This window comes from Xenopus tropicalis, chromosome 3, assembly GCF_000004195.4.
Source record: "Xenopus tropicalis strain Nigerian chromosome 3, UCB_Xtro_10.0, whole genome shotgun sequence".
Taxonomy (NCBI): domain Eukaryota; kingdom Metazoa; phylum Chordata; class Amphibia; order Anura; family Pipidae; genus Xenopus; species Xenopus tropicalis.
The window spans coordinates 149,398,957-149,543,135 of record NC_030679.2 but is presented as its reverse complement, the minus strand read 5'-3'; the positions used below and the strand labels follow the sequence as shown (position 1 = coordinate 149,543,135).

The following is a 144,179-nucleotide window of genomic DNA, read 5'->3' as shown; positions in this document are numbered from 1 at the left end:
TTCTACTGTTAAACTGCAAGAACCTTCTGGCGCCCATTTGTTATTCTGCACTGCACACAGCTACAGTGGGTTGTAGTTGCACTACACCATAGCTCCGTTTGGTTACTTCCACATAGCGAAGGCCCATCCTGAAGGATTGAGTCACGTGTACCCCATGCTCAAGGCCTATCTAGCCGTGCTGTTGGCTTGTTACAGCCAAGAAAGGGTTACAAACATGTACAGTTAAATTAAGTCAGATTGTACTTCTGTATCCCACTAGTGCACTGGCTACTGAGGGCTTGGGGAGGTGGGGTGTTGCAGTATTGTCATTTCTAATAATTTGTCACCGGTCTGGTTCTAACATTGCTAGCAGTGATGGGCAAAATAATTCAGCAGGTATGGATTTCTGGGCAACTAAATCCCAATGTTGAATACTTTTGGGTTAATGGAAGTGCAACATGCCTTGAAATAAATTGTTCCTTCTGTTTGTAATAATATTTTCTCCTTATTCTCCTGGGACCTTCCGGTAAGTCTCTGATTTATACAGTATAAGACCCAGGGGATAGTTACAGAATGGCTGTTATGTTCCTTTCCAAAGGTATAAAAACCCCATCTCTGTAATGCCAAATGGCTTCCCTTATCCATGCAGTATAGAGTTATGGCTGCTCTTTGCTCAATGGCCCTGCTCACCCTACAGGATTCTTTCCTTTCCCATTTGCAGTTTACAACAAGCCTCAAAGGTCTCTTTCCATTTAAAAGACACATTTCTTTTAGTTAACTCCACTCTGTTTACGTGTAGATGCTATAAGATACTATGGAATCATTGAGAAGTTTTTCACAGTGAATTTTGTTTTGCTGTCTATTGACGAAAACTTTCAGGCTAAGGGTTTCTTCTTGGATTCCCCCATTACTGATGTACGCTATGCTACGTTGCTATGCTTCCTCAAATGTTCCGGTGCAAAACTTCTCATTGTTTGTTTTTTTCAATGCTTATTTAATGTATTGTTTTATTTTAAGAACCTTGAGCATATTTATATTTTAGTTTATTCATCGGTTGGTGAAGGAATGTACTGTGGCCAAATTACAATGGGTACGATATCTGAGGGGTCAGTTACCCAGACCTAAGGCTGAAGTACAAGAGCATTAGGGGTCATAAAGGCAAAGCTTTTGGTGCTTACTACCACTGAAGTATACTTAAGTATAGGGCCCCAGTGTGGCCTGTACCCACCAGTACACCCTAAATTGCATATCTGAAAGACAACCCAGGCAAGTTGGGGGAATGATAAGGGATTGGAGGAGGGTTGTCTAGGTACCTTCCCCTTTATGAATCCAGTGCTACAAAAATATTTTGTCATTTCATTTCGTCAGCCATCCCATTGAAAACCTCAAAGAGAAATGCTTCCTCAAATAATATAAAACATAATAGACCTACAGGGATATGTAATAAACAGTCATACAAACCTGACCTACAGCAAGTAGCATTAACTTGTCACCTCTATCTAATGAAACATCTTATGATTTGCTATTGGTTCCTGCACCGAGGCAAACATTGTGCTTTTACTACATATGAGGGATTAATTTCCTATATTGTATCAGGATGCTGAGTTTTACTCTACAGTTTTCAAACATTCTACAGGGGTGAGCAGGTCCAGAAGTGTATATTCCAAAACACATTAGGAGAATGTTGGGAGATTTCATCCTATAACTATTTCTAACAGAATAACTTCAAATTTCTTCTGATCTTTTGTTTCCAGGCAATGCATAAGGTGAATCAGACATCAGGTATATCTTTCCTTCTCTTGGGATTTCAGAACTCTCAGATAATCAATGAGTTTCTCTTTGTTCTGTTTCTCTGGGTCTATATTGTGACATTATTTGGAAATCTTCTTATAATTATATTGGTAATAACAGTCTCAGCCCTGAGATCTCCCATGTACGCCCTTCTCTCCCAGCTGTCTCTGGCTGATGTTTTGCTCAGTACCAGTATTACTCCAAATTTCTTGTGGTTATTACTGAATGGAGGGGGCACAATATCTGCTACTGGTTGTATCACTCAGTTTTACTTTTATGGTTTATCAGCAGGTATAGAATGTTTTACCCTCACAATCATGTCCTATGACCGATATCTGGCCATCTGCTCCCCACTTCATTATGCCTCCATTATGGGTTTCAGGCTTTGCCTCTATATGAGTCTTTGTTCTTGGGGCTTAGGTTTTATAGTAAGCTCGGTTTTAAATCTTCTCATATATCGTTTGCAGTTCTGCGGCCCATTTGTTATAGATCATTATTTTTGTGACCTTGCCCCACTTCTTGAACTTTCCTGCTCAGACTATAAAGCTGTGGAACTAACAGATATGATTCTGGGCATACCTGTTGTGCTGTTCCCTTTTTGCTTGATAATTTACACTTATGTTGCCATTGGCCTTGCCATTCTCAGGATCTCCTCTACTGAAGGAAGACACAAAGCCTTCTCCACTTGCAGCTCCCATTTAATAGTTGTGTGCATGTACTATGGGACTCTTATAGCAGTTTATATGGCACCATCGAAAGGACAAAGATTTAACATGAATAAGATACTGTCACTTTTATATACAGTGGGGACACCATTTTTAAATCCAATCATATATAGTCTGAGAAACAAAGAGATAAAAGTTAATCTAGTTAAATGTATGTTGAATCGAGTCATTTTATGACTATGGAAATGTGAGTATGGAGAGTAAAGAAGACATATAAGGTAAGGGGAAATCCCCCTAATCCTGTAGGCAATAATTCTTAATATATGGTGCTGGTTTCACTCTGGACTAAAATGATCAATATCTGTTTCCATCAATAGGAAGGGAATGAAGTGGGAATTAGATAAGTGTACAGGGGGTTAAAGTTTTGCAAACCTCTATTTTGCATCATCCCCTGGGAAGTTTGTGGTCAGCTAAGAGCAGGCCCTGATTTAAAGTTGGGTGGGAGAGATGTTTCCCTATACTGGGTTAAAGTATTGCCTGGCAGTTCAGTTACTGGCCAGGGGGTGTCAAGATGTCCTAGTCTGGGAAAGGGGAAGCCATCACATGTTTTCTGTCTCTTCTTTGCTCCTCACTTGCTAAAAGAAGTGGTGTGCTGATAGGCCTGGGTAGAGATAGGTCTAGTAGGAGTAGTAAGTGTTAGGAAGATTTATAATAGCTTGCTCTAGAAGTGAGAGTGAGGAATAGGGTATATAGTGAGCAGCCTGATGCTCCTACAAGGAAAGTAGAAGGGTTAGAGTCCTGGGTGTACCACCCTCAGGTTAGGGACTCAAGTGTACAGGCTTAAGGATAGAGGTTCATCCTACAGAAGTTCTACTTGGAAGTCCATGTACTCAGGGTTGGACACTTACAAGTGAGACTAATCTGCAGGCTGTCATTGGTACCTGAACTCATCTATTCCTGAGTAACTGTATCATGTGTGATCATCCTCCATGAGATTCTGCAAATAAAGAGTTATTATTTGTTTTAAGAACCACAGAATGGTGAACCCTTTCCCCAACAGTAAAGCTGCGACCTACTTGAGAGGAAAGAATTACCTGTTGCACATGTTTTACCGGGAGTTGCAACTGGCCGAGGCAAGCACAGTAACACAGTACATTATACTCATAGTAACATATGAAAACATGAGTTTTCATTTATCAAAACAAATTGGAAAAATAGAGTGGATCCAAAGAAACAAAGAACAAATGGCTCATATGAAAATGAAAGTTAGAAAAGTCTAGAACATTGGTTCTCAACCTTCCTAATGCCGCGACCCTTTAATACAGTTCCTCATGTTGTGGTGACCCCCAACCATAAAATTATTCCTAAGACCATAGGAAATATGTGTTTTCCACAGCCATAGTGTGTCTCCTCCTCACTGCCATGTCCTATGACCGGTATATGGCCATCTGCAATCCCCTTCGCATAATGGATTTCAGGCTTTGTCTCTCCATGAGTTTTTGGTCTTGGGGTTTATCATTTCTGGTGGCTTTAGTTTTAGATTTTCTTATAAGTCATTTGCAGTTCTGTAGCCCATTTATATTAGACCATTATTTTTGTGATTTTTCTTTCTTGCTCAGACATCAAAGTTGTGCAACTAACAGATCTTATTTTTGGCATAGCTTTTGCTGTTTTTCCTATATGCTTTATCATTTTTACCTACATATCCATTGGCCTTGCCATTCTCAGGATCTCCTCTACTGAAGGAAGACACAAAGCCTTCTCCACTTGCAGCTCCCATTTAATAGTTGTGTGCACGTACTATGGGACGCTGATAATAGTTTATATGGTACCATCCAAGGGCCATAACTTCAATATCAATAAAATGCTGTCCCTTCTATACACAGTTGGAACACCATTTTTCAATCCCATTGTATACAGCCTGAGAAACAATGAGATGTTTCTCATCTACCAGCCAGTGATGGTAGAACATGGATCCCACTGGACTCCTCTTACCAGGCCCTCACTAACAGAAGGAGGAAGGGAAAGCATGTGGTGCAACTACACCTCTCTGATATTACCAGTGAAGTAGGTAGGATGCCAGAGGTTCTTGAATAACAAACAAAAGGTTTATTGACTCAACAGGGTTGTACTCATGCCTGCTGAGTTGGTAAATGTTGTAGTGGGCAAAGACATCCTTAAGGCAACCATGACTGTTTAGTTATAATGCAAGCACAACATTCTCCCCTACAGGGAAAACAACAGGTGGTCCAGACGCAAGGTTCGCTAGGGAGTATGCCAAGTAATGGTTGACTGAATGGAAACATACTAATGGGATTCCAGGCCTACAATCTCAAGCTCAGTCCATACATTTCCCTGAATGTGTGGGTTATTTAAGATGATGAGACCGAACCACCATTCACCAACACCATCAAAAAGCAAATGTAGATCTTGTTGACTCTTTTGGGGATTTGATTGGAACATTCCCCCGGGACAATGTTTTTCTTTTTCTTCATAAATGCACTCCTCCCATTGTTGCTCGACTTCATTGTAGACTTACTCTTGAGTGTAAGGCATGGAAAATGCCTAGAGTTCACAAACCTTGAAATCACTGATTTGCCTGTCCACGGGAGGCCTAAGAGGAGTTGTCATCCATTATAATGGTCTTTCTGAGCAAAGACGAGACACCATGCTAAAGGCTCATTTTGGGGTGTATTTTGCTGTTAAGGGGTCAGTCTCATATGCCTCCCATCAGGGAACAGTTTCAGCCTTTTAAAGATTACTATATTTCTTTGCAGGAATGGGTTTGTGAGAGTGTTTGGAATAGGTGTGTTCTTGGCCCCTATCTCTAGCAATAGCCCCATTATCAGCAAGGCTAAGGGCTGATTTTCTTTCCTCACTGTGAACTCCACGGGGGCTTTCTGGTCTACATATAACAGGAAATGGTACCAGTGGTGCTGGAAAAAATGCATGCAACTGCAGATGTCCCTAATTGTAGCAATAGTTTCTATGGGGCTGAACATAACTGAAACCTTAACCCAGAGTCTAGCAGGGTCTAGCCACTGCTTTAAAAGGCCAGAACAACAGTCATGTGGGGCACTTTAATGTGTAGTCAAGCTCCCTGTTTCCCACAGTGGGGACTATGATGGTACTTTGCCTTTCTCTCTAAAAAAAAAAAGTACCTGTCCAGTCATACTTCTGGCAGGGATCAATAGTTGGGGGCATCCCAGCTGTCCCATCCTGCATCAATCACTCCATCTGGGTATTGGTTAAAAATTGTTGAAGAATGCAGCAGATGTTTCCCATATGTGCAACAAGAATCAGATGCAATACATAGATAATAGGCTGGAGCAAGCACCCAGACATCTGTCTCCTTCAATGTGTTTTCTCAAAATGGAAGTGCTAATGAGTATCCACTGTCTTACTGGGCAAACTTGTGCCAAAAAATACACTCTTGCTAAAATGTGAAGGAGTGGATTTAACCTGACTGCCAGACAGCTGAGCAGGCCAATGGGGAATACCCCAAAGTAACCCAAAAACTATCCCTATCACCACAGAAGAACTTTACAAATTTGCCTTTCTCTTAGTTCCATACAAAATGTAGATAGCAACCCCTAAAATAGTGCCCCAACTCCTATGTTACAGGCTCCCTCAATGGTGCAACTTCTCTCACATCTTCACCACCTCCAAGATTTCATTTTCTGGCACACAGATGCTATCCTTCTCTCATTACCAATTATTTTTCAAATGCCAAACAGACAGACTAATACTATATAGATAGTTCCAACTCTGGTATACGTTTCAGGCTCATTTCTTCTCTTTGACACAAAACCCAATCTCTGTCAATGTTTAGCTTATCCTACTTAACCTGATATCACTAAGTTAGTCTCTTAACTACTACCACGTTGTTCTTATTACAGTATCAAACCTTTTGAGGCAGCTAAGGCCTGTTAACTTGCTGACATTCCTCAAATGACCCAAGAGGACTGGGAGGAAGCTACTGTAAATTTCTTTAACTATCTGATCTCAACCACGTATCAACACAGTACAAAATTGTGGACCAATTGTACCATTACTCCAATTACAGTATGCTTCATGCAATGGGCAGGTAACCTGACCACCCTAAAGGTGGCCATTCACGGGCCGATTGTAGCTGACGATATCGATCCCTTGGACCGATTCGGCAGCTTATCAGCCCGTGTAGGGGCAGGAACGAGGGGCATGCCCGACCGATATCTGGCCTGAAATTGGGCAGATATCGATCAGGCAGGTTAAAAGATATAGTCGGATCGGGACCGTATCGGCTGGTTGATGTGGTCCCCGAACCGACTGCGCCCATTGCTCCTGTTATAATTCAATCGTTTGGCCCCAGGGCCAAACTACTGAATTAGCCCACCCATAGGTGGGGATATCTGGAGAAGATCTACTCGCTTGGTGACCTTGCCAAGCTAGCGGATCTTAACGTGTATGGCCACCTTAACACCCCACCAGTCATCTTCTTGATACGGTCTTGCCCTGCCATAACCAGGTACTGGTTCAAACTCCTTAACATTCTGGTGGACAACTTAGATTATCCGTTAGGGTGGGTTTGGGGGTTTGGCCGAACCCAGAAAGGTGGATTCGGTGCATCCCTACTTAGGACACAGCCTTTTTCATGAGCAAACTAAATGGTTTGCTACTTATAACAGGCCCAGTGAGATACAACTTCCTACAACTCCCAGTAAATCATGGGGGCAGATTTATCAAAATATGAGATTAGAATTAATCAGAGTAAAATTCTCCCACTTTCTATTCATTCCTATGGGAGTTTTAGAAGGGTTTTTATCAATAGGTGAAAGTTAGAACTCACCATTTAATAAATACACTTCTAAAACTCCCATAGAAATGAACAGCAAGTGGGTGAATTTTTCTGTGATTAATTCTAATCTCACATTTTGATAAATCTGCCCCCATGGTTTACTGGGAGTTGTAGGGAGTTGTATCTCACTGGGCCTGTTATAAGTAGCAAATCATTTAGGTGCAGATTTATGAACTCCATAATTTCTCATTTTGTTTTTAACTTTAAAATTTGACTAAACTTATTTCCTTGAACATCTGACATTTACTAAAAATATCCGATATGAAAAGTCCGTGCGAAAACTTGTCACTCAGAAAACCAGCGTCAGAAAAAACCCCCAAAAAAACCCAGCATCAGAAATCCGAAACTTCTCAAGTTTTGAGACAAAAGAAGGATCTTTAAGGAAAGGGAAGGGAGCTTTGCCATTGACATCTTCGTGATCTTGGCACGTTTTAGCCGGTGAATTGTTGGATTTGGATTTTTAGCTGTTTTGATACATAGTAGAATCTAGCGCTAAAAATCTGAATCGAGAAAAAAAATCTGATGGTAAGTAAATGGGCCCCTTCAGGACGGTATGTGGCACGCCACTTTACAACATTCGGTAACGTTACCTCCATGACAGCCTGAGCAGAGGCAGGTTGGTTATTAAAGCCAACAGTATTATTATTTATTATTATTTATATAGCACCATCTTTACAGAATAGAGGGGTACAAAAGACATAATAGTTAACATGTACATATAAACAATTCACAAAAATGGTTTGCAGTTACATTTGGATGAGGATCGGAGACACTAGGGGGAGGGCCCTGCTCGCAAGAGCTTACAGTCTAAAAGGGGGGGCTGAGACATAAGATCAGGGTAACTAGCATGGCATTAGAGTTAATGTTGGTGAGTAAAGTGACAGTAAGTGCGAAGTGAGAGGTGAAACCCAGTGGTTAGTGAGTGTTTGGGAGAAGGTTAGGGGTGCTCAGTGGGTAATCACATTTCTGAGGGTTTAGGTTATAGGCTTGAGTGAAAAGGTGAGTTTTAAGAGACCATTTAAAGCCTTGGAGACTCTGGCAGTGCCTAATGGGAAGGGGAAGAGCGTTCCAGAGGATGGGTGTGAGAGTGAGAAGTCCTGGATGCGAGAGTGAGAGGAGGTGATAAGTGAGGAGGAGAGAAGGAGGTCATGTGTAGAGTGAAGGTTACCCCTGGGGGTACTTGGAGATTAGGGTGGTTAAATAGAAGGGTGCGGCACCAGTGAGTGCTTTGTAGGTGAGTACAAGAACCTTAAACTGAATCCTGTACGGGACAGGCGCCAGTGCAAGGATTGGCAGAGAGGGGTGGCACTTGTGGAGCGGGAGGAGTGGTGTATGAGTCTGGCAGCACTGTTCATGATGGAATGGAATGGGGTCAGTTTAGATAAGGGAAGCCCACAGAGCAGTGAGTTGCAGTAGGATTAGGTGACAGTTAAAGTACAAGGCCTGCACAGTAGCCCTCCTGTTGGGATCTCCCTGACCTTTAGCTTATCCACTGGTGATTCCTTGGGTACAAGGCTTTCTGCTTCCCTTCTCCAGCTCCTACAGGCTCATGTTTTTCAGCCTTAGACAAAAATGCAGGAGCACTGAGGGTCACAAAATCACACTCCTTTGAGCTCAGTTGCAGGTCGATTGGGCAGTTACATCAATAAAGTCAGAGGTCTACAAAAAAAAAAAAAAAAAGTCACGTGCCACCCACGTTTTGCAAATTTTTTTCCGTTTTGGAAATGTTTCTGTAGTTTTGTGGATTTTTCTGCATAGCGAAATGGGACAAATTCACTGATCACTAAAGGTGGCCATACACGTAGCAATTTTCGCACAAAAGATCATTACCACCCTCCACTGACGTTCAGGGCTGAATCGTCAGAGGTAGAAACAATAGAAATTCTACCTCCTTCTGCCGATTCAGCCCTGAACGTAGATTTTGCTCGGGCGCCTTAAATGGCGCCCAATCAAAATCTTTTAACCTGGCCGATCGATAAGGTGATATCCGCAGCCTTTCGCGATATTGGTCGCCTCATCGAGCCGCCATACACGCACCGAATATCGTACGAAACAAGGTTCTTCCCTTATCAATGATTACCCAGCAAGTCCAGTTGCTTTAGATTTACTCATACTAGATATACCATGACCTGGATGGATGAAAATCTTCATAGTCATAGTGCCCCTTATCATTACAAATATTAAACAAGCTCAATTCTCCAAGGGCCCCTTACTTTATGTTATATAAGCCCCAAGTGACAGTAAGAGAAATGCCATTAGGTTCATTTCTAAAGGTATAAAAACCCTCCTCTCTGTACAGTTCCGTTATCCAAGCAGAGTATCATTACTTCTACTTCTGGTCATTAAGTGAATTTACAAACATTTCACAACTTCTGATTTTCTTAAATCTGCCCTTCACTTTTATAAAACTTTTATGTAGGTGAGTTTTTATCTATTAATCTCTAATCCACATTTTGATAAATTGTTTTCCCGCATGTATAACATTTACTACAAAAAAATGCATTTGGAAAAATTCAACTTTTTGAAGTTATTGCACTAAAAAACCAGCGTAAAAAATCCGAAACCCCTAAAGTTTTGTGGCAAAAGAAAGATCTTCCAGGAAAGGGAAGGGACCTCTGCCATTGGCTTCTGCATGAATTCAGCAAGTTTAACCTGGCAAATTGTTGGATTTTGCTTTTTAGCTGTTTAGATGAATAGTCTCCTATCTGGCAGTTACCTCATTTTATTCCATGATATAAAAAGTTAAGATCAGAGTAAGACATTCTTCAGCTTTATTATCATTTATCCTTTATTTTATTCTCGTGTTTCTAGGTTAAGCTCAGGATGAATCAAACAACAGTTCCATCATTTCTGCTTTTGGGGTTCCAGAATAATCAGATTGTGAAGTCATTGCTCTTTGTGGTCATTCTCTGGATTTATACTTTGACCTTAGCTGGGAATTTTCTCCTTATTATATTAGTGGTAAAGGTTCCAGCCCTGAGATCTCCCATGTACGTCCTTCTCTCCCAGCTGTCTCTCTCTGATATCTTGCTCACTACCAATATTACTCCAAATTTGCTCAGTTTGTTATTAAGTGGAGGAGGCACAATACTTCTTACTGACTGCCTCACACAGTTCTTTTTCTATTGTGTTTCCACAGCCATAGAGTGTCTCCTCCTCACCGCCATGTCCTATGACCGCTATCTGGCCATCTGCCATCCACTTCACTATGGTGCCATTATGGATTTCAAGCTTCGTGTGTACATGAGCCTTTGGTCTTGGAGTTTATCATTTATGGTGGCTTTAGTTTTAGATCTTCTTATAAGTCATTTGCAGTTTTGTGGCCCATTAATAATAGACCATTATTTTTGTGATTTTTCTCCTCTTCTTGAGCTTTCTTGTTCAGACATCAAAGTTGTGCAACTAACAGATGTTACTTTTGGCATAGTTTTTGCTGTTTTTCCTATTTTCTTCATCATTTTTACCTACATTTCCATTGGTCTTGCCGTTCTCAGGATCTCCTCTACCAATGGAAGACACAAAGCCTTCTCCACTTGCAGCTCCCATTTAATTGTTGTGTGCACGTACTATGGGTCTCTGATCACAGTTTATATGGTACCATCCAAGGGACATACATTTAATGTAAATAAGGTGCTTTCTCTTTTATACACAGTTGGAACCCCATTTTTTAACCCAATTGTATACAGTCTAAGAAACAATGAGATTAAAGTCGCTCTACAGAAATGTATGTCAAATTTCCTTGTGATACTTTTTAGGTCTGTTCAGTCACACATACAATCTTTGGGGCCAAATTTTAATATTGATGAAACTTAAATATCGTGAATATTATCGATATATATTGCTGAATTGTCTTTTTAGTGAAATTTCATCATTCACATCAGTTCCTTTCCCCGTGGAGCTTACAATCCAAGGTCCTGTAACCTGTCTTGGCCCAAAATGTACTTTAACAGCCAGATATGGAAGAACCTGTATCCCACTGACTCCTCTTCCCAGATGGGCCCTCACTAAGACGAAGGAAAGGGGTGTAGTGCAACTACACCTCACTGGTGCTGTCAATGAAGTATGTAGGATACCAGAGGTTCTTGAATAACAGAACATAAGATCTATTGACACAACAGGGTTGTACTCATGATTCTTCGAGGTAGAATTGCACAGGCAGATACAGTGAAGAAAGAGACTAGCAATGTGACATCACCGTGGAGATGCTTGAAAAGCTTAATACATACCTTTAGGTTACTAGATATTGGTCTGGGTCACCTCCACTAGAATTGTCCAGGGAGTGATGCACCTGGACTTCTTTCTGCAATGTGGTCCCTTAACTGTAGGCCATTTAAACCTAAGGGAGAGCTACCTCCAGCTATCAATGCTTCGATGGAGCACAAAGATGCTATTTCTAGCTATGCCCAACTATCTTACCTTCCTGAAACATACTCTGACAAAGCTAATTCTATCTTTGACTAAACTTCAATCACAGGGTCCCTGTTCCCCCACTTTTCTCAACAAAGCATGTCCCTCTAGGGCAAGACTCTTATAACACCCAAACCTTTATCTGTGTTCTTGGGTTCTTTTTTATCATTTATTGTACGTGTTTAGAACCCCGAAAAGCTTAAAAAAATATTCACTTGGCATATAGCACATGTAGTTCTATTTTTTTAGTCTGTCCACATTGCTTCTCTGAATAAGTAGATCCATTGAGTAGTTAATAGAAACCAAAGTACCAGATTTATTTTTAGAATGAAATCATTTTTTTCACAGGGATTTTATTTTTGAATTATTGAATTATTTGGCAAAGGTCTTTTGGGGAAATTTCCCATTTTGGTTTGGTAGACCAACCCTACCGAGCTCAATATGATAAACCTTTTAGGAAAGCATGAAAACTGATCTTTACATTTCAACTAACAATATAATAAAATAAATATGTATAAATGTAAAATAAAATATATATAAGATTTATATTCATCCAGGTCAAGATATTCAATATCTGGTAGAATTAAGTCTAAAACAACTGGACCTTTGGATGGGTGGTGAAACTTTTTCAAGAAGACTCAGTCCAGTCCAGTTGCTTAAGACTTAATTCTACTAGATACTGTATATCATCTATACATGTTTAAACTAAGATTGTAATGTTTTAATATTGTAAAGAATCCATTTGTATCATGTATTTCTTCATACCAACTTTCAAAAACAAGTTCTTCAAAAATGTCTTTATCTTCTGCCTTAGACTGAGCTAAAACAGCAAGAACATGAGTTATTCAAATTAATATTTTCCTAAATTAAGTTTACTCGGAGATGTACTGGATTTTTACCTTCGAGATAAAAATTCCAAAGATGATAAAAAAGAATTACAATGTGGACTGTTTTCTGTAGATCCTATGGATGGTCTTAAGGTATGACTTTTCTGGAGGTAAAACCAGCATTGAGTAATTTTCCCCTCTAGAGCAGGGGTCCCCAACCTTTCTTACTTGTGACCAACTATCAATTGTAAAAAGACTTGGAGAGCAACACAAGCACCATAAAAGTTCATGGAGGAGCCAAATAAGGGCTGTGATGGGCTATTAGGGGCCTTTATGCACCCTATCAGCTTACAGGGGGCTTTATTTAGTAGGAAATCTTGTTTTTATTCAACCAAAACTTGCCCCCAAGTCAGAAATTCAAAAATAACTCCCTGGTTTGGGGGCACTGAGAGCAACATCCAAGGGATTGTGGAGCAACATGTTGCCGCTGAGCAACTGGTTGGGGATCACTTCTCTAGAGCATGTCATTATGACATAAACCCTATATGACCATTTAATCCTTTCCGAATGCTAATTAGCATATGCTAATTTATGTTAATTCGGATTTGGATTTGGTTCGGCCAGGACCGTGGATTCGGCCGAAACCGAATCCTTAAAAAAAAACAAAAAGCCTGGATTTGGCCCGAATCCCGAACTGAATCTGGGAATCTGGATTTTCTTCTAAAATCAAAGATGAGGCAGTTTTTGACTGGAGGACTTAAAAATGTATAATAAATGTATAATAAAATGTATAAATTAACCCGCCAACCTATCATAAAACAAGTAGTTCTGTACAAGAAAAAAAGACTCTTTATCTACTCCAGGAAAAAAGGGGCAATTGTAATAATCTCAGGAAGGGCAGATAAATGAGAGCATTAAGTCAACTTCATTCTTGACAATGACTTTTGGCGGATGGAGATTTTCTGGCTCTCGGTGGCAGGAAGTCATCTGCCAAACATCCAGTATAGTGACTGGCAAGTCTGAGAACATGGCTCTCATCACTGTGTCAAGCTGAATAGAGAGCCAGTCACTTCCATGGTCAAATCGATACCCGGTGTTGGCTGATTTTATAAGGATCTTGATTTTAGGGTTATGCTCCAATAACCTTTTAACTGCATCTCTGATTCCACGAAGTCGTCGTACATATATTTCTATGGGGAAGGTGAGGAAATGAGCCCAGCAATTGAAAACTATAACCATATCTTTTCGTCCTCCCAAATTGTCCAGTTCCGACGCAATGGAGTGAAGTTCCCTTATCCAAGTCTTCTCCATGCGCAATGGCTTCTGATGAGCTCTCCACTGGACCAAGTAATTATGCTCTGTGTCTACTGCTAGCAGAGGACCTGGATTGTGTTCCAAATGGAGGTCTATCTGCTTGAGTGCTTAAGGAATGAATTAAGAAGAAACATTTATTTGTAAAATAGCAGAAGCCTTTCAACGTTTATATGTTCCACCACTGCCCATTCAGGATTAATTTCAAGTCTAATAAAGAAAGGATTTCTCCAGCAAGGGCCTCACACCTCATTTCTCAACCGATGTGTGGGTTACAAACATAATTCAACTTCATTCATTTATTTAATAAAATCTTCACCTTGCTGTAATTGAACTATCTAAAATGTCTGTCTTTGGTAAAGAGATCTATGAAAGGATTACATCTGTTAAAGTAGACCTGCAGGAAACAATATTAGAGTTATCTAAATGATCAGATATTGTTTACTTCATATCTACCATGGTTAAATTGACTGGATCACTACTGAGATGTGGCTCTGTTCTAATCCTTCTTGGTTGATGACTCTGAATATGAACCAATTACATAATATAGTTCCTAAAGGTCCTCATTCTGAGGCCTCATATCCTGACTGATGGTAATTAAGTGTGATGTCAGGAATGCCCTGGGCTAGAACCTGGGACCTAAGGCATTCCGGCCAGTGCTTTTCCCGGTTGAGCCATAGGAGGCACTTCGGCTGTAGCCTGCCAGAGTATCAGGCCCAGTAGCCCAATTTAGGGGCTATTAAAGCCTGTTTATTGCTACAGTCTGTTGGTGGATCATTGGCCCATTCTGCCTTGTCCTAGCCTTGTGTTCCTGATTTCTTGTTCCTGAGTTCCTGTCCTGCCCTGTTCTTGACCCTCTGGTTCTGACTTCCTGGTTTGACCATGGCCTTGTTTGTCTGGCTCTTGCCCCTGACTCTGCCTAGTTTTCATATTGTTTTTGATCGCTGCCTGCCCAGACCTTTGCCTGTTTTGGGACCTGTTTTTTCTGTCAGCTCCTTTACATTTTGCTCTGTGATTTAGTTTTTGGTTATTAAACTCTTTGTTCTAAGCCAGGGGTGGCCAATGCATCGATCGCTGTCCACCAGTCGATCCCCTGAGGATTCCTGGTGGACCGTGATCAAGCCAGGGATGCGGAAGTGCTCCGTGAATGCACGCCGTACTTCCGCATTCCGCATCGGTCCAGTCGATCGCAACCAGACCAAGTCTGGCCACCCCTGTTTTAAGCAGTCTGTGCCCAACCTGCCATGTTAGCAAGTAGTTATCAGCACATCGGCTCCTTATCAACAGTATAACCAGCCATCCTGACATGTGGTGACAATTTACCATATTCTGCAATCCACCATCAGTATAATTTATAGCAATTTTATTGTATCCTCTCTACCAGGGATTCCCAACCTTTTTTGCTTTTGAGCCACACTCAGATGTAAAAAGCATTTGAGAGCCACACAAGCATAAAAAAAAGTTCTTTGGGGATGCCAAATTATGGCTGTTATTGGCTATTTGGTAGACCCATGCAGACTGCTGGTCTTCAGGAGGTTCTGCTTGGAGTAAAACTGTGTCTCTGGGCTTCCAAACTTGCCTCCCAGCCAGAGATTTAAAAATGAGCCCCTACTTTGAGGCCACTGGGAGCAACATCAAAGGTGGTGGTGAGCAACATGTTGCCCCCGAGCCACTGGTTGAGGATCACTGCTTTATCCTATTCAACTCAAACTAAATGTTATCAGTAGGAACACATTTGTTATCTATAAGAAAGAACCCTCTCCAAGCAGTACAGAAGCCAAAAAAGCAAAGCATTGGGAGTAAAAAAGATTTAGCATTTGCACATCTTTTTCTCCTTTACACAATGCAAGTCTTTAGTAAACTTGAACGTTTGTCAGTCATTTTGGTAAATAATAGCAGTATTAAGGTTACTTACAGGGTACAAAGTCAACTATATGCTCCCACCATTGGCGCAGGGTGGAATCTCCAAACATGTAGACACTTTTTCCAGCCAGACAACTGGCTACACTGGAACCATCAGGGAAATGCTGGTTGGAACAGACAAGAGACTCCCACAAATCCCGATAATAAAACCCTGAAGGATCTGGAATTGGTAACCCTGATGTGCACTTTGTCCTTCTCCCTGTAAAACAGAATGGGTCATTTATGTAGTGAGTAGTGATGGGCGAAAAGTTTCGCCAGGCATGGATTCGCGGCGAATTTCCGCGTTTCGCCATTGGCAGATTGTTTCGCGAAACGGATGAAAAATTTCGCCGCGGAAAAATTTGCCGCACGTCCAAAAATTGTCGCCGGCGTCAAAAAAGAATAGTCGCGGGCGACAAAATAATAGCCGCGGGCGACGAAACAATAGCGCACGACGAAACAAGAGCCGCGGGCGACGAAACAAGAGCCGCGGGCGACGAAACAAGAGCCGCGGGCGACGAAACAAGAGCCGCGCGACGAAACAAGAGGCGCGCGCGACGAAACAAGAGCCGCGCGCGACGAAACAATAGCCGCGCGACAAAATAATAGCGGCGGGCGACAAAACAATAGCCGCGGGCGACGAAACAAGAGCCACTCGCGACGAAACAAGAGCTGCGCGACGAAACAATAGCCACGGGCGACGAAACAAGAGCCGGGGGCGACGAAACAAGAGCCGCGGGCGACGAAACAATAGCCGCGCGACAAAACAATAGCCGCGGGCGACAATTTTTTTTGTCGCACGACATTTTCGCCGTTTCGCGAATTTTTCGCCGTTTCGCGGATCTTTTCAAGGATTCGCAAATTTTTCGGCGAAGCGAAACGGAACAGATTCGCTCATCACTAGTAGTGAGCACATTTTTCCCCCTTTGAAGCAAAGAGGCTTCTGAAGGGTTTTTCACCTTTCTTTGGATCAACTAGCAGTTGGGCAGGGTGTATATATAGTCATTATGGTTGAACTTAATGGGTCTTTTTTCAACCTAAATTACTATGTAGTGCCATAAGAAAAAGAAACTTCAGTGACATGCTGTGTAGTAGAGTTTCAAAATAGAATGCAGTTTGACCATAATGGCTGTAAATGAATTACAGGGACTACTTGTCCCACCCCAAGTCCTCTTTGAGGTCCAACATCTAGTTAGGCTCCACCTTACTCATTACAAGTATAAATATGAAAACATTTCTGTATCAGCCAAAGTTTTAAACATATCTAAGACCCTAACTGACCCTAAGCTTGACTTCTAGGAATATCTAGGAGAGCAAATAGACATTTAACCCCAAAAAACTCATGATTTGACATTGCATATGTCAAATTTACTAGGTAAATTTACTGGGGGGTGCCAAACATTAGGCACCTCCCAGTAATAGTAATCTCTTACTTAATTCCCCGGGCTTGTGCTCCTGTTAATAGTAAACTGCACCAGCCCAGGGGTAGCTGACAGCAAGCAATCCTCTTCCTTTCTTCTTCTTTCTTTGAGTTCCCGGGGCCTGCACTATTGCAGTCACTGGGGGGTGCCTACCATTTTGGCACCCCCCCCCCCCAGTGTTTGTTCTTTTCCTTCTCATTTAAGCTTTAAAATAGATTTCACTCAGAGAAATACCCAGGCCAAAGCACTTACCATCCCTGCTGATATTTGTCGGCAGTACATTCAGTGGTTTCAGATTATTTGGAATTTCCTGGTCAGTAAAAGACCTGTAAAGAGAAAACATAACATATTACATTCCAGCAATTACATATTTAGCAACTCTAAATACTTCAAAATTATAGTTTTATCAACACTGGACACCTTCCCCTTGAAAGTAACCCATCAGTAATTAGCTTTTATGTAGGTAGAGAAATGAAAGCAACACTTTGATTGATTGCCTTGATCATCCAAGTGGCTTCTTCAGTTTTTTTTTTTTAATTCAAGAAGCCACTAGTGGTGAAACATTTTCAAAAAACTCAGAAAAGTCCAGTTGCTTTTTAGACTTAGGGGCAGACTTACTAATCCATGAATTCGAATCCCAAATGGGAAAAAATTCGGATTGGAAACGAAAATTTCTGAAGATCGCAAATATCCCGAAAATGCTTCCGAAAAAATTGTATTAGGCACGATAATATCGTATTGGAGATCCGAAAGTCACAAAATTTTCATAACGAACCATTGTAAACAGCGGTAAAACCTTTCCGATTTTTTCGTGAAAGTGTACGAAAAAGTTGTGCGGACGCTCGAAAAATTCGCTGAAAATACGCTCGGAGCGTATGTGCTTTTGTAAATGTGCCCCTTAGACTTGATGCACCGAATCCAGAATTTGTTTCAGGATTGGGCCAAGATTCGGCCTTTTTCAGCAGGATTTGGATTTGGCCAAATCCAAGCTCCTGGCCGACCCAAAGTCAAATTCTTGAAATCACCTGACTATTTGTCACATAAACACAGCATTTGCCCACTGCACTCATTAACCCTTCCATGTCCTGATTTTTAGGATTTGGATTCTGTTCAGTATTTTTATAAAGTATTCAGGGTTCTGAAAATAGTGGATTCGGTGCATCCCTACTTAATTCTACCAGATACTGTAAATTAACTACAGTTAAGCACATGGGGCTCAGGGGAATACCCCAAAGATCTAGCACTGAGGAAACTAATGAAACTCTAGGTCAAACTACAAGAGAAAGGTGTGCTCGATGGTCAGTAGAAATACAGGAGGAAGTAGAATAGAAGAAAGATTCAACATTGACATAATCAGTCCCGTAAAACATGGAATTCTAGAACTAACAGCCAAGTGATCCAGCTAAAGATTCTGCAATGTCCATTCTCCCATTAATTAAAAACCCCCAACTTTTCCCACACATTGCATTGTACATTATATTTATATCAATACAGCAGGGCCTACTTATATTGCACTTAATGCGAATCCCGCATCAGTTGTTGTTTCCATAGAGGAAGTATGTGAATAGTTGGAATCAGTACATTGAGAGGAATTGCTTCTCCGTATTATTGAGGATATCACGGTTGCCTCCAGAAGAGTGTTCCCGATATGAGTTACAAGGGAGGTTCTTCGGCCGGAGGCACACCCACTTCTCACCGCTGCCTGCGTCGTAATATTCACAAACATCTCGTCCAGGGAGGTCAAAGTTACACTCCACCACTTCTCTGGTTCCATTTAATTGAAAGTGCCCATGGAAGTATACCTGCCCAAAACATAAAATATTAGGAGCTACACTCTATGTAATAATTAACAATTACCCCCCCCCACCACTTAACCTGTTTACAAAACAATTGAACAATTGCTTCCTTTTTTAATATTTTCTATATTTTTATATGAATGTGACCTAAATCTTCATCTGATTTTCAAACAAGTCCTAAAAGTAGATGAAGAAGACCCAGTGAAACAAAGGAACCAAAAATTTTATTTAATCATGTATTTACTGAAAAAAAAATGATTCAATGATATATCTGCATGGGGCAAAAGTAAGTGAATTTTAGCCCATTCCTCCATACAGAATAACTTCTTGGATGTCGGTGGGTTTCCTCACATGAAGCGCTCGCATTAGGTCTTTCCACAACATTTCAATTGGATTAAGGTCCAGACTGTGACTTGGCCACTCCAGAACATTCACTTTATTCTTAAACCATTCTTTGGTAGAACGACTTGTGGGTTTAAGATGCTTGTCTCGCTGCATGACCCACTGTCTCTTAGGATTCAGTTCACGTACAGATTACTTTAAGTTTTCCTTTAGAATTCTCTGGTGTAGATCAAAATTTATTGTTCCATCAATCCAGGCCAAGATGCAGAAAAACAGGCCCAAACCAGAACACTCCCACCACCATGATTCACAGTTCTATTTTTGGCTTCATCTGTCCACAAAACATTCTTCCAGTATCCTTCTGGTTTCATGATCTTTAGCAAACTGTATATGATCAGCAATATTTTTGGAAGAGAGCAGTGGCTTTCTTCCAGCTACCCTGCAATACACATCAACATTGGCCAATGTGAGACAGGCCTTCAGTGGCTTAGAAGTTCTCCTGGGTTTGTTTGTAACCTCTCTGCAGTTGGAGTTATCTTTGATGGCTGACCACTTCTGGGTAGGATAACAATGGTCTTGAATTTCCTCCATTTGTACACAATCTGTCTGACTGTTAGTTGGCGGAGTCCAAACTCTTTAGAGATAGTCTTGTAACCTTTTCCAGCTTTATGGGCATCAACAACTATTTTTCTGAGGTCCTCAGACACCTACTTTGTTTGAGCCATGATACATATCCGCAAATGTGTTGTATGTGTGATCAGGCTTTGCTGGATCGCCCCTCCCAATCTTTAAATAAAACAGGGTCTCATTGCCATCCCATTGGCTGAAAACTGATTTTACCTTCAAATTATAAGAGAAACCTAAGGATTCACTTACTGTTGCCAGACACACATTTTGTTTTTTTAATAAATACATGACCAAATATAATAATTTGTATTTCTTTTTTTTAACAATGTTTAGGAGTTGTTTGAAAATCAGATAATGTATTAGGTCACATTCCTTCTACAGTACTTCCGTATGCTGTGTTTACTTGGATGGGTTGAACTTGATGGACTCTTTTCAACCCTATGTAACTATGTTTCAGATTGCCAGTAAAGGTATAAACTGATTTTACATACACACACTCCCTACAGTGTTCATTTAAGTAGAAGACCTGTGTGTTGACAGAGAAGGAAACGCCTGGTGTGCCCTGGGCCTCTCTGTCAATGCCAAAATAAAGGCAGACAAGAAATAATGAATCTCCAGTTCCCCATGTTTTAACATAAAGTTAAAACATAACATTAAGTTCAACTGTTTATCTAGATAAAACCTGCCTAACTGCTAGTAAATCCAGAGGAAGACAAAAGAACCTCTCCAATATACCTTAGAGGGGGAAAATTCCTTTATGACTTCAAGATGGTATCTTGGCACACCAACCCCCAGGGGAATATCTGGATTCCAGTCTAGGTGTGCCCTTCTGCCTATAACAGAAACTTTTGGCTTTGGGCCATGCTCTCAGCTACTTACAGGCATTTTGTCTCACCATGTCTAGGTACCAATGTTAAATATTGCCTCTAGAGCACCGGTTCTCAACCTGGGAGTCGCAACCCCTTTGGGGGGTCGAACAAACCTTTCACAGGGGTCACCCAAGACCATCAGAAAACACATATTTCTGATGGTCTTAGGAATAATTTTATGGTTGGGGGTCACCACAACCTGAGGAACTGTATTAAAGGGTCGCAGCATTAGGAAGGTTGAGAACCACTGCTGTAGATAGTGCTAGAGTGCCAAGACTTGCCAGCAAAACACAGGTAAGGACAGAACTAGACATAGTCATAGACTAGACAGACAAGCTGAATCAGTACCAGATAAAACCATAGGATTGTGAGGCAAACTCAAAGTCAGGAACAACCTGGAGTCAAAACCAGGAAAAAAACATGGGGGACAAGACCAGGGAAGCCAGAAGCAACACAAATCAGAGCACCTAGGAACAAGCAAGCCAATCCTATAACAAGCAGTGAATGAGTGCAGAGGTGATATAGGCAGGCTGATGGTCAGCGCTGAGCACCTCAGGCCAGATTACCAACAGGTGAAACAAGCCCTGCCTGATTGAACATAGAAGAAGACCATTAGCAGTGAACCAGTTCTTCACCTGTCTGGTTATATAGGGCAGTGATCGAAGAGACTACATCAGTGATCCCCAACCAGTGGCTCGGGGGCAACATGTTGCTCACCAACCCCGTTGGATGTTGCTCTCAGTGCCCCCAAACCAGGTAGTTATTTTTGAGTTCCTGGCTTGGGGGCAAGTTTTGGTTGAATAAAAACAAGATTTACCACCAAATAAAGCCCCCTGTAAACTGATAAGTGGGCATCCCTAATAGCCACACACAGCCCTTTTTTGGCTCCTCCATGAACTTTTATGCTGCTTGTGTTGCTTTCCAAGTCTTTTTACATTTGACTGTGGCTCACGACTAAGAAAGTTTTACATAATAACCTGTAGGTCGATGGTTCAATTCCAGGCAGGATAGTTACATAGTTACATAGGCTTGAAAAAAGACTAGAGTCCATCAAGTTCAACCCATCCAAGTGAACCCAGCACACACAACCCACACCTACCAATCTATACACTCACATACATAAACTAAAAGGATGCTACACATTTGGACCAGTCCCTGGATCAACTTGGTACTAAGAGCTATTTTCAGTAACCCTGTCTTTCCTCACTTACTAAAAAGCCATCTAACCCCCCTAAGAAGCCATTCAACCAGGGGTGTTCTGGACCCTACTGCCACCCTGAGACGGCTTGCGGGATGCCACCCCTCCACAATTTTGGCTCTTTAAGTTACTAGGGGCAGGTTTTTTTGCCACCCTTGGTAACACCCTTGGGCGCTGCTACCTGGGCTGAGTATCTCAACTCCTCATGGCAGCAAGATGCATGCAGCACATACAAATCACTAATACTCCAGGCTGTCCGGCACCAGTCCGATCTGTGTAGAGCTTTAAGAAACATTATACTGAGATCTTCAGCAAGAGCACCTACTTGATAAACCCGTGTCCCCCATGCAACCACCATCACTAAAAAAGCAAACAGGTACTGCAAAACAGACATGTACATACTCAACATTGAGTGTGGAGGGGGCAGACAAAAATTAAGAAGACTTAAGGTGGCCATACACGATAAGATCCGCTCGCTTGGTGAGGTCGCCATGCAAGCGGATCTTCTTCCGATATTCCCACCTACGGGTGGGCGATATAGGGGGAATTTAGGCTAATTCGGTCATTTGGCCCGTCAAAAGTGCATTGCATTGATGAAAACATAATTCTGCCTCTTTATAGGTCCCTGGTAAGGCCTCACCCTGAGTATGGGGGGCAGTTTTGGGCTCCAGTCCTTAAGTAGGATATTAATGAGCTGGAGAGAGTGCAGAGACTGCAACTAAACTGGTAAAGGGGATGGAAGGGTTAAACTATGAGGTGAGACTGTCAGGGTTGGGGTTGTTTTCTCTGGAAAAGAGGCGCTTGCGAGGGGACATGATTACTCTGTACAAGTACATTAGAGGGGATTATAGGCAGATGGGGGGGTTCATTTTTCCCATAAAAACAATCAACGCACCAGAGCCCTCCCCTTTAGATTAGAGGAACGGAGCTTCCATTTGAAGCAGCATAGGGGGTTCCTCACGGTAAGGGCACTGAGGTTGGGAAATGCCCTACTGGGGGTGTTGGGTAGGGGTTCCTCACGGTGAGGGCACTGAGGTTGGGGAATGCCCTGCTGGGGGATGTTGGGTAGGGGGTTCAACATAGTGAGGTTGGGGAATGCCCTGCTGGGGGATGTTGGGTAGGGGGTTCCTCACGGTGAGGGCAGTGAGGTTGGGGAATGCCCTGCCGGGGGATGTTAGGTAGGGGGTTCCTCACGGTGAGGGCAGTGAGGTTGGGGAATGTCCTGCCGGGGGATGTTGGGTAGGGGGTTCCACATAGTGAGGGCAGTGAGGTTGGGGAATGCCCTGCCGGGGGATGTTGGGTAGGGGGTTCCACATAGTGAGGGCAGTGAGGTTGGGGAATGCCCTGCCAGGGGATGTTGGGTAGGGGGTTCCTCACGGTGAGGGTAGTGAGGGGGTTGGGGAATGCCCTGCTGGGGGATGTTGGGTAGGGGGTTCCTCACGGTGAGGGCAGTGAGGGGGTTGGGGAATGCCCTGCGGGGGATGTTGGGTAGGGGGTTCCTCATGGTGAGGGCAGTGAGGGGGTTGGGGAATGCCCTGCCGGGGGATGTTGGGTAGGGGGTTCCTCACGGTGAGGGCAGTGAGGCTGTGGAATGCCCTTCCTAGAGATGGGGTAATGGCAGACTCTGTTAATGCCTATAAGAGGGGCCTGGATGAGTTCTTAACCAAGCAGAATATCCAAGGCTATTGTGATACTAATATCTACAGTTAGTATTAGTGGTTGTATATATAGTTTATGTATGTGAGTGTATAGATAGGTAAGTATAGGGCGTGTGTGCTGGGTTTACTTGGCACTTGATGGCCTTTTTTCAACCCTATGTTACAAGTTTCTATAAACCAATTCAAATAAGGGTTTCTATGGCTTTGTTTACCTACGTCATTCAGAGATGTTTGCACTTTCCTCCTCCTCTAAATAAAAAAGTAATTTGGACACAGAGCAAGTTTCTTCCCTGCCCTGGGGTGAGTACCATCTGCTGCTAAACAGGTTCTTGAACTTGTCCTTTTCATAAATATTGTCCTTTGCCCTACACTATTTCTAAGGGAACTGCAGTGCATTGTTCCAAAGGATTGTTCTTAACATAAAGTTCTAGTAGGTGCTCTTGCTGAAGAACTTTAAGCTCTAAACAGATCGGACTGGTGCCAGACAGCCTGGAGTATAAGTGATTTGTATGTATGTATGTATGTATGTATGTATGTATGTATATCTTTATTTATAAAGTGCTACTTATGTACGCAGCGCTGTACAGTAGAATACATTAATACAAACAGGGGGTTAATAAGATAATAGATAAATACAAAGTACAAAAATAAATACAAATAAATACAAGGTACAGTTGCAATAAGAGTCAGAAACACAAGATGAAGGAGGTCCCTGCCCCGTAGAGCTTACAATCTATATGGGAGGGGTAACTAACAGACACAAATGGGCAAATGTAAGTGCTGTAGGTCACAGTGGGTGACATTACAGTATATGTGCCAGTTCCCAGATCAGGTGCTGGGTGAGTGCTCCAAAAGGGAGTCTTTAAGTTTAGTTTTAAAAAGACTGGGGGAGGATTCTCTCCGGAGGAAATCAGGGAGGGCATTCCCATTGGGAGGGGCAGCAGGGCAGAAAGGGTTAAGGCGGGAAACAGCAGTAGTAGTGGGGGGCGCAACCAAACGATTGCTCTGCGAGGAACGAAGGAGTCGGCCAGGAACATACGGAGACGCAAGGGAAGAGATGTAGTGAGGAGCAGAGGAACGAAGGAGTCGGCCAGGAACATACGGAGACACAAGGGAAGAGATGTAGTGAGGAGCAGAGGAATGGGGGGCTTTGAAGGTTAGGAGAAGGAGTTTGTAAGATATTCTTTGTTTAACAGGGAGCCACGATAAGGCCTTTAGCAGGGGAAGGGCCTGAACTCTCCTGGATGAGAGGAGGAGAATTCTGGCAGCAGTGTTTAATATAGACTGTAGGGGGGAAAGATGGGAGTTAGGGAGGCCGGTTAGTAGCAGGTTACAGTAGTCCAGTCGGGATAGGATGAGCGCGTGCATGAGCAGCTTAGCTGTTACAGTAGAGAGAAAGGGACGGATTTTGGCAATATTGCGTAAGAAAAAGTGACAGGTTTTGACAGTGGTGTTAGTATGGTCAGAGAAGGAGAGACTGGAGTCAAAGATCCCCCCCAAACAACGCATGGAATTGACAGGGTTGATGAGGGTGCCTTCAATAGAGAGGGGGGAGTAGGACCAGGCTTAGGCGGAAAGATCATTAGTTCAGTTTTTGTTAGGTTCAGTTTGAGGTGGCGTTGGTTCCTCCAATTGGAGATAGCCAGGAGGCAGTTAGAGGTTTGAGTCTCAGTTTCAACTGTTAACGAATGTTGTGCTGCATGCATCTTGCTGCCATGAGGTGAGTTGAGATACTCAGCCCAGGTAGCAGCGCCGCTGAAGTTATAAGGGGTGGCAAAAAAACCTGCCCCTAGTAACTTAAAGAGCCAAAATTGTGGAGGGGTGGCATCCCACAAGCCATCTCAGGATGGCAGTAGGGTCCAGAACACGCCTGGTTGAATTTCTTTTGAGAGGAACCACTCACTTAGCGACCTCACCAAGCGAGCAGATCTTAACGTGTATGGCCACCTTAAGTCTTCTTAATTTTTGTCTGCCCCCTCCACCCTCAATGTTGAGTATGTACATGTCTGTTTTGCAGTACCTGTTTGCTTTTTCAGTGATGATAGTTGCATGGGGGACACGTGTTTATCATTGTTCACCCTAAAAAAAACCCCACCTACCATCAGCAGAAAAAGTTTGCTGCCTGAGAAATAAACGGGTAAACTATTTGGGGTCATTTAGGGTCCTTCAGAAGGAGGTCCACAACTTTTTTTTGTAAGATTGCATCAGTCCATACTATGTATGGGAAATGTTCTCAGTAGCGCATTGTTCCAAAGGATTGTTCTTAACAAAATGCGAGGTATTTCAAAAGTTCTAGTAGGTGCTCTTGCTAAAGATCTCAGTATAATGTTTCTTTAAGCTCTACACAGATTGGACTGGTGCCGGAAAGCCTGGAGTATAAGTGATTTGTATGTGCTGCATGCATTTTGCTGCCATGAGGTGAGTTGAGATACCCAACCCAGGCAGCAGTGCCCCTGAAGTTTTTAGAAAGTAAAGAAAGACAGGGTTAATGAAAATAGCTCTTAGTACCAAGTTGATCCAGGGACTGGTCCAAATGTGTAGCATCCTGCCTGGAATTGAACCATCGACCTACAGGTTATTATGTAGCCCAGGGGTCCCCAACCTTTCTTGCTTGTGAGCCACAGTCAAATGTAAAAAGACTTGGGGAGCAACACAAGCACCATAAAAGTTCATGGAGGAGCCAAATAAGGGCTGTGATTGGCTATTAGGGGCCTCTATGCACACTATCAGCTTACAGGGGGCTTTATTTGGTAGGAAATCATGTTTTTAGTTAACCAAAACATGCCAGCAAGCATGCATCTAAGCATTGGCAATAAAGACCAACTGATTTGCCAAAAAACCTGGCAAAAAAGCAGCAATAATGCCTGTGAACACGGGTGTGAAACACTGGCGCAAAAGGCGGACACAACTCATGCGAGCACTGGCACAAATCCGGCCACAACTCATGCAAGCACTGGTACAAATCCGGCCACAACTCATGCAAGCACTGGTACAAAGTCCGGCCACAGTTCATGCAAGCACTGGCACAAATCTGGCCACAACACATGCGAGCACTGGCACAAAATCCGGCCACAACTCATGCAATCACTGGTACAAAGTCCGGCCACAACTCATGCAAGCACTGGCACAAAGTCCGGCCACAACTCATGCGAGCACTGGTACAAAGTCCGGCCACAACTCATGCGAGCACTGGTACAAAATCCGGCCACAACTCATGCAAGCACTGGTACAAATCCGGCCACAACTCATGCAAGCACTGGCACAAAGTCCGGCCACAACTCATGCGAGCACTGGTACAAAATCTGCCTACAACCCATGCAAGCACTGGTACCAAAGCCAGTGACAACTCTTGCAAGCACTGACTAGGACCTCAGGCACACCAACACCTGAATTTCTTCCAATTATCAACAATTTGACAATTGTGCATCTTGGGGCATTGGGAAAATGTTTCTGCATTACCTGGGAAACATCCCTCTGTGTCTACACAAGTAAAAATCAAGCAAGAAGTACAAAAATATCACTGCTTTATATCAAAATTGCCTAAAAGTAAAAAATGTGAGGAGGGAGACGCTGCCCACCTTTCCAAGTATGACAAAAAAATTAAATAAATAACAGTGGTGCGGAGGAAGTCATGTGGTCTTATAGGTCATGATTAGTCATGACCTTGTGTAAGGGAGCAACACAAGCATGAAAAAGGTTCCTGGGGGTAAAAATAAGAGTTTCAATTGGCTACGTAATAGCCCCTATGTGGACTGGCAGCCTACAGAAGGTTCTATTTGGCATTATACTTTATTTTTATGCAACCAAAACTTGTCTCCTTACCAGAAATTCAAAAGTGAGCACCTACTCTGAGGCCACTAGGAGCAACTTCCAAGGGGTCGGGGAGCAACATGTATCCCCTGAGCCACTGGTTGGGGATCACTGCCCTAAGGTATGTAGCTGAGATACAGTGGATGGATGGAAGGAGGTTCCATCATAAGCTTGGAGAACAGTTGGTTACAGTGAGAGCTTTGAAGTTGTGGAATTCTCTCCCTTCAGGATTAATGAAATAACTTAGCAATTATCCAGGAACTGCCCTTTTGGAATCATGAAATCATTTTTTTCCATCTGAGGCTAATTGGGTGTCAGGTGGGTGTGGGCTTAAAAAATGTGTGTAAACAGAGGTGGGGTATAAACAAATAAAGGGAGTTTAATGGCTTAAAAGACCTTCTTACCTTGTCCGGACGTGAGTCTCTCTTCTCATGTAGAATAGCAATGGCCTCACTTGAATGGATAAGTCTAACTGAGATCTTCGTCTCTCCTGGCCAGACGAGAAGAAACGTTGCTGTGTAGGTCCCATTGTTATAGTCTTGGACAGATCCACTGACTCCGGCTTTCATACTGGCAGAGTAAAGTTTCACATTAAAGAAATCTCCCCCATATGTCTTTGGGCGACCTTTGTGGTCCTTGACTGTGATTAGAACTTCTATGGTTTCTCCCATGGTATAGGTGGGACGGGGGTGCAGTAACGTGTAGGAAGAAGTTCTATGACTTGTGGAAAGCTGGAAGGCACCAGGGAGTGGAGCAATGTTCCATGCTGTCATTGTCAGCAAGTTCTGCAGCTCTTTATCTTCAGGGGATGGAGCTGGAGCTGGAGAAGACCCTGACTGTGTATCTTCATGGATCTCATGGGGGTAGTGTCTGCTAAAAGATTCTATTTGTGTAAATCTGTAGAAGAACTGAATATAAAAATCAGGTTAAATATTGTTAAACTGGAAATGGAATGCAGATACTTTATGGATCTAAATTCCTGTGATAATTATAAACCTCAAGATAAGATCAGTGTCTCCTGAGTATGTCTTATCGTCATTAACCCCCTGTCTCCAGACAGTCCTGAGGTTTCCATGTTGTTGTAGGGAGAGGTTGGCATCATACATGTATGAAGTCAAGGTTGATCAAAGTAAATGCAGAATGGAAAGACGTTCCATTAGATATCAGGATGTCTCAAGTTAACCCTATTGCCTCCATTTTTACTTTATCTGTTCTTGGAGCCACAGACTTTGGCTTCTAGTTGGTATTGGATGAATTTAGACATCTCCACCCCCAACCCCACCAGTTCCATAACTTGTACAGGATTTTTTGTATCTGACACAAGGTGCAGGACACAAGCAGACCCAGACGGAGGTGTTTTTGTTTTCTTTTTGGTTTTGTTTTTGTTCCCTTTAGGATTTCCATTCAAGGTCATTGGAACTGACCCCTATGCGGTGTTTCTCACACACGTTCGTTTGCTCCACAGCTCCACACACACCGCACCGATACATACAGTACATGCACTGAAATACAGACACCTACTTACCCCAAAAAGAAAGCACAGAGTGCAGACAAAAACAATCCATAAGAGAGATGGTTTCATGGTTCAGCGACAGTCACCGTAGCGAGAGAGCTGCATCTCTTATGCTCCTGTAATTACTCTCTGCTTGTCGTAAATTACAAACACTCTATTTCTCGACTTGAATAACCACAAATCCTGCGTAGGGCTCAGTGACACAATGAGTTCAGCCTCTAACACTGGTGTTAATGTGACAGCAAAACAATCCTGTAGGGCGGGACCTGATCCGAACTGAATACAGAGACTTGGCCTCCTTCCCAAAATCTTAAACAGCTGAATCGTTTCCTGGGAATTGTAACTTTTAAAATAGAAAAGAGCCCCTCTGTACTTACCCATTACCAGTATATATGGGGCATTAACCCATTCTATGCATTAAGCTGCCAAGCAATGCCCTCCCCTTTATGCAAAACAGGGATTGTTTGTCCTTATATTGCAATATATTCAAGCTGCCCAACTGTGTCACACTCAACCCCAGTCTGGCCAGTCCTACACTCACTCACCCCCAGTCTGGCCTGTCCTACACTCACTCACCCCCGGTCTGGCCTGTCCTACACTCACTCACCCCCAGTCTGGACTGTCCTACACTCACTCACCCCTGGTCTGGCCTGTCCTACACTCACTCACCCCCGGTCTGGCCTGTTCTACACTCACTCACCCCCGGTCTGGCCTGTCCTACACTCACTCACCCCCGGTCTGGCCAGTCCTACACTCACTCACCCCCGGTCTTGCCAGTCCTACACTCACTCACCCCTGGTCTGGCCCCTCCTACACTCACTCACCCCCGGTCTGGCCTGTCCTACACTCACTCACCCCCGGTCTGGTCAGTCCTACACTCACTTACCCCCGGTCTGGCCAGTCCTACACTCACTCACCCCCGGTCTGGCCTGTCCTACACTCACTCACCCCCGGTCTGGCCTACACTCACTCACCCCCGGCCTGGCCTACACTCACTCACCCCCGGTCTGGGCTGTCCTACACTCACTCACCCCCGGTCTGGCCTGTCCTACACTCACTCCCAGTCTGGCCTGTCCTACACTCACTCACTCCCGGTCTGGCCAGTCCTACACTCACTCACCCCCGGTCTGGCCAGTCCTACACTCACTCACCCCCGGTCTGACCTGTCCTACACTCACTCACCCCCGGTCTGGCCAGTCCTACACTCACTTACCCCCGGTCTGGCCAGTCCTACACTCACTCACCCCCGGTCTGGCCCGTCCTACACTCACTCACCCCCGGTCTGGCCCGTCCTACACTCACTCACCCCCGGTCTGGCCAGTCCTACACTCACTCACCCCCGGTCTGACCTGTCCTACACTCACTCACCCCCGGTCTGGCCAGTCCTACACTCACTTACCCCCGGTCTGGCCAGTCCTACACTCACTCACCCCCGGTCTGGCCCGTCCTACACTCACTCACCCCCGGTCTGGCCCGTCCAACACTCACTCACTCCCGGTCTGGCCAGTCCTACACTCATTGACCCCCGGTCTGGCCTGTCCTACCCTCACTCACCCCCGGTCTGGCCCGTCCTACACTCACTCACCCCCGGTCTGGCCTACACTCACTCACCCCCGGTCTGGCCTTCACTCACTCACCCCCAGTCTGGCCTGGCCTACACTCACTCACCCCCGGTCTGGCCAGTCCTACACTCACTCACCCCCGGTCTGGCCAGTCCTACACTCACTCACCCCCGGTCTGGCCTGTCCTACACTCACTCCCAGTCTGGCCTGTCCTACACTCACTCACCCCCGGTCTGGCCTTTCCTACACTCACTCACCCCCGGTCTGGCCTGTCCTACACTCACTCACCCCCGGTCTGGCCAGTCCTACCCTCACTCACCCCCGGTCTGGCCTACACTCACTCACCCCCGGTCTGGCCTACACTCACTCACCCCCGGTCTGGCCTGTCCTACACTCACTCACCCCCGGTCTGGCCTTTCCTACACTCACTCACCCCCAGTCTGGCCAGTCCTACACTCACTCCCCCCGGTCTGGCCAGTCCTACACTCACTCCCCCCGGTCTGGCCAGTCCTACACTCACTCCCCCCGGTCTGGCCAGTCCTACACTCACTCACCCCCGGCCTGTCCTACACTCACTCACCCCCGGCCTGTCCTACACTCACTCACCCCCGGCCTGTCCTACACTCACTCACCCCCGGCCTGTCCTACACTCACTCACCCCCGGCCTGTCCTACACTCACTCACCCCCGGCCTGTCCTACACTCACTCACCCCTGGCCTGTCCTACACTCACTCACCCCCGGCCTGTCCTACACTCACTCACCCCCGGCCTGTCCTACACTCACTCACCCCCGGCCTGTCCTACACTCACTCACCCCCGGCCTGTCCTACACTCACTTTTATCTGATTCATTAAGAATCCTTAAAAAAACCCATCATGAACCGAATCCAGGATTCGGTGCATCCCTAATGCAAATTAGCATTTGGAAGGGTTACATGTTAGAAGGGGAAAAAAAATTGCAGCGCACAGCAATTTTAACCCTTCCGGATCCAAATTAGCATATGCTAATTAGGATTTGGATTCAGTTTGTTATTCGGCCAAATCCATCATGGTGGGTTCGGGGGTTCGGCCAAACCCAAAAAACTGGGTTTGGTGCATCCCTAGTAGAAATATATCAGCATATCAGCATATGCTAATTAGGATTCAGATTTGGTTTGGTATTCGGCCGAATCCATCATGGTGGGTTCAGGGGTTCATTCGAACCCAAAAAAACTGGGTTTGGTGCATTCCTAGCAGAAATATATCAACGTTAGAGGCCTGTTCTGGGTGGGAAGGAATTTTGAATTGATGAAATACTCTTTAATTGATTAGTGCATGAATGTTTTTTTTTATTAGGCAAAAATTATATTCTGGGTTAATTTGTCCTTTAAAAAGGCAGTAATGTCAATTTTTCCACAGGAAAAAAAAATGAGGTAGCATTCGTTTTGAAGATTAAAATAAATCAAATGTTGCAGTGAATCACAAAATGAGACTGAGTGGTGGGACAACGTTGACTTACCCTTGCTCAGAAGCTCTGGTAAGACCAGCAAGGATGTTTTTAAGTCCCAACTACTAATGAGTAGGCAGTGTAGGATTTACTGAGGGGCTTTGACAAGCTTACATACTTTGGCCTCCTTAGGGACTCACTTTTTCTGGTATTTATTGTTTGTACCAGTTGGTCAACTCCAGAACGTAGTTTAGTCCAAGTGCTGTAAAAATAGCAGCCGGTCAATGCACCTAATGAGGAGCTCTGTAAAAAAAGTTGACAGTAATAGTGTCAGGAAGGGCAGATGAATGAGAGCATTAAGTCAACTTCATTCCTGACGATGGTTCTTGATGGATGGAGATTTTCTGGCTCTCGGTGGCAGGAAGTCATCTGCCAAACATCCAGTATGGTGACTGACAAGTCTGAGAACATGGCTCTCATCACTGTGTCAAGCTGAAGAGACAGCCAGTCGCTTGAATGGGCGAAGCGATACCCGGTGTTGGCTGATTTAATCAGGATCTTGATTTCAGAGTTGAGCTCCAATAACCTTTTTACTGCATCTCTGATTCCACGAAGTCGTCGTACGTATATTTCTATGGGGAAGGTGAGGAAATGAGCCCACCAATTGATAACAATCACCAACCCTTTGCGTCCCCCAAGGCTGTCCAGTTCCGACGCAATGGAGTGAAGTTCCCTTATCCAAGTCTTCTCCATGCGCAGTGGCTTCTGATGTGCTCTCCACTGGACCAAGTAATTATGTTCTGTGTCCACTGCCAGACGAGGGCCTGGATGATGTGCCACATGGAGGTCTATCTCCTTGAGTGCTGAATATGAGAAGAAGAAGAAGAAAGAAAAAACAACGCAAGAGTCATTTTCAGATTAGGGAGATCAAGGCTGAAAGCAGGAAACTTCTAGCCTGACCATAACAACAGGAAACGTCTAGCCTGACCATAACAACAGGAAACGTCTAGCCTGACCATAACAGGAAACGTCTAGCCTGACCATAACAGGAAACTTCTAGCCTGACCATAACAACAGGAAACGTCTAGCCTGACCATAACAACAGGAAACGTCTAGCCTGACCATAACAGGAAACGTCTAGCCTGACCATAACAGGAAACTTCTAGCCTGACCATAACAGGAAACTTCTAGCCTGACCATAAAAACAGGAAACGTCTAGCCTGACCATAACAGGAAACGTCTAGCCTGACCATAACAGGAAACTTCTAGCCTGACCATAACAACAGGAAACGTCTAGCCTGACCATAACAGGAAACGTCTAGCCTGACCATAACAGGAAACTTCTAGCCTGACCATAACAACAGGAAACTTCTAGCATGACCATAACAACAGGAAACGTCTAGCCTGACCATAACAACAGGAAACGTCTAGCCTGACCATAACAGGAAACGTCTAGCCTGACCATAACAGGAAACGTCTAGCCTGACCATAACAACAGGAAACGTCTAGCCTGACCATAACAACAGGAAACGTCTAGCCTGACCATAACAACAGGAAACGTCTAGCCTGACCATAACAACAGGAAACGTCTAGCCTGACCATAACAACAGGAAACGTCTAGCCTGACCATAACAACAGGAAACGTCTAGCCTGACCATAACAGGAAACATCTAGCCTGACCATAACAACAGGAAACGTCTAGCCTGACCATAACAACAGGAAACGTCTAGCCTGACCATAACAGGAAACGTCTAGCCTGACCATAACAGGAAACTTCTAGCCTGACCATAACAACAGGAAACGTCTAGCCTGACCATAACAACAGGAAACGTCTAGCCTGACCATAACAGGAAACGTCTAGCCTGACCATAACAGGAAACTTCTAGCCTGACCATAACAGGAAACTTCTAGCCTGACCATAAAAACAGGAAACGTCTAGCCTGACCATAACAGGAAACGTCTAGCCTGACCATAACAGGAAACTTCTAGCCTGACCATAACAACAGGAAACGTCTAGCCTGACCATAACAGGAAACGTCTAGCCTGACCATAACAGGAAACTTCTAGCCTGACCATAACAACAGGAAACTTCTAGCATGACCATAACAACAGGAAACGTCTAGCCTGACCATAACAACAGGAAACGTCTAGCCTGACCATAACAGGAAACGTCTAGCCTGACCATAACAGGAAACGTCTAGCCTGACCATAACAACAGGAAACGTCTAGCCTGACCATAACAACAGGAAACGTCTAGCCTGACCATAACAACAGGAAACGTCTAGCCTGACCATAACAACAGGAAACGTCTAGCCTGACCATAACAACAGGAAACGTCTAGCCTGACCATAACAACAGGAAACGTCTAGCCTGACCATAACAGGAAACATCTAGCCTGACCATAACAACAGGAAACGTCTAGCCTGACCATAACAGGAAACGTCTAGCCTGACCATAACAGGAAACTTCTAGCCTGACCATAACAGGAAACTTCTAGCCTGACCATAACAACAGGAAACGTCTAGCCTGACCATAACAGGAAACGTCTAGCCTGACCATAACAGGAAACTTCTAGCCTGACCATAACAACAGGAAACGTCTAGCCTGACCATAACAGGAAACGTCTAGCCTGACCATAACAGGAAACTTCTAGCCTGACCATAACAACAGGAAACTTCTAGCATGACCATAACAACAGGAAACGTCTAGCCTGACCATAACAACAGGAAACTTCTAGCCTGACCATAACAACAGGAAACTTCTAGCCTGACCATAACAACAGGAAACGTCTAGCCTGACCATAACAACAGGAAACGTCTAGCCTGACCATAACAACAGGAAACGTCTAGCCTGACCATAACAACAGGAAACTTCTAGCCTGACCATGACAACAGGAAACGTCTAGCCTGACCATAACAACAGGAAACTTCTAGCCTGACCATAACAACAGGAAACTTCTAGCCTGACCATAACAACAGGAAATGTCTAGCCTGACCATAACAACAGGAAACATCTAGCCTGACCATAACAACAGGAAACTTCTAGCCTGACCATAACAACAGGAAACTTCTAGCCTGACCATAACAACAGGAAACTTCTAGTCTGACCACAAACATTTAAAAAGACAAGAAGGCAGAAAACCAAGAACTCATACTTGTTGCACCTGTTTTGTGCAACAGTCAATGAGTTCATGTTTGTGCTGCTTGGGTATAAAAAGGGTGCTGGGACACCCATATATTTTACAGTGCTTTGTCCAATGAAATTGCTGTCGTCAATATACTATGAGAAAGAACAACCATTGCCTGGTCATTAACACACTAATGAATGATACAAATTTTGATTGGTCCTTTGGTTATAGGAGCCTATGAACATCTAAGAGCTCATGAAATGGAACCAATTTAAAAAGGGGCCATATTAACACTCTAATTTCTCCAGCAATTAACACCGGCAGTAGTATCTATCAGTCTGTCTATGCAGGGCTGAGTTTTGGGAATTGTATGTATATGTATGTATAACTTTATTTATAAAGCGACACAAGGGTACACAGCGCTGTACAATCTTACAATATACACAATTACTCACAGGGAGGACAAGTGTTATAATAAATAAGATAAATAAGTATAAATACACAGGGAGTAAGTGCCATGTGGTATGAGACACAGTAGGAAGGAGGTCCCTGCCCCGTAGAGCTTACAATCTGAGTGGTTGGGTAACATACAGGCACAAATTGGAAGGTAAGAGTGCACCAGGTATGGGCATTTGCCCTTAAGCGCAGGACTGGGCAAAATAATGTTTTAGTGCCCCAGAAGGTAACAGCTGAGTTTTTTCTTAAAGAGAGTGGGTGAGTTTTCCCTACGGAGGGATTCAGGGATAGAGTTCCAGAGGGAAGGAGCACCGAGATAGAAAGGGTTAAGCCGAGAGAGCGTGTAAAGAGATGGAGGTTCTGAGAGGAACAGAGGAGACGACCAGGAACATGCAGGGAGACCAGTGAAGAAATGTAGTGAGGAGCAGAGGAGTGAAGGGCTTTGAATGTTAGCAGAAGAGTTCTATAACCTCCTTTGCTTAACAGGCAGCCATGTTAGAGAGCTTAATTGAGGCTGAACAGGTTCCCTCTTAGGAGAGAGCAGGAGCAATCCAAATATTGTGGGAATCCAGTTACCGCCCATCCCTTGGGTTTGGAGTTGCCTTAGGCGACAGTAACTGACATACCTATTTGCCCAATGTGATATTTGTGTAGATACAATAATGTGTGAAGCCAACTTAGTATAACTAGCAGTACTCTTATCACATTGGCTGCAGCCTGTAAGAGTGAATTTAGAAATTACATTACTGTATAAACTGCTGAGGAAAGTAGTTTATTTGACAAATTCAAACTTAGATCATCAAGGTCTTGTACTTTACAATGCTCCGTACTTGGATCCTGGTCATGGCTGCACAAACACCATATTCACTATAGAAATCCCAGTCAGTCGCCTGCAATGTAAGGCTGGTGCCACAAGGGGGTTGATCCCAGACTGTGGAAAAACAAAGGCTGATAATCAGCCCCAACACTGATGCTAGTGTAGGGGTTGATTCACTGTCTACTTTTTTCCCACAGGTCAAGAATCAGCCCTGTGTAGCACTGACCTAATTCTCAGCTCTTGTGGGAAGCCCCTTAACTATTTTTTAGTACAAAAGATTAAAAACTGAAGGCATTGAAACTTAGCTTTATAAGAACCTTTATCTGTTGCTTTATAAAATCTACTCAAGGGTTTAGTGTTAAGGTCACTTACTCGGTACAAAGTCAACTAGATAGGTCCACCATTGGCGCAGGGTGGAATCTCCAAACATGTAGACGTTTTTCCCAGCCAGACAATTGGCTACACTGGAAGCATCAGGGAAATGCTGATTGGAACAGACAAGAGACTCCCATAAATCTTGATAATAAAACCCGGAAGGATTTGGAATGGGTAACCCTGATCTGCACTTCGTCCTTGTACCTGGAATACAGACGTAGGATTTCATTCAAAGTTGAATGACTGTGAAAATATACATGAAGGAAACGACACAACACTTGGGGGGGTAAAAATACAAGATGTGCAACAGAAATTCTTTAGATAGTTGACAAAAAAAGAAAGGGCTTCATGTATATTAAAGTATAACAAACAATATGATCTAAAACTGTAACCAACTGGTTTCTTTCTGAAGCTTCAGTTCTTTGTAGCAGTGGCAGCACTCTGTATAGCAGATAATGGGGGTCATTTATAAAATATAATGCACAGAAATGTTGATATACCTGGATTTTTAATGTTTAAGAGCGTAGGAGGTGGGATATTGATTGATAGGTAAGTTCCTCTAGAAAAGGGGCTTCCACCTACCATTTAGTGTATCAAACGGGTGCCAAAAGTTAATGTTGTTTATGATGTTCCAGTGTGTCTAGGTACTTTAGGTACATATATCATAGAACAACAAACCCCTAAAATGCCAGGACCCACTGGAGTTGCATTACCTACAACATTTTGTGTTCTCGTAGTTTTGGTGGAGGATGCGTATTAGTCCAGAATTACAAAATGGTGAGGACAAAAAGTTCTGACAATCTTATGTTACCCTTTCGGTACCTGTAGGCTTGGGATACAGTCCCAGCAGTATCTGAGGATTTTTGCAGTTTATGGGAATGTTACACAAGGTGACAATTCATGATATGACCTCATCCCTAAAGGTCCCCATACACGGTAAGATCTCGCCAAGTGAGCGGATCTTCCCCCGATATCCCCACCTACGGGTGGGCGATTTCGGGGAGCTTGAAGTTAAAAAAAAAATGGCAATGGGGCAGTCGGTTCGGGGACCGCATCAATGAGCCACTGCGGCCCCAATCCGACTGAATCTTTTAACCTGGCCGATCGATATATGGCCAATTTCAGGCCAGATATCAGTCGGCCAGTCCACTCGTTTCTGCCCCTACACGGGCAGATAAGCTGCCGAGTCGGTCCAAGGGACCGATATCGGCAGCTATTATCGGCCCATGTATGGGGGCCTTAAGACATTTAATGGAGTGCATGACCATAGGGCATGTTCCAGATTGGAGTCTGGATGGTTACATTTGGGCACTTAGGTCTGACTTATTGGCTTATTCAATCAGCTACTTCGGATGAGATATATAACTTATGAAGGAGCCTGAGGGCCACATCCTGGAAACATATTGCCAAAGGGTTTACAGTTAACTACCTAGACTTTCATGGCTTTTGAAGGCTGTGATCTATGGTTGACCTAATGATAATATAGACTCGATATACTGTAAGAAGTTACCCCTGATTTGCTCTTGTCCAAGGGATTACGTAATAGCTGGGGTTGTGTGTAGAAATGACCCCAAAAATTTACAAAACTGCTAAAAAATTTGCAAAATGTGACTATCACACAACTTTTCTCATGCGCACAATTTTTTTTTTTTGGCTTGACCTTTTTGGCACACCCGCTACTTTTTCAACTCAATCACAACCTTTTTGATGTGACCATGAGTTTTTAATCACTCCAAATACATTAAAGTCAATGGACGTTTTTCTTGGTGAATTGTTTTGCCGTGGCAAATTTGGGAAAATGTGAAATTGCTCAGTGAATCAATGCCTGGCAAAAAAAAAAATAAAAATCGCTCATCACTAGTTGTGTTCCTCAATGTTTTTATTATATGTGGAAAACTGTGGTGGGGTTGGCAATAAACAACAGCAGATTCGATATTTTCAGATTGAAAATTTTGTCATGGGATCTGCTTTAAAGAGATATTTGTACCTGTGTTTATAGCTGATAAGCCACGGAAGTTCTATATCTGAGCTTAAGACTTGCCATTCCCTTAGGCAGGGATCCCCAACTTTTTTTTACCCGTGAGCAACATTTCAATGAAAATGAATGAATTGTCTAGTAGGTGACCAATAAGGACTCAGATTGGTTAATTAGTAGCCCATTGTGGACTGGCAGAAACTCTGTTTCTTTATGGTCTTTATGCCTCCAAAACTTGCCTCCAAGCCAGAAATTCAAAAATGGGCACCAACATTGAGGCCACTGGGAGCAACATCAAAGGGGTTGGTGAGCAACATGTCCCCCCCGAGCCACTGGTTGGGGATCATCGCCCTAAGGGGATAGCAAACAAGTGATGAGATGGGAAGATAGCAGTTCCCTTCTAAATACTGTTTTACATGGTAGTACACAGGTCACTGTATTGGCCAGTATCAATGTGGGGCTGTAAGTGTAGTCTCATTGTCCACTATTAGTTGAGTGAATCCACAGAGTTTAGCAGGGAAATTTTTTCGGCAAAGCAAAATGGAATCAATATGCACTACTATTATAAGAATCTCAGCACTATTGTCACAATTGTACCTCCAAGGCCCAGTGCTGACCCTCCGCTGAGTTCAAGGCTGGCCACAAGTCCAATCCCAAACTGCCATGTTGCAGTGGTGTGGAAGCCCCACTGTTGCACACCCTGAAGCTGGAAGAGCCCAGTGCCTAGGATGGACTAGGATAGCCTGATGTGCAGTGAGCTTTGTGAGGGGCATGTCCTGCCCTGGATTTGTAGCAAGGCCACAAAGGCCCAGGCCTAGGGTGGCAGTTGCACCCAGCTGCAACTGCATTGGGTACAAAACACTGGGGAAATTCAGTCCTACCCAATGCATAATACCCAAAAACGGTTTGCACATGTGCGTGGAGGAAGGGGGCAGGTTTGACATGCAGAGATTGGGCCAGAGTTAATGCATGGAGAGGGGTGGGGTTGACGCATGGAGATGGGGGCCTGGGCATGTCTAGGCGAGACTCCGGTTTCAGGAGAACTCACCAGGTAAGTACTGACATGGACTCCATGTAGGAAAGGAAGATCACGGTAAGTATGATACAATTTCTCTTTTTCAGGAACTTTGGGCATAAAGCTGCCCTTACACGTTAAGATTTTTAAAGGACAAGGAAAGTCAAAATCTATGAAGCACACTATTAAATAGTACTACTATTGCTGTGTAAAAACGCTACGTTTCTGGCTTGCCTAATGAAAGATTTACAGAGATACACCTGCTACATTCTACATGCTTGTTTCAGTGAACGGCACCGCCATCTTTAACAAGGCATGCCCACTCCCTTTTCCTCACTACCTCTACTGTGTATGCGCCCCCAACATCTTCCCTGTGGCCCCCGCGTCCTTCTGTGTCACCCCCCAGCAGCTGCGTCCTTATGTGTATCCACGTATGTGTATCCAACTCATACAGCTTCCCCCCCTTATGTGTATCCACTTATGTGTATGTATCCAACTCGTCCAGCTACCCACCCCCACTCCGCTCCACTCGCGTCCTCTTGTCAGCACCCCCCCTGCTCCGCACAACTCTGGCCCACTCCGCTCGTGTCCTCTTGTCAGCACACAAACCCCCCCCCCCACTCCGCACCACTCCGGCGTGCTCCGCTTGTGTCCTCTTGCCACCACCCCAAAGCCCCCCCGCTGCGTCCTCGTGTCACACACCACCCGCTCCAGCCCACTCTGCTCGCTTCCCCCCTCTGCTCGCGTCCTCTCGTCACACACCACCTGCTCCGCTTGCTTCCTCTTGTCAACACCATCCCCCCCATGCTGCGTCCTCTTGTCACACACCACCCGCTCCCCACTTGCCTCTCCCCCCACCAGCACCTGTCTGCCAGCTGCCTCATCTTGTTATGTCCAAAACTGCCACAGCATACACTCTTTATAAGGGTGGCGGTCACCATGGCAACCAGACGCTAGGGGGAGTGCTCCTGCTTGTGTGCATGCGCCGCCTACAGTCCCAAGTCGCCAAGTCTGTGCAGGAGTGAGGCATTATGGGAATCTTCTCTACCCAGCTCAGGCGTTTTTTTCTTTTTTCTGTTTGGCTTCAGATCTTCTGAACGGGAGAAATACGGGGAGACTTAAGGGCACTATTGAGACAAGTGAAGGTATGCCTGCAGCTTGGGATTAACTCTTTATTAGCCTTTCCTTCTCCTTTAAAAGATCTTTTCGTTATCGTAAGACCAGGCTTACCCTGAAACAATCGTTTATATGTATGATTTGCCCATCAACAAAATGTTAAGCGATATCGTCTAGCCGAAGCTGGGGTCCTACCTGCTTGGTCCTGCAAACAACTGGGTGATGGGCAAATTCTATTATTAACTTCAAAAACTGCCTGAATGATTTTCTGACCGATATCATTAGATGTACAATCATTTGGTGCCCACTAACCTTGTGATAATTTGACGGATTTGTCAGATCACACTAAAATTGGTCGTTGGGGAGAGAAAAATCTTAATGTGTACGGCCTCCTTAAGTCTGTTTGAAAAGGAGACCCTATCTCACAGTCCGGATTTCCCTTGGCTCAATAATACTTATTATCAAATAAGGGATCATTTCCTGATGGCAGAGCAGGGGGTAAAGTGCAAAAACAGGTGCCAGTTGCCGTGAGTTTTGTATTGTGCACCCCGCCCAGACTTTACCACTTCTAGATGTAGGTCATTGTTATACCAAATTACCTCATTTTCTTCCATGAATATATACAGAATGGGCTAATATCCTTAATTAGTGCTGAGCGATTTTTTTCGGCAGGCAAGGACTCGCAGCAAATTTGCGCATTGGCGAATTGTTTCGTGAAAGTTCTGTGAAAATTTGCAGCGGAAAAATTTGTTGTGCGTCAAAAAAATTTGTTGCGCCTTGAATTGGGTGCGGTCATGTTACATTGGGCGCGGTTGTGTTACATTGACACGGTCATGTAAAAAAAAGCGTGGGCAACATAAAAATAAACGCTGCCGACAAAAAAAAGACGCTGCTGACAAAAAAAGTCACTGCCGACAAAAAAAAGACCCTGCCGACAAAAAAAGACGCTGCTGACAAAAAAAAAGACAATGCCGACAAAAAAGACGCTGCTGACAAAAAAAAGACGCTGCCGACAAAGAAAAAATGCTGCCGACAAAAAAAGACGCTGCCGACAAAAAAAAGACCCTGCCGACAAAAAAAGACGCTGCCGACAAAGAAAAGACGCTGCCGACAAAAAAAAGACGCTGCCGACAAAGAAAAAATGCTGCCGACAAAAAAAAGACACTGCTGACAAAAAAAGACGCCGCCGACAAAAAAAGACGCCGCCGGCAAAAAAAAGACACTGTTGACAAAAAATAGACACTGCCGACAAAAAAAGACGCTGCCGACAAAAAAAAGACGCTGCCGACAAAAAAAGAGGCTGCCGACAAAAAAAGACGCTGCTGACAAAAAAAAGGCAATGCCGACAAAAAAAGACGCTGCCGACAAAAAAAACGCTGCCGACAAAAAAAACCGCTTCCGACAAAAAAGATGCTGCTGACAAAAACACAAATGCGTTTCGCTAATTTTTCACGAAGTTTATGGCGAAGCAAAATGGGACAGATTCACTCATCACTAACCTTCGTGAATATAGGGCTGTTTGCATGTGGAAACACTGCATTCATGAGGAATGGGTGGGGCTAGGCATGTAGGCAAACATCCTCCTGCACCCCTATCCGCCCCCTACCTGTCCCATGACGTACAACTTACCATTCCTACTGCTATTCTTTGGCATTACATTCAGGGCTTTCACAGTAGTCCGAATTTCCTGGTCAGTTACAGACCTGTTAAGAAAAAACAAATTGCCTATTTAGCGAGGTAGATTGACCAGACTGAGACACAAAAATATCTTTTCAGTTTGTGACCATAAAGAGAAATAATCTCACCACTGCTCTCGCGCGTTTTGTGCCCTAGGCACCTTATCATGGATTCCCTAAATATTAATGCCCAAGGGATAAAACCTGCAATAAATACTGTAATAGATAAGTAGAGAGTAGAGAAGAGGACAACATATTCAACAGAATATTTATTTATTTGGGATAATGTCTACAGTATTCTGTGTAAGTAGCTTATACTGACTGAGAAAAGGGAATCATTTAACCATGAAATAAACCCAATAGGGCTGTTCTGCCCCAATAAGGGGTAATTATATCTTAGTTGGGATCAAGTACAGGTACTGTTTTATTATTACAGAGAAAAGGGAATCATTTAACCATTAAATAAACCCAATAGGGCTGTTCTGCCCCAATAAGGGGTAATTATATCTTAGTTGGAATCAAGTACAGGTACTGTTTTATTATTACAGAGAAAAGGGAATCATTTAACCATGAAATAAACCCAATACGGCTGTTCTGCCCCAATAAGGGGTAATTATATCTTAGTTGGGATCAAGTACAGGTACTGTTTTATTATTACAGAGAAAAGGGAATCATTTAACCATTAAATAAACCCAATAGGGCTGTTCTGCCCCAATAAGGGGTAATTATATCTTAGTTGGGATCAAGTACAGGTACTGTTTTATTATTACAGAGAAAAGGGAATCATTTAACCATGAAATAAACCCAATAGGGCTGTTCTGCCCCCAATAAGGGGTAATTATATCTTAGTTGGAATCAAGTACAGGTACTGTTTTATTATTACAGAGAAAAGGGAATCATTTAACCATGAAATAAACCCAATAGGGCTGTTCTGCCCCCAATAAGGGGTAATTATATCTTAGTTGGGATCAAGTACAGGTACTGTTTTATTATTACAGAGAAAAGGGAATCATTTAACCATTAAATAAACCCAATAGGGCTGTTCTGCCCCAATAAGGGGTAATTATATCTTAGTTGGGATCAAGTACAGGTACTGTTTTATTATTACAGAGAAAAGGGAATCATTTAACCATGAAATAAACCCAATAGGGCTGTTCTGCCCCCAATAAGGGGTAATTATATCTTAGTTGGGATCAAGTACAGGTACTGTTTTATTATTACAGAGAAAAGGGAATCATTTAACCATTAAATAAACCCAATAGGGCTGTTCTGCCCCAATAAGGGGTAATTATATCTTAGTTGGGATCAAGTACAGGTACTGTTTTATTATTACAGAGAAAAAAAGGCCTTTCCGTAATTTGGAACCTTCTGGATAATGGGTTTCCGAATAAATGTTATCAGCAATAAAGAAGCGTGTGGAACTACAATACACTGCTCTTTGACAGAATCTGATAACAAGGAATTCTGGTAGGTCAGCTTACCCTTGAACTTTAGAGTGTTGTACTTGATGTTTATAAATAGCTAGTGAATAACTATAATTATGCAATTTTTTGTACCTTTACACTGGGCTTTTTTGTTTTTGCCAACAAAGTACTCATGTTTAGAAATAAGCCAATGTACCATATAAGCACCTATGGGGCCATACCAAAGCTATAGTTGCCTATATGGTAAAAATAGAAAAAATTTGCAAAAAATTCCACATTTTGCCAGTTTCGTGAAATTTCCTCAACGATTTTGCAGCAAAAAAATTGCAGCCATGTTAAAAAAGGCACGGTTGCATCAAAAAAAAGATGCAGTTGCATCATGGTGAAGGTTCTGCAATGCTATATCCTCCTCTTATAGTTAGTGATTAGTGATGAGCAAATTTTTTTGCAAGGCATGGATTTGCCGCAAATTTCCGCGTTTTGCCATTAGAAAATTGTTTCACGAAACTTCCGTGAAAATTTGCCGTGGAATATTTTTTTGTTGCGCGTCAAATTGGGCGCAGTCGCTGAAAAAAAAGGCCGGGTAATGTCAAATTGGGCGCGGTCGCGTAAAAAAAAGTCACAGTGGTGTCGAAATCGAGTGCGGTTGCGTCAAAGCGCGGGCAACAAAAAATAGATGCGAGCGACAAAATATACGCCCAAATTTTTAGCCATTTCACAAATTTTATGGCGAAGCAAAACGGGACAGATTCGCTCATCACTATCAGTGATGAGCAAAATTTTTTTGGCAGACATGGATTCGCGAAACGCCCGCAAAAATTCACTGTGGAAAAAGTTGGCTGGAAAAAGTTGCGGTCATGTAAAAAAATTGCAGTCGCAACAAAAATAGTTTTGGTTGGATCAAAAAAATGTTGCATGATTCATCATCAGTCTCTGATGGTGGCTCGGGGGCAACATGTTGCTTACCAACCCCTTGGATGTTGCTCTCAGTGACCCCAAACCAGGGAGTTATTTTTGAATTCCTGACTTGGGGGCAAGTTTTGGTTGAATAAAAACAAGATTTCCTACCAAATAAAGCCCCTGTAAGCTGATAGGGTGCATAGAGGCTCCTAATAGCCAATCACAGTCCTTATTTGGCTCCTCCATGAACTTTTATGGTGCGTGTGTTGCTCTCCAGACTTTTTACATTTGACTGTGGCTCACGAGTAAGAAAGGTTGGGGACCCCTGTTTTAAAGAGTCTCAACACATCAAATTATGATTTCCATAGTGGAAGAATGTGATAATTTTGAATGTTTACATTGAGACGAATGGCTTCTCCATGTCATTGTAGATGTCACGGACTTCCCCAGAAGAGTGTTCACGGTACGAGTTACAAGGGAGGCTCTTCGGCCGGACACACACCCACTTCTCACCACTGCCTGCATCGTAATATTCACAAACATCACGTCCAGGGAGGTCGATATTACACTCCACCACTTCCTTGATCCCATTCAATTCAAAGTAGCCATTGAAGTATACCTGCCCAAAAGATAATATATTTGGGGCTATAAGTGGGTTCTACTCTGCACCAAATCCAAAAACATCTGTAGAGCCAACTCAAGAATGATCCCATCATCATGTTTGAAGACACCAACAACCCTTATCTCCAGCTCCTGATTGCTCAGTAGATGAGATGCTTTCCTCATAAAGTTTGAGAGTAATTGGTCTATTTCTGCACTTTCTTTAACATAACATTGTTTTCCTTTTGAAATAAATTAGTTTGGTAGTTGGGCATTGCATATGGTTGACTCATTTTGGAATCATCTTCATAGAACAGGTTATAGCATCAGCTGCTCAAAGATTGGGCTATTAATCAATTTGGTTTGGAACAAAAACACTTGTCCATCAAGTTCAACTCTGCAGAGCACTGCCCAGTATCACTGACTCTCTTGCCAATGGCCTGGTTTCTACACACCCAGACATATACATATAAATATACATAAACCTACACACGAACAAAGTTAAAGGGATTCTGTCACAGGAAAACATGTTTTTTTTGCAAAAGCATCGGTTAATAGAGCTTCTCCAGCAGAATTCTGCATTGAAATCCATTTGTCAAAAACACAAACATATTTTATTTATATTTAATTTTTAAATTTGACTGGGGCTAGCAAGACTTAGTTTCCTAGGTGCCCTAAGTCATGTGACTTGTGCTCAGATAAACTTCAGTCACACTTTACTGCTGTGATGCAAGTTGGACTGATATCACCCCCATCCCTTGCCCCACCTGCACTTTACACCAAAATAGGGTTACATTGTTTTTGTATAAAAGAGGAATGCCCAACCGGGGGATGTTGGATATGGGGTTCTTCACAATGAGGCCAGTGAGGTTGGGAAATGCTCTGCCGGGGGATGTTGAGTAGGGGGTTCCTCACAGTGAGGGCAGTGAGGTTGGGGAATGCCCTGCCGGGGGATGTTGGGTAGGGGGTTCCTCATGGTGAGAGCAGTGAGGGGGTTGGGGAATGCCCTGCCGGGGGATGTTGGGTAGGGGGTTCCTCACAGTGAGGGCAGTAAGTTTGGGGAATGCCCTGCCGGGGGATGTTGGGTAGGGGGTTCCTCACGGTGAGGGCAGTGAGGTTGAGAAATGCCTTGTCGGGGATGTTGGGTAGGGGGTTCCTCACGGTGAGGGCAGTGAGGGGGTTGGGGAATGCCCTGCCGGGGGATGTTGGGTAGGGGGTTCCTCACGGTGAGGACAGTGAGGTTGGGGAATGCCCTGCCGGGGGTGTTGGGTAGGGGGTTCCTCGCGGTGAGGGCAGTGAGGGGGTTGGGGAATGCCCTGCCGGGGGATGTTGGGTAGGGGGTTCCTCACGGTGAGGGCAGTGAGGGGGTTGGGATATGCCCTGCCGGGGTATGTTGAGTAGGGGGTTCTTCACGGTGAGGGCAGTGAGGCAGTTGGAAAATGCCCTTACGGGGGATGTTGGGTAGGCGGTCCCTCATGGTGAGGGTAGTGAGGTTGGAAATGCCCTGCCGGGGGATGTTGGGTAGGGGGTTCTTCAAAGTGAGGGCAGTGAGGTTGGGGAATGCCCTGCTGGGGGATGTTGGGAGGGCAGATTCTTGTCATGCCTATAAGAGGGGCATGAATGGTGTCTTGAACAAGCAGAATATCCAAGGCACTTGTGATACTAAAACCTACAGTTAGTATAAATATTGTTATATATAGTATATACATGTGAGTATATAGATAGACTGGTAAGAGTGTGTGTAAATATGTGCACTGGGGTTCTGGAAGGGTTAAACTTAATGGACTTTGGTTTCTTCTCAACCCAGTGTAACTATGTGACTATATGATGCAATGAGCATACTAAAAATCTGCATTCTATATCACTACGTCAGGTAGAGATAGCACTTACATTATCTAATAACATGGAATCCACATAAGTGATATATTGCCGTGATTGGTTACTTTCATTGTACTTATCCATTTTATGACTGGTAATAAATTGTACATTTTATGCCTACATTTGGACCTGTCAATTTTCTTACTTCTCCTTTCCTTATTGTTGAGTTAATCTTATATCTCGAATCTGTCAGAAGGTCCCTATTTTCCATGAGTCCTTCCTGTTCCTCATATAACTATCTCCAGCTGGAAACACATGGTTAATCTTATATCTCGAATCTGTCAGAAGGTCCCTATTTCCCATGAGTCCTGCCTGTTCCTCATATAACTATCTCTAGCTGGAAACATACGTGTTAATCTTATATCTAGAATCTGTCAGAAGGTCCCTATTTTCCATGAGTCCTGCCTGTTCCTCATATAACTATCTCCAGCTGGAAACATACGTGTTAATCTTATATCTCATATCTGTCAGAAGGTCTCTATTTTCCATGAGTCCTGCCTGTTCCTCATATAACTATCTCCAGCTGGAAACATACGTGTTAATCTTATATCTCATATCTGTCAGAACATCTCTATTTTCCATGAGTCCTGCCTGTTCCTCATATAACTATCTCCAGCTGGAAACATACGTGTTAATCTTATATCTCATATCTGTCAGAACATCTCTATTTTCCATGAGTCCTGCCTGTTCCTCATATTACTATCTCCAGCTGGAAACATACGTTTAATCTTATATCTCGAATCTGTCAGAACATCTCTATTTTCCATGAGACCTGCCTGTTCCTCATATAACTATCTCCAGCTGGAAACATACGTGTTAATCTTATATCTCAAATCTGTCAGAACATCTCTATTTTCCATGAGTCCTGCCTGTTCCTCATATTACTATCTCCAGCTGGAAACATATGTTTAATCTTATATCTCATATCTGTCAGAAGGTCTCTATTTTCCATGAGTCCTGCCTGTTCCTCATATAACTATCTCTAGCTGGAAACATACGTGTTAATCTTATATCTAGAATCTGTCAGAAGGTCTCCATTTTCCATGAGTCCTGCCTGTTCCTTATATAACTATCTCCAGCTGGAAACATACATGAAGTTTGGATTTACCATTTTGGTTCCTAGTTAAACCATAGAAGCCATATTGAAAGCTACTGTAATATTTTCTTGGCACTTTAGAACATACAGCTGGCACATTGCAAATTTTGGACTGGCCCACCAGGATACCAGGAAAACTCCCAGTGGGCCCAGGTGTCAGTGGGCCCTCTTGCTTCTAACTATTTGGCCAATTGCATGGTCATTCCTTATTTCTGTATGAGAAGAGGAGATAGAAAGATAGAGAAAAGAGTCTTGAATAATATGGAGGTTGGGCGAGAAGAGGAGGAATAATAGTTTAGAAAGTGGGTCTATAGTCCAAAATTTCTAACTATTTGGCCAATTGCATGGTCATTCCTTATTTCTGTTGAGAAGAGGAGATGGAATGATAGAGAAAAGAGTCTTGGATAATAAGGAGGTTAAGCAAGAAGAGTAGGAATAATTGTTTAGAAAGTGGGTCTATGGTCCAAAATTTCTAACTATTTGGCCAATTGCATGGTCATTCCTTATTTCTGTTGAGAAGAGGAGATGGAATGATCGCGAAAAGAGTCTTGGATAATAAGGGGGTTGAGGGAGAAGAGGAGGAATAATAGTTTAGAAAATGGGCCTATGGTCCAAAATTTCTAACTATTTGGCCAACTGCATGGTCATTCCTTATTTCTGTATGAGAAGAGGAGATGGAATGATAGAGAAGAGTCTTGGATAATAAGGAGGTTGAGCGAGAAGAGGAGGAATAATTGTTTAGAAAGTGGGCCTATGGTCCAAAATTTCTAACTATTTGGCCAATAGCATGGTCATTCCTTATTTCTGTTGAGAAGAGGAGATGGAATGATAGAGAAAAAAGTCTTGGATAATAAGGAGGTTGAGTGAGAAGAGGATAAATAATAGTTTAGAAAGTGGGCCTATGGTCCAAAATTTCTAACTATTTGGCCAATTGCATGGTCATTCCTTATTTCTGTTGAGAAGAGGAGATGGAATGATAGAGAAAAAAGTCTTGGATAATAAGGAGGTTGGGCGAGAAGAGGAGGAATAATAGTTTAGAAAGTGGGCCTATGGTCCAAAATTTCTAACTATTTGGCCACTTTGCATGGTCATTCCTTATTTCTGTTGAGAAGAGGAGATGGAATGATAGAAAAAAGAGTCTTGGATAATAAGGAGGTTGAGTGAGAAGAGGAGGAATAATAGTTTAGACAGTGGGCCTATGGTCCAAAGTTTTCTGGTGGGTCCCTGGCATCTCAGTCCGACACTGCATGTTACATTATATAAATATAGAATAATGCAACAGCATTTATTACATTTAACAATCCTGCCCTGGGGGCACGTGCGCCGTTCCTCCCAACTGTGCTGATTTTCATGGGACAGTCCTGATTTTTTAACAGCTCAGGCTGTTAAGTCCCTCATTTGTAGCTTTTGGCAGAGCCCAGAATACAAGAGATACAATTGTAACTAATGAGCTAAACAGGTCTCTTGGGGGGACTGAGAGCTTAAACGGCAACTTTACCTTCATTAACAAAACTGTAATAACATCCAGAAATGTGTTCAGACTTTACATAACCTGCCAAATTTTGTAACATGGGAGTGGTATTTAGGGGGCGTGGTCACAAAAAATGGGCATGATCTAAACATTTTTGCCGTGCATAGAGCAGCACTTCTTTTTGTCCCTCTTTGTCTGACTCGAACATTCCTATAAATGTCACAATGCCATACTTTACTCTGGGTGGGATATATACTTGCATGGTTCAGTCCCTTGTAATATGTCCCTGTCCCAAGAGATCCCAATACCCTAGGTATCACTACCTGCCCCAAAGCAACTATTTTTTGTTTTGAGACTCCAGCTCTGAAATGGGGGAAATGGTCCTGTACTCCAGCACTTGATTTTTTTTTTGTCAACGTCCTCCATTAATTAAAATAAAGCGTCTTCAGCAGCAATCAAGAAGACAAAAATAGAAAAGAAAGAACTGATTACTTCACTTGCAAAGAACAATCCCCTACCATTTATACCATAGATAGATAGAATAATTTCTTGGTATATTTATTAGGTTTAGGTTGTTGTAACAGTAGAGGAGGCTTAACCCAACAAAATGGCAGTGGGTGACCTTATTTTTTTGCCTTAGTAGTCAAAATAAAAACATGGAAGCTCATAACCTCTTACCTTGTCCGGACGTGAGACTCTCTTCTCATGTAAAATAGCGATGGCCTCACTTGAATGGATAAGTCTAACTGAGATCTTCGTCTCTCCTGGCCAGACGAGAAGAAACGTTGCTGTGTAGGTCCCATTGTTATAGTCTTGGACAGATCCACTGACTCCGGCTTTCATACTGGCAGAGTAAAGTTTTGCATTGAATAAATCCCCCCCATGTGTCTTTGGGTGACCTTTGTGGTCCTTGGCTGTGATTAGAACTTCAATGGTTTCTCCCATGGTATAGGTGGAACGGGGGTGCAGTAACATGTAGGAAGAAGTCCTATGACTTGTGGAAAGCTGGAAGGCACCAGGGAGTGGAGCAATGTTCCATGCTGTCATTCTCAGCAAGTTCTGCACCTCTTTATCTTCAGGGGATGGAGGTGGAGATGGAGAAGACCCTGACTGTGTATCTTCATGGATCTTATGGGGGTAGTGTCTGCTAAAAGATTCTATTTGTGTAAATCTGTAGATGAACTGAAGAGAATTTAAGAGTTACGTAACTGTAGATTTATATTCCTGTCAACCCATAAACCTCAAGATAAGATCAGTGTTTCCTGAGTACTTCTTATCTCTGTATGTAGCCCTGCCGTCACATGGTGCAGTCACAAACCCCTCCACATAGTCCTGAGGTCTCGATTGTGGTGTTGGGAGAGGCCTGGGGCATAGATTTATGAAGTAAATGTAGATAAAAGTAATACAAGGATTTCTATACACAATACAGAAAACAAGGATATTACATTAGGGGACCTCAATTTAATTTCTGCTTATCATCTGTGCAGAGCGCAGGGTTTTCAGTTGTAAGTACGAGGCTCCCTAGTGCTTTGTACCACCTAGTGCCCCTGGAATGACTCTCTAGATACTGACCTCTCTATCCACTCACATACAGACCCATACTGACCTATCCACTCACATACAGACCCACACTGACCTATCCACTCACATACAGACCCATACTGACCTATCTATCCACTCACATACAGACCCACACTGACCTATCTATCCACTCACATACAGACCCACACTGACCTATCTATCCACTCACATACAGACCCACACTGACCTATCTATCCACTCACATACAGACCCACACTGACCTATCCAGTCACATACAGACCCACACTGACCTATCCACTCACATACAGACCCACACTGACCTATCCACTCACATACAGACCCACACTGACCTATCCACTCACATACAGACCCACACTGACCTATCCACTCACATACAGACCCACACTGACCTATCCAGTCACATACAGACCCACACTGACCTATCCACTCACATACAGACCCACACTGACCTATCCACTCACATACAGACCCACACTGACCTATCCACTCACATACAGACCCACACTGACCTATCCACTCACATACAGACCCACACTGACCTATCCACTCACATACAGACCCACACTGACCTATCCACTCACATACAGACCCACACTGACCTATCCACTCACATACTGACCTATCCAGTCACATACAGACCCATACTGACCTATCCACTCACATACAGACCCACACTGACCTATCTATCCACTCACATACAGACCCACACTGACCTATCCACTCACATACAGACCCACACTGACCTATCTATACACTCACATACAGACCCACACTGACCTATCCACTCACATACAGACCCACACTGACCTATCCACTCACATACAGACCCACACTGACCTATCCACTCACATATAGACCCATACTGACCTATCCACTCACATACAGACCCACACTGACCTATCCACTCACATACTGACCCATACTGACCTATCCACTCACATACTGACCCATACTGACCTATCCACTCACATACTGACCCATACTGACCTATCCACTCACATACTGACCCATACTGACCTATCCACTCACATACAGACCCATACTGACCTATCCACTCACATACAGACCCACACTGACCTATCTATCCACTCACATACAGACCCACACTGACCTATCTATCCACTCACATACAGACCCATACTGACCTATCCACTCACATACAGACCCATACTGACCTATCTATCCACTCACATACAGACCCACACTGACCTATCCACTCACATACAGACCCACACTGACCTATCTATCCACTCACATACAGACCCATACTGACCTATCCAGTCACATACAGACCCATACTGACCTATCTATCCACTCACATACAGACCCATACTGACCTATCTATCCACTCACATACAGACCCACACTGACCTATCCACTCACATACAGACCCATACTGACCTATCCACTCACATACAGACCCACACTGACCTAACTATCCACTCACATACAGACCCATACTGACCTATCCAGTCACATACAGACCCATACTGACCTATCTATCCACTCACATACAGACCCACACTGACCTATCTATCCACTCACATACAGACCCATACTGACCTATCCACTCACATACAGACCCACACTGACCTATCCACTCACATACAGACCCACACTGACCTATCCACTCACATACAGACCCACACCTACCAATCTATACACTCACATACATAAACTACATATACAACCACTAATACTAACTGTAGATATTAGTATCACAATAGCCTTGGATATTCTGCTTGTTCAAGAACTCATCCAGGCCCCTCTTATAGGCATTAACAGAATCTGCCATTACCCCATCTCTAGGAAGGGCATTCCCCAACCCCCTCACTGCCCTCACTGTGAGGAACCCCCTACTGCTTCAAATGGAAGCTCTGTTCCTCTAATCTAAAGGGGGTGCCTCTGCTTTGCTGATCGCTTTTATGGGAAGCCCCCCTATCTGCCTATAATCCCCTCTAATGTACTTGTACAGAGTAATCATGTCCCCTCGCAAGCGCCTCTTTTCCAGAGAAAACAACCCCAACCCTGACAGTCTCACCTCATAGTTTAACCTTCCATCCCCTTTACCAGTTTAGTTGCACGTCTCTGCACTCTCTCCAGCTCATTAATATCCTTCTTAAGGACTGGAGCCCAAAACTGCACTGCATACTCACTGTCACTGCCCCCCATACTCACTGTTACTGCCCCCCATACTCACTGTCACTGCCCCCATACTCAAGGTGAGGCCTTACCTGGGACCTATAAAGGGGCAAAAGGACCCCCCTGAATACATTGCTGCCAGTGTTTGCTGCTGGCCCCCACATCATTCCAAGTGCCAGCAAGTATAACTATATGGCAGTTGGGATTGTATATCCAGCATGAGGTGCAGGAACTTTTGCCCTTGCATGTGTATCTGGGGTCTCAGTAACTGACCCCTAGTTTTTCTCTTGTAAACAAGCAGACCCCCATACCCTCCCCCATACACACAGTCTCACATACATGTTACATGCACACACATAGTACACATATATACACTCAGACACACACACTATACAACAAGATGCAAACACACACTGCCTACACTTATCTAAGGAAACTCAGACCTACTTACCCCAATGACAAAGCACAGAATGCAGAGAGATAAAGCCCAGAGCAGGGGTCTCTTCATTGTTCAGCAGCAGATACAGTAATGAGTGAGCCGAGCTGCTGTTATATTCCTATAATTACTCTTTGTACAGATACACAAGTACAAGCGATATATTCCCCGCCCTGAATAACCACTTCCTCTGCAGAGTTTAGTAGCAACCGCTGTGTTATTTGTAGGGTGGCCCCAGACATTAGACAGCTGTTCTTCTTCCTGGGAATGGCTTCCTGTTCTCATTATAAATATGTCTGGTATCTATTTTGTTAAAACTCCAGCTTACTTGACTGCTGGGAATGCTTCCCAGTTTTAAACCAGAACCTTATACAGGTATCGGACCCCTTTTCCGGAAACCCGTTATCCAGAAAGCTCCGAATTACGGAAAGCCTGTCTCCCATAGACTCCATTTTAATCACGTAATTCAGAATTTTAAAACTGATTTCCTTTCTCTCTGTAATAATAAAACAGTACCTGTACTTGATCCCAACTAAGATATAATTACCCCTTATTGGGGCAGAACAGCCCTATTGGGTTTATTTAATGGTTAAATGATTCCCTTTTCTCTGTAATAATAAAACAGTACCTGTACTTGATCCCAACTAAGATATAATTACCCCTTATTGGGGGCAGAACAGCCCTATTGGGTTTATTTAATGGTTAAATGATTCCCTTTTCTCTGTAATAATAAAACAGTACCTGTACTTGATCCCAACTAAGATATAATTACCCCTTATTGGGGCAGAACAGCCCTATTGGGTTTATTTCATGGTTAAATGATTCCCTTTTCTCTGTAATAATAAAACAGTACCTGTACTTGATCCCAACTAAGATATAATTACCCCTTATTGGGGCAGAACAGCCCTATTGGGTTTATTTAATGGTTAAATGATTCCCTTTTCTCTGTAATAATAAAACAGTACCTTGTAATTGATCCCAACTAAGATATAATTACCCCTTATTGGGGGCAGAACAGCCCTATTGGGTTTATTTAATGGTTAAATGATTCCCTTTTCTCTGTAATAATAAAACAGTACCTGTACTTGATCCCAACTAAGATATAATTACCCCTTATTGGGGGCAGAACAGCCCTATTGGGTTTATTTAATGGTTAAATGATTCCCTTTTCTCTGTAATAATAAAACAGTACCTTGTAATTGATCCCAACTAAGATATAATTACCCCTTATTGGGGGCAGAACAGCCCTATTGAGTTTATTTAATGGTTAAATGATTCCCTTTTCTCTGTAATAATAAAACAGTACCTGTACTTGATCCCAACTAAGATATAATTACCCCTTATTGGGGCAGAACAGCCCTATTGGGTTTATTTAATGGTTAAATGATTCCCTTTTCTCTGTAATAATAAAACAGTACCTGTACTTGATCCCAACTAAGATATAATTACCCCTTATTGGGGGCAGAACAGCCCTATTGGGTTTATTTAATGGTTAAATGATTCCCTTTTCTCTGTAATAATAAAACAGTACCTGTACTTGATCCCAACTAAGATATAAATAATCCTTATTGGATGCAAAACAATCCTATTGGGGTTAATTAATTTTTAATTGATTTTTTTAGCAGACTTAAAGTATGGAGATCCAAATTACGGAAAGACCCTTTATCCGGAATACCCTTGGCCCCGAGCATTCTGGATAATGGGTCCTATACCTGTATTGTGGTTGAACAGTCCCATGAAAATAGCCTTGTCTCTGTTTTTGAACTGGAGAAAGACCACGGTTGCAATGTCAACAGCAGAAGCTTGTGTCTTTCAGCCAACACCAAGGGGTTTAACTAAACCAGCTCTGCCTCAAATGAAGCCTTGATGGGAACCCCTGTTGTTGTGATATGGTAGTTGGCTCTGGTACCTCCTCTGTTGACCTTATTGCACCTAGGTCCAGTGAGGAGGCCACTAGCAATGACTATAGTCAAGGGATAAAACCTTGGGGTGGCTGGATAGCACTTGAAGAGGCAAGCCTCCACTATTTTTGAGGCTCAGTAAATGGGAGCAGCTGTAAACCAAGGTAAGTTATTAAATAGAGACTCTCCTGTTGTGCCACAGAAAGTGCACAGCTCCCTGGAGAAGTATCAGCGTTTGGGTGTCCTAGGAGCTCTAATTGTAACAAGCCCAGGGGTCTAAATATCATTTGTGATACAGAGGACAGCTTTAGTTTTGTATGATAGAAGCTGGGATATGGTATTGGACTCCGGTACCTCCTCTGTTGACCTCATTGCACCTAGGTCCAGTGGGGAGACCACTAGCAATGACTAGAGTGAGGAAGTCAAGGGATAAAACCTTGGGGTGGCTGGATAGCACTTGGAGAGGCAAGTCTCCACTATTTTTGAGGCTTTACAAAGCCCGACTGTTTAGATAACGAGCCAATTGTACATGCCGGCTACTAAGGTGTCCCAGCTGGCTATGGCACACAAGGCAAATTGAGGGGAGGTGCCAGCCATTGGTGTTTGTTTAACTGATGCGCAAAGCTTTGCAAAAATAAAATAAAATGCCGTGGGGCCCTTACTAATTTCCTGCCGGTATGGCGACCTTTTCCCCCTCTATGAAATAAATCTGAGCTCTTCTCCTTCAGGCTGTGTTTTTTCCCCCAGTGGGGAGGAGTGCTTCAGGTGGGTGGGAGCATTTTTGGACCACTTGCAGACAAACAGTAAGTAAGCGGGTAAGTAGCAAATGGAAGATTATTGTTTATAAAATGTTGCCATTGTCACCTTGAGGCGCTTGGGCTCAAAAAAGCAGCGACTCGTCCCATGACCCCTTCTAATTTCTATGCTACGTAACCACGCACATGCCTACAATAAACCCACGCTGTATCCCAGTGGTGCTGGATTTGATTTTTCCCAAACTGGGTTGTGCAATTTCAACCATATTGTAGGTATTGCCGACCACTTGGGAACGTATGGGGCAGTGGGGGTGCATTTTGACAGACCCTCGAGTGTTCCTTTTGGATGGCGGTGGGTCAGTCTAAAGTGCCGATGTAATCTGCCAGTGCAGGCATTGCCATTTTAATCAACTGTTTTTTGAATTCCAGCACCTTCTGTTGTTAGGGGTCATGGGAGGGTTTTTTAGACTTGCACCTGCATGAATCCTTGTGGAACTTCAGTGAGATGTTGTGGAAACCTTAAAATGCCTCGGGCTTGTCCAGGATTTGAACCCGGGACCTCTCACACCCGAAGCGAGAATCATACCCCTAGACCAACGAGCCAGACTTTGTGCTTTTGGGGATGAACCAGCCCTGAGATGCACGGCCCAGCAACATGATTGAAATCGCTAGCCTGCACCATGTACCCCTCACTGAATATGCCGGTTGGAAACCCGAGTCTTGTCTTCTTTCCATTGTGTCTTTTATCCCTTTCCCCCACCGGAATGGTACTTCTGCATGTTACCCTGGTGATGGATGCATCTGCTCCTTGAGGAAAAAAGTTTTAGAACCTTCCTTTTGCAGGGATACATTTCCCCTATATTTTTTTCACATAAAGACCTTTTTATCTGTGAAATGACTTATTTGTAATAGCCCTTTAGTAGGAGTAAGTCCTCTCGCGAGAAGTCGCAATGGCCAAAGCACTTCTTTGGGTGCACAGACCACGCCCTCGTTGTGCCAGCCTTGCTGATCGTCCCTTAGATTTTCCATGCTATGCCATTGAACGTGGCTTGGAGAAAGCTTGCTTAAGTATCATTCACTGCTTTAGCAAGAGCACGGGCTGCTCAAATTCATGGGGTTACAAAGCAGCTGATGAGGATAGCCCCACATGCAGAGCACAACGGATTTGCAGTCCATCGCCATAACCACTCAGCCACTTCATCCTCAGTTGAGCTGTGCTGTCAGCCACCTTGTCTTGGCTTGAGCATTCGGAAGAGATCTCTCAAAATCATGCAGAGAATGCCTCTCGCAATGTTAGCGACAAGGATGGGAGTCGAACCCACGCATGCAGAGCACAATGGATTAGCAGTCCATCACCTTAACCACTCGGCCACCTCATCCTCAGCTGAGCTCTGCTGCTGGCCACCTTGTCTTGGCTTGAGCATCCGGAAGAGATCTCTCAAAATCATGCAGAGAATGTCCCTCAAAAATTTAGCGATGAGGATGGGATTCGAACCCACGCATGCAGAGCAGAATGGAATAGCAGTCCATTGCCTTAACCACTGGGCCAACTCAAGCTGTGCTGTGCTGTGCTGTGCTGTGCTGTGCTGTGCTGTGCTGTGCTGTGCTGTGCTGTGCTGTGCTGTGCTGTGCTGTGCTGTGCTGTGCTGTGCTGTGCTGTGCTGTGCTGTGCTGTGCTGTGCTGTGCTGTGCTGTGCTGTGCTGTGCTGTGCTGTGCTGTGCTGTGCTGTGCTGTGCTGTGCTGTGCTGTGCTGTGCTGTGCTGTGCTGTGCTGTGCTGTGCTGTGCTGTGCTGTGCTGTGCTGTGCTGTGCTGTGCTGTGCTGTGCTGTGCTGTGCTGTGCTGTGCTGTGCTGTGCTGTGCTGTGCTGTGCTGTGCTGTGCTGTGCTGTGCTGCTGGCCACCTTGTCTTGAGAATCCGGAAGAGATCTCTCAAAATCATACAGATAATGCCTCTCATAAAGTTAGAGACGAGGATGGGATTCGAACCCACGCGTGCAGAGCACAACGGATTAGCAGTCCATCACGTTAACCACTCAGCCACCTCATCCTCAGCTGAGCTCTGTTGCTGACCACCTTATCTTGGCTTGAGCATCCAGAAGAGATCTCTCAAAATCATGCAGAGACTGCCCCTCATAAAGTTAGCGATGAGGATGGGATTCGAACCCACGCATGCATAGCACAATAGATTAGCACTCCATCACCTTAACCACTCGGCCAACTCATCCTCAGCTGAACTGAGCTGAGCTGTGCTGCTGGCCACCTTGTCTTGAGCATCCGGAAGAGATCTCTGAAAATAATGCAGAGAATGCCTCTCATAAAGTTAGAGACAAGGATGGGATTCGAACCCACGCGTGCAGAGCACAATGGATTAGCAGTCCATCGCGTTAACCACTCGGCCACCTCATCCTCAGCTGAGCTCTGCTGCTGACCACCTTGTCTTGGCTTGAGCATCCGGAAGAGATCTCTCATAGTCATGCAGAGAATGCCTCTCATAAAGTTAGCGACAAGGATGGGATTTGAACCCACGCATGCAGAGCACTATGGATGAGTAGAGATGTAGCGAACCTCACAAAAAAAGTTCGCGAACCCGTTTGCGAACTTCTCCCAAAAAGTGCGAACTTTTGCGAACTTTGCGAACCCCATAGACTTCAATGGGAAGGCGAACTTTAAAACCAAGAAAAGCCATTTCTGGCCAGAAAACTGATTTTAAAGTTGTTTAAAGGGTGCCACGACCTGGACAGTGACATGCAGGAGGGGGATCAAGGGCAAAAATTTCTCTGAAAAATACGTTGTTGACACAGTGTTGCGTTTTGTGCTGGAAAGGGCAGAAATCACACTACATTTCTAAACTTGTGTAATAAACTGCTTTATAACGTCTGGCATCTACATAAATTACAGTAGCAAAGTAAAAAAACACAAATAAAAAAAAATGACGTGAATGTGTGGTTGGTGCTTAGTGCACTACTATGAGCAGCACACCTGTCTCCAACACACACAGATGGAGCTGCAGTACACAATGAAAAGAAGAGTAACAGTAATCAGAAAATAAAAGCAGTCCTTACAAGGACTATTGGGTTACAGCAGATGAGATCAGCAGGACAGCTGCCCCCAGCAGCTACATACAGAGCAGTAGAAAGTAGATTACTAGTCAGCAAAGCTACCTAAACTGTCCCTCAAACCCCTGCACAGCTCTCTCCCTATGCTAACTCATCAAGCACACACAGGCAGAATGTAAAATGGCTGCTGGGCTTCGGTTTAAATATGGAAGGGAGTGGTCCGGGGGTGGTCCAGGAGGGAGAGCTGCCTGATTGGCTGCCATGTATCTGCTGGCTCTGGGGTGAGAGGTCATAATTTGGCTCCAGCTAAGGCGAACCCAAAATTGCGAACTTCGCTAAAAGTTCGCGAACTTGCGAACCTGCGAACACCCAATTTTCGTGCGAATTAGTTCTCCGGCGAACAGTTCGCTACATCTCTATGGATGAGCAGTCCATCGCCTTAACCACTCGGCCACCTCGTCCTCAGCTGAGCTTTGCTGCCGACCACCTTGTCTTGGCTTGAGCATCCGAAAGAGATCTCTCAAAATCACGCAGAGAATGCAACTCTTATAAAATTAGCGACGAGGATGGGATACGAACCCACACGTGCAGAGCACAATGGATTAGCAGTCCATCGCCTTAACCACTCGGCCACTTCATCCTCTGCTGCCGGCCACCTTGTCTTGGCTTGAGCATCCGGGAAGAGTTCTCTCAAAAACATGCAGAGGATGCCTCTCATAATGTTATAACGCTAGCGACGAGGACGGGATTCAAACCCACGCATGCAGAGCACAATGGATTAGCAGTCCCACCTAAACCACTCTGCCAACTTGTCCTCAGCTGAGCTGAGCTGCCGGCCACCTTGACTTGGCATCAGCATCCGGAAGAGATCTCTCAAAATCATGCAGAGAATGTCCCTCAAAAAGTTGGCGATGAGGATGGGATTCGAACCCACGGATGCAGAGAACAATAGAATAGCACTCCATCACCTTAACCACTCGGCCAACTCATCCTCAGCTGAACTGAGCTGAGCTGTGCTGCTGGCCACCTTGTCTTGAGCATCCGGAAGAGATCTCTGAAAATAATGCAGAGAATGCCTCTCATAAAGTTAGAGACAAGGATGGGATTTAAACCCACGCGTGCAGAGCACAATGGATTAGCAGCCCATCGCGTTAACCACTCGGCCACCTCATCCTCAGCTGAGCTCTGCTGCTGACCACCTTGTCTTGGCTTGAGCATCCGGAAGAGATCTCTCATAATCATGCAGAGAATGCCTCTCATAAAGTTAGCGACAAGGATGGGATTTGAACCAACGCATGCAGAGCACTATGGATGAGCAGTCCATCGCCTTAACCACTTGGCCACCTCGTCCTCAGCTGAGCTTTGCTGCCGACCACCTTGTCTTGGCTTGAGCATACGAAATAGATCTCTCAAAATCACGCAGAGAATGCAACTCTTATAAAGTTAGCGACGAGGATGGGATACGAACCCACACGTGCAGAGCACAATGGATTAGCAGTCCATCGCCTTAACCACTCGGCCACTTCATCCTCTGCTGCCTGCCACCTTGTCTTGGCTTGAGCATCCGGGAAGAGTTCTCTCAAAAACATGCAGAGGATGCCTCTCATAATGTTATAACGCTAGCAACGAGGACGGGATTCAAACCCATGCATGCAGAGCACAATGGATTAGCAGTCCCACCTAAACCACTCTGCCAACTTGTCCTCAGTTGAGCTGAGCTGCCGGCCACCTTGACTTGGCTTCAGCATCCGGAAGAGATCTCTCAAAATCATGCAGAGAATGCTTCTCATAAACATAGCGACGAGGATGGGATTCGAACCCACGCGTGCAGAGCACAATGGATTAGCAGTCCATCATCTTAACCACTCGGCCACCTCGTCCTCGTTTGAGCTTGGCTTCTGGCCACCTTGTCTTGGCTTGAGCATCCGGAAGAGATCTCTCAAAATCATGCAGAGAATGCCTCTCATAAAGTCAGCACAACAGATTAGCAGCCATTGCCTTAACCACTTGGCCACCTCGTCCTCTGCTGAGCTGTGCTGCCGGCCACCTTGTCTTGGCTTGAGCATCCAGGAAGAGATCTCTCAAACTCATGCAGAGGATGCCTCTTATAATGTTAGTGAAAGGAAGGGATTTGAACCCACACATGCAGAGCACAACAGATTACCAGTGCATCGCCTTAACCACTCAGGCCCCTCATCCTGCCTTGAGCATCTGGGGAGAGATCTCTCAAACTAATGCAGAGGAGCCTCTTCTGCTCAGGGGAGGGACAAGGAGCCAGAAAATGCATTTGTTATGTTGCCCACCCTATTTCTTCTTCATTAATGGGTACATCCCAGGGACTATGTTGACATACAGTGCCCAGAAATAGCAGACCTTGCTTTCATACTTCCTAGTTTATTAGACTACTTGAACCAGGAGGGGGAAGGGGTTGATGTATTTCCACCTTTTGTATGGGAGGGACCTGCTTTTCTGGCCTGAGGATGACATTTGCATGGGAAGGGCACTGGGGTTTTTAAGGGGCAGTTTTATACCTGGTGGAGGATCTAGGGCCAGTCGCTGAAACAAAGGCATTGCTGAGATTTGAATGAAGGATCTCCTGTTTACAGGACAGTCGCTTTAACCAGCTAAGCCACAGCGCCCCTGTGCCACCGTTCAGTTATGTGTTTTGGACAGAGTGTGAAAATTGGTGCTTGTAATATGATATATTGTGTGCAGTGGCTGCTGACAAAGACCTGCGCCTGGAATGGCAATTTATTCTGTGGCTATACAAGCAAGTGCTACTGCTTTTGGAACTGCCTTTGGCTGTGCTTGTCTTCTCTCCTCCTTCTCAGGCAGTTTTAGCTCCTCCCCATCAGGCTGATGAAGGCTCCTCCCACAGATTATTTTGTTCCCCGGTGCCAGGCTTCAGATGATAGAAGCATTTTGGACAAATGGAAAGTTGGTTGGTAAGTAGGAAAGGGAATATTATATATTTAACATACTATCAGTATAATGTTAGGGCATTGGGCTCATAAAAGTAGTGACATGTTCCTAGACTGGTTCTAATTATTCTCACTTTGACTTCATGGCCATGAACATGCCTAATATTATTCTCTATGTATCCATGAACAGTGATGAGCGAAATATATATATAGCTTCTAATGAATGAAAAAATGTTTCACTGTTTAAAAAAACAAATGTTTCTCAAGAAATTACCAATTGACTTTAACACAAAAGAGAAAAGGAAAGAGGTGGGACCTCCCTTTCCCCATCACTATAGACAGACTACACTGGGTGTTTGCCACCCTCATTTGCTGAACAAACAGACTCGAGAAGACTTTAGTGCTTTGTCTGTAAGAAATAAAACTTAACCTTTAATAAATATTGTTAAAAATGGAAATACACAACAGTAAAAAGATAAATATACTATTTGAATCAGTGTCTATTACTGAGTACTTTGTGTCAATCATGTGACTGGGGCAACCTGTCAAATCATTCTTTGATCTATTGCTCCTGTTTAGTCTTTATCAGTAATTGCACAGAGTCAGTATCAACACACATTGTATCCGTCCTTATCTCAACTAGAACACTGTTGCGAACCCTCTTTTCAGACTTTATATACTTGTATCAAGGGCAACAGTGTTGCTAGTAGTGAGGCATACTCAGAGAAGGGTTTGGGTGCACACAGAGCCAGCGTTATGATTATTATTATTATTATTAACATTTATTTATAACGCGCCAACATATCCCGCAGCGCTGTACAATAAGTGGGTTTCATACATTGGGCATACAGAGTAACATATAAAGCAATCAGTAACCGATACAGGAGGGGAAGGGAGCCCTGCCCAAAAGAGCTTACACTCTACAAGGAGTAACATATAAAGCAATCAGTAACCGATACAGGAGGGGAAGGGAGCCCTGCCCAAAAGAGCTTACACTCTACAAGGAGTAACATATAAAGCAATCAGTAACCGATACAGGAGGGAAAGGGAGCCCTGCCCAAAAGAGCTTACACTCTACAAGGAGTAACATATAAAGCAATCAGTAACCGATACAAGAGGGGAAGGGAGCCCTGCCCAAAAGAGCTTACACTCTACAAGGAGTAACATATAAAGCAATCAGTAACCGATACAGGAGGGGAAGGGAGCCCTGCCCAAAAGAGCTTACACTCTACAAGGAGTAACATATAAAGCAACCAATAACCGATACAAGAGGGGAAGGGAGCCCTGCCCAAAAGAGCTTACACTCTACAAGGAGTAACATATAAAGCAACCAATAACCGATACAAGAGGGGAAGAGAGCCCTGCCCAAAAGAGCTTACACTCTACAAGGAGTAACATATAAAGCAATCAGTAACCGATACAGGAGGGGAAGGGAGCCCTGCCCAAAAGAGCTTACACTCTACAAGGAGTAACATATAAAGCAATCAGTAACCGATACAGGAGGGGAAGGGAGCCCTGCCCAAAAGAGCTTACACTCTACAAGGAGTAACATATAAAGCAATCAGTAACCAATACAAGAGGGGAAGGGAGCCCTGCCCAAAAGAGCTTACACTCTACAAGGAGTAACATATAAAGCAATCAGTAACCGATACAGGAGGGGAAGGGAGCCCTGCCCAAAAGAGCTTACACTCTACAAGGAGTAACATATAAAGCAATCAGTAACCAATACAAGAGGGGAAGGGAGCCCTGCCCAAAAGAGCTTACACTCTACAAGGAGTAACATATAAAGCAATCAGTAACCGATACAGGACGGAAAGGGAGCCCTGCCCACAAGAGCTTACACTCTACAAGGAGTAACATATAAAGCAATCAGTAACCGATACAGGAGGGGAAGGGAGCCCTGCCCAAAAGAGCTTACACTCTACAAGGAGTAACATATAAAGCAATCAGTAACCGATACAGGAGGGGAAGGGAGCCCTGCCCAAAAGAGCTTACACTCTACAAGGAGTAACATATAAAGCAATCAGTAACCGATACAAGAGGGGAAGAGAGCCCTGCCCAAAAGAGCTTACACTCTACAAGGAGTAACATATAAAGCAATCAGTAACCGATACAGGAGGGGAAGGGAGCCCTGCCCAAAAGAGCTTACACTCTACAAGGAGTAACATATAAAGCAATCAGTAACCGATACAGGAGGGGAAGGGAGCCCTGCCCAAAAGAGCTTACACTCTACAAGGAGTAACATATAAAGCAATCAGTAACCGATACAGGAGGGGAAGGGAGCCCTGCCCAAAAGAGCTTACACTCTACAAGGAGTAACATATAAAGCAATCAGTAACCGATACAGGAGGGGAAGGGAGCCCTGCCCAAAAGAGCTTACACTCTACAAGGAGTAACATATAAAGCAATCAGTAACTGATACAGGAGGGGAAGGGAGCCCTGCCCAAAAGAGCTTACACTCTACAAGGAGTAACATATAAAGCAATCAGTAACTGATACAGGAGGGGAAGGGAGCCCTGCCCAAAAGAGCTTACACTCTACAAGGAGTAACATATAAAGCAATCAGTAACCAATACAAGAGGGGAAGGGAGCCCTGCCCAAAAGAGCTTACACTCTACAAGGAGTAACATATAAAGCAATCAGTAACCGATACAGGAGGGGAAGGGAGCCCTGCCCAAAAGAGCTTACACTCTACAAGGAGTAACATATAAAGCAATCAGTAACCGATACAAGAGGGGAAGAGAGCCCTGCCCAAAAGAGCTTACACTCTACAAGGAGTAACATATAAAGCAATCAGTAACCGATACAGGAGGGGAAGGGAGCCCTGCCCAAAAGAGCTTACACTCTACAAGGAGTAACATATAAAGCAATCAGTAACCGATACAGGAGGGGAAGGGAGCCCTGCCCAAAAGAGCTTACACTCTACAAGGAGTAACATATAAAGCAATCAGTAACCGATACAGGAGGGGAAGGGAGCCCTGCCCAAAAGAGCTTACACTCTACAAGGAGTAACATATAAAGCAATCAGTAACCGATACAGGAGGGGAAGGGAGCCCTGCCCAAAAGAGCTTACACTCTACAAGGAGTAACATATAAAGCAATCAGTAACCGATACAGGAGGGGAAGGGAGCCCTGCCCAAAAGAGCTTACACTCTACAAGGAGTAACATATAAAGCAATCAGTAACCGATACAGGAGGGGAAGGGAGCCCTGCCCAAAAGAGCTTACACTCTACAAGGAGTAACATATAAAGCAATCAGTAACCGATACAGGAGGGGAAGGGAGCCCTGCCCAAAAGAGCTTACACTCTACAAGGAGTAACATATAAAGCAATCAGTAACCGATACAGGAGGGGAAGGGAGCCCTGCCCAAAAGAGCTTACACTCTACAAGGAGTAACATATAAAGCAATCAGTAACCGATACAGGAGGGGAAGGGAGCCCTGCCCAAAAGAGCTTACACTCTACAAGGAGTAACATATAAAGCAATCAGTAACCGATACAAGAGGGGAAGGGAGCCCTGCCCAAAAGAGCTTACACTCTACAAGGAGTAACATATAAAGCAATCAGTAACTGATACAGGAGGGGAAGGGAGCCCTGCCCAAAAGAGCTTACACTCTACAAGGTGTAACATATAAAGCAATCAGTAACTGATACAGGAGGGGAAGGGAGCCCTGCCCAAAAGAGCTTACACTCTACAAGGAGTAACATATAAAGCAATCAGTAACCGATACAAGAGGGGAAGGGAGCCCTGCCCAAAAGAGCTTACACTCTACAAGGAGTTACATATAAAGCAATCAGTAACCGATACAAGAGGGGAAGGGAGCCCTGCCCAAAAGAGCTTACACTCTACAAGGAGTAACATATAAAGCAATCAGTAACCGATACAGGAGGGGAAGGGAGCCCTGCCCAAAAGAGCTTACAATCTACAAGGAGTAACATATACAGCAATCAGTAACCGATACAGGAGGGGAAGGGAGCCCTGCCCAAAAGAGCTTACACTCTACAAGGAGTAACATATAAAGCAACCAGTAACCGATACAGGAGGGGAAGGGAGCCCTGCCCAAAAGAGCTTACACTCTACAAGGAGTAACATATAAAGCAACCAGTAACCGATACAGGAGGGGAAGAGAGCCCTGCCCAAAAGAGCTTACACTCTACAAGGAGTAACATATAAAGCAATCAGTAACTGATACAGGAGGGGAAGGGAGCCCTGCCCAAAAGAGCTTACAATCTACAAACTATTATCGGGGTGCATATTGTGTATATTATTAACACAGGACTGGGCAGCGGTCATTTAATGTTTAAATTAACAGAAACAAAGTGTAGTAAGGGGACATTTAGCCATAGTTGGGGCCAACATCGCATGCGTACAATTATAAATCAGCGTTATCAAGTCTCAGCGTCATCTCAGTGACCCACTTTTATGTATTAACGATGAAGCACTCTCCCTACTCCAACCACCATCCCCAAATTAAGAAAGAAGAGAAAAGAGGCCGCACTTGACACCAGCAGCCGTAATGTAACCGTTCAAGGCAATAATAATTATTCCCCCTACAAGCGCTGCTACAGGTTTCATCAACAAGGATAGCTGCCTACAAGCGCCAGATACAGTAAGTAGTCAGAGATAGACCCCCTGTCCGCTCCCTCCCTTCAAGAAAGCTTATTCCCCCTCTGCTATCTGCGGCTATCAGGAGCCGCCTAATCGCCAAATCAATCCCCCTTGCTAGCTCAACCTGCACCCAACCTCTCCCGCCCGCCCGACGCATTTCGTCACATGAAGTGACTTTCTCAAGGGCAATCAATGAGTCACTCACGTACGTGCAGCTCCTTAAATCAGCGTTTTTCAACCGAGATGTTGCCTGGTGTGCCGTAGGCAGGGCCACAATTTTTACTTTCCCCTTTAATAAAATCCGGGCCCTGTCATTGGTTGCGCCCCGTGTGTACGGGTGACGTCAGTACGCACGGGGCGCAACGTTATAAAAGGGCCTGTGTGCGGTCGCGTGTAGGCAGAAGTGCAGAGGCGGCGCGCCTGAGGGGAAGATGCTGCTGAAGCCGCCGAAGAGTAAAATGCTGCTGGGCACCAATGTATTAGGGGGGGCCACGGGGCACACTGACTTATGGGGGCACTGCTGCTGGGCACCAATGTACTAGGGGGGCTGGCTCTTGGCACCAATGTACTGGGGGGCACTGCTGCTGGGCACCAATGTACTAGGGGGGCACTGCTCTTGGCACCAATGTACTAGGGGGGCACTGCTCTTGGCACCAATGTACTAGGGGGGCACTGCTCTTGGCACCAATGTACTAGGGGGGCACTGCTGCTGGGCACCAATGTATTAGGGGGGGCCACGGGGCACACTGACTTATGGGGGCACTGCTGCTGGGCACCAATGTACTGGGGGGCACTGCTGCTGGGCACCAATGTACTAGGGGGGCACTGCTCTTGGCACCAATGTACTAGGGGGGCACTGCTCTTGGCACCAATGTACTAGGGGGGCACTGCTGCTGGGCACCAATGTACTAGGGGGGCACTGCTCTTGGCACCAATGTACTAGGGGGCACTGCTCTTGGCACCAATGTACTGGGGGGCACTGCTGCTGGGCACCAATGTACTAGGGGGGCACTGCTCTTGGCACCAATGTACTAGGGGGGCACTGCTCTTGGCACCAATGTACTAGGAGGGCACTGCTGCTGGGCACCAATGTACTAGGGGGGCACTGCTGCTGGGCACCAATGTACTAGGGGGGCACTGCTGCTGGGCACCAGTGTACTAGGGGGGCACTGCTCTTGGCACCAATGTACTAGGGGGGCACTGCTGCTGGGCACCAATGTACTAGGGGGGCACTGCTGCTGGGCACCAGTGTACTAGGGGGGCACTGCTCTTGGCACCAATGTACTAGGGGGGCACTGCTGCTGGGCACCAATGTACTAGGGGGGCACTGCTCTTGGCACCAATGTACTAGGGGGGCACTGCTGCTGGGCACCAATGTACTAGGGGGGCACTGCTGCTGGGCACCAATGTACTAGGGGGGCACTGCTGCTGGGCACCAATGTACTAGGGGGGCACTGCTCTTGGCACCAATGTACTAGGGGGGCACTGCTCTTGGCACCAATGTACTAGGGGGGCACTGCTCTTGGCACCAATGTACTAGGGGGGCACTGCTGCTGGGCACCAATGTACTAGGGGGGCACTGCTGCTGGGCACCAATGTACTAGGGGGGCACGGCTGCTGGGCACCAGTGAACTAGGGGGGCGCTGCTGCTGGGCACAGAGTTAAATTTTTTAACATTTTCTAATGGTGGTGTGCCTCGTGATTTTTTTCATGAAACAAGTGTGCCTTTGCCCAAAAAAGGTTGAAAAACACTGCCTTAAATTGTCTCATAGTAGTGATGTAAATGGCCATCTAGTGGCCAAAATTTGGAACTGCACATCTATACCTAAAAAGGCTATCTATCCTCCATCAAGGGAAATAATCTATATGCATAAGTATCGTGGGATATATCTATTGATACAAATAAATTAAATATATAGTTAGAAAATTAGTTAATTAAATAAATAGGTATCAATAAATATATTCATAATAATAGGCACACATAATTTGTAATTATATAAGATTGTAGTGTTGGATGGAGAGTTGAATCATCAGATTGATGCCAAATCGAACATTAGTCTTTATTAATGAAAGGTATATAACTAAAGCCCTCATTAAGACCTGCGGGTGATTTAGTCCGCAGTCTGTAGATCCACTGACATTTAACACATTTTGTGAATTTTTGGGTGCAGTGAAATGGGACAGATTTGCTCATCCTGAATCACAGTTTGATTCATTCCTCAGTTAGGTTGTTTTAAGTTTTTGTTAACGATTGGCAGCGGTGTGATTGGAACCCACGCCCCCGAAGAGACTGGAGCCTTAATCCAGCGCTTTAGACTGCACGGCCACACTGCTCGTAGTACATGTAGGCATATTTGCTCTGTAAATCAGACCAGATCAGTTAGCACATGAGGCTCCACACTCTTTTTCTCCCTGGGCACCCCTTCTCTTTCTGACTATGATGACTTCAAATAGGTGCCCATTTTGCATGCCTTGTTAATTTTTATTGGAGCAGAGGCAGTGAGCATGCCCAGTAGGCACCTATTTGAGATCTTCATCGTTGTAGAGAAAAGGGAAGGAAAGGGGGCAGAGCTTCATTGCCAAATTTGTGGGATTATAGAGTTGGTGACGAGTTTGGAGATAAAGATCTTTTTGTACCAGTTATTTCTAGTTATAATGTCAGCAACGGGATTCAAATCCACGCATGAAGACCACAATGCATAAGTAGGCCATCGCCTTAACCACTCGGCCACCTCATCTTGGCTTGAACACTCGGGAAGAGATCTCTCAAACTCATGCAGAGGAGCCTCTTCTGCTCAGGGGAGAGACAGGGTGCCAGCCATTGCATTTGTTATGTTGCCCACCCTATTTCTTCTTCATTAATGGGTACATCCCAGGTCTATGTTGACATACAGTGCCCAGAAATAGCGGACCTTGCTTCCATACTTATACTTCCTACAACTAGTTTATTAGACTACTTGAACCAGGAGGGGGAAGGGGTCGATGTATGCCCAATCCAAACCCCTAGAGGGATTCCTGTCTAGGCGCACTCTTCCGCCTATAACAGACACCTTTGGCCATAGGCTTACCCCTCAGCTGCTCTGGATCTGCCAGGTCTTATCTCACAAGAATCCAGAGCTTCAGCTGATGGAACTGGGCAAGGTAATGGATCAGACTGCACAACCTAGTGATTTCTTTCCGATTAGTGATTTCTACTAATGATGAGCAAATTTTTTCGACAGGCATGGATTTGCAGCGAATTGGGCGTGGTTGCATCAAATAAGGGTGCAGTCATGTAAAAAAAACCTGTGGGCGACAAAAAAAAAGATACAGACGACCAAAAAAGATGCGCGCTGCAAAAAAGACGCGGGTGCCAAAAAAAATGTGCTACAAATGCGTTTCACTAATTTTCTTGCCGTTTTGCAAATTTTATGGCGATTCGATACGGGACAGATTTGCTCATCACTAATTTCTATCTGATCAGGGTCTTTGCAATAGTTGGCATGCCATTTCCAAGAATTTCCAGTGCCAGACAGTAGTGATGGGCTAATCTTTCCCATTTAACTTCACCAAAAACTGAAAACTGCAAAAAACTTTGTGAAATGGCAAAAATTTGTTAAATGTGGCTACGGTGCCAATTTTTTTTGCCACTCGCGACTTTTTTTTACACACCCACAACTTTTTCCTCGATCTGCCAAATTTTTAAGTCTGTTTCATGCAAAAAATCCGCCAATGGCAGATTACAGAATTTTGCCACAAATTCAAGCCTGACAAAAAATTTGGCTGTCAGTTTTCCAAAGTATTACCGATGTGGTTTATTTTCACAACACCTCAGTGCTCAGTAAAAGGAGTGCCACCACTAGTGATAGGCAAAATAATTCGCCAGGCACGGATTCGTGGTGAATTTCTGCTTTTCACTAGTGATGAGCAAATCTGTCCCGTTCCGCTTCGCCGAAAAATTTGCGAATCTTTCAAAAAATGTGCAAATCGGCAAAAAATTCGCGAAATAGTGAAAATGATGCACGTCAAAAAAAATTGTTGCCCTTGACTATTCTTTTGTCGCCCTTGATATTCTTTTGCCTCCCTGCTATTCTTTTGTCGCCTGCGGCTATTGTTTTGTCGCCCGCGGCTATTGATTTGTCGCCCATGACTATTCTTTTGTCGTCCAGCTATTCTTTTGTCGCCCGCGGCTATTGTTTTGTCACCCGCGGCTATTGATTTGTCGCCCATGACTATTCTTTTGTCGTCCAGCTATTGTTTTGTCGCCCGCGGCTATTGTTTTGTCACCCGCGGCTATTGTTTTGTCGTCTGCAACTATTCTTTTGTCGCTCGGCTATTCTTTTGTCGTCCGTGACGATTTTTGGACGCGCGGCGAATCCATGCCTGGCGAAACATTTTGCCCATCACTACTTTTCACCATTTCATGAAACGGGCAACAAAATTTGTTGTGTCAAAAATTGTCCCTTGAGTAAAATAAAATGTTTCCTGAATCAAAAAATTGTTGTCCGCCTTTTTTTTTGATGCATGCAACATTTTTTTGACGCAAAACATTTTCGTCATTTCGGAATTTTTTTTAAAAGGTTCCCTATTTTTTCGGAAAAGCAACACAGGACAGATTCGCTCATCACTAGCCCCCACCATCCCAACAGCAGTACACACAAGACTAAAAAAGAACGTCACCTTTATTGAGCAACATAAAAAAAATCTGAGAGACAGAGAGGCGACAGTACCAGTGTCAGGAAGGGCAGATGAATGAGAGCATTAAGTCGATTTCATTCTTGACAATGACTTTTGGCGGATGGAGATTTTCTGGCTCTCGGTGGCAGGAAGTCATCTGCCAAACATCCAGTATAGTGACTGGCAAGTCTGAGAACATGGCTCTCATCACTGTGTCAAGCTGAATAGAGAGCCAATCACTTGCATGGGCAAAGCGATAACCAGTGTTGGCTGATTTAATGAGGATCGTGACTTCAGAGTTGAGCTCCAATAACCTTTTTACACCATCTCGGATTCCACGAAGTCGTCGTACGTATGTTTCTATGGGGAAGGTGAGGAAATGAGCCCAGCAATTGATAACAATCACCAGCCCGTTTCGACCACCCAGGTTGTCAAGTTCCGATGCAATGTAGTGAAGTTCCCTTAGCCAAGTCTTCTCCATGCGCAGGGGCTTCTGATGTGCTCTCCACTGGACCAGATAATTATGTTCTGAATCTGTTGCCAGATGGGGACCTGGATGATATGGCGAATGGAGGTCTATCTCTTTGAGGGCTAAACATTAGAAGAAAGAATATAGTTCAATTGTAAAGTTCACAATCTTATCAAAATCTATAGGCTTCATCATTTGACCATTCAAGAATAATCCAAGCCCACACAAGGGCTTATGGTGCATCAATCTTAGACACAAAGGATTTTTATCTTCTTCAGTTCATGACATTCTTACTTTGATATACTTTACATTTTATCAGTTCTTTGGTAAAGAAGTCAACATTCTAAAGCTCATGAAATGGAACACATTTTGAAATACATTCTATCAACACCCTCTGTAATGCATTTGTATCAGGATATCTAGCAGATCAGCCAGATATTGTGTAGGTGTATATTTTTCCTCCAGTTCTGCCTGCATTCTTTCAGGCCAACCAGGTCCTGTGACTTAGCCTCCTCTGCTTTTGCCATCATCTGGCCTGGTTGCAGATAGAGGAGGAGTTCAATTGGCTGGGAAGCAGGAGAAGTGACTGAAGCTTTCTGAGAGTTCCAGGGTACATGTGAGAAAGGAGGAGGACCTAGGTCAGGGGCCCCCAACCTTTCTTACTCGTGAGCCACAGTCAAATGTAAAAAGACTTGGAGAGCAACACAAGCACCATAAACGTTCATGGAGGTGCCAAATAAGGGCTGTGATTGGCTATTAGGCAGCCTCTATGCACCCTATCAGCTTAGAGGGGGCTTTATTTGGTAGCAAATCTTGTTTTTATTCAACCAAAACTTGCCCCCAAGTCAGGAATTCAAAAAGACCTACCTGGTTTGGGGGCACTGAGAGCAACATCCAAGAGGTTGGTGAGCAACATGTTGCTCACGAGCCACTGGTTGGGGATCACTGATCTAGGTGAAGCCTGGTTTTGCACCCAAGAAATAGGGTGGGCCACCAGAGGCTATAACAAATTTGAAATCTGAAAATACAAGCCAAAGAGGGACTGCCCAGGAAACCAGAGACATACAGTATCTGCTGAGTGAGTCCTAGAGTTGCAAATGCACAGAGAGACCCCACCTTGTTCCTTGCCAAGCTGCTTGGTATCTAGGAGGTGAGTGGTGCCACTGTGAAGACTGCCTGGACTGTAAAGCTCTATATTATGTTTATTTTTTCTGCAAAAACCTGATTTCCTATTGGGGCACCCTGAGGTGTATCCCTCATTACCCATTATGTGCAGGTACCGGGTTTTCTCTCTCAGAGTTCCACAAAGGGTTCTTGGGTTTGCCCATTAGCCATAAGTAGTGATGAGCAATTTTTTTTCACCAGGCATGGATTCGCAGCGAATTTCAACATCTAGCCATTGGCGAATTGTTTCGTGAAAATTCGGCACGGAAAAATTTGCCGCGCGTAAAAAAATTTAGTTGCGTGTCAAATTGGGCACGATTGCGTCCAAAAAATGCTTGGTCACATCAACAAAGGGCGCGGTCACATCAAACAAAAGCGTGGGCAACCAAAAAAAGACACGGGCGTCAAAAAAAATGCACGACAAATGTGTTTCACAAATTTTTTTACCATTTTGCAAATCTTCTTGCCGTTTTGTGAATTTTATGTCGAAGCAAAATGGAACAGATTCGCTCATCACTAGCCAAGTAAGTGCCAGTTGTGAATTGGATTGTGACACTATTCTATGGTAGTTTTGGCAAGAAAGAGTTACATTTTGTATAATCTGCCCAGGGAAAACCAATGGCATCACAACTGACCATAGCCTATTCCTGGTTTGCTGACGACTCCTGATGACCCCATGTTTGAGCCCTAAACTCACATTTTTATCCATCTGGCCCTAGAAATTGTAAAGAGTAGTTTTTTAATGTCAGTATCACTTTAAAGCTACATCAAGTTTGGGAAAATGTAAAAGCGTATAAGTAGCTACTTACTGGTTAAATGTTAAGGTTACTTACTGGGTATTAAGTCAACTAGATAACTCCACCATTGGCGCAGGGTGGAATCTCCAAACATGTAGACATTTTTCCCAGCCAGACAATTGGCTACGCTGGAAGCATCAGGGAAATGCTGATTGGAACATACAAGAGACTCCCACAAATCCTGATAATAAAACCCGGAGGGATTTGGAATTGGAAGCCCAGAAGTGCATGTTGTCCTCGTTCCTATAACACAGGCATAAAGTTTACATTGATGTTTTACAATCTTAAAATGAATGTAATTTCTAAAAAGTAGAGATGCACCGAATCCCGGATTCAGTTCGGCCAAATCCAGCCTTTTTTTGATGGATTCGTTTTCGGCCAAATCCATGGTTCTGGCCGGACTGAATCCTAATTAGGATAAATTAGCATATGCTAATTAGCATTCGGAAAGGGTTAAATTTTAGGGGGGTTAACCTTTTCCAATCCTAATTAGCATATGGATTCGGTTTGGGATTCAGCAGAATCCATCAGGGTGGGTTCGGGGGTTTGGCCGAACCCAAAAAAGTGAGTTCGGTGCATCCCTACTAAAAAGGAATGGAAAATGACACTAAGGGGTAGGGATGTAGCGAACATTGCCAAAAATGTTCGCGAACCCGTTCGCGGACTTTCGCCAAAACTCGCGAATATTCGCGAACTTTGCGAACCCCATAGACTTCAATGGGAAGGCGAACTTTAAAAAAACTTTAAAACCTAGAAAAGCCATTTCTGGCCAGAAAACTGATTTTAAAGTTGTTTAAAGGGTGCCACGACCTGGACAGTGACATGCAGGAGGGGGATCAAGGGCAAAAACTTCTCTGAAAAATACTTTGTAAAAAAAATGCCAAAAAATAACGCCAAAAAAAAAACCGCAAGCTATTCCTATGTATACGCAAAGGCGAAAAACCGAAGCGAAAAAACGCAGCGGAAAAAACCGAGGCAAAAAAACGCGGCACAAAAAAAACGCGGCGAACCCAAAATGGCGAACATCGCCAAAAGTTCGCGAATTTGCGGACTTGCGAACACCCGATGTTCGCGCGAATTAGTTCGCCGGCGAACAGTTCGCTCATCTCTACTAAGGGGCACATTTACTAATCCGCGAACGTCCGAATAGCGCCCGAATGCGTTTTTTCGTAATGATCGGTATTTTGCGACTTTTTTGCAAATTGTCGCGAAATTTTCACGCGCTCAATATGAAAAAGTCGCGACAATTTGCGAAAGTCGTAATGGCTATGAAAAAGTCACGACAATTCACGAAAGTCATACTCGCTATGAAAAAGTCGCAACTATTTGCACAAGTCGTAACGGCTACGAAAAAGTCGCGACGGTGATGAAAAAATCACAAAAAATACGAAAAAGTCGCAAAATGTTCGTTTCCAATCCGATTTTCACCCATTCGGGATTCGGATTTGTGGATCAGTAAATCAGCCCCTAAGCAATGTGAGGAGTACAAGATGTCCTTTATATGAGGTTTTTCTGAAAATTGATCACAAAAACCCAAATAAACTTGATTTTTTTTCGTAGTTTTCTTTTCTTGGTCTCTAGCATATTGACAAAAAACTCAAATCAGAAAAGCCTGATTGCGTTAATTCAGAAAATAATGAGATCTCCAAGGAAATCACATGATTCCATTAGTTTTAAAATATTCAAGAAAACTGGAATTGTTAAATATCTTGAAGATTTCACATATATCATTCACTGAGGTCTGTAGATACTTGACTGGTTTTAGTTGTCAATTTTTTTATTTTTGAATTCTAATTTTCGAGTCTTTCATTCTAAAAAAAAATCCCCAAAACCTGAATCTGCACTTATTTATGAAAAAAAATGTAAAAACATTTGAAAAATGAAATGATTTGAAACATATAAAAACAACTTGAATGTAGCTAATTCATTCATTAACCTTAAAAAGTAGAATTGAAAAAACAGCTTGAATTTTGCAAATATGGTCCCCATTGTCTTTGACAGCTTTTAGATACAGTATTTTTTAATTTTTGTGCTTAATAAAATTGAAACAATGGAATTGAGTTTTTGCACATTTGAATTAGTGTTCTTAATGTTGTTTTCCATTGTTGATAAATCTGCCCCCTAGGGGCAGGTTTACTCATTTCAATTTTTTTTTAAATTTCAAACTCGACCAAACTAATATCTAAACTAAATGTCTAACATTTACTAAAAAATAGACGATAGGAAAAGTCAGTGAGAGAAAATTTTTTGAGTTGTGTCCCGAAACTTCAACCTTTTCAAATTGTTGCACAAAAACCAGTTTAAAAGGAGGATCTTCTGTAAAAGTGAAGAGACCTCTGACACTGACATAAACTCAAATTTTACCCGGTGAATCAAAAATTTGATTTGAGGTAAAAAAGTTGCTTTCGCAATCAAATTCCCCCCTCTAATAATACTAACCAGCTCCTCCTTCCTCAGCCCCCCTCTGCATGTCTTAGCTCATTTGGTCCCGTAACTGGCTCTGAAGTCTCCCGGCTTCTTTTGTTGGCTCCGCTCACCACTTGCTCTCTAGACCCCATGCTTTCTTATCTGCTCAAACACTGTGCTGCTGAGCTTACTCCAGCTCTTACTCACATCTTCAACTCTTCTCTGTCTTCTGGAAGTTTCCCCTCTTCTTTCAAACAGGCCTGTGTCAAGCCCATCCTTAAAAAGACCACACTGGACCCGTCCTGTCTCTCTAACTACGGCCCTGTCTCGCTTTTACCGCTTACCTCCAAAATCTTAGAGCGTATTGTCTTCTCCCGTATCACTAACTTTCTCAATGACCATAATTTACTAGACCCTCTGCAATCTGGTTTTCGGCCTGCGCACTCTACTGAGACCGCGTTGTGCAGAGTTACAAACGATCTTCAGGTTGCCAAAGCCAATGGTCACTTTTCTGTACTAATCCTCCTAGATCTATCGGCTGCGTTTGATACAGTTGACCACTCCCTCCTAATGCAAATTCTGCATTCGATTGGTCTCCGTAGTCAGGCTGCATCCTGGATCTCTTCCTACCTCTCTAACTGTTCATTCACTGTCTCCTATGCTAACAAAAACTCATCTCCAGTTCCTCTTAATGTGAGGGTACCCCAAGGCTCTGTACTTAATGTGGGGGTACCCCAAGGCTCTGTACTTGGGCCGTTGTTGTTCTCCCTTTACACGCTGTCTTTGGGAGATCTTATCCGTTCATTTGGCTTCAAATACCATCTGTATGCTGATGATATCCAAATTTACTTTTCGACCCCTTCATTAACAGTTGAAACTGAGACTCAAATCTCTAACTGCCTCCTGGCTATCTCTAACTGCCTCCTGGCTATCTCCAATTGGATGAACCAACACCACCTCAAACTGAACCTAACAAAAACTGAACTAATGATCTTTCCGCCTAAGCTTGGTCCTACCCCCCCTTTTCTATCCCTATTGAAGGCACCCTCATCAACCCTGTCAATTCCATGCGTTGTTTGGGGGTGATCTTTGACTCCAGTCTCTCCTTCTCTGACCATACTAACACCACTGTCAAAACCTGTCACTTTTTCTTACGCAATATTGCCAAAATCCGTCCCTTTCTTTCTACTGTAACAGCTAAGCTGCTCATGCACGCGCTCATCCTATCCCGACTGGACTACTGTAACCTGCTGCTAACCGGCCTCCCTAACTCCCATCTTTCCCCCCTACAGTCTATATTAAACACTGCTGCCAGAATTCTCCTCCTCTCATCCAGGAGAGTTCAGGCCCTTCCCCTGCTAAAGGCCTTATCGTGGCTCCCTAGTAAACAAAGAATATCTTACAAACTTCTTCTCTTAACCTTCAAAGCCCCCCATTCCTCTGCTCCTCACTACATCTCTTATATCCTCGAATGTCTAATATTTATTAAAAAAATCCTATAGGAAAAGTCAGTGCAAGAAAAAGTCGCAGAAAGCTAAAATTTTTCAAGTTGTGTCCCAAAACTTACATTTTTTTGAATTGTGGCAAAAAAACAGTATAAAAAATCCCTAAACCTCTAATGTTTTGAGACAAAAGAAGTATCTTCTATAAAAGTGAAGGGACCTCTGACACTGACTTCTACATATACTCAAATTTTACCTGGTGAATCAAAAATTTGATTTGATGTAAAAAGTTGCTTTCGATTGTTGATAAATCTCTCCCCCTAGGGGCAGGTTTACTAATTTCCATTTTTTTTTTTCAAATTTCAAACTTGACAAAACTAAAATCCTTGAATGTCTAACCTTTACTAAAAAAAATACGATAGGAAAAGTCAGTGAGAGAAAATTTTTCGAGTTGTGTCCCGAAACTTCAACCTTTTCAAATTGTTGCACAAAAACCAGTGTAAAAAATCAGAAACCTCTAACATTTTGAGACAAAAGAAGAATCTTCTATGAAAGTGAAGAGACCTCTGACACTGACATAAACTCAAATTTTACCTGGTGAATCAAAAATTTGATTTGAGGTAGAAAAGTTGCTTTCAATTGTTGATAAATCTGCCCCCTATGGGCAGGTTTACTAATTTCTAATTTGTTCAAAATTTCAAATTCGACGAAATCAGTATGCTCAAATGTCTAACATTTACTAAAAAAATACGATAGGAAAAGTCAGTGCTAGAAACTTTTCCCGTGTCCCGAAACTTTAACTTTTTCAAATTGTCGCACAAAAACCAGTACAAAAAAATCCAAAAACCTCTAACGTTTTGAGACAAAAGAAGGATGTTCCATGAAAGTGAAGGGAACTCTGACACTGACTTCTTCATGAACTCAAATTTTACCTGGTGAATCAGGATTAGGATTTTTAGCCATTCAGACCCATAGTAAATCTCAAAAAAAAATTTTTAGTGCTAAAATCCAATTTAAGAAAAAAAATCTCAATGGTTAGTGAATGGGCCCTATAGTTTTACATCTATATTGGTAGAGTGAACTTCATTGCATTCTCACCAAGCTTCTGTGGCTTCCTCATAATTTCACATTGTCCAAATTGCCTTAAATTGAAGCTATTCTACTGGATTCTACATGAATTTGACCCAAAGATATCAGCAAGTATCTAGGCCAAATGACTTACTGTTCCTGCTGCTTTTGTTGGGAAGTACTTGCAGTGGTTTCAGATTAGTCGGAATTTCCTGGTCAGTAAAAGACCTGTTAAAAGAAAAGAAATTGGAATATTGGAATAATGACCAACCACTTAGGGGCAGATTTATCAAAATTTGAGTTTAGGGCTTAATACATAAAAACTCACGCACGTTCTATTCATTCCCATGGGATTTTTAGAAGTCTATTAATCAAAAGGTGAGTTCTAACGTTCACCCAATGATAACTATTCTTGTAAAAATCCCACAGGAATGAATAGTGGGCGAGTTTTTATGTATTAAGCCCTAAACTCACATTTTGATAAATCTGCCCCTTAGGTTCAAAAAAACCTTATAGACACCAATTCTTTTCATATACCTCTGTCTACGGTGTCAATTCAAACAGGAATCAAATAGTCAGTTACCAAGAAAAGGCTACATGGTGTAGGACTATGTCAAGTAATTCTTTTTGGGGTCCTTTGTACCCTGCTATTAGGTAGGCCTTGACCGTGGTAGTACCTACAGGTTACTTTGGTAACCTGGGATGGATGTTTTACCAATGAAAGCTGGGTGTTAGTCATCACAAAAATGGACTTTATGTTTTTTATGAATTTTTGAACTTAATGGATAATCCCAAGGCATATACACCTTCACTTATTGGGTTAATCTGTTGGGGTGTGTCTTTCTATGTTGTCACTTCCTGTATTGGCTAATTGGACTCGAAACATGTCATGCCAAAGAATCACAATTGTGTGTATCTTGTTCTTGGTAATTTACTTTTTGATTCCCAAAATGCAAAGAAATTGTATATTTATCAAGTTTAGGTTGAGTAGTCTGAAAGGGTACTAACAAGTAGTGATGAGCGAATTTTTTCGCCAGGCATGGATTCGCAGCAAATTTTCGCATTTCGCCATCGGCGAATTGATTTGCAAAACTTCTGTGAAAATTTTTTTGCTGCGCGTCAACAAAAAGCACGGGCAACAAAAAAATAGAAGCGGGCAACAAAAAAGTCGCGGGTGAAAAAATTGAGCGACAAATGCGTTTCGCAAATTTTTCGCCGTTTTGTCAATTTTATGGCAAAGCAAAACGGGACAGATTCGCTCATCACTACTAAGAAGCAATAAAGTCTGTAATACATGTAGGAGAGGACATTATGTTATTGAGATTATTTATTTGGGATAATGTCTATATGAGCGCTGATCCAGTTAATTTCATTTGCTTTGAATGAGCAGCTTTATTGGTTATGTTCTAATGCATATATGTTGTTGTTTTTTTACCATGTCTCTGTTACGACTTGGAAGACTAAGTGAAAAGTGCAAAAAAAAGTATGTTCCGCCATGTTTTTGCTCTTTGTACCCTTCCTTCCAGCCTAGATAATTTGCTGCAATATTGGAGCTCTGTTTCGAAGCACAGAGACCTGCTGTCCAACCCCAACCCATTCCGTAACCAGTGCATCATTTAGACACTCAAGGGAGGAAGTGGCAGTGGAAACAGGAGGTAGTGGGGCCAGCCGGTACTGTGCTCTGCACCTCACTAGTGATGAAATCATTTTTTCGTCAGGCATGGATTCACAGCAAATTTCCGCATTTCGCCATTGGCAAATTGTTTCTCGAAACTTCCATGAAAATTTGCAGTGAAAAATTTGTTGTGCAAATTATTATTTCCTGTTGCGCGTCAAATTGGGCGCAGTCCTGTCAAAAAAAGGCGCAGTCACGTTAAAAAAAACCAGTGGACGCGTCGAAAAAGGCACGGTCACAACAAAATTGGGCGTGGTCGCAATAAAAACAGGGGCGACAAAAAATATACGCGGGTGACAAAAGTAGACACAGGCGACAAAAAAAATCACGCAACAAATGCGTTTTGCTAATTTATTCACCGTTTTGCGAATTTTCTTGCTGTTTCATGTAAAAAAAAGGTGTGGACGCGTCAAAAAAAGGCGCAGTCGCAACAAAATTGGGCACAGTCGGGTCAAAAAACACGGGCGACAAAAAATAGATGCGGGTGACAAAAATAGACGAGGGCGACAAATAATTAATTGTGCAACAAATGCATTTCGCTACTTATTCGCCTTTTCACAAATTTTCTTGCCGTTTCGGGAATTTCATGGCGAAACGAAACAGGACAGAATCGCTCATCCCTACACCTCACTTCAGAGTCCATTGCAAAGTGTAGAGTGCAGCCAAAAGTTCTTTCTGCATGACCACTAAGGCCTGTGCTCTTACACTTCTGTCTTCATAAATGACCCCAATGACTAGAAGATTTAGCCCTGAGATAAAATACATCGACCTCTGAGCTAAGGACCAATACGGGGCTTTTGTTTTTTGGTCAGGGAAAAGAAAAACCCAATTTACATGAATCGTGTTATTCTTAAGAAGAGTTTGGGAACTCTCATGTGGTTTTGGGATACGAAGGTCCGAGGCCCATAGACTCGAACATTCAAAAATGTGCCCCTATGATCATGCTGATGGCTCTGCAATACTATATCCCCCTTCATACATTCATTTATCTCCAAGCATTTCCTTTCATTGCAATACATATTTTGTTTATATAATCATACAGTGCCTACATCTATTATATCTTATGTGGATCCAGCATCAGTTGATCTTTCAGAGAACATTATATGATTTCCGTAGAGGAAGAATGGGAATATTTGGATCTTTTACATTGAGAGGAATTCCATCTCCTTATCGTTGAGGATGTCACGACTGCCCCCTGCGGAGTGTTCCCGATATGAGTTACAAGGGAGGGTCTTCGGCCGGAGGCACACCCACTTCTCACCGCTGCCTGCGTCGTAATATTCACAAACATCACGTCCAGGGAGGTCAAAGTTACACTCCACCACTTCTCTGGTTCCATTTAATTCAAAGTGTCCACGGAAGTATATCTGCCCAAAAGATAATATATTAGAAACTATAGGTATGTTCTATCCAAGATAGCCAGAGCAACCAATCCTATTTTTCTACAGCTAAACTGCTTACCATACTTGTTCAAAGACTCCAACAATCCAGATGCTGATTGCTCAGTGCATGGGGTGTATTCTGTACTTTGGTTCAACATAAAAATGTTTTCCTGCTGAAAACCAATCAACCATGCTGCTTGGCTTGACCATTACATATGGCGGACTCATTTTGGAATTATCTTCAAAGAACAGGTCAGTTACTCAAAGCTTTGAGTGTTTTAGAAATTCATTTGATTTGAAAATACACCTGTCCATCAAGTTCAACCATGGCCCTCTTGCCAATGGTGTTAGACAAGTAAGCAACCTTTGTATTTATGAAGGTTATTAAGATTCAGGGGGAACCAGACACTGTGGGGCTGATTTACTGAAATTATTCTTTTTCTGGGTTTGAAAGTCGTATAAACTCAACACTATGGGGCTGATTTACTAAGACACGATTTCGAATCCAAATTGGAAAAATTCCGATTGGAAACGAACATTTTGCGACTTTTTCGGTAATTTTGCGATTTTTTCGTATTTTTTGCGATTTTTTCGGTGTCTTTACGATTTTTGCGTAAAAACGCAAGTTTTTCGTAGCCATTCCGAAAGTTGCGCAAAGTCGCGATTTTTTCGTAGCGTTAACACTTGCGCGCAAAGTCGCGCCTTTTTCGTAGCGTTAAAACTTAAAAGGCGAAACGTTTCGCGCAAGTTTTAACGCTACGAAAAAATCGCGACTTTGCGCAACTTTCGTAATGGCTACGAAAAACTCGCGTTTTTACGCAAAAATCGTAAAGACGCCGAAAAAATCGCAAAAAATACGAAAAAATCGCAAAATTACCGATCATTACGAAAAAAACGCAATCGGACGCATTCGGCCCGTTCGTGGGTTAGTAAATGTGCCCCTATATAAATTCAAATTAAACTTGATCATTGTTGTATTTATAAAATGTCACGATAATGCTTGAATTGTTTGTACGAAAATTTCGAGTTTACATTAGACAATTTTTGGAGCCCAAAGTATTGGTAAAACTTGAAACATTCGAGTTTACATGGACATTCATATCGATGAATCCTTTTTATTTTTCCCAAACCGAAATTGCTCTGGCAGCCATTTTAGGAGCATTGGCGCTCATACTTGGAAAACAATAATGTGTTTCAGTTTCACTTGAAACTGGGTGGAATAGAAAACAATGATGGAATTGACTTCCCCTTGAAAATGTGTGCAATAGAAAATGCTGATTAACTTCCAATTGAAACTGGGGGAAACAGAAAACAATGAGGGGATTAACTTCTCCTTGAAACTGAGTGAAACTGAAAACTATGATAGCATTAACTTCCCCTTTAAACTGGGTGAAACAGAAAACATTGATTTGAATTAACTTTTTGGAGCCAAAAGTATTGCTAAATCTATTGGTAAAATTTTACATGAACATATTAAAATATTATATAAAATATTGATGGAATTAACTTCTCCTTGAAAATGTGTCAAGAACAGGCTGTCACTAGTGATGAGGGAATTTTTTTTTCGCCATGCATGGATTCGCAGCGAATTTCCGCATTTCTCCATTGGCGAATTGTTTCACGAAACTTCTGTGAAAATTTGCCGCAGGAAAATTTGTTGCTTGTTTTTTTGTTTTTTTTTGTCGCACGGCAAATTGGGCACGGTCGCTTCAATAAAAGGGGGTGTCAAATCGGGTACAGTTGTGTCAAAAAGGCGTGGCCGCGCAAGAAAAAGGCACAGTCACGTAAAAAAAGCGTGGGAGACAAAAAAAATAGCCGTGGGCGACAAAAGAATAGACACGGGGGACAAAAAAGATGTGGGCAACAAGAAAAATCGCGCAACAAATGTGTTACGCAAATTTTTCACCGTTTCACAAATTTTCTTGCTGTTTCGCTCATCACTAGCTGTCACTGACTATTCTATTCATCTACTATTCTAAGCCTCCATAGGGCTCAGTGGTATTCGACAGATCACAAATTATGGAGTTATTTTTTTCCAAAACTCAAATTTTTTTGACAATATCAGAAAAAATGAGTACTGGCAAAAACCCATTCGTAAATCTCGAAAATATCTAGAAGTAAAATTTTTTTTAATTTTTCTCAAAATTGCTTAGTAAGTGTGCCCCTCTTATCTCAAGATTATGACAAACAATCTTATTACCAAATGTACAGCTTTTATTTTTTATGGTACATTTTTTCAGTTGTCACTTCAAAAACTCGACTTTATCAAATTGTCACTACAAAAACGCCAAGTTTTTGCACAAAAAACAGCGTAAAAAATGTGTTACCCTGCCCACAGAGTGAGATAGGAGTGTCTCAGGGGCTGCCCACTTCTAACCCATCTTCCCATATTTAGATTTGCTATGAATACTATGAAGTTTCCAGTTAATCTGCAGTGAATAGTATGGCAAACATATTTACTACCAAAACATATTACATGAGAAGACACACAAAAGCCCTGGTGGATCAGTTACTCACTGACGAACAATTGCCATTAAAGTCAATAGCTAGATGCATGTGTGTTTCAGGTCTAAAGATCTATCTAGTACCCAGGAAATTCCAGTAAAGGACAATGAGAACATGTGTGGAAAGGGTGGGTTTCAGAAACAAAGGCTATCAAATAGCGGTCAAAAGAAAGACATGGAAGCTCATAACCTCATACCTTGTCTGGACGTGAGTCTCTCTTCTCATGTAGAATAGCAATGGCCTCACTTGAATGCATAAGTCTAACTGAGATCTTCGTCTCTCCTGGCCAGACAAGAAGAAACGTTGCTGTGTAGGTCCCATCGTTATGGTCTTTGACAGATCCACTGACTCCAGCTTTCATACTGGTAGAGTAAAGTTTCACATTAAAGAAATCTCCACCATATGTCTTTGGGCGACCTTTGTGGTCCTTGGCTGTGATTAGAACTTCTATGGTTTCTCCCATGGTATAGGTGGAACGGGGGTGCAGTAACGTGTAGGAAGAATTACTATGACTTGTGGAAAGCTGGAAGTCACCAGGGAGTGGAGCAATGTTCCATGCTGTCATTCTCAGCAAGTTCTGCAGCTCTTTATCTTCAGGGGATGGAGCTGGAGCTGGAGAAGATCCTGACTGTGTATCTTCATGGATCTCATGGGGGTAGTGTCTGATGTAAGATTCTGTTTGTGTAAATCTGTAGAAGAACTGAGACAGTTTGGGGTTAAAAATAGAAATGGAATGCAGTATATTCCTCTGCCCTACAAAAACATCTCAAGATAAAAATCTGTTTCCTGAGTGTCTCTATATGTAAATCTGTGGTTGTGTAGTTCAACCATTATCTTCCTGTTCTCCAGACAGCCCAGGGGCCCCAAATAAGTGAGCCTGAGGAAGCAGATGGAGTGACAGGGACCATGACTGGGGGGTGAATAGGGACCTGCACAGAACATTAGTGGTGTTGATCTAATGAACATTCATTTATGTGATATCAACGGTTTAGAGACCAAAAAATTCCCGAAAAATTTTGAGGAAGTTTTGCCAAACAATTTGCCAATATGAAAGGCGGAATTTTGCTGAGAATTCCTGCCGAATGAATTCGCTCAGTAATACTAATGACCACAGTGATGCTTGAATTATGTTGGAAATGCGGCACCGTGGTATAAGAACATGTTTCATTAGAGAGTATTTATGTGTAGTGATGGGCAAAAAGTTTCGCCAGGCATGGATTCGCGGCGAATTTCCGCGTTTCGCCATTGGCGGATTGTTTCACGAAACGGATGAAAAATTTCGCCGCGGAAAAATTAGCCGCACGTCCAAAAATTGTCGCCGGCGTCAAAAAAGAATAGTCGCGGGCGACAAAATAATAGCCGCGTGCGACGAAACAATAGCCAGGCGACAAAACAATAGCCGCGCGACAAAATAATAGCCGCGTGCGACTAAACAATAGCCGTGCGACAAAACAATAGCCATGGGCGACAAACAATAGCCGCGGGCGACGAAACAATAGCCGTGCGACAAAACAATAGTCGCGGGCGACGAAACAATAGCCGCGTGTGACGAAACAATAGCCGTGCGACAAAACAATAGCCACGGGCGACGAAACAATAGCCGCGGGCGACGAAACAATAGCCGCGGGCAACGAAACAATAGCCGCGGGCGACAAAATAATAGCTGCGTGCGACGAAACAATAGCCGCATGCGACAATTTTTTTGTCACACGACATTTTCGCCGTTTCGTGAATTTTTCGCCGTTTCGCGGATCTTTTGAAAGATTCGCGAATTTTTCGGCGAAGCGAAACGGAACAGATTCGCTCATCACTATTTATGTGTTATGGTAAGGGATGAGCGATTTTTTTGGCCAGCCATGGATTCGCAGTGAATTTCTGCATTTCGCTATTGGCAAATTGTTTCGCCAAACGTCCGCGAAAATTCACAGTGGAAAAACTAGTCGCACGTCAAAAAAAAAAGTCTCGGTCGTGTCAAATGTGAGCGAGTCAAACAGCGGGACGTATAGTGTATGGGCACCTTTTATCTGCTGATTCAGGCCCTTCAGACCAATTTGCCCCAGTATGGGATGGAGACTGGCCAAAAATTGAACAGTTGTTGATTAGACAGGTTTGATTTTTATATCACACATAGACACATATACACTAACACACATGCACACACACACATATACACTAACACACTCCCACACGCATATACACACATACATAGACACACTTACACACACTCACACATATACACACATACATAGACACACTTATACACGCTCACACATATACACACATACATAGACACACTTACACACATACACACATACATAGACACACTTACACACACTCACACATATACACACATACATATACACACTTACACACACACACACATATACACACATACATAGACACACTTACACACACTCACACATATACACACATACATAGACACACTTACACACACTCACACGTATACACACATACATAGACACACTTACACACACTCACACATATACACACATACATATACACACTTACACACACACACACATATACACACATACATAGACACACCTACACACACTCACACATATACACACACATACATAGACACACACACTCACACATATACACACATACATAGACACACTTACACACACTAACACATATACACACATACATAGACACACTTACACACACTCACACATATACACACATACATAGACACACACACACACTCACACATACACACACACACACACACACATACAGACACTTACACACACTCACACATATACACACACACACATATACACACACTCTCTCACTCACACATGCACACAAACATATAAACACACACACATATACACATACTAACACATATACACACACATATACAGACACACATACATACACACACTCACACACAAACACACACACATATACACAACCTCACACATATACACACATTCACACACACACACACACACACACACACACACACATATACAGTATATATATATATCTATATAAAAGTTACTTACCATAAGGATAACCCACAGAGTGCAGCCGGATACAATGTAGAAGAGAGAGCGCTTCATGGTTCAGGAGCAGATACATATATCTATATATAAGCAGTAGGAATGCCTGAGTGCTAAGTTCTATCTGATATGTTAGTAAGTTACTCCCAGGTGCTGTCAGACAGATAACAGTCGGTAACACACCCCGGCCAATCGCATACGCAGTGCAGCTGAAGAGCCTGTACCTGCCTCTGTGTCACACAATCCTGGTATGTGAGTTTCAAGATTAAATGTGTCAACTATATTGACTAGGCTAAAGGATAAGCCACACTGATATCTGCGTATTAGTAATTATGGTATTGGATAAATGATATACTAATGTGCCTGCTGGATTTGCCTTGACCCCCTGGCTGGTTGCTGTCTCCCCCCATTCACTGGATGAAGATCCCTGTAGCAGCCGGGGTTCCTTCTTCTTGCATTGGTGCTTTATCTGCCCCCTCCCCCCATATCTCTATAATCCTTGGTGCCCATCTAGAATTTGGATTTAGCACGTTCCTCCACTGCCCTCTGATATTTGCCGATTGCCTCCTCTGTGCAGGTAAGGAGAGCTTTTAGCTCCTCTCCTTTCAGGGTATCTTTAAGCTGTTTTTCTATTTGATGGATGGGATGGGTTACTATAGAAATTTGATATCTAATAGAAAAATATCAAAGAAACACTTGTTGACCATTTGTTCATAATGTTCTACTCTGCATTGTCCACAAAAATAGTAGTTCTGAGGTTCACCACTCCATTGGTATACATTCCCAGCTCTATAATCCTTGATGCCCATCTAAAACTTGGATTTAGTACGTTCCTCCACTGCTCTCTGAAATTTGCCGATTGCCTCCTCTGTGCGGGTTAGGAGATCTTTTAGTTCCTCTCCTTTCAGGGTAACTTTAAGCTGTTTTTCTATTTCCACAAAAATAATAGGTCTGAGGTTCATCTGAAGACCTCAGGGTATGGAGTGCTCAGTTGTTTTCTTGTATATGGTGTCTCTGTGTTCCTCTCTGAGGGTAACATGGGATGTTTGCCTCTTTCTTCCACTCCTGCCTGTACTGCTCCATTGGTATACATTTCCGGCTCTATAATCCTTGATGCCCATCTAGAACTTGGATTTAGCACGTTCCTCCACTGCCCTCTGATATTTGCCGATTGCCTCCTCTTTGCAGGTAAGGAGGGCTTTTAGTTCCTCTCCTTTCAGGGTATCTTTGAGCTGTTTTTCTATTTCCCCAAAAATAGTAGGTCTGAGGTTCCCCTGAAGACCTCAGGGTATGGAGTGCTCAAGTATGGAGTTCTCAATGTATAAAATACCTTTTGTGGGTAGGGCTCTGTACAGTGAGTAGACCCAACTTACCAGGGGTTACACAGTGTATACAGAACAGTATTTACTGTAGCGCAGACAGAAAAGTTAGAGCTTGGGGCCCTTTGACAAGTCTAAGGTGAATAGTGTTACACAGTATAATATAGTGAGGGACTTGTGTATTTTGTAAGATTGTACAATGCTGCATATCCTTGTAGCGCTTTATAAATAAAGTTATACATACACACATACATATCCGCCTGGAGTTTGCCGGCTCAGTTGTTTTCTTGCCGGAATATGGTGTTTCTGTGTTCCTCTCTGAGGGTAACATGGGATGTTTGGCAGCTTCCTTCCACTTCTGCCTGTACCGCTCCATTGGTATACATTTCCCGCTCTATAATCCTTGATGCCCATCTAGAACTTGGATTTAGCACGTTCCTCCACTGCCCTCTGATATTTGCCGATTGCCTCCTCTTTGCAGGTAAGGAGGGCTTTTAGTTCCTCTCCTTTCAGGGTATCTTTGAGCTGTTTTTCTATTTTCCCAAAAATAGTAGGTCTGAGGTTCCCCTGAAGACCTCAGGGTATGGAGTGCTCAAGTATGGAGTTCTCAATGTATAAAATACCTTTTGTGGGTAGGGCTCTGTACAGTGAGTAGACCCAACTTACCAGGGGTTACACAGTGTATACAGAACAGTATTTACTGTAGCGCAGACAGAAAAGTTAGAGCTTGGGGCCCTTTGACAAGTCTAAGGTGAATAGTGTTACACAGTATAATATAGTGAGGGAATTGTGTATTTTGTAAGATTGTACAATGCTGCATATCCTTGTAGCGCTTTATAAATAAAGTTATACATACACACATACATATCCGCCTGGAGTTTGCCGGCTCAGTTGTTTTCTTGCCGGAATATGGTGTTTCTGTGTTCCTCTCTGAGGGTAACATGGGATGTTTGGCTGCTTCCTTCCACTTCTGCCTTTACCGCTCCATTGGTATACATATCCCGCTCTATAATCCTTGGTGCCCATCTAGAACTTGGATTTAGTACGTTCCTCCACTGCCCTCTGATATTTGCCAATTGCCTCCTCTGTGCAGGTAAGAAGAGCTTCTAGTTCCTCTCCTTTCAGGGTATCTTTAAGCTGTTTCTCTGTTTGTTTGATGGATGGGATGGTTTCCTATAGGAATTTGATATTTAGTAGGAAAATATCAAAGAAACACTTGTTGACGATTTGTTCATAATGTTTTAGTTTGCATTGTCCACAAAAATGGTAGGTCTGAGGTTCACCTGAAGACCTCAGGGTATAGAGTGCTCAATAATAGGGAGTGCTCAATAGTATGGAGTGCTCAGTAGTATGGAGTGCTCAGTAGTATGGAGTGCTCAGTAGTATGGAGTGCTCAATAGTATGGAGTGCTCAATAGTATGGAGTGCTCAATAGTATGGAGTGCTCAAGTACATAGTGCCCAATGTGTATAATACCTTTTGTGGGGAGGGTTCTATACAGTTAGTAGACCCAACCTACCAGGGGTTACACAGTGTATACAGAACAATATTTACTGTAGCTCAAACAGAAAAGTTAGAGCTTGGGGCTCTTTAACAAGTGAATAGTGTTACACAGTATAATATAGTGAGGGGAAAGGGGAGGGAAACTAGGAGGGCTTAGATTTGAACAATGGGTTAGCCTACAGATGTACTACATGGCAGCCTAATGGAAGCAAACTGCAAAAATATGAAGAATTTCTCCTTCAAAAAATACCCCAAATGAGAAAAAAAACTATAAGATGTTCTTTGTAAATACATACAGCATAGCCAGTAACCAGATAGGGAACGTTCTACTGAAACGTTGAACTATTTTACAATCCTGCCTACCAGATACACCAAGCCTCCAATGACCTTCCATGTTGGCTTAGGAAAGAGCCAGAAACCTAAGAGATTGCCTAGTCAAGGCAGATACTGGAAACAAACTGAAACAAAGGGTAACTTTTCCACAGAAACCCAAATTTGGCAATTTTCCTGTTTTCCTTGAAGGCAGTGATTTATTAAGGCAATTCCTTTTCCCATACTGTTTTGCTATAACAAATGCATGTAGAAAACATGCACTCACACCCTTATTTGTACTGTAAGGCAAATACATTTATTGCTACAGTAAAAGAATTCCGTAAAAACTCTTTATTTCAGGCGGTTTAACAACCTACTAGGAATTTTTAGGACCTACTAAGAATAATTTGGACCTGGTGATATTTAATAACACTGAACTCATCTCTAACATTTGTGGGGGGGGGCATTTGGGGAACAGTGATCATAACATGGTCTCTTTGAGATAATGCTGCAGGCATTATAGTAGTGATGAGCGAATCTGTTCCGTTTCGCTTCCCCGTTTCGGCTATTATTTTGTCGCCCGCGGCTATTATTTTGTCACACGGCTATTCTTTTGTCACCCGCGGCTATTATTTTGTCGCACGGCTATTCTTTTGTCGCCCGCGGCTATTATTTCGTCGCACGGCTATTCTTTTGTCGCCCGCGGCTATTATTTTGTCGCCCGCGGCTTTTATTTTGTCGCACGGCTATTATTTTGTCGCCCGCGGCTATTATTTTGTCGCACAGCTATTCTTTTGTCGCCCGCGGCTATTATTTTGTCACACGGCTATTCTTTTGTCACCCGCGGCTATTATTTTGTCGCACGGCTATTCTTTTGTCGCCCGCGGCTATTATTTCGTCGCACAGCTATTCTTTTGTCGCCCGCGGCTATTATTTTGTCGCCCGCGGCTTTTATTTTGTCGCACGGCTATTATTTTGTCGCCCGCGGCTATTATTTTGTCGCACAGCTATTCTTTTGTCGCCCGCGGCTATTATTTTGTCGCACGGCTATTATTTTGTCGCCCGCGGCTATTATTTTGTCGCACGGCTATGCTTTTGTCGCCCGCGGCTATTATTTCGTCGCACGGCTATTCTTTTGTCGCCCACGGCTATTATTTTGTTGCCCGCGGCTATTATTTCGTCGCACGGCTATTCTTTTGACGCACGCGACTATTCTTTTTTGACGCCGGCGACAATTTTTGGATGTGCAGCAAATTTTTCCTCGGCTAATTTTTTCATCCGTTTCATGAAACAATCTGCCAATGGAGAAATGCAGAAATTCACCGCGAATCCATGCCTGGCAAAACATTTCATCTATCACTAATGAATAGTGATGAGTGAATCTGTCCCGTTTCGCTTCGCCATAAAAGTTTCGAAACGGCAAGAAAATTCTTGAAACGGCGAAAAATTCTCGAAATGCATATGCAATTTTTTTTATCACCCGTGTCTTTTCTGTCACCCACGTCTATTTTTTTTTTACATGACCGTGCCTTTTTTTACGCAACTGCGCCCAATTTGACGTGATTGCACCCTTTTTTTGACGTGACCGCGCCCAATTTGATGCAACGTCACTTTTGGCACCAAATTTGAACTTAAAAGTGGTTTCTGGTTCGTTTTTGTATTCTGATCCTTGCTAAAGCCTTATTTTGTTTGCCTCGCTGGTGTTTTGACTGTTGACTCACGATTCTCTGCTGCCTGCTACCGACTTTTGCCTGACTTGACTACGCCTCCACTTGATCCCTTCTTGTACTGCGTTCACCAGAATACCTTGGCCGTGTGTAGGATCCCTGTCCGCTCCACCACAGAAAGGGCGTCGGTCAATACTGGGGTCAGCAGGGCTCTCCTGCTACACCTAAAAGTTACTCCTGGCAGTTTACGGGCTCCTCTACCCTAAAGTCCTTAACACCAGCACAATCCCTAGTTGCGTTGGTCCCCAAGTGCATTCTGGTAAGCGTCCGTCCCTTTGCCTACATGCCTATACATACTAGGGTTGCTCTTAGTGATGTAGGTGGGTGCATTTTGATACCGGTCAAATCTTGGCGCCAATGGGTTTGGTGTACTTTTTGCTTTCTAAGACCCGTCTTTGTACGTTCTGTTCAGGTCCCACTCAAGACTACTTTTTGGTTGTTTTTTGGTTGTTTCCTGATCATGTATAGTTGCCTTGACCTTATGACTGACCCAAGTTGATGAGTTGACTAATCTATTTAGGTGCATCTACCTGTGTAGCCTCAGTTCCTTGGTGTAGTGGGTTCTCTGCTGGTATCGCCCCAAAAGGGTGTTGGTTAAGACCAGTACTAGTTATGGTAAGTCTCCCTTTACTTTGGAGATTTGATTAAGCTTTTCTTACTAACAAGTTAATTGCAAATTCCCAACAGATTGTCTCTTGTTCTCTCTCTCAGGAATCCTCATTCTTCTATAAGAGACTACAGTACAATAACGTTACACAGCACCAAGTCGATGAATCTCGCTGGAGAGAGAACACGCTGCACTTTTCTGTTCTTTATCCGCTAGACGGGCAGAGACCAAAGCAAGTCTGGATTTTCCTTTAAACTAAAAGTAAGTGTATAAAACTGCTGAAATTCTTATGGAACTGACTCAGGGGGAGGCGCTAGAGAGCCCACTTAGATACCTTGAAAGTAGTGATGAGCCAGGAATGGATTCGCAGTAGTGATGAGCGAATGTTTTCGACAGGCATAGATTTGCAGCGAATTTCCGCATTTCGCCATTGGCGAATTGTTTTGTGAAACTTCCGTGAAAATTTGCCATGGAAAAATTAGCCACGCAGATTTTTTTTTTTGCCTGTGCATCAAATTGGGTGCAGTGCCGTCAAATTAGGTGTGGTAGCGTCAAAAAAGGGCGCAGTCATGTAAAAAAAGCGCGGTCGCGTCAAAAAAGTGCAGGCCACAAAAAAACATGCTGGTGACAAAAAAATTGTGCGACAAATGCGCTTCGTGAATTTTTCGCCGTTTTGTGCATTTTCTTGCCGTTTCATGAATTTTATGGTGAATTAGTGATGAATGACAGATTCATTCATCACTAATTTGAAGTGAAATTCCACATTTCGCTGTGCGTCAAATTAGGCGTGGCCGCATCAAAAAAGGGCACGGTTGCATAAAAAAAGGCGCGGTTGCATCCAAAAAAAGCGCGGGCAACAAAAAATAGACGCGGACAACAAAAAAAATTTTTTGCGACAAATGTGCTTTGCAAATTTTTCACCATTTTGTGAATTTTCTAGCCGTTTCACAAATTTTATGGCGAAGCGAAACAGATTCCCTCATCACTAATTCGCAGTGAAATTCCACATTTTGCTGTGCGTCAAATTAGGCGTGGCCGCGTCAAAAAAGGGCACAGTTGCATCACAAAAAGCCGCGGTTGCATCCAAAAAAAGTGCGGGCAACAAAAAATAGACGCGGGCAACAAAAAAAAATTTTGCTAAAAATGTGTTTCGCACATTTTTTGCCATTTTGTGAATTTTCTAGCCGTTTCGCAAATTTTATGGCGAAGCGAAACAGATTCGCTCATCACTAATTCGCAGTGAAATTCCACATTTTGCTGTGCGTCAAATTAGGCGTGGTCGCATCAAAAAAGGGCACGGTTGCGTCAGAAAAGGCGCGGTTGCGTCCAAAAAAAGCGCGGGCAACAAAAAATAGACGCGGGCAACAAAAAAACGTGCGACAAATGCGTTTCCAGAATTTTTCGCAGTTTCAAGAATTTTCTGGCCGTTTCGCGTATTTTATGGCGAAACGGGACAGATTCGCTCATCACTAATTCGCAGTGAAATTCCACATTGCGCGAAACGGACACAAAAATTTGGCAAGAAAACAATTTGTAAGTGAGGGTCACTTTAAAAAAAAAAGTCGTGGTTGTGTCAAAAAAGTTGCAGTCGCGTCAAATGCATTGCGGTCACATCAAAAAAGTTGCGGTCAAATAAAAAAAAGTAGTGCACGTCAAAAAAGTCGATCAGTAGCCGCGTTATGCGATTTTGTCCTTTTGACCATTTCCTTTTGCTCCTTCCCATACATCCCATGCTACATAGGAACAACACCAACACTTTGTGCGTGGAACTTTAACACCCAGTGCCCAAAGCATTTACTGACCTTTTCTAAGGCTGAAATATTCTTCCTACTATCAATGTAATCCGAGTTCTTGGCTAGATATGCACCTCCCCACTCACACACGGCCAGACCAGCACCCTGGGTGCAAAGCATTGGGGAAGTGGAAAAAGTCCCTGGACTTTGTAAGTGACTCATGTAATGTCCATTACTGGCTGTATCTGCAATTACAGGAACTCAAACTATAGCAACAAATGGGAAGTTGTACTCACCACTAACTAAACCATTCGGCGGGAGGAGGGGGGAAATGAGATTGTGAGCATAATATTCATATAGACAGAAACACTCCTCAGTATATATAGGGCATTAACCCATTCTGTGCATTAAGCTACCAAGCAATGCCCTCCCCTTTATACAGGGATTGTTTGTCCATATATTGCAATATATTCAAGCTGCCCAACTGTGTCACACTCACCCCCGGCCTGTCCTACACTCACTCACCCCCGGTCTGTCCTACACTCACTCACCCCCGGTCTGTCCTACACTCACTCACCCCCGGTCTGTCCTACACTCACTCACCCCCGGTCTGGCCTACACTCACTCACCCCCGGTCTGGCCTGTCCTACACTCACTCACCCCTGGTATGGCCAGTCCTACACTCACTCACCCCCAGTCTGGCCAGTCCTACACTCACTCACCCCTGGTCTGGCCAGTCCTACACTCACTCACCCCCGGTCTGGCCAGTCCTACACTCACTCACCCCCAGTCTGGTCTGTCCTACACTCACCCCCGGTCTGGCCTGTCCTACACTCACTCACCCCCGGTCTGGCCAGTCCTACACTCACTCACCCCCGGTCTGGCCAGTCCTACACTCACTCACCCCCGGTCTGGCCAGTCCTACACTCACTCACCCCCGGTCTGGCCAGTCCTACACTCACTCACCCCCAGTCTGGTCTGTCCTACACTCACCCCCGGTCTGGCCTGTCCTACACTCACTCACCCCCGGTCTGGCCAGTCCTACACTCACTCACCCCCGGTCTGGCCAGTCCTACACTCACTCACCCCCGGTCTGGCCTGTCCTACACTCACTCACCCCCGGTCTGGCCAGTCCTACACTCACTCACCCCCGGTCTGGCCTGTCCTACACTCACTCACCCCCTGTCTGGCCAGTCCTACACTCACCCTCGGTCTGGCCTTTCCTACACTCACTCACCCCCGGTCTGGCCTGTCTTACACTCACTCACCCCCGGTCTGGCCTGTCCTACACTCACTCACCCCCGGTCTGGCCTGTCCTACACTCACTCACCCCCGGTCTGGCCTGTCCTACACTCACTCACCCCCGGTCTGGCCTGTCCTACACTCACTCACCCCCGGTCTGGCCTGTCCTACACTCACTCACCCCCGGTCTGGCCTGTCCTACACTCACTCACCCCCGGTCTGGCCTGTCCTACACTCACTCACCCCCGGTCTGGCCAGTCCTACACTCACCCCTGGTCTGGCCTGTCCTACACTCACCCCCGGTCTGGCCTGTCCTACACTCACCCCCGGTCTGGCCTGTCCTACACTCACCCCCGGTCTGGCCTGTCCTACACTCACTCACCCCTGGTATGGCCAGTCCTACACTCACTCCCGGTCTGGCCTGTCCTACACTCACCCCCGGTCTGGCCTGTCCTACACTCACTCACCCCCAGTCTGGCCTGTCCTACACTCACTCACCCCCGGTCTGGGCTGTCCTACACTCACTCACCCCCAGTCTGGCCACTCCTACACTCACTCACCCCCGGTCTGGCCTGTCCTACACTCACTCACCCCCGGTCTGGCCAGTCCTACACTCCAAAATAGTGGGTTTGGTGCATCCATAATCTGATTTATGAAGAATTCAACCTCTTTATTACACATTTTACAAAGAGACTGAGTTTTAATTGCAACTTGCTTGTTTTCAAGGCCAAAACTCCAAACGGTTGCCCTTTAATTGGCCACCATTGGGAGCTGGGAAAGGTGGGAGGTACAACATGGAGCTGGCCACTGCACCTGTATAAACTATAGCAAGAAAGGGGAAGTTGTGAATTCTACAGAATTATTTAGAAATACATCTGCAGTGAATTTAATACCTTGATCACCTTTGACCTGAACGTATTTCGGTTACTGAGCATATTACTGAGCGTGTAAAATAAGGTGGAGACACTTTCCAAGTGTTAGTGCTGAAGGCCCATTGATTCTGGCTTTCAAAGTCTATTAGAAGAAGACCATAACTTGCATGATGACCTTGGGGATATGGGTGGGTGAGAGAGCTCATACTTGCTCAGTTCTAATCTTATTTCTCACAGGTTCCTTTGGTAATTAATACAAGAATCACCTTGTGGAAGATGTAAAGCAGCTTGGAGAAGATATTTCCCCTCAACGGCTCCAGAATCTCTATGTCAAGAAAGTGACCTTTGAAAAAGCATTTTGTAGACAACACAATGGACCATAGTTTCTAAAGCCTACACTATGTAGACACATTTGATTTTAGTATTGAGAGAACCTTTAGCTATTGTTGGAACTCTCACTGCACACAAACATCTGGAACTCAGTGTCGGCCTCTCTTTGTGCTTATTTTAAACCCTAAGGGCTTTATACCCTTTGGGATGTTTAACCTATTGATAAGGTGCCCATTATAATGATTTCCCACCAAAGTTGAGAACCTATCTACCACCTTCTTCATTTATTTCCTTCCTTTCTCCAGAGCTTCAAGTGTTGGACCACTTTTATCTCAACTTACTGTTTTGTGGGGATGACTGGTGAGTACTGTATCTTGCACTTTGTATTTTTCCCATTTACTGTATATAAAACCAATGAAATTCATTGTTTTGAACATGTAGTTGGAGTTTTATTTTTCCCAAATTGATATTATCTTCTAATATTTGTCTTTACTGTCCTGGAATAAAATATGGATAATGATATGAATGCAACCAGTAACAATGGAATCTTTCTCAGAGGATTCGGAAACCTTCATGATTTCAAGATCCCTTTCTTCTTCTTGTTTTTTGCCATTTATATGTTGACTTTAACCAGCAACCTCTTAATAATCATATTGGTGTCAACACATTATCATCTTCAATCCCCCATGTTCTTCTTTCTTGCCCACCTTTCTTTTTCTGACTTGCTTGTTACTACAAATATACTGCCTAACATGTTATTAATCACACTGACTGATGGTGGCATGGTGTTTCTATCAGGGTGCCTCACCCAGTTCTTTTTCTATGGTCTATCAGCAACCACGGAGTGCCTTCTGCTCTCAGCCATGTCCTATGACCGATACTTGGCCATCTGCAAACCTCTGCATTATCATACTGTTATGGATTCCAAACTTTGCTCCAGCTTGGTTATTTCATCATGGTCCTTAAGTTTTATCCTGACAATCATTCCAATATATTTTTTGCAAAGATTGAGGTTTTGTGGGATCAATGTGATTGACCATTTCTTTTGTGATCTTGGGCCTCTCTTGGAGCTCTCTTGTTCAGACACATCATTTGTGAAACTAGAGGTATTTGCCATGTCTACACTTCTGACCATGGTCCCATTTGTTTTCATCTGTGTAACCTATGTCTATATTATCCTTTCCATCCTAAGAATATCTACTAACACTGGAAGGCAGAAAGCCTTTTCGACCTGCAGTTCCCACCTTGCAGTTGTGTGCGCTTTTTATGGAGCATTGTTTGCTATGTATGTGGCTCCATCAAAAGGGGACTCTGCTATTAACAAGGGTGTTTCCCTGTTGTATACTGTGGTGACCCCATTGTTCAACCCCATCATATACAGTCTAAGAAACCAAGATATACGAACGACCATCAGGAAATATCTAAGGACACAGAAACCTCATATTTAACATTGACACCAATAATTGTATTTTTTATTTGGTCATGCTGCATGATTCTAATAAAGAGAATAAGACTACTGAGTTGAGAGAGAAATTGCCAGTACACTGAGTCTGGAAACCTGCTGGTGAGACTAAACTCCACAAGAACCCGTTCTCCATTTGGGTTTTGAGCAACTGATCTCTCTTGTTAAATTTATTCTATTTGGTCTGCTGAAGATCAACTACTTTTCCAAGCCAGATGCTAGGAGAATAAAAAATAAAAGAAAGTCCTTGTAGGACCAGAGCAAGACTTAGAGATATAACCAACCATAAGTGCCTGGAGAGTGGGGTGGGCCAGAGAGCAAACTCCAGAAAATTTTTGGGAGAGGAGGTCAGGAGTTGTTGGAGAAGTAGCAGAGAGAACAACTAAAGTATGAGGTCCACAATGAAGATCTGTAAATAAGCCAAATCTCTGCTGGTAATGGAATGGTGTCTGAAATCTTGGTAGCTTGCTAGACATGTGACATTGGACCTTCCTGTACACAGGCCTCCAAGCAAGCCATGTGATAGGCCAGACAATGAGTAAAACTACCTCCTGATGATTTTCATTAGGAGTTAGGGAGGTTAGGTTGATACGGTAGGCCAAGCAAGATGTTGCCCATTTGAATAGTAGAATTAGAGAAATCTGCCCATACTCACATCTCTTTGAGTTTTGTACCTTTGATAAGTAAGGTGAGCTTTATTTGTGCCTTCCAAAGGGCACTGTCATGTTAGTTTTGGCCAGTTCATAGGCAGCCATCTAAGGACAAATTAGTAAGTGGCAAGAAACTCAAGGAAATTCTAGGAAGAAAGAAGATTTTCAATGGTGGAGGACAGCAGCTTGTGGAGTGAATTTTTTTCCAAAGAAAAGGGGACCCTCACTGAAGAGCTTTGTAGTCCTGAGAATGGGCATAACTACAATAGTTTTACCCGAAGAGGCCATTAATTGGGCTCAAGCAATTATAATAAAGCCTTGCATGAGTTTGTGAACTCAAGCTTGGACCTCCAAGACTGCACGTAGACTAGGAAATCAACAACAAAAGTTCTTTTTGTGAAACTTCATGGATTTTGTAATGGGCAGTTCACACATAGTAAGTTCATGACAAAGGTCACTAAAACAGCAGATATTTAAATAAGCTTATGTAGGGACCCATCGCTATGGCCTTATTCCCTACCTCTTCCTAGTTTTTCTGTTTCTATGCAGAAGTACATGTTGCTGCTTTCCTATTTACATATGTGAAGTTATTGGTCCCTAGATGCAATGACCATTTCCTGAGGTGGGCACCTCCTTTTTGGCCTTCCTCTTCCCACCAGAAGGTTGTGTTCCAGGGAGCCTGGAACAACTAGGCCCAGAAGTCTTGAGCCGTAGAGGAAAGCCATAGCTCTATAGATAAGTCGGGGAGCAGGGACCCCATGAATAAGGGTCAGTGTGCAGGTTATATATTTGTAAGAACACATTCTAGGAGTGTGAGATGGCTCTGGATTATTTAGCAAGAGCAGCTGTGTGCTCCAACCAGGAGAAATTAGTGGGAATTGTTCTCCCAAGGCTCTGATGCCTAAGTAAAGGGACCATGGTAGTGACAGGGAATAGTTAAACTCCCTGATTCAAGTTGGCTGAAGGGATCTGGGCCATTTAAGGTGGAATCCCTTGGGACATCAGTCTCCTTTGCCCCATTGGTCTCCACAGTGATGCTACAACTCTGCCTTTATATCAGATGCACCTAATATTGTGCTCTTCTACCGCATTGCTGTGAGTATTCACCCTGCATATGTTTTGTCTTGGGTAATAAATCAAGTTCCTGATGATTGCAAAGAATGTCTGGTGGCCTAATTTCATCACTACTACCATTGGTGTAGTTACGCAACATCTCTCAAGTTCTTTCCTTTAGCGAAGGTCTGTACCTTCTAGCTGGATATTGGCCTAATACTAGCCCACAAAGGGTTACACTAAGGGGCCCATTTACTAACCATTGATTTTTCTTTTTAAGCTTGAATTAAATTTTTAGCGCAAAAAGATGCTGCGACTTTTCCAAGATTTACAATAGGATTGTTCTGCCCCCAATAAGGGGTAATTATATCTTAGTTGGGATCAAGTACAGGTACTGTTTTGTTATTACAGAGAAAAGGGAATCATTTAACCATGAAATAAACCCAATAGGGCTGTTCTGCCCCAATAAGGGGTAATTATATCTTAGTTGGGATCAAGTACAGGTACTGTTTTATTATTACAGAGAAAAGGGAATCATTTAACCATTAAATAAACCCAATAGGGCTGTTCTGCCCCCAATAAGGGGTAATTATATCTTAGTAGGGATCAAGTACAGGTACTGTTTTATTATTACAGAGAAAAGGGAATCATTTAACCATGAAATAAACCCAAGAGGGCTGTTCTGCCCCAATAAGGGGTAATTATATCTTAGTTGGGATCAAGTACAGGTACTGTTTTATTATTACAGGGAAAAGGGAATCATTTAACCATTAAATAAACCCAATAGGGCTGTTCTGCCCCCAATAAGGGGTACTTATATCTTAGTTGGGATCAAGTACAGGCACTGTTTTATTATTACAGAGAAAAGGGAATCATTTAACCATTAAATAAACCCAATAGGGCTGTTCTGCCCCCAATAAGGGGTAATTATATCTTAGTTGGGATCAAGTACAGGTATTGTTTTATTATTACAGAGAAAAGGGAATCATTTAACCATCATTTAACCAGGAATAATTATACAATAAATTATACAACAATATTTTTATTCTGTACCATAGAGAACAATTATTACTACAGTAGACTGATGCTATGAGTTCCAAACCCCTCTTAGAATAAACTTACTGATATACATGATTATACTGGAAATTAGCTGTTTCTGATTCTATAAAATGATTCCCCTGATAGGTGAGGTTGTGGCATTTCTTTTCTCTCTCAGTTATTTTTTAAAATACACACATGATACATCTTACATCAGCCTTATATATTTCTTTAGAGTTTCTCTGATCTCCTTGTTGCTCAGACTGTAGATGATGGGATTCATGAATGGAATAATAACGACGTACAAAAGAGATAGGAACTTTTTCATGTTAGCGTAGTTGTCTCCAGTTGGACCCAAATAAACTATCATCTGGGTCCCATAGTAGGTGCACACAACAGTTAGGTGGGAGCTGCAGGTGGAGAACGTCTTCTGTCTTCCAGTCTTGGAATTCATCTTCAGGATGGTTATGAAGATATGCACATAGGTTCCGATAATGAAAATTAATGGGACAGAAATATAAGGAATTGAACTTATAAAGTCATACGTTGTTACAACAGTTGTGTCTGAAGTAGAAAGAGCAACAACTGGGCCAAAATCGCAGAAAAAGTGGTCAATTTGGTTAAAGCCACAGAAATGTAATTGACACACCAAAATAAGTCCGGTTGTTATAAAAATAAACACTAATAGCCAACACCCTACAACCAGCTGGAGACAGACATTGGGGCTCATTATTGAAATATAATGCAGTGGGTAACAGACGGCGAGATATCTATCATAGGACATTACTGCAAGCAGAAAACATTGCACAAATCCAGAAATGCCAAACAAATAAAGCTGGCAAATACAGCCGATGAGAGTTATAACCAGTTCATCATTTACTATGACATGTAACATCATGGGGACAATGTTAGTTGTGAGCAGAACGTCTGCTAACCCTAAATGCTTCAGAAAGAAGAACATGGGGATCTGGAGATGTTCATTGAATGTCACCAGGAAGATGATTATAGAGTTTCCATATAATATCACACTGTAGATTAACAGGAATAGAATGAAAAGTGGAGTTTTGGAATTATTTAGACCATGGAAACCCAGCAGTATGATCTCAGTGACTTCAGTCTCATTGTCTGTACACATCGCCAAATAAACAGAAGCTCTTCAAGGTCAACGGAGGGATGGTCTTCAAATTGTTTTTCACTGAAATAAATACACAAGCAAATACTATATTTTTTTCATCTACATGGCACAGCATCTACAACTATAACTATACGCTAACAAATGACTGGAAGAGTTTGAATGGTTAGTTTGAATGGCTTGATGGTCTGTTACAGAAGTCAAAATAAAGTCATCACTAAAAAAATCACATGACATACTGTAGGACAGGGATCCCCAACCTTTTTTACTTGTTAGCCACACTCGGATGTAAAAAGTGTTGGTGAGCAACACAAGCATGAAAAAAGTTCTTTGGGGGTGCCAAATAAGGGCTGTGATTGGCTATTTGGTAGCCCCATGTGAACTGCCAGCCTGCAGGAGGCTCCGACATTGAGGCCATTGGGAGCAACATCAAGGGGAGTGGTGAGCAACATGTTGCCCGCGAGCCACTGGTTGGGGATCACTGGTGTAGGAAAACATTATATGGAACAATGATAGAATAAGTAGAATTTTAAGTTAATAAAGACATTTAAGAATGTATTATTATTATTATTTATATAGCGCCATCAATTTACAGAATAGAGGGGTACAAAAGACAGAACAGTTAACATGTACATATAAACAATTCACAAATATAGGTTACAGTTACATTTGGATGAGGATCAGAGACACTAGGGGGAGGGCCCTGCTCACAAGAGCTTACATTCTAAAAGGGAGGGGTGAGACATAAGGTCAGGGTAACTAGCATGGTGTTAGAGTTCATTTTGGTGAGTAAAGTGACAGTAAGTGCAGAGTGAGAGGTGAAAACCAGTGGTTAGTGAGTGTTTGGGGGGTTTAGGTTATAGGCTTGAGTGAAAGGGTGAGTTTTAAGAGACTGTTTAAAAGCTTGGAGAGCCTGGCAGTGCCTAATGGGATAGGGAAGAGCGTTCCAGAGGATGGGTGTGAGAGTGAGAAGCCCTGGGTGAGAGATTGAGAAGAGGGAATGAGTGAGGAGGAGAGAAGGAGGTCATGTGTAGAGTGAAGGTTACGTCTGGGGGTACTTGGGTATTAGGGTGGTTATATAGAGGGTTGTATACAAGAACAAGAAGAGAATCCCAGTTACAATAATAAAGTAGAATCAGTGAGGGACAGAAATGAAGAGAGAAGAGAGAATAGAGAAAAGAAAGTAATAAAGAAGGGAATTATAGAACAGAAAGAAAGGACAGGGGAAAGAAGACATGAGCAGGGAAGTGAATAAAAAAGTTAAAGTTGAAAGGAAGGGAATAGAAGGGAGAATTAGGGTCGATGAGAAGAAAAGGGTGGAAAAGGGTGGACTGGAGAGAAGAGATTTTTGGGAAAAGTTGACAGAAAGGAGAGTTGAAGATGACAGGAGAAATGGAGTATGTGAAAGTGGAGAAACCAGTAGTAATGTGATTACAAGGTAAAAGGGAGAATAAAGGGCTTAGAACCAAGTAGAAACCTTAAAAAGGAACAGTGTATAAAACTGTAAATATCTCTATGTTCCAGACTTATGGAATGATGTATGGAAAGATGGAATAAATGATAGCAGTAGTGAGGTATTTCAGCACCATTTAAAGTGAATATCACAAAGCTCTTCAAAGTGTTCTGGGGGTATTTAGACATTATGGGCCTGATTTACTAAATAGGTGCTAACTTGTACCAGTGCCTTTGCCCACAGAAACAAAGTTTTGACCACTAATTACTGACTGCCCTTATCACAACACAGTATCCTTATTATTAAGAACTACAGGTATGGGACCCTTTATCCAGAATGCTTGGGACCTGGGTTTTTTCCGTAATTCGGATCCCCTACCTTAAGTCTGCTAATAAAATTATTTAAACAGTAATTAAACCCAATAGGGCTGTTCTGCCCCCAATAAGGGGTAATTATATCTTAGTTGGGATCAAGTACAGGTACTGTTTTATTATTACAGAGAAAAGGGAATCATTTAACCATTAAATAAACCCAATAGGGCTGTTCTGCCCCAATAAGGGGTAATTATATCTTAGTTGGGATCAAGTACAGGTACTGTTTTATTATTACATAGTAACATACATAGTAACATAGTAAGTTGGGTTGAAAAAAGACATACGTCCATCAAGTTCAACCATAATGCCTATACCTAACCTGCCTAACTACAAGTTGATCCAGAGGAAGGCAAAAAACCCCATCTGAAGCCTCTCTAATTTGCCTCAGAGGGGAAAAAATTCCTTCCTGACTCCAAGATGGCAATCGGACCAGTCCCTGTATCAACTTGTACTAAGAGCTATCTCCCATAACCCTGTATTCCCTCACTTGCTAAGAATCCATCCAGCCCCTTCTTAAAGCTATATAATGTATCAGCCAGTACGACTGATTCGGGGAGGGAATTCCACAACTTCACAGCTCTCACTGTAAAAAATCCTTTCCGAATATTTAAATGGAACCTCCCTTCTTCTAAACGGAGTGGGTGCCCTCGTGTCCGTTGGAAGGACCTACTGGTAAATAAAACATTAGAGAGGTTATTATATGATCCCCTTATATATTTATACATAGTTATCATGTCACCTCTTAAGCGCCTCTTCTCCAGTGTAAACAGACCCAACTTGGCCAGTCTTTCTTCATAACCGAGACTTTCCATACCCTTTACCAGCTTAGTTGCCCTTCTCTGGACCCTCTCTAGCTCAATAATGTCCCGTTTGAGCACTGGAGACCAAAACTGAACAGCATATTCTAGATGGGGCCTTACCAGTGCTCTGTAAAGGGGAAGAATAACCCCCTCCTCCCGTGAATCTATACCCCTTTTAATACAGCTCAGAACCTTGTTTGCCCTTGCAGCTGCTGCCTGGCATTGCTTGCTACAGCCAAGTTTATTATCTACAAGGACTCCAAGATCCTTCTCCATTATGGATTTGCCTAGTGCAGTCCCATTAAGGTTATACGGGGCTTGCATATTTTTACATCCCAGGTGCATGACCTTACATTTATCCACATTAAATCTCATCTGCCACTTAGCTGCCCAGATTGCCAGTTGGTCAAGATCCTGCTGCAGGGATGTCACATCCTGGATAGAATTGACTGGTCTGCAGAGTTTTGTGTCATCTGCAAACACTGATACATTACTCATAATACCCTCCCCTAAGTCATTTATGAACAAATTAAACAAAAGTGGACCCAGTACAGAACCCTGAGGGACCCCACTGAGAACCTTACTCCAAGTAGAGAATGTGCCATTAACAACCACCCTCTGTACCCGATCCTGTAGCCAGTTTTCTATCCATGTGCAAACGACTTCACTAAGACCAATAGACCTTAGCTTAGAAAGCAGTCGTTTGTGGGGAACGGTATCAAATGCTTTGGCAAAATCCAAATAGATTATATCTACTGCATCCCCACTGTCCAGCTTCTTACTTACCTCATCATAAAAAGCAATTAAATTGGTCTGACATGACCTGTCCTTCATAAAGCCATGCTGATTACTGCTCATAATGCCATTCTCCACTACATAATTTTGAATGTGATCCCTTAACAAGCCTTCAAATAACTTGCCCACCACGGATGTCAAACTTACAGGCCTATAATTGCCAGGCTGAGATCTTATTCCCTTTTTAAATATGGGAGTGACATTCGCCTTCTTCCAATCACTAGGTACCATACCGGATGAAAGAGAGTCTGAGAATATCAGAAACAAGGGCCACTGCAATTCTGCCCCTAGCTCTCTCAGTACCCGAGGGTGTATTCCATCTGGCCCAGGTGCCTTGTTTACATTTATCGTGTGTAACCCTTTAAGCACCATATCCTGTGCCAACCACTGTGTAGTTGGAGCTGAGGCAACAGTGAAGCTATTGGGTGGGACTTGGCCCACTGGCTCCTCTACTGTATACACAGAAGAAAAGAACTGGTTAAGCACATCTGCCTTTTCTGTATCCGCTGTAACCATATTGTTATTATAACTCAATGGGGCCACACCCTCAACCTGCATCTTTTTACTATTAATATACTTAAAAAACTTTTTGGGGTTAGTCTTGGCCTCGGCCGCGATGCGCTCCTCATTTTCTATCTTTGCCTTCCGGATTGCTGTTTTACAACACTTGTTATAGTGTTTATATTCATTAAACGCAGCTACTGTCCCCTCTGACTTATATTTCTTAAAAGCTTTCCTTTTTTTCCCTATTAACTTCTTTACCTCAGAGTTAAGCCACATAGGGTGATTCTTAACACTTCTACTTTTTCTTATTAATGGAATGAATTGAGAACAGTAATGATTTAATATCATTTTAAATGACAACCATTTCTGCTCTGTATTTTTATCAGAAAACATAATGCCCCAATCTATGCCCTGAAGCGCTGCCCTTAAGGAGCTAAAATTTGCCTTCCTAAAATTCAGTGTCTTTGTTGCCCCCGTGTAAATTTGTTTCCTGCACCAAACATCAAATGAATGTTACAGAGAAAAGGGAATCATTTAACCATGAAATAAACCCAATAGGGCTGTTCTGCCCCAATAAGGGGTAATTATATCTTAGTTGGGATCAAGTACAGGTACTGTTTTATTATTACAGAGAAAAGGGAATCATTTAACCATTAAATAAACCCAATAGGGCTGTTCTGCCCCAATAAGGGGTAATTATATCTTAGTTGGGATCAAGTACAGGTACTGTTTTATTATTACAGAGAAAAGGGAATCATTTAACCATTAAATAAACCCAATAGGGCTGTTCTGCCCCAATAAGGGGTAATTATATCTTAGTTGGGATCAAGTACAGGTACTGTTTTATTATTACAGAGAAAAGGGAATCATTTAACCATGAAATAAACCCAATAGGGCTGTTCTGCCCCCAATAAGGGGTAATTATATCTTAGTTGGGATCAAGTACAGGTACTGTTTTATTATTACAGAGAAAAGGGAATCATTTAACCATGAAATAAACCCAATAGGGCTGTTCTGCCCCAATAAGGGGTAATTATATCTTAGTTGGGATCAAGTACAGGTACTGTTTTATTATTACAGAGAAAAGGGAATCATTTAACCATGAAATAAACCCAATAGGGCTGTTCTGCCCCAATAAGGGGTAATTATATCTTAGTTGGGATCAAGTACAGGTACTGTTTTATTATTACAGAGAAAAGGGAATCATTTAACCATGAAATAAACCCAATAGGGCTGTTCTGCCCCCAATAAGGGGTAATTATATCTTAGTTGGGATCAAGTACAGGCACTGTTTTATTATTACAGAGAAAAGGGAATCATTTAACCATGAAATAAACCCAATAGGGCTGTTCTGCCCCCAATAAGGGGTAATTATATCTTAGTTGGGATCAAGTCCAGGCACTGTTTTATTATTACAGAGAAAAGGGAATCATTTAACCATGAAATAAACCCAATAGGGCTGTTCTGCCCCAATAAGGGGTAATTATATCTTAGTTGGGATCAAGTACAGGTACTGTTTTATTATTAGAGAGGTAAAGGAAGCCATTTTAAAAAAAATGGGAATTATTTGATAAAATAGAGTCTATGGGAGACGGCCTTTCCATAATTCGGAACTTTCTGGATAATGAGTTTCCGGATAAGGGGTCCGATACCTGTACATTGCTTTTTTCACTGAAAGTGTTTCTTCTTGAGAAGATACAATCTTTTTCACTTAATGTTCAGTATTTGATAGACATGTTACACAAATTCTCTCAATGGGGATGAAATATATAGCAACAGTGCATTAAAATCAGGGAGTACAGAGCCCAGTAAGGGTATAGTTCCTAAATCCAAGAAGGAGTCATTAACCCAACTCCAGTCAGAAGTCATAAGACATTTGGACCCATGTACTGATCATTCGAAACATATTATTTAGTTAATTCAATTTTTGTATAAGAAAATTGCCCATAGTGCAATGCTATTTAGGATCATGTCCTGCCTCTGGCAGAGCATACGTTGGACAGGACTCTTTATCTCAGATGGGCTCTTACTTTTGGAGGAAGGGTTTCCACACTGCACTCACACACTATTATAGATCCTCAATAATTTGGGCTTCAGGGATTCTTTTAATGATTAACCATATATTTGCTAGAACTTTAGTCTTGGCTGTAACTTTAGATCAGAGGTCCCCAACCTTTCTTACTCATGAGCCACAGTCAAATATAAAAAGACTTGGAGAACAACACAAGCATCATTAAAGTTCATGGAGGAGCCAAATAAGGGATACGATTGGCTATAAGGGGTCTCTATGCACCCTATCAGCTTACAGGGGGCATTATTTGGCAGCAAACAGGGCATTTGTTACAGACAGTGGTAGTACTCACTAGCAACTAGTAAGTGTTCAGAACAAGTATATCTAGTATAAGTTAACTAGAGCAATTGGACTCGCTGAGTAATGATTGAAGATGTTTCACTACTCTTCCAAGCAGCTTCTTGGACGAGAAGTGAAAAGTCTTCAATAATCACTCAACAAGTCCAGTTGCTCTAGATTTACTTATGCTAGATATACCATGACCTGGATGAATGGAAATCTTCATAGTCATATGTCCAGAGCAAGGCTCACAAAGTTTTGCTCCTTTTGGGATAACCTTCATCCATGAGCTTTTCTCATCGCTGGAGGGTAACATCTAATGTAATAACCCTTTTGCTCTCCCTGGCTGCTCTGCTAATTACCCTCAGTCTGACTCCTCTGAGCTATGACAGAATCTAATAGTCTATTCTAATCTAATCTAATACAGGAGCTAATAGTCCAAGCTATTACAGGATCTAACCTCATTCTAGCTTACCTTCTTTTCTCCTATTCTCATACTGAGGCCTTCTACATCATGGTCCTCAACACCTCACACTAGCTTACCCTCTTTTCTCCTATTCTCATACTGAGGCCTTCTACATCATGGTCCTCAAAACCTCACACTAGCTTACCCTCTTTTCTCCTGTTCTCATACTGAGGTCTCCTACATCATGGTCCTCAAAACCTCACACTAGCTTACCCTCTTTGCTCCTGTTCTCATACTGAGGCCTCCTAAATCATGGTCCTCAACACCATTAATGCCTCCTAGCAAGTTGGGTTCACAGAGACAAAATCTCATGGTGACTCCTCTTTTAAAGACTAGTGACAGTTGCCCCCCCCCCCCAGGCCAATAAGGAACTATAAAGGCATTAACCTGGAAAACTCCCCCCTTCCAACTGTGACCATACCCAGCCTTCTGCTGGAGTTAACCTTTATGATGACTTCTAATCATAACAGTGGATAAAACCATTACCCTACTTAGACTGTAAGCTCTTGCGAGCAGGGTCCTCCTTTTTTTGTCTCTTAACAATAACTATGAGCATCAAATCTGGTGAAATGTTTGCCTGTAGGTGTATTGTCTCGTGTTTGTATTGCTTTATAGACGATGGCTCTATATAGACAATTATAATAAAGAAAAAATGACAACCTTATTGGTACTTACAGTTTGTCTCTTCTCACACCAGGAATGACTGGGAGGAACTGGAACCGTATTTATATTACCAATCAGATGTGAAAATATTTTTAGATACCGTACCGTAAGTGCGCGACTGGGTTGTTAATTGGCACTGCCATAGAGATGGTGTAGTGTTTACATCAAAAGAAGATGAATCCATTGGGGCTTCTGATTAATTACAGATTATCCCCTGAGGTTAATAAGAAATGGTGAGATGATGTCTTGTCTAATCATTAGTCAGAACTCACAAGTAACAGCATTGATATCAAGCATTGGCTAATTGATCATTTGACAGACACGATGCATAAAAGGGTCCAACTCTGACATGATCCTTGTTTTAAAGCAGAGAGAGTATGGTAGCCATGAAATGGTTAGATGTTTGCATAAGATGTTAGATACATATTTATAAACATATTGCACTGACCTTTTACACCTTACAATTCCGAGGTCTCTATCATTAATCTCATTATTTTGGTTATTATTGCCTTTAGACTGATTTGGCAGTTTATCTGCCTGTGTATGGGCACCAATGATGGGCCTCCCCAACCGACATCTGGCCTGGAATTAGCCAGAGATGGATCAGGCAGGTCGGACCTCACTGGCTCATTGATGTGGTCCCCAATGCGATGATGCCTATGGCCGCCATTTTAATTAGATTCTTTAATTAGATTCTTTAATGTGCCCTAGGGCACATTAGCCCAATATCACTCAATTGTAGGTGGGCATACCTGGATTAGATCCACTCAATTTGGGACCTCACCAAACAAGATGCTCTTACAATGTATGGCCAACTTAACCCTTTCAGTGACCATCACTATTCATGTGAGTAGAATATATAAAATAAATGTAAAATGTAGATAGTTCCAAACAGACTATATATATATCTGCAAAAGTAGATGCACACGGTGGAATGTTATTATCAGTCATTAAATAGAAAACAGAATCTCCTGCATCCCAAAGACAGTATTATCAACAAGGGGAACATATGGAGAACCAACGAATCCCCATCATAGAAAGCAGTACTGGAAGTAGGGGTAGGCAGAAGAGGCACCATCATAGGGTGCAACAGTGAGGGGACACCAGGCAGGTATCTCCCCTGCCAACCCCTAGTCATGTCTGTCTTGCCCCTGCTGCCAATATGTGTCTCTCTACTGTCCTAGCTAGTGATGAGCGAATCTGTCGCGTTTCGCCAAAAAATTCACAAAACTGCAGTAACATTTGTGAAATGGTGACTTTTTGACACTTGTGACTTTTTTTAATGCTCGACTAGATATGTCCTCTGTGCCCAGCCTTCCAGACCTCATGCATCAAACCCCCAGCAATAGAGCCGCACTCTCAGCCAATGTTCAATCGAAATATAGGGGGGAGCACAAGACCTCGGGGGGGGGCCTCGTGTTCCCCCTATATATATTTCGATTGGACTTTTTTTAATGCGAGCACAACTTTTTTGATGTGACCGTGACTTTTTTGCTGCTACTGCAACGTATTTGATGTGACCATAACTTTTTTTGACACGACTGAGTATGTGCGTGCCGGACTGGCCCAACCCTGATAGAAAGCTGCCTATTTCCTAGAATTTATTTGGTTTTGGTAAAAGAAAATCACCCATGGTCTAGTTTGTGTGTTCTGCAGGAATTCTGTTATATTCCTCGTCAGTTTTTGGTCCTTCTGTATCATGTAACCCTCAATGTCCAGGACTAAGCCGTTCTTCTTCAGTTCAATTAGTTCCATGAGTGCAGCAAATATGTAGTCTATAGTTTTTATCACCCCAATGAAATTCAGAATTTTGCAAAATTCCTCATTAACACATCTAAAAAAATTACAGTTCATCCAAGTGATTAAACACTTTATTGTTAATTAGAGTTTGTTACTTCTCAGGATCAGGAATGATCAATAAATGATCAGATGACACCGTACATGTGATGGGGTTGTTAGTTAATTGCCATTGTCGGCTGTCATAGGAATTATATTGTGTTTACATCAAGAGGAAATGAATCCATTGGGGCTTCTGATTAATTATGAATTCTCCTGATTATCCCCTGAAGTTAATAAGTAATGGTGAGATGATTAACAAGCATCGTCTAATCACTAGTCAGAACTCATGAGAATATCTTGAAAGCGTACTAAGGCCTCATATAGCAATTATATCAAGTAATGTAACCACTTGGCAGAAATCTTTTTAATGAATGATAAACATTGGTGGGTAACTCCGATTGGATGATGTTGTGTACAGTTTTTCTTATCCATTATTTTATCATCCCTGAAGAGTAGATTAGAGTGAAGGCCCTGGTGCTTACAGCTACAATGGGAGCTCTATATGTTGTCCTCCATTAAACATCACCCGTAATGTATTTAAAATAATTCAAGCAATTCACTTTCTGTTGAATTGGATGATTGATTGGACGTTTGTCAACTCAACTTGATGTACAAAATGGACTACTGTGACTATTTTGTCCATCAATCGGGCTATGAGATAGAAAGGTGGTGGCCCCATCAATACTAATTTCTAGAATGATTAAATATAATATTATTTGTGACTACAAGACAAATTAATCATGATAGTGTTCTATCTACTCCCAACATATTTAAATGAATGCGGAGTAGGAGGAGTTTGGAGAACTATTTAATGATATTTAGTGCGTAACCCCTTTTTGGCTTAAACCAGTCAAACCACGGCTAGGACAGGGTTTTATTATTACAGAGAAAAGGGAATCATTTAACCATGAAATAAACCCAATAGGGCTGTTCTGCCCCAATAAGGGGTAATTATATCTTAGTTGGGATCAAGTACAGGTACTGTTTTATTATTACAGAGAAAAAGGGAATCATTTAACCATTAAATAAACCCAATAGGGCTGTTCTGCCCCAATAAGGGGTAATTATATCTTAGTTGGGATCAAGTACAGGTACTGTTTTATTATTACAGAGAAAAGGGAATCATTTAACCATTAAATAAACCCAATAGGGCTGTTCTGCCCCAATAAGGGGTAATTATATCTTAGTTGGGATCAAGTACAGGTACTGTTTTATTATTACAGAGAAAAAGGAATCATTTAACCATGAAATAAACCCAATAGGGCTGTTCTGCCCCCAATAAGGGGTAATTATATCTTAGTTGGGATCAAGTACAGGTACTGTTTTATTATTACAGAGAAAAGGGAATCATTTAACCATTAAATAAACCCAATAGGGCTGTTCTGCCCCAATAAGGGGTAATTATATCTTAGTTGGGATCAAGTACAGGTACTGTTTTATTATTACAGAGAAAAAAGGAATCATTTAACCATTAAATAAACCCAATAGGGCTGTTCTGCCCCAATAAGGGGTAATTATATCTTAGTTGGGATCAAGTACAGGTACTGTTTTATTATTACAGAGAAAAGGGAATCATTTAACCACTAAATAAACCCAATAGGGCTGTTCTGCCCCAATAAGGGGTAATTATATCTTAGTTGGGATCAAGTACAGGTACTGTTTTATTATTACAGAGAAAAAAGGAATCATTTAACCATTAAATAAACCCAATAGGGCTGTTCTGCCCCCAATAAGGGGTAATTATATCTTAGTTGGGATCAAGTACAGGTACTGTTTTATTATTACAGAGAAAGGGGAATCATTTAACCATTAAATAAACCCAATAGGGCTGTTCTGCCCCAATAAGGGGTAATTATATCTTAGTTGGGATCAAGTACAGGTACTGTTTTATTATTACAGAGAAAAGGGAATCATTTAACCATGAAATAAACCCAATAGGGCTGTTCTGCCCCCAATAAGGGGTAATTATATCTTAGTTGGGATCAAGTACAGGTACTGTTTTATTATTACAGAGAAAAGGGAATCATTTAACCATTAAATAAACCCAATAGGGCTGTTCTGCCCCCAATGAGGGGTAATTATATCTTAGTTGGGATCAAGTACAGGTACTGTTTTATTATTACAGAGAAAAGGGAATCATTTAACCATTAAATAAACCCAATAGGGCTGTTCTGCCCCCAATAAGGGGTAATTATATCTTAGTTGGGATCAAGTACAGGTACTGTTTTATTATTACAGAGAAAAGGGAATCATTTAACCATTAAATAAACCCAATAGGGCTGTTCTGCCCCAATAAGGGGTAATTATATCTTAGTTGGGATCAAGTACAGGTACTGTTTTATTATTACAGAGAAAAGGGAATCATTTAACCATGAAATTGGTTTGATTGTAATGGAGTCTATGTGAGATGGCCTTTCCATAATTTGGAACCTGTACCATTAGCAAAGACTTGCTAAACAATAAAATATAAAGAAAAGGTAAATAAATGAATGCCTCCAGCAGGTTATAATTATACAACAAAAAAAACCTTTTAATGGAAACATTTATTTGCATTCTCCATTGGAACCCTCCAGTATTTTTTATTCTGTACCATAGAGAACAATTATTACTACAGTAGACTGATGCTATGAGTTCCAAACCTCTCTTAGAATAGACTCACATCCCACATCTTTACTGATCAGCAGGAACGTGGGAAAAAGGGAAACTTCCTGATATACACGATTATACTGGAAATTAGCTGTTTCTGATTCTATAAAATGATTCCCCTGATAGGTGAGGTTGTGGCATTTCTTTTCTTTCTCAGTTATTTTTTAAAATACACACATGATACATCTTACATCAGCCTTATATATTTCTTTAGAGTTTCTCTGATCTCCTTGTTGCTCAGACTGTAGATGATGGGATTCATGAATGGAGTAATAATGACGTACAAAAGAGACAAGAACTTTTTCATGTTAGCGTAGTTGTCTCCAGTTGGACCCATATAAACTATCATCTGGGTCCCATAGTAGGTGCACACAACAGTTAGGTGGGAGCTGCAGGTGGAGAACGTCTTCTGTCTTCCAGTCTTGGAATTCATCTTGAGGATGGTTATAAAGATATGCACATAGGTTCCGATGATGAAAATAAATGGTGCAGAAATAGTAGGAATTGAACTCATAAAGTCATACATTGTTGCAACAGATGTGTCTGAAGTAGAAAGGGCAACAATTGGGCCAAAATCGCAGAGAAAGTGGTCAATTTGGTTAAAGCCACAGAAATGTAATTGACACACCAAAATAATTCCGGTTGTTATTATAAAAAACACTAATATCCAACAGCAAACAACCAGCTGGAGACAGACGTTGGGGCTCATGATTGAAATATAATGCAGTGGGTAACAGACGGCGAGATATCTATCGTAGGACATTACTGCAAGCAGAAAACATTGCACAAATGCAGAAACGCCAAACAAATAAAGCTGGCAAATACAGCCGATGAGAGTTATAATCAGTTCATCGTTTACTATGACATGTAACATCATGGGGACAACGTTAGTTGTGAGCAGAACGTCTGCTAACCCTAAATGTTTCAGAAAGAAGAACATGGGCATCTGGAGGTTCTCGCTTAATGTCACCAGGAAGATGATTATAAAGTTTCCACATAATATCACACTGTAGATTATCAGGAATAGAATGAAAAGTGGAGTTTTGGAATTATTTAGGCCATGGAAACCCAGCAGTAGGATCTCAGTGACTTCAGTTTCATTGTCTGTACACATCGCCAAATAAACTGAAGCTCTTCAAGGTCAATGGAGGGATGGTCTTCAAATTGTTTTTCACTGAAATAAATACACAAGCAAATATTATGTTTTTTTTCATCTACATGGCACAGCATCTACAACTATAACGTTTTGCTAAAAATCAGGGGACAAGGTTATAATAGTCTTTATTTGCAGTGACCTTTCACTGACTGGAAGAGTTTGGATGATTAGTTTGAATGGCTTGATGGTCTGTTACAGAAGTCAAAATAAAGTCATCACTTGACATACTGTAGGACAGGGATCCTCAACCTTTTTTACTTGGGAGGTATAAAAAGTGTTGGAGAGCAACACAAGTATGAAAAAAGTTCTTTGGAGGTGCCAAATAAGGGCTGTGATTGGCTATTTGGTAGCCGAACAAAGGACCTTATACGCACACCCTTAACTCTCCTCAAAGATTTGCGCTCAGTGCTCACTGCGGGGGGATCGGCACCCTCCCAAAGAATCCAAATAGAAGAAAGCAATGGCACTCAAGAGCTACAAACGGGACTAGCCCTTTAGATACTTTATTATGGAAGTGGAACGTTTCGGGGCAAAACAACCCCTTTGTCAAGCATCTTGTCAAGCATGCTTGACAAAGGGGTTGTTTTGCCCCAAAACGTTGCACTTCCGTAATAAAGTATCTAAAGGGCTAGTCCCGTTTGTAGCTCGAGTGCCATTGATTTCTTCTATTTGGCTATTTGGTAGCCCCATCTTAACTGCCAGCCTGCAGGAGGCCATTGGGAGCAACATCAAGGGGAGTGGTGAGCAACAAGTTGCCCCAGAGCCATTGGTTGGGGATCAATGCTGTAGGAAAACATTATATGGAACAATGATAGAATAAGTAGAACTTTAAGTCAATAAAGCCAGTAAAGAATGTATATGAGAACAAGAAGAGAATCCCAGTTACAATAATAAAGTAGAATCAGAGAAGGACAGAAACGAAGAGAGAAGAAAGAATAGAGAGTAGAGAAAGGAAAGTAATAAAGAAGGGAATCATAGAACAGAAAATGGCAAATGGTGGTTATGGAATGGCAAACACAAGGGAAAGAAGACATGAGCAGGGAAGTGAATAACTAAGTTGAAAGGAAGCTAAAGGGATGAAGAACAGGATAGTGTATGGGAAATAGAAGGGAAAATTAGGTTCGATGAGAAGAAAAAGTGGAGAAAAAAGGTGGAGAAGAAAGATGTTTGGGAAAAGTTGACGGAGCAGAAGATGACAGGAGAAAGGAAGTATATGAAAGTGGAGAAACCAGTAGTGATCTGATTACAAGGGAGAATAAAGGGCTTAGAACAGAGTAGAAACCTTAAAAAGGTGTTCCTACAGAGTTTCTACTAAGCCCTTTATTCTCCCTTGTAATTAGATTACTACTGGTATACAACAGTAAATAAGACAGACGTTTTCTTCTACTATAAACCTGGATATATATCCATATTCAAGACTTATGAGGGTTGATCCACTAAAATGCGATAAGCGTTAAAATTGACGCAAAAAAACACGCGATTCGCTTAAATATTATTGAATGCGTTGAGTCGCATATTGTGTGCGTTAGCGCGCAGAAATAATACTAACGCATGATTCACAAACACAAAAATTCGCATTGGAAGGAACATTTTGCGACTTTTTCTTATTTTTTTGCGACTTTTTTGCGACTTTTTCATGGCCGTCGCAACTTTTGCGACTTAAATAACGCAAACAGCATCGCGTCTAAATTAACGCAAGTATCCTTTAGTGAATCAGCCCGATGGAATGGATATATAGAAAGAAATCAGTTTTTTTGTTTTTGTTTTGAACAAGCTTTACTCATTCTAACAATAATCAACAAAAAAAAATCAGTTATAAGCAAGGGGTTAATAACAAAATATAACTGACTGCATAAATAGATTGAAAATAACATCTTATTAATATCTTATTAAAAGAGACAGTTATTTTATTAAAAGTGAGGTATAGTGTATGATTTAAGCACCATGTAAAGTGTTCTTCAAAGTGTTCTGGGGGTATTTAAACATTATGGGCCTGATTTACTAAATACAGGTAAAGGACCCGTTATCCAGAATGCTTGGGACCTGGGGTTTTCAAGGTAAGGGATCTTTCCGTAGATTTGGATCTCCATACCTTACGTCTACTAAAAAATCAATAAAACATTAATCAAACCAAATAGGATTGTTTTGAATCCATTAAAGATTCATTCTCTCTTAGTTGGGATCAAGTACAGGTACTGTTTTATTATTACAGAGAAAAGGGAATCATTTAACCATGAAATAAACCCAATAGGGCTGTTCTGCCCCCAATAAGGGGTAATTATATCTTAGTTGGGATCAAGTACAGGTACTGTTTTATTATTACAGAGAAAAGGGAATCATTTAACCATTAAATAAACCCAATAGGGCTGTTCTGCCCCAATAAGGGGTAATTATATCTTAGTTGGGATCAAGTACAGGTACTGTTTTATTATTACAGAGAAAAGGGAATCATTTAACCATTAAATAAACCCAATAGGGCTGTTCTGCCCCAATAAGGGGTAATTATATCTTAGTTGGGATCAAGTACAGGTACTGTTTTATTATTACAGAGAAAAGGGAATCATTTAACCATTAAATAAACCCAATAGGGCTGTTCTGCCCCCAATAAGGGGTAATTATATCTTAGTTGGGATCAAGTACAGGTACTGTTTTATTATTACAGAGAAAAGGGAATCATTTAACCATGAAATAAACCCAATAGGGCTGTTCTGCCCCCAATAAGGGGTAATTATATCTTAGTTGGGATCAAGTACAGGTACTGTTTTATTATTACAGAGAAAAGGGAATCATTTAACCATGAAATAAACCCAATAGGGCTGTTCTGCCCCCAATAAGGGGTAATTATATCTTAGTTGGGATCAAGTACAGGTACCGTTTTATTATTACAGAGAAAAGGGAATCAATTTTAAAAATCTGAATTATTTGTTTAAATTGAGTCTATGGGAGACAAGTTTTCTGTAACTGGGAGCTTTCTGGATAATGGGTTTCCGGACAACGGATCCTATACATGTAGATGCTAACTTGTACCAGTGCCCTTTGCCCACAGCAACAAAGTTGATAGTTGCAAACTGGTAGATTGACCACTAATAACTGGCTGCCCACAGTATCCTTATTATTAAGAACTACATTTCTTTTTTGACTGAAACTCTTTCTTCTTGAGAAGATGCAATCTTTTTCATTTAATGCTCAGTATTTGATAGATATGTTACCCAAAAAATGCCCTCAATGGGGATGAATTAAATAGCAACAGTGCATTGAAATCAGGGAGTACAGAGCCAAGTAAGGGTATAGTTCCTAAATCCAAGAAGGAGTCATTAACCCAACTCCAGTGCTGATAGCTGATAGCTATTACAGGATCTAACCTCACACTAGCTTACCCTCTTTTCTCCTATTCTCATACTGAGGCCTCCTACATCATGGTCCTCAACACCATTAATGCCTTCTAGCAAATTGGGTTCACAGAGACCTCATGGTGACTCCTTTTTTAAAGACTAGTGACAGTTGACCCCCCCAGGCCAATAAGGAACTATAAAGGCATGCTGGAGTTATCCCTTATGGTGACTTCTAAACATAAAGGTGGATAAAACCATTACCTACTTAGATTGTAGGCTCTTGTGAGTAGGGTCCTCCTTTTGTCTCTTAACAATATGCAATTGTAACTATGAGCATCAAATCTGGTGAAATGTTTGTCTGTAGGTGTATTGTCTCGTGTGTGTATTGCTTTATAGTCAATGGCTCTATATAGACAATTATAATAAAGAAAAAATGACAACTTATCCAGGTTGAACACCTTATTGGTACTTACAGTTTGTCTCTTCTCACACCAGGAATGAACGTGAGGAACTAGAACTGTATTTATATTACCAATCAGATGAGAAAATATTTTTAGATACCGTACCGTAAGTGCGCGACTGGGTTGTTAATTGGCACTGTCAGCTGCCATAGAGATGGTGTAGTGTTTACATCAAAAGAAGATTAATCCATTGGGGCTTCTGATTAATTACAGGTTTTCCTGATTATCCCCTGAGGTTAATAAGAAATGGTGAGATGATGTCTTGTCTAATCATTAGTCAGAACTCACAAGTAACAGCATTGATATCAAGCATTGGCTAATTGATCATTTGATTTAAAAGTGTCCAACTCTAACAGGATCCTTGTTTTAAAGCAGAGAGAGTATGGTGACCATCAAATTGTTAGATGTTTGCATATGATGTTGTTGTTATATACACGTGCCCTGACCTTTTACACCTTACAATTCCGAGGTCTCTATCGTTAATCTCATTATTTTTGGTTATTATTTGCCTGTGTATGGGAACCACCAATGGGCCTCCCCAACTAACATCTGGCCTGATATTAGCCAGATATCGATTGGGCAGGTTGGACCTCATCGGCTCATTGATGTAATCCTTGATCTGACGACGCCTATGCCCGCCATTGTAATTTGATTCTTTGACCCTAGAGCCAAACAATTGAATTAGCCCAATGTTGCCCACCTGTAGGTGGCCATACCGGGATTAGATCCACTCAATTCGTGACCTCGCTAGTGATGGGCGAAATGTTTCGCCAGGCAGGAATTTCCGCATTTTGCCATTGGTGGATTGTTTCAAGAAACAGATGAAAAAATTTGCAGCGGAAAAATAGTTGCAGATATATAAATCAAAAGAATAGTCGCGGTGGCAAAATGAATAGACGCGGTGGCAAAATGAATAGTCGCGGAGTCAAAATAAATAGTCGCGGCGTCAAAATAATAGTTGCGCGACAAATTTTTTTTTACGCGCAACATTTTTGCCCGTTTCGCGAATTTTCCGGCAAAGCGAAATGGGACAGATTCACTCATCACTAGACCTCGCCAAACGAGAGGATCTTACAGTGTATGGCCACCTTAACCCTTTCAGTGACCATCACTATTCATAGTGAGTAGCATATGTATAATAAATGGACCACATCATTTATAGAGAGTGCTGGTCCTGGGATAGATAATTCCAAACAGACTATATATATATATATCTGCAAAAGTGGATGCATTTTTATTATCCGTCATTAAAAAGAAAACAGAATCTCCCCATGAACAGTATTAGGAACAAGGGGAACATATGGAGATCCCATGAATCCCTATCATAGAAAACAGGGCTGGAACTAGGGGTAGGCAAAAGAGGCACCATCATAGGGTGCAACAGTGAGCGGACACCAGGCAGGTACCTGCCTACCCCTAGTCCTGTCTGTCTTGCCCCTGCTGCCGATATGTGTCTCTCTACTGTCCTAGCTAGTCATGAGTGAGTCGTGTTTAGTTTCTCCAAAAAATTCACAAAACTGCGGTAAAATTTGCGAAACGCAGCTACCACATGACTTTTTGACACGTGTGACTTTTTTGACACAACCACAACTTTTTTGATGTGACCGTGACTTTTTTGTTGCTACTGCAATGTATTTGATGTAACCCCAAGTTTTTTTGACAAGACTGAGTGCGTGCGTGCCGGACTGGCCCGCCCCTGATAGGAAGCTACCTATTTCCTAGAATTAATTTGGTATTGGTAGAAGGAAATCACCCATGGTCTAGTTTTTGTGGTCTGCAGGAATTCTGTTGGAATTCATTGTGGATTATTGGTCATGTAACCCTCAATGTCCAGGACTAAGCAGCTCTTCTTCAGTTCCATTAGTTCCATGAGTGCAGCAAATATGAAATGAAATTCAGAATTTTGCAAAATTCCTCATTGACACATCTGAAAAAATACAGTTCATCCAAGTGATTAAACACTTTATTGTTAATTAGAGTTTGTCACTTCTCAGGATAAGGAATGATCAAGAAGTGATCAGATGACACCATGCATAGTGTGACTGTGATGGGGTTGTTAGTTAATTGCCATTGTCGGCTGTCATAGGAATTATATTGTGTTTACAGCAAAAGAAAATGAATCCATTGGGGCTTCTGATTAATTATGAATTCTCCTGATTATCCCCTGAAGTTAATAAGCAATGGTGAGATGATTAACAAGCATCGTCTAATCATTAGTCAGAACTCATGAGAATATCTTGAAAGCGTAGTAAGGCCTCATATAGCAATTATATCAAGTAATGTAACCACTTGGCAGAAATCATGGCAATGAATGATAAACATTGGTGGGTAACTCCGATGGGATGATGTTGTGTACAGTTTTTTTCTTATACATTATGTTATGATCCCTGAAGAGTAGATTAGAGTAAAGGCTCTGGTGCTTAATTACCTGTTACAACTACAATATGAACTCTATAACCCAACTCTATAAGTTGTCCGCCATTGAACGTCACCCCTAATATATTAAAAATAACTTCAAGCAATTCACATTCTGTTCAGTTGATTGGACGTAAGTCGACTCAACTTGATGTACAAAATGGACTACTGTGACTATTTTGTTCATCAATCGGGCTATGAGATAGAAAGTTGGTGGCCACATCAGTACTAATTTCTAGAATGATCAAAAATCATATTATTTGTGACTACAAGACAAATTAATTATGATACTGTTCTATCTACCCCCAACATATTTAAATGAATGCGGAGTAGGAGGAGTTTGGAGGAATATTTAATGATATTTAGTGCGTAACCCCTTTTTGGCAAAGGGGCTAGGACAGGGTTTAGAGCATGGGGTACACGCGACTCAATCCTTCAGGATGAGCCTTCACTATATGGAAGTGACCAAGCGGAGCTAGGGGGTAGTGCTACTACAACTCACTGTAGCTGTGTGAAATGCAAAGAAACAAATGGGCACCAGAAGGTTCTTGCAGTTGAACAATAGAATCGGTTTATTGTCAGAGACAATCAATATGCAGGGTTATTCCAATATACTCACATACAGATTCTATATGATAGTAATACCCTGAGGACAGCACAGAGAGGATGCACACCAGTTTATCCCAACTCCTCTTGAGTCTGGGCAGGGTCAATGCACCTGGTCAGCTTGGCCACCCTTTGGAAACAATCAGAATAGATACCTCAGGTTGAATACCTCTAGCCTTCAGGGTCCCACAGCCAACTATGGATCAGGGTTTAGGTACTGCCTGTCTCCTATGTCTTAACCGTGGCCCTACACTGAGGCAACAGTGTCTGTATGGAAGGTACTTCCAGCTACTTTCCTTGGTGGAGCCAAAACTGCTCTTGCTTCCTTCCCACTCTATCTCAATTTCCTAGAAAGTGCTCTACAAGAGTATCTAACTGGTCCTCATTCACTGGGTCCCTGTCCCGGCTTCACTAGAGTAGGTAATGACTCTAGGGCAAAGTATGGCTTTACGGGGGCCTTGTTGATCCAGGCTCAGTGGACCTTCCCCTGAGACACAGAGGCAGCCAAAGAGGAAGACTCACCCTTTGGACTACCAGCTTTTGGTTCAGATCCCCCCAGGATAAATATTCATGGAATAAATACTAGCCTTAACCTGAATTCCTTTCGAACTGTGGTCCCTTCACTATAAAGACAATATTGCCCTGGGAGAGCTACCACCAGATATGAATCTTAAGCTGGAGCACAAGGTTGCTCTCTCTAGCTATTTCTTTCTAACTTCTATGACCTATTGCAATTACAATTGCTGTAGATCCTTCAGGTTTCTGAAGTCACCCAAAGTTTCCTTGTGAGGCATATTTTCGAAAAACTGAGGTGGTGTGTATGCCATCCCACCAGCAATTCACATTCTTGATGGTGGAAAGGCATTTCAGGAAGATTAGTTGTCCACAGTAGTGGTATCATGGGCAACTAATTTTCCAATATGCAAGTGCCCTTAAAGGGGACCTGTCACCCTAAGAAATAACTCCAAATTTTATTCTGTATTGTTAGTTGAGCAAAATAAACTTTACTTACTCTATATAAACAATATAAATCTTGTTTCCTTCAATCTTGGAATTACTAAATCAAAGCAAGCAGGCCGGCACCATTTTGTGGACACTGTTATGAAGGCAAGCTTTGTATCACCCCAAAATCTTGTGTATGTGCCAGAATGGGGGACCTGATGCCCAGGCCTATGCACTGACTACACAATTAGATGATGAGGAGGGAGGGGGAAAGTGAGATCTAGGAAGTGCTGAACAGAAAGCTAAAATTATTGTCTCCCCCGCCTCTATGCCTAAGGCATAGAGGCGGGGCAAGCAATATATGACTGACAGCTGGGATTTTTAATTGCCTTTATAATGGGTTTGGATGTGTTAATATAGAAATGAATTTGGGTTTCATGTTTAATTTGAAAAGGACTTTTATTATACAGTTTTTTCTATCTGGGTGACGGGTCCTCTTTAAAGGGACAGTAACACCAAAAAATGAAAGTGTATAAAAGTAATTACTATATAATGTAATGCTGCCCTGTACTGGTACAACTGGTGTTTTTTCCATAGAAAGACTACTATAGTTTATATAATAAAGCTTCTGTGTAGCCACGGGGGCAGCCATTTACAGGAGAAAAGGCACAGGTTACTTAGCAGATAACAGATAAAACCCCATTATATTCTACAAAGCTTATCTGTTATCTGCTATGTGCCTGAACCTTTTCTCCTTTTCCCAGCTTCAATGGCTGCCCCCGTGTTGACATAGCAGCTCATTTATATAAACTATAGTAGCGTTTCTGTTGCAAACTTCCCAGTTTTACCAGCGCAGGGCAACTGTACATTATATTTTAATTACTTTAAAACACTTTCATTTTTTGGTGTTACTGTTCCTTTAAGCACTGGAGACCAAGACTGGACTGCATACTTAAGGTGAGGCTTTAACGAGATTTATAAAGTGGCAGGATTATGTTTTCATCCCTACATTTAATACTCAAGGTGAAGGTAAGGGTTTTAAACATTTTCAAGCACCTTCACATTGTAGTGAGGTCACTACTCCCTGAGAGCCCATTTACTTCCTTTTAAATTGAGTGACCCATAATGCAAGGATAGAAGAGAAAGTCTCCTTTGAATGCAGAAGAGAAATCAAAAACTGTAGAATGGGATCAGTCTTTTTAATCCCAGTCCACTAGAGTATGCCAATGTGTTAGGCACCCCCAGTGACTCTAATCACTTACCTTGAACTGTTACACCAGTCCGGGGTACTTTTCAATAAAGCACTGTGTCACCACATTCCTTGATTCTCTTGGGTATCCCTTGCTCCGTCCTAGGCCGGCACATTCACAGTATAGTCATTTTTTCAACTTTACTATATGACCCATAGTGGTGTAAGGAATCTAGGGATGCACCCAACCCCTGAACCCACCCTGACGGATTCAGCCGAATCCTGAACCTAATTCGAATCCCAATTAGCATATGCTTATTAGGATTGGAAGAGGTTAAAAATGGGTGTGCGTGCAACTAATTAGCATATGCTAATTTATGCTAATTGAGATTTTGATTCGGGACCGTGGATTCGCCCGAAACTGAATCCTTCGATGCATCCCTAAAGGAATCCCTGGCCAAAGAAATTGGCATCATTGGCATCACTGTCAATTAAAAAATGTTGCCCTGTTGCTGTCTAAAGGAGAAGCAATAATAAGAAAAGTGTTGCAAGCTGCACCTAAAACAACTGATATTAATGCAGTTTTATTATGTTCTGCCCTCTCTTTAGCCTCAGCAGTAAGTGATCCACTCAGACTTTGCCCAACTCAATGCCCTACCCTTTTAATGACTATATATTCATACATCTGATATCTTAGAGCAGTGATCTCCAACCAGTGGCTCCAGAGCAACATGTTGCTCCCCAACCCCTTGGATGTTGCTCTCAGTGCCCCCAAACCAGGGAGTTATTTTTGAATTCCTGGTAAGGAGGAAAGTTTCAGTTGAATAAAAACCAAGTATACTGCCAAAAAGAGCCTTCTGTAGGCTGCCAGTCCACATAGGGGCTATTAAGTAGCCGATTATAGCTCTTATTGGCACCTTTCTCATGCTTGTGTTGCTCCCCAACCTTTTTTTCCATTTAAATGGTGCTCATGGGGATAAAAAGTTGGGGATCCAGGACAGGATCAGTAAATGTATATATAGCCATACATATTTTGTGCTGTGTTGTAGGCTACTAAACCCATACCCCCATGTCTGGAATCCTTTTCTGTGGGGGTGGGGAGGGAACCAACAAGGACAGAGGATGGACTGTGACAATCGGCTGTCTTATGAAGGGTGGGTTTATAGGGTGGAGGCAGAGGTGGCATGGTTATATTGTAAATATGTACATATGGATAGTGATGAGCGAATCTGTTCCGTTCCGTTCATCGCACGCGGCTATTGTTTCGTCGCACGGCTATTGTTTCGTCGCACGCGGCCATTGTTTCGTCGCCCGCGACTATTGTTTTGTCGCACGCCTATTGTTTCGTCGCATGCGGCTATTATTTTGTTGCGTGGCTATTGTTTCGTCGCCCGCGGCTATTGTTTTGTCGCACGGCTATTGTTTTGTCGCACGCGGCTATTATTTTGACGCCGGCGACAATTTTTGGACGTGCGGCAAATTTTTCCGCGGCAAAATTTTTAATCCGTTTCGCGAAACAATCCGCCAATGGTGAAACGCGGGGATTCGCCGCGAATCCATGCCTGGAAAAACTTTTCGCCCATCACTACATATGGACTGGCCCAAGGACATTTGTTTTTGTTGATTGAGGTGTGTACTTATTTATGAACAGTGTTTATTTTATAATAATAAAGAAATTTCCTATGTCTGAATCTAGGGGACTCCCAAAATAGGTTCAGAAACTGACATCTCTAAACTGTACCAGATATCATCAAAAAGACAACATTTTTTTGAAAGCTTTTTTCATATCTTTGCTTCTTAGGCTGTAAATAACAGGGTTCATCAAAGGAGTCACAAGAGTGTACGATAGAGAGAGAACTTTGCTGATAGTCATTGATTGTTTTCTGGGAGGAACGACATAAATACCAACGAGACTCCCATAAAACAGGAGGACCACTATAAGGTGGGAGCTGCAGGTGGAGAAGGCCTTTTGTCTCCCAGTAGTGGAAACTATCTTTAGAACTGTATGAATGATAAAAACATATGATATAATGATCAATATAACAGGAATAAAAACCACAAGCACAGCCTGAAGTATTGCTTCTGTTTGCGCTATGAAAGTGTCCATGCAGGAAAGTTCCAGGAGAGGAAAGTAATCGCAGAAGAAATGGTTGATGATATTTTGGTTGCAGAACTGGAGATTTCCTATGGCATTAGCAGTGATAAAACCAATGCTGAAGCCAAGCAGCCAAGGTATGAGAGTCAGTTCAACACAAAGCTTGGGATTCATTAAAGACCTGTAATGCAGAGGATTGCAGATGGCCAAATATCTATCAAAGGACATTACAGTTAGAAGCAAACACTCAACACTTTCGGAGGCATCAACAAAATAAAATTGTGTTATACAGCCGCCTACTGAGATAGGGGCCCCGGCATTTAGTACAGTCCAGAGTAAGACAGGTACAGTGCATGTAGTTTGTAGCAGGTCACATAACGACAGTTGCTGGACAAAGAAGTACATGGGGGACTGAAGGTTTCGGCTGATGGACACCAACACTATAATCACGATGTTCCCACTCACTGTCAAAAGGTAAATGAAAAGAATCAAACAAAAAAGAGGAATCCTGAAGCAGTTTAAATTCTGAAATCCCAAGAGAAAAAGTTCACTCACAGTTGTTAGGTTCTTTTTATCCATTGCCTTAAGGTAAAATAAATATATTAAACACATAGATGGCAGCTTCATCAATGGATACTAAGCTTGTTCAAGCAGATATCCAAGCCCCTCTTAAAGAAATAAAGGGAACCTGCCATTACAACATGACCCAGCGGAGGTTTCCCCACCTCATTGCCCTCACCTTAAAGAACCAATCAGTGTTTCAGATCATTCCTTACCTAGGTGTAAAGGTGTGACATTTTGTACGTCATTCGTTCCTGTGTGAAATAAAAAAATTCCACTAAGGGGCAGACTAAAGGTTGTGGTTTTTACTTTTTCACAATTCCTATTTTTTAGCTCAAAATATCTTGGATTTTACTCTTTTCTCCAAACCAAGAAACATTTCTGATTAATTAAATAAAAAAATCTACTAAAACAAACAAAAAAACTAAGTTGCCATCTAGAAGCTCAATAGAAGTCAATGGGACCTGTCCTTAGCAAATTGGATCAATCTCTCTTTTCTTTGTGGTTTTAGATGAAAAACCAAACAAAAGGAATTCTGGGAATTCTTAGAAGAACAATTTTTTCATCGATCGATTATTTTCATAGCTTTTTTTGTTTGTGCTTTTCTTAAAAAAAAAATGTCTTGGTATTTGTGGTTAGAAAAAAAATCGTTTTTTGTGGTTCCAAAAACGACTAAAATGAGAATGTCGATAAACTGGCTTCCCCGTGTCTAAAATGCCTCTTATATATTTGTAAATAGTTATCATGCCCACTTCTTTTCCTAAGAAAAAACCCCAACCTCATAGTTTCATTTTTCAATTCCTTCTACTAGTTGCACCTCTCCGAGTCTACGAGTTGCTCCAGATCATCCTTTCCACTGACTTGCTCCAAAAACTCTACTGTACACTCAATGTGAGCTTGTAAAGGGGTAATTTCATCCCTTGGAGCAATGTTATTCATGCCCACCTCTTTCCCTGAGAAAAAAACCCCAACCTCACAGTTCCATTGTTCAATTCCTTCTACTAGTTGCACCTCTCCGAGTCTACGAGTTGCTCCAGATCATCCTTTCCACTGACTTGCTCCAAAAACTCTACTGTACACTCAATGTGAGCTTGAAAAGGGGTAATTTCATCCCTTGGAGCAATGCATTTATCTATGAAGTTTATTCACTTTACCAAACACTGCTTGACCTGGAGTAGAAAAGCTTGTTGTCCATAATACCCACTAAATGATTCTCAATGAAAGAGGCCCCATAACACAAGTCACATTTATCAAAGCTGAATGTCATCCAGTGAGTCTCCCAATTTATTCAGATCCCTCACCAAAGTAGAAACATCATACAAAATGGAAACTGGAAACATAACCCATAACTTCTCACAGTGTTTGCACTTCTTTCCAATACCAAATTCTTTCCAACTTCTTTCCAAAACCAACTTCTTTCCAACTTCTTCCAATACCAATTCTCTTTCTACTTTTCAGACAATGTCTTTGCAGTTCAGGAATCTTCTGATTCGTGTTTGGCTGAGAAGGTCTCAAACGCAGACTGTGATGTAGATCTTGTTTTATGTGTCTGTGGCAGCAACCTACACGGGCAGTGAATCTGCTGGGAAATGGTCAGGGGACTCTTGTGTTTGTGATAATGATTATTCTAGGGAGTAAAATGATAATTTGCCAACAAGAAGTCTCAGGGGTTGGTCTACTTTTAAAACAACTAACATGTTTAATGAAACCAAATAATGTATCAAAGTCATCAATGCTAGTGGCAATTTATAAGACCCACAAATAAACACAAAGGGCCTCATTCAACAATGGACCAGACACAAGTGCTATTAAGGGGTGCAAAATTGACATAAGGCAGGGGGTAACAATAAGACTCATTTGCACCCTCTGCTGGTCTCTCTATGCCTGATGCAATTGTGCCTGATTTAACAAAATTAACTTCTCACACATTTTCTTGTACATCAAACACAATAGCTCAAAAGTCCATGGTCATTTCTGGTCTTTGATGTGCAAATGGCACCTGTGCCCGGTTGTTTAGATGCAAGAGCACTGCTCCCATGGATGCTTGTTGCAAAGGCAACCCCTGGAGCTCAGGAGGTGGTTCCATACTAAACCACAGATTTCTTATAGGGTGCAACCTCGCTTTCAAGTATTTACAGAAATTTGGGGTAGGACAAAGCCTGCAGGCATGGATTTGCTGGGAAATTCAGCATTTCACCATTGGCAAATATTTTTGCAAAAATGTTCTGCAGATTTGCAGAGGGAAGAAAAAAGTCCTGGTCACGTCCAAAATTTCACAGTCACGGCAGAAAAAAGCACCATGTTGGTTTTAAGGTGGCCGTACATGGGCAGATTTCAGCTGCCGATTCTGGTCCTTCAGACTAATTCGGCAGCTAGTCTGCCTGTGTATGGGCACCCCCAACAGGCCTAACCGACCTATATCTGGCCTAAAATCGGGCAGATCTCAATCAGGCATGTTTGATTTTCCACCACATCAGCTTGTTAATGAAGTCCCCTATGTGCCAAATGATCAAATTAGCCTGATATTGACCACCTTTACATGGGCATATTGGGAAAAGATTCTCTAGTTTGCCATGGTTGTCTAATTTGGTGATGCAAACTCTTTCCCAAGTAATTCACTCATCATTCACTCTAAAAACAACAAAATGGCAGTTACTGTATTTTTAATTTGTGCAACCACGTACTCACCTTGACATCAGTTTTGAGGTCAAACTTCATCTACAGATCCCTAAAGATACCTCTGAGTATTTACCAACTCTTTTTTTTAGAATGAACAAAGGAACAGAAACTTTTTAAATATTTTGATATTCTAGAGCAAAAAAATCCCCTGATTTCAGCTAATGAGCCCAAGGGAGTGCAGCGAGGTTTAGTTTTGTCTACCTACAGTCTGTACAAAATGGCACCACAAAGCTAATACATATACCTAACATAGGTGCACAGTGATGAGCAAATCTGTCCCAGCAAGAAAATTTGTGAAACGGTGAAAAATTTGCAAAACGCATTTGTTGAACAATTTTTTTTTGTCGCCCCCCCTTTTTTGATGCAACCGCACCCAATTTTTACGTGACTGCGACTATTTGACGAGACAGCGCCCAATTTGACGTGACCGTACCCAATTTGACGTGTGACAAAAAAAATTCTGTGCGACAAATTTTTCTGCGACGAATTTTCACAGAAGTTTTCCGAAATGTGGAAATTCGCTGCGAATCCATGCCTGGGGAAAAAATTCGCTCATCACTAGTGCACAGTATAGCGGGCAATAAAAAATGCAGAGCACTAGCGATGAGTGAATCTGTCCCTTTTTTCTTTCCCAAAAAATTAGCAAAAAAAAATTGCGTGAAAAATTTTCAAAATGCGGCTACCATGCAACTTTTTTTAATGTACACAGCTCTTTTGATGCAAGCAAAAATGTTTTGATGTGACCGCGACTTTTTTGATGTGATTTAATGGTTTTAATGGTTAAAAATCTGAATTCACCAGAAGCTCTTTATTTTGTTATGAAACTTTAGAGATTTCGCTGGGTTTTGTCTGAAAACTCAACTTTTTCGAATTGCCGCGGTGACAAAGTTTTTTTTACGACTTTTCTCGCAGCAACTTTTCCTTGCAGTTGTTTTTTTAAGTAAACATTAGACATTTGGGAAAATGAATTTAGTCGAATTTGAAAATAAAAAAAATGAGAAATGATGTAATTTTAGTAATTCTGATTTACTAATCCACGAATCCGAATCCCGAATGGGAAAAATCGGATTGGAAAACGAACATTTTGTGACTTTTTTGCGATTTTTTTGTCGCTGTCATGACTTTTTCGTAAATTGTCGCAACTTTTTCGTAGTCGTTATGACTTGCGCGAATTGTCACGACTTTTTCGTAGCCGTTACGACTTGCTCGTATATTGTTGCGACTTTTTCGTATTGAACGCTCATCAAAGGCGGGCAAACCTTTCAGACTTTGCATGATTTTTGAAGCCTCCCATAGGACTCAATGGCACTCTGCGGCTCCAACCTGGCCCAAGGAAAGTCTCCCATAGGACTCAATGGCACTCTGCGGCTCCAACCCGGCCCAAGAAAAGTCTTCCATAGGGCTCAATGGCACTCTGCAGCTCCAACCTGGCCCAAGGAAAGTCTCCCATAGGGCTCAATGGCACTCTGCAGCTCCAACCCGGCCCAAGGAAAGCCTCCCATAGGGCTCAATGGCACTCTGCAGCTCCAACCTGACCCAAGGAAAGTCTCCCATAGGGCTCAATGGCACTCTGCAGCTCCAACCTGGCCCAAGGAAAGTCTCCCATAAGGCTCAATGGCACTCTGCAGCTCCAACCTGGCCCAAGGAAAGTCTCCCATAGGGCTCAATGGCACTCTGCAGCTCTAATGGCCCAAGGAAAGCCTCCCATAGGGCTCAATGGCACTCTGCAGCTCCAACCCGGCCCAAGGAAAGCCTCCCATAGGGCTCAATGGCACTCTGCAGCTCCGACCCGGCCCAAGGAAAGCCTCCCATAGGGCTCAATGGCACTCTGCAGCTCCAACCCGGCCCAAGGAAAGTCTCCCATAGGGCTCAATGGCACTCTGCAGCTCCAACCCGGCCCAAGGAAAGTCTCCCATAGGGCTCAATGGCACTCTGCAGCTCCAACCCGGCCCAAGGAAAGTCTCCCATAGGTCTCAATGGCACTCTGCAGCTCCAACCCGGCCCAAGGAAAGTCTCCCATAGGGCTCAATGGCACTCTGCAGCTCCAACCCGGCCCAAGGAAAGTCTCCCATAGGGCTTAATGGCACTCTGCAGCTCCAACCTGGCCCAAGGAAAGTCACGATACTGAAGCTTGAATGAATCGGAAACTTTCGTACTCGGCGTGATGGCGTCGAAAAAGTTGCGACAATTCACGCAAGTCGTAATGGCTACGAAAAAGTCGCGTCAATTTCCAAAAAAGTCACGATGGCGACAAAAAAAATCGCAAAATACTTATCATTACGAAAAAAACGCATTCGGACGCTTTCAGTCAGCTTGTGGATTAGTAAATCGGCCCCATAGTGTCAGTCCAGGGTCAAAAGCATGGTTATTGGAAAAAGGCTTTCAATAGTGTTGCCTTGACACTGGAAGTGATCAATAAGAATTCAGGGTCAGAAGTAAAACAAGATGTTGACTAAGGAGCATCTTAAGTTTAGTGAACATGAAATAATCTTTAAAAAGCTCTTGAATACTGGATTTTGTTCTGGTTTTCATTTTATCAGCTCTTTAGGATAGATTTGGTAATTGCAGACCTAATATCTTGGTTTCTCAAACTATACACAATAGGATTGAGCAAGGGCGTCACAATAACATACAAAAAAGACACAACTTTGACATTTGGTGAGTTCTCTGTTGATGGAACCAAGTAGACGCTGATTAAGGTCCCATAATAGGTACAGACAGTGGCCAGGTGAGAGCTGCAGGTGGAAAATGTCTTTTTTCTGCCTGTAGTGGAAGTGATTTTCATGATTGTAAAAGCAATAAATATATAGGAGCCAACAATGAAAATAAAAGGGATGATGATGACAGGAACAGAGAAGAGCAAAGCTTGTATTTCAATCAAGGACATATCTGAGCAAGAAAGCTTAAGTATGGGAGCCAAGTCACAGAAGAAATGATTGATGGTATTGGGGCCACAGAAATTCCCTGTGCTCAGTAAATTGACCAGAATGATTAATGTTATAGTAAAACCCAAGACCCAAGACCAAATAATTAGTTGAAGGCAAAGCTTAGAGTTCATGATGGAATTGTATCTCAATGGGTGGCAGATGGCCAGGTATCGGTCATAGGACATCATAGTAAGAAGGAAACATTCAGTGTTGGTTAAGGCAGAGAAAATGTAGAACTGACTGAGACATGCAGTGAAGGGCATCACGCTTCCGTCGGCTGCTATGACAACAAGCATGTTGGGAACAATGTTGGTGGTGGATATAATTTCAGAAGAAGACAGGAGACCAAGGAAAGTGTACATTGGAGTATGTAATCGGCGTAGGGTTGATATCAATGTGATAATCACAATGTTTCCTGCTAGGGATATAATATAAATAATAAGGATGGAAATGAAGAGCAAAATCCTCAGGTTTTGAAGGTTCTGGAACCCTAGAAGAAGGATTTCAGTAATTTCAGTCTGATTGTTTCTTGGCATTTTCAGCTCTCAAAGAAATATCTCTTCTGTGGGAAAAAATAATAGGAAAAATCCAAAGCACCATGGTTTTCTATTGCAAAGTCTCAAAAGGAAGCTGGACATATAAACATATAAAACTCAAAGCTCCCATACATTTTATTGTGTTGCTTTAGATAAGGATTAAACAACAAAGTAAATAGCGCATTCCTCCAACTGACCAGACCATTGAACCTTCAGCAAGGAATGCGACTACTGAATGCACACTTACTTGCTGTTGTCCTGGAATCTTTCCGGTGATGGAAAAACTGGTTTGGTAAGTTGCTGATGTCTATAGTTAGAAATTCAAGCTCCAAAGTAAAGGCCTTTACTAACTGTAAGGCTAAGGGCATATTGGGTGGATTCTCTTTCTATATTTTTCTACAGGAGAGAAACACCAATGCCCAAATGATACTGCCTCTGTTGCTGAGCACGTGGAGCAGATTTTGGCCAAAAAACACTAAAATGTGCATTTTTGGATCAACATTAATCCCCTGTACAGGAGCAGCAGCCAAATGCAAGTTAAGACGATGACAAGAGGGAGACTTGGTATTGGGCAAGCAATGGCATTTTCTCCAGGTGGATCCACCACATGTTGCCTTAGTCTGATGGGTCTCAACATAAACTAAGCTTACCCATAATAAGCCAAAAGGTCATAGATAGCTGGATGAGTTCCAAAGTAAATTACACAAGTTCTGATTGGAAAGTATCTTGAGGAAATATCACTTGACCTAAGTGATTGAGAATATTTGTAGCACAAGTTCAGTAACTGTAATGTGTATGTGTAGGCAGGGACGAGACTGCCCAGCAAATCATTGGTTCCTCATCTGCTGCCTTGAATAAGAATAACAGAGCTGAATATCCAATGTTGCCTTTTCACCTGCACTGACTTTCATTGTTTGGGTGTGGGCCCAAGCACTGCAAGGTCTTCTCCAAATTCTCTACATCTCTAAATACCACACATCTTACATTGTTTTTCTTCCATAACAGTCTGTACTGACCTGCAGCCATATAATGTGGGACATTAGGCCAACACCCAGGGCTTCACGTGGGTTTGTTCCACTTTGTAGTGATGTTTAGTTTCTATTGTGCAATAACTCACCTTGAGCAAAATATCCACATTCTGAGCAAGCAATAGCTAGATAGAAGATCAGAAGCGCACAGCAGGGTTTATATATACAATGTACATGGGTATAGGGGAATATCCTGCAGGAATTCTGTCAAATTAGTCAGTTCTGCAGAGACTCGCCAACCCACCAGAGGCAGAAAGTAATGTTAATGATGAATATAAAGACACTAGGGTATCATTTACTGACGCCCCAGGTGCCAGTACAAGAGCACTGGTTTAAAAAAAGCTGGTACGAGGGGCAGGATAAAGCTCCAGTGGGTACAAGGCAGCCCCTTCCTTACTGCCTACCAAAGGGCAAATGGTACGTACAGGGTTCCATTGTGGCCTGCAACCACCAGCACTCTCGAACTGAATGACACACAAGTTAAGGTATAGGTAGGTGTTAGGGGGAGACACCTTCATACATCTCCTACCTGCAGTGAGCAGGGTTGGGCTGGGAAAAATTGGGGACACTGGAAAAAACCCAGTGGGACCTGGATCCTCCCCCACCTGCCGCTCCCCACTGCCCTTCCTCCCATGATCGTGGCAAAGTATAAGGTTTGCACGTGGGAGGGAAGGGGCTGGTGGTGGCTGAGTGGGAGGTCAGGGGGCCCTGAGGTGGCATGGGGGAACCCTTGTGCACCCCAGTCTGACCTTGGTGGTAAGGAAGGGGCTACCTTGCACAGTGCTGCTGAGTGCAGGTACAGCTGTATTCACGGGTGTCTGTGGAACAATTTTTCAATGTACAGGGCAGGGCGAAAATTGCAGAAGATACGGCAGATTGCACCCATGTTTTGCACTTGCCCTTCATTTCATAAATGACCAGTACTGTGTGCAACATAATAGGGGGTCATTCATTGAGCAGACAGCAGCGCACAAAATTAAACACAGCCATTTAAAAAAAAATGTTTTTGCACTTTGCAAGTCTCTGCATTCTGTTTCGAAGCAGCTGCTCCCCCACAAATACAGAGTGGACAATCTAAGCCAGCACCTATTGATGAAGGGTGGGAGGCTTGTAGGCACCCCCTTCCACTCACCATTTATTTCCTCGTATTTATATAGCACAGACACATTTCTGCAGCTAGGGGCCCCTGTCCTTACCCCCTGCCCAGGGCTTGGCTGTGCCTCCTAATTCCATGATTTTCACACCAGATTTTTCATCAGGAGCGACGAGCATAACTCAGTTGTCCCCAGGGGTGCAAGTGAGCACCAAGGGGCACTTTCTCTTACTGCTCTAGAACCCGGACCCCAAAGAATAGAAAGGCACTAAATCTTCTTTCTTGCAAAGACTCTTCCCAAATCACAACAACCAGACATCCAAGAACAGTTTTGCACTCGTGTACAGGACCCCCTAAGGGAAAGCAGCCAATAGGTTTAGGCCAGCAGCTGTAGCAGCCCCCATTCTGCCCCTTGACTCTGTAATCACTGACCAGCATCATCCACAATGGGAATATCAACTTCCACAGCAAAGACAGAAAGGGACTTAAAGTGAAGTAGCCAAACCTGGTGGCCACCAACCCAACTGTGTCTGACTCCGCCCATTTTTCTGCTGTGGATTTTCACTGAAAATGGCAAAATGCGGAAATTCCCTAAGAATCCATGCCTGCCAAAAAAATTCCCTCATCACTAGTTGTACCTACTCACAACTAACCGGCACCTACAGAAACACTGACTTAGCACCCATTGGGACCCTGGCTAGGAAACACACCAATGATACACATGCAACTTAACCAAAGCTCATTTTGCACTTGCACTCTGGGTAATAACATAGGGGCCCATTCATGAAACCACAAATTTTTGCTAGTTAAAAGCACAGTTGGAAAAAATTGTGGTTGCGATCCGAAAGTCAAAACATTTTCGGATCCGAACTATTGTAAACGGCGTGAAAACCTTTCTAGCTTTGAACCTTCAGTGCATGATTTTGGAAGCCTCCCATAGGACTCAATGGCACTCTGCAGCTCCAACCCGGCCCAAGGAAAGCCTCCCATAGGGCTCAATGGCACTCTGCAGCTCCAACCCGGCCCAAGGAAAGTCTCCCATAGGGCTCAATGGTACTCTGCAGCTCCAACCCGGCCCAAGGAAAGTCTCCCATAGGGCTCAATGGCACTCTGCAGCTCCAACCCGCCCCAAGGAAAGTCTCCCGTAGGGCTCAATGGCACTCTGCAGCTCCAACCCGGCCCAAGGAAAGTCTCCCATAGGGCTCAATGGCACTCTGCAGCTCCAACTCGGCCCAAGGAAAGTCTCCCATAGGGTTCAATGGCACTCTGCAGCTCCAACCCGGCCCAAGGAAAGCCTCCCATAGGACTCAATGGCACTCTGCAGCTCCAACCCGGCCCAAGGAAAGCCTCCCATAGGGCTCAATGGCACTCTGCAGCTCCAACCCGGCCCAAGGAAAGCCTCCCATAGGGCTCAATGGCACTCTGCAGCTCCAACCCGGCCCAAGGAAAGTCTCCCATAGGGCTCAATGGCACTCTGCAGCTCCAACCCGGCCCAAGGAAAGTCTCCCATAGGGCTCAATGGCACTCTGCAGCTCCAACCCGGCCCAAGGAAAGCCTCCCATAGGGCTCAATGGCACTCTGCAGCTCCAACCCGGCCCAAGGAAAGTCTCCCATAGGGCTCAATGGCACTCTGCAGCTCCAACCCGGCCCAAGGAAAGTCTCCCATAGGGCTCAATGGCACTCTGCAGCTCCAACCCGGCCCAAGGAAAGTCTCCCATAGGGCTCAATGGCACTCTGCAGCTCCAACCCGGCCCAAGGAAAGTCTCCCATAGGGCTCAATGGCACTCTGCAGCTCCAACCCGGCCCAAGGAAAGTCTCCCATAGGGCTCAATGGCACTCTGCAGCTCCAACCCGGCCCAAGGAAAGCCTCCCATAGGGCTCAATGGCACTCTGCAGCTCCAACCCGGCCCAAGGAAAGCCTCCCATAGGGCTCAATGGCACTCTGCAGCTCCAACCCGGCCCAAGGAAAGTCTCCCATAGGGCTCAATGGCACTCTGCAGCTCCAACCCGGCCCAAGGAAAGCCTCCCATAGGGCTCAATGGCACTCTGCAGCTCCAACCTGGCCCAAGGAAAGTCTCCCATAGGGCTCAATGGCACTCTGCAGCTCCAACCCGGCCCAAGGAAAGCCTCCCATAGGGCTCAATGGCACTCTGCAGCTCCAACCCGGCCCAAGGAAAGTCTCCCATAGGGCTCAATGGCACTCTGCAGCTCCAACCCGGCCCAAGGAAAGTCTCCCATAGGACTCAATGGCACTCTGCAGCTCCAACCCGGCCCAAGGGAAGTCTCCCATAGGGCTCAATGGCACTCTGCAGCTCCAACCCGGCCCAAGGAGAGTCTCCCATAGGGCTCAATGGCACTCTGCAGCTCCAACCCGGCCCAAGGAAAGTCTCCCATAGGACTCAATGGCACTCTGCAGCTCCAACCCGGCCCAAGGAAACTCTCCCATAGGGCTCAATGGCACTCTGCAGCTCCAACCCGGCCCAAGGAAAGTCTCCCATAGGGCTCAATGGCACTCTGCAGCTCCAACCCGGCCCAAGGAAAGTCTCCCATAGGGCTCAATGGCACTCTGCAGCTCCAACCCGGCCCAAGGAAAGTCTCCCATAGGGCTCAATGGCACTCTGCAGCTCCAACCCGGCCCAAGGAAAGTCTCCCATAGGGCTCAATGGCACTCTGCAGCTCCAACCCGGCCCAAGGAAAGTCTCCCATAGGGCTCAATGGCACTCTGCAGCTCCAACCCGGCCCAAGGAAAGCCTCCCATAGGGCTCAATGGCACTCTGCAGCTCCAACCCGGCCCAAGGAAAGTCTCCCATAGGGCTCAATGGCACTCTGCAGCTCCAACCCGGCCCAAGGAAAGCCTCCCATAGGGCTCAATGGCACTCTGCAGCTCCAACCTGGCCCAAGGAAAGTCTCCCATAGGGCTCAATGGCACTCTGCAGCTCCAACCCGGCCCAAGGAAAGTCTCCCATAGGGCTCAATGGCACTCTGCAGCTCCAACCCGGCCCAAGGAAAGTCTCCCATAGGGCTCAATGGCACTCTGCAGCTCCAACCCGGCCCAAGGAAAGTCTCCCATAGGGCTCAATGGCACTCTGCAGCTCCAACCCGGCCCAAGGAAAGTCTCCCATAGGGCTCAATGGCACTCTGCAGCTCCAACCCGGCCCAAGGAAAGCCTCCCATAGGGCTCAATGGCACTCTGCAGCTCCAACCCGGCCCAAGGAAAGTCTCCCATAGGGCTCAATGGCACTCTGCAGCTCCAACCCGGCCCAAGGAAAGCCTCCCATAGGGCTCAATGGCACTCTGCAGCTCCAACCTGGCCCAAGGAAAGTCTCCCATAGGGCTCAATGGCACTCTGCAGCTCCAACCTGGCCCAAGGAAAGCCTCCCATAGGGCTCAATGGCACTCTGCAGCTCCAACCCGGCCCAAGGAAAGCCTCCCATAGGGCTCAATGGCACTCTGCAGCTCCAACCTGGCCAAAGGAAAGCCTCCCATAGGGCTCAATGGCACTCTGCAGCTCCAACCCGGCCCAAGGAAAGCCTCCCATAGGGCTCAATGGCACTCTGCAGCTCCAACCCGGCCCAAGGAAAGTCTCTCATAGGGCTCAATGGCACTCTGCAGCTCCAACCTGGCCCAAGGAAAGTCTCCCATAGGGCTCAATGGCACTCTGCAGCTCCAACCTGGCCCAAGGAAAGCCTCCCATAGGGCTCAATGGCACTCTGCAGCTCCAACCCGGCCCAAGGAAAGCCTCCCATAGGGCTCAATGGCACTCTGCAGCTCCAACCTGGCCAAAGGAAAGCCTCCCATAGGGCTCAATGGCACTCTGCAGCTCCAACCCGGCCCAAGGAAAGCCTCCCATAGGGCTCAATGGCACTCTGCAGCTCCAACCCGGCCCAAGGAAAGTCTCCCATAGGGCTCAATGGCACTCTGCAGCTCCAACCCGGCCCAAGGAAAGCCTCCCATAGGGCTCAATGGCACTCTGCAGCTCCAACCCGGCCCAAGGAAAGCCTCCCATAGGGCTCAATGGCACTCTGCAGCTCCAACCCGGCCCAAGGAAAGTCTCCCATAGGACTCAATGGCACTCTGCAGCTCCAACCCGGCCCAAGGAAAGCCTCCCATAGGGCTCAATGGCACTCTGCAGCTCCAACCCGGCCCAAGGAAAGCCTCCCATAGGGCTCAATGGCACTCTGCAGCTCCAACCCGGCCCAAGGAAAGTCTCCCATAGGACTCAATGGCACTCTGCAGCTCCAACCCGGCCCAAGGGAAGTCTCCCATAGGACTCAATGGCACTCTGCAGCTCCAACCCGGCCCAAGGGAAGTCTCCCATAGGGCTCAATGGCACTCTGCAGCTCCAACCCGGCCCAAGGAAAGTCTCCCATAGGGCTCAATGGCACTCTGCAGCTCCAACCCGGCCCAAGGAAAGTCTCCCATAGGGCTCAATGGCACTCTGCAGCTCCAACCCGGCCCAAGGAAAGTCTCCCATAGGGCTCAATGGCACTCTGCAGCTCCAACCCGGCCCAAGGAAAGCCTCCCATAGGGCTCAATGGCACTCTGCAGCTCCAACCCGGCCCAAGGAAAGTCTCCCATAGGGCTCAATGGCACTCTGCAGCTCCAACCCGGCCCAAGGAAAGCCTCCCATAGGGCTCAATGGCACTCTGCAGCTCCAACCTGGCCCAAGGAAAGTCTCCCATAGGGCTCAATGGCACTCTGCAGCTCCAACCTGGCCCAAGGAAAGCCTCCCATAGGGCTCAATGGCACTCTGCAGCTCCAACCCGGCCCAAGGAAAGCCTCCCATAGGGCTCAATGGCACTCTGCAGCTCCAACCTGGCCAAAGGAAAGCCTCCCATAGGGCTCAATGGCACTCTGCAGCTCCAACCCGGCCCAAGGAAAGCCTCCCATAGGGCTCAATGGCACTCTGCAGCTCCAACCCGGCCCAAGGAAAGTCTCTCATAGGGCTCAATGGCACTCTGCAGCTCCAACCTGGCCCAAGGAAAGTCTCCCATAGGGCTCAATGGCACTCTGCAGCTCCAACCTGGCCAAAGGAAAGCCTCCCATAGGGCTCAATGGCACTCTGCAGCTCCAACCCGGCCCAAGGAAAGCCTCCCATAGGGCTCAATGGCACTCTGCAGCTCCAACCTGGCCCAAGGAAAGCCTCCCATAGGGCTCAATGGCACTCTGCAGCTCCAACCCGGCCCAAGGAAAGTCTCCCATAGGACTCAATGGCACTCTGCAGCTCCAACCCGGCCCAAGGAAAGCCTCCCATAGGGCTCAATGGCACTCTGCAGCTCCAACCCGGCCCAAGGAAAGCCTCCCATAGGGCTCAATGGCACTCTGCAGCTCCAACCCGGCCCAAGGAAAGTCTCCCATAGGACTCAATGGCACTCTGCAGCTCCAACCCGGCCCAAGGGAAGTCTCCCATAGGGCTCAATGGCACTCTGCAGCTCCAACCCGGCCCAAGGAAAGTCTCCCATAGGGCTCAATGGCACTCTGCAGCTCCAACCCGGCCCAAGGAAAGCCTCCCATAGGGCTCAATGGCACTCTGCAGCTCCAACCTGGCCCAAGGAAAGTCTCCCATAGGGCTCAATGGCACTCTGCAGCTCCAACCCGGCCCAAGGAAAGTCTCCCATAGGGCTCAATGGCACTCTGCAGCTCCAACCCGGCCCAAGGAAAGTCTCCCATAGGGCTCAATGGCACTCTGCAGCTCCAACCCGGCCCAAGGAAAGTCTCCCATAGGGCTCAATGGCACTCTGCAGCTCCAACCCGGCCCAAGGAAAGCCTCCCATAGGGCTCAATGGCACTCTGCAGCTCCAACCTGGCCCAAGGAAAGTCTCCCATAGGGCTCAATGGCACTCTGCAGCTCCAACCCGGCCCAAGGAAAGTCTCCCATAGGGCTCAATGGCACTCTGCAGCTCCAACCCGGCCCAAGGAAAGTCTCCCATAGGGCTCAATGGCACTCTGCAGCTCCAACCCGGCCCAAGGAAAGTCTCCCATAGGGCTCAATGGCACTCTGCAGCTCCAACCCGGCCCAAGGAAAGTCTCCCATAGGGCTCAATGGCACTCTGCAGCTCCAACCCGGCCCAAGGAAAGTCTCCCATAGGCCTCAATGGCACTCTGCAGCTCCAACCCGGCCCAAGGAAAGTCTCCCATAGGGCTCAATGGCACTCTGCAGCTCCAACCCGGCCCAAGGAAAGCCTCCCATAGGGCTCAATGGCACTCTGCAGCTCCAACCCGGCCCAAGGAAAGTCTCCCATAGGGCTCAATGGCACTCTGCAGCTCCAACCCGGCCCAAGGAAAGCCTCCCATAGGGCTCAATGGCACTCTGCAGCTCCAACCTGGCCCAAGGAAAGTCTCCCATAGGGCTCAATGGCACTCTGCAGCTCCAACCTGGCCCAAGGAAAGCCTCCCATAGGGCTCAATGGCACTCTGCAGCTCCAACCCGGCCCAAGGAAAGCCTCCCATAGGGCTCAATGGCACTCTGCAGCTCCAACCTGGCCAAAGGAAAGCCTCCCATAGGGCTCAATGGCACTCTGCAGCTCCAACCCGGCCCAAGGAAAGCCTCCCATAGGGCTCAATGGCACTCTGCAGCTCCAACCCGGCCCAAGGAAAGTCTCTCATAGGGCTCAATGGCACTCTGCAGCTCCAACCTGGCCCAAGGAAAGTCTCCCATAGGGCTCAATGGCACTCTGCAGCTCCAACCTGGCCCAAGGAAAGCCTCCCATAGGGCTCAATGGCACTCTGCAGCTCCAACCCGGCCCAAGGAAAGCCTCCCATAGGGCTCAATGGCACTCTGCAGCTCCAACCTGGCCAAAGGAAAGCCTCCCATAGGGCTCAATGGCACTCTGCAGCTCCGACCCGGCCCAAGGAAAGCCTCCCATAGGGCTCAATGGCACTCTGCAGCTCCAACCCGGCCCAAGGAAAGTCTCCCATAGGGCTCAATGGCACTCTGCAGCTCCAACCCGGCCCAAGGAAAGCCTCCCATAGGGCTCAATGGCACTCTGCAGCTCCAACCTGGCCCAAGGAAAGCCTCCCATAGGGCTCAATGGCACTCTGCAGCTCCAACCCGGCCCAAGGAAAGTCTCCCATAGGACTCAATGGCACTCTGCAGCTCCAACCTGGCCCAAGGAAAGCCTCCCATAGGGCTCAATGGCACTCTGCAGCTCCAACCCGGCCCAAGGAAAGCCTCCCATAGGGCTCAATGGCACTCTGCAGCTCCAACCCGGCCCAAGGAAAGTCTCCCATAGGACTCAATGGCACTCTGCAGCTCCAACCCGGCCCAAGGGAAGTCTCCCATAGGGCTCAATGGCACTCTGCAGCTCCAACCCGGCCCAAGGAAAGTCTCCCATAGGGCTCAATGGCACTCTGCAGCTCCAACCCGGCCCAAGGAAAGTCTCCCATAGGACTCAATGGCACTCTGCAGCTCCAACCCGGCCCAAGGAAACTCTCCCATAGGGCTCAATGGCACTCTGCAGCTCCAACCTGGCCCAAGGAAAGTCTCCCATAGGGCTCAATGGCACTCTGCAGCTCCAACCCGGCCCAAGGAAAGTCTCCCATAGGGCTCAATGGCACTCTGCAGCTCCAACCCGGCCCAAGGAAAGTCTCCCATAGGGCTCAATGGCACTCTGCAGCTCCAACCTGGCCCAAGGAAAGTCTCCCATAGGGCTCAATGGCACTCTGCAGCTCCAACCCGGCCCAAGGAAAGTCTCCCATAGGGCTCAATGGCACTCTGTAGCTCCAACCCGGCCCAAGGAAAGTCTCCCATAGGGCTCAATGGCACTCTGCAGCTCCAACCCGGCCCAAGGAAAGTCTCCCATAGGGCTCAATGGCACTCTGCAGCTCCAACCCGGCCCAAGGAAAGTCTCCCATAGGGCTCAATGGCACTCTGCAGCTCCAACCCGGCCCATGGAAAGTCTCCCATAGGGCTCAATGGCACTCTGCAGCTCCAACCCGGCCCAAGGAAAGTCTCCCATAGGGCTCAATGGCACTCTGCAGCTCCAACCCGGCCCAAGGAAAGTCTCCCATAGGGCTCAATGGCACTCTGCAGCTCCAACCCGGCCCAAGGAAAGTCTCCCATAGGGCTCAATGGCACTCTGCAGCTCCAACCCGGCCCAAGGAAAGTCTCCCATAGGGCTCAATGGCACTCTGCAGCTCCAACCCGGCCCAAGGAAAGCCTCCCATAGGGCTCAATGGCACTCTGCAGCTCCAACCCGGCCCAAGGAAAGCCTCCCATAGGGCTCAATGGCACTCTGCAGCTCCAACCCGGCCCAAGGAAAGTCACCTTTGTAGTCTTTGCAAAAAATATGACTTTTCGTGGAAGTTAACGCAAACCACGAAAAAGTGGTGCAATTTTCACAATATTATTGTGGTCATTACGAAAAGTTCTACAAATTAAAAAAAACGCGTTTTTTTTCTAAAAATAAATAAATTGTGGTTTCATGAATGGGCCCCAATGTGTT

At 43.6% G+C, this 144,179-nt stretch overlaps 7 protein-coding genes and 6 non-coding genes across 14 annotated transcripts; 2 read left to right on the top strand and 11 right to left on the bottom strand.

Moving 5' to 3' along the window:
* Positions 1-1,775: 1,775 nt before the first annotated feature.
* On the top strand, positions 1,776-2,815 carry LOC116409529 (olfactory receptor 6P1-like; the record flags this gene model as incomplete). The annotated part of the gene is made up of 1 exon (XM_031898185.1): positions 1,776-2,815. A coding segment is annotated over one exon (897 nt), but the record flags the coding sequence as incomplete, so codon positions are not given.
* Positions 2,816-8,355: 5,540 nt separating this feature from the next.
* On the bottom strand, positions 8,356-29,340 carry LOC100486258 (NXPE family member 3-like). 2 transcript variants are annotated; one of them, XM_031899579.1, is made up of 6 exons: positions 28,966-29,340; positions 27,845-28,348; positions 18,722-18,942; positions 17,393-17,466; positions 15,733-15,939; positions 8,356-8,931 (listed from the first exon to the last, which is right to left on the bottom strand). In XM_031899579.1, exons 1-6 carry the CDS (start codon positions 29,020-29,022, stop codon positions 8,924-8,926), a joined length of 1,071 nt encoding a protein of 356 aa, XP_031755439.1. In that variant the 5' UTR covers positions 29,023-29,340; the 3' UTR covers positions 8,356-8,923. The 2 variants fall into 2 exon arrangements, with proteins under 2 accessions (XP_031755439.1, XP_031755438.1); XM_031899578.1 differs by lacking the exon at positions 8,356-8,931 and adding an exon at positions 12,946-13,927 and having other exon boundaries at positions 28,966-29,324.
* A 2,342-nt stretch (positions 29,341-31,682) lies between these two features.
* On the bottom strand, positions 31,683-54,141 carry LOC100486117 (NXPE family member 3). Its single transcript, XM_018092580.2, has 6 exons — positions 54,023-54,141; positions 50,545-51,048; positions 45,220-45,440; positions 42,451-42,524; positions 36,713-36,919; positions 31,683-32,803 (listed from the first exon to the last, which is right to left on the bottom strand). The coding sequence occupies exons 1-6, from the start codon at positions 54,077-54,079 to the stop codon at positions 32,271-32,273; spliced, it is 1,596 nt and encodes a 531-aa protein (XP_017948069.2). The 5' UTR covers positions 54,080-54,141; the 3' UTR covers positions 31,683-32,270.
* A 3,053-nt stretch (positions 54,142-57,194) lies between these two features.
* trnap-cgg lies at positions 57,195-57,266 on the bottom strand. Its single transcript has one exon. It is a non-coding gene; the product is annotated as a tRNA-Pro (tRNA).
* A 694-nt stretch (positions 57,267-57,960) lies between these two features.
* Positions 57,961-58,042, bottom strand: trnas-gcu. The gene has a single exon. It is a non-coding gene; the product is annotated as a tRNA-Ser (tRNA).
* Positions 58,043-58,629: 587 nt separating this feature from the next.
* Positions 58,630-58,711, bottom strand: trnas-gcu. Its single transcript has one exon. It is a non-coding gene; the product is annotated as a tRNA-Ser (tRNA).
* A 277-nt stretch (positions 58,712-58,988) lies between these two features.
* On the bottom strand, positions 58,989-59,070 carry trnas-gcu. Its single transcript has one exon. It is a non-coding gene; the product is annotated as a tRNA-Ser (tRNA).
* A 1,208-nt stretch (positions 59,071-60,278) lies between these two features.
* trnas-gcu lies at positions 60,279-60,360 on the bottom strand. The gene has a single exon. It is a non-coding gene; the product is annotated as a tRNA-Ser (tRNA).
* Positions 60,361-61,518: 1,158 nt separating this feature from the next.
* Positions 61,519-61,600, bottom strand: trnas-gcu. Its single transcript has one exon. It is a non-coding gene; the product is annotated as a tRNA-Ser (tRNA).
* Positions 61,601-71,893: 10,293 nt separating this feature from the next.
* Positions 71,894-89,223, bottom strand: LOC116409845 (NXPE family member 3-like). Its single transcript, XM_031899577.1, has 6 exons — positions 87,850-89,223; positions 85,011-85,514; positions 82,074-82,294; positions 79,407-79,480; positions 74,373-74,579; positions 71,894-72,497 (listed from the first exon to the last, which is right to left on the bottom strand). The coding sequence occupies exons 1-6, from the start codon at positions 87,904-87,906 to the stop codon at positions 71,965-71,967; spliced, it is 1,596 nt and encodes a 531-aa protein (XP_031755437.1). The 5' UTR covers positions 87,907-89,223; the 3' UTR covers positions 71,894-71,964.
* Positions 89,224-97,999: 8,776 nt separating this feature from the next.
* Positions 98,000-98,938, top strand: LOC108646263 (olfactory receptor 6C4-like). The gene has a single exon (XM_018092733.2). It carries the CDS (start codon positions 98,000-98,002, stop codon positions 98,936-98,938), a length of 939 nt encoding a protein of 312 aa, XP_017948222.2.
* A 27,489-nt stretch (positions 98,939-126,427) lies between these two features.
* Positions 126,428-127,490, bottom strand: LOC116409619 (olfactory receptor 11L1-like). Its single transcript, XM_031898347.1, has one exon. It carries the CDS (start codon positions 127,488-127,490, stop codon positions 126,567-126,569), a length of 924 nt encoding a protein of 307 aa, XP_031754207.1. The 3' UTR covers positions 126,428-126,566.
* A 4,990-nt stretch (positions 127,491-132,480) lies between these two features.
* On the bottom strand, positions 132,481-133,982 carry LOC100485521 (olfactory receptor 11L1-like). Its single transcript, XM_002932331.4, has one exon. The coding sequence runs from the start codon at positions 133,612-133,614 to the stop codon at positions 132,688-132,690; it is 927 nt and encodes a 308-aa protein (XP_002932377.4). The 5' UTR covers positions 133,615-133,982; the 3' UTR covers positions 132,481-132,687.
* Positions 133,983-144,179: the final 10,197 nt, after the last annotated feature.

Excerpts from the sequence above, each read along its gene's own strand:
- LOC100486258 (XM_031899578.1), bottom strand. The coding sequence starts at position 29,022 with ATGAAACCATCTCTCTTATGGATTGTTTTTGTCTGCACTCTGTGCTTT. Across the intron at positions 28,349-28,965 it reads CTCTGTGCTTTCTTTTTGGG|TTCTTCTACAGATTTACACA; the intron begins GTAAGTAGGTGT and ends TTTTATATTCAG. Across the intron at positions 13,928-15,732 it reads TATAGTTGACTTTGTACCCT|CACTCAAGCAGATAGACCTC; the intron begins GTAAGTAACCTT and ends TCATTCCTTAAG.
- LOC100485521 (XM_002932331.4), bottom strand. The coding sequence starts at position 133,614 with ATGCCAAGAAACAATCAGACTGAAATTACTGAAATCCTTCTTCTAGGG.
- LOC116409619 (XM_031898347.1), bottom strand. The coding sequence starts at position 127,490 with ATGGATAAAAAGAACCTAACAACTGTGAGTGAACTTTTTCTCTTGGGA.
- LOC100486117 (XM_018092580.2), bottom strand. The coding sequence starts at position 54,079 with ATGAAGAGACCCCTGCTCTGGGCTTTATCTCTCTGCATTCTGTGCTTT. Across the intron at positions 45,441-50,544 it reads GAGTCTCACGTCCGGACAAG|GTATACTTCAATGGCTACTT; the intron begins GTAAGAGGTTAT and ends TCTTTTGGGCAG. Across the intron at positions 32,804-36,712 it reads TCTAGTTGACTTTGTACCGA|CACTCAAGGAGATAGACCTC; the intron begins GTAAGTGACCTT and ends TCTCATATTCAG.
- LOC108646263 (XM_018092733.2), top strand. The coding sequence starts at position 98,000 with ATGGATAATGATATGAATGCAACCAGTAACAATGGAATCTTTCTCAGA.
- LOC116409845 (XM_031899577.1), bottom strand. The coding sequence starts at position 87,906 with ATGAAGCGCTCTCTCTTCTACATTGTATCCGGCTGCACTCTGTGGGTT. Across the intron at positions 82,295-85,010 it reads GAGACTCACGTCCAGACAAG|ATATACTTCCGTGGACACTT; the intron begins GTATGAGGTTAT and ends TCTTTTGGGCAG. Across the intron at positions 72,498-74,372 it reads TCTAGTTGACTTAATACCCA|CCCTCAAAGAGATAGACCTC; the intron begins GTAAGTAACCTT and ends TCTAATGTTTAG.